Source organism: Mastigoproctus giganteus, chromosome 3, assembly GCF_048544385.1.
Source record: "Mastigoproctus giganteus isolate SK-2022 chromosome 3, ASM4854438v1, whole genome shotgun sequence".
In the NCBI taxonomy this organism is placed as follows: domain Eukaryota; kingdom Metazoa; phylum Arthropoda; class Arachnida; order Uropygi; family Thelyphonidae; genus Mastigoproctus; species Mastigoproctus giganteus.
In genome coordinates, this window is record NC_143577.1 from 181,654,917 (window position 1) to 181,799,095 (window position 144,179).

The 144,179-nt window shown below is 37.8% G+C and overlaps 1 protein-coding gene across 1 annotated transcript; it reads left to right on the forward strand.

Annotated features, from left to right (window-relative positions):
• The first annotated feature begins 16,847 nt into the window (after nt 1–16,847).
• LOC150088448 (amino acid transporter heavy chain SLC3A1-like) lies at nt 16,848–114,832 on the forward strand. The gene is made up of 4 exons (XM_090370780.1): nt 16,848–17,254; nt 69,637–70,722; nt 87,280–87,909; nt 113,316–114,832. Exons 2-4 carry the CDS (start codon nt 69,637–69,639, stop codon nt 113,796–113,798), a joined length of 2,199 nt encoding a protein of 732 aa, XP_090226906.1. The 5' UTR covers nt 16,848–17,254; the 3' UTR covers nt 113,799–114,832.
• The last annotated feature ends 29,347 nt before the right edge of the window (nt 114,833–144,179 follow it).

Consider the following 144,179-nt stretch of genomic DNA (forward strand, 5'->3'; position numbering starts at 1 on the left):
AGTTAGCAGCTCTACTCGTCGGATGCAAAATAAAGGATAATCTCGCTTGATGAAGATTCAGTTTTACTGGTACTTTAAAGTGTCCCACTCCTTTGAACAGCTTTTTTTTTGTATTTTTTACCTAAATTCGCTGCGTTATTTGACATTCAATTTCGGACCACGCATTTGAATTAGAAAACAGATAGAAAAACTTCATCCTAATCTCATTACTGAACAAGGCTGGAAATGCGATCGTTTTTCTACCACCTATTTTAAAAGAAACATATTCCGAAAATCAATCTGTGTCTTTCCCAATAACTAGACACTTTATTAGATCAGTAATCACGTAAAGGAAATTCTAACACCATCCTGGCGTACCGTGGGTAGCTTTTCTTTCACTTTTGTTTTCAAATTACTGTTATTAAGTATGAAATATTAGTGTTAGTCGAAGGCATCACATACATCTCGGGCGTTGTACCATGAAACGTGTTTTGGAGTTATTGAAAATCAATGGTTTTCAATTAAACAGTACCCTTCTCGCAGATTACCTTATCTTCAACCACACTGTTTAAGCATTGCTTTTTCCCTTTGCTGCGGTCGATGGAAGTGTATCTCATTAAGGTCAATTAGTTTGTCGATGTTGCCGGTCCTGTTTTTTTGTACACCGTGTTAAACTAGTTAGGTCTTTGGTGGATGCTGGAAACTTAAAAAAAAAGAAGAAAAAGCTTATCTTCTTGCGCTGACCCGTAGTCGTGTAGCAACTTGAAGTCTCACTGACATTTTGGAAAAGTTTATTTGTGAAGAATAATAATAAAAAAAGGAGTATTAAGAAGCTACCATTATGTCGGCAGTTTTTATAACTTTCAGTCAACAACTGAAATGTGTTTTAACTTCCTCTAAGGAATAGCTAATGACAGCTATATTGAAACGGATAATGATCTGGTGTGTTGTTTGGATCGATAGAAGAAATTTTAGAAGGTACTGTTAGTTAAACTATCGCTCATTTCAATACGACAAAGAGATAAACGCTTTAAATAATTCTTTTTCTATAATGCATCCCCGTGTTAGCATCATAGGTGAGTCCATTGTGCCAGTTCACAAATATTAACATTGGTTGTTCGTTCTGAACGAAGTTTATCCATTACGTTTTCTTTTTTCAGTTTCTCCATCGGTCAAAGTTTGGTAAGATGCAAGATGGTTTCCAAGAGTCGTTTGATGAATTGGCAGTCTCTTTGAATGTTTCCGATGAAATTAACAACAGCTGATCGAGTTGAAGTGTGGTATGCGATACATTAAAATCAATCCACCCTACATTTCTCGATCGAGATCAACTGACAAATATTCTGAAGAAAAAAATGGTCATATCTGGAGCTAGACTCGCTCAGATATGCCTCGATGTGCAGTGTGGCTTTCGGGTAAATGGGGCTCTGCTAGATATTCAATAAAGGTTTTTAATATTTTGGCCAGTGAGTGTATTCAACAGATATGATTGTTACAATTGCTCCTTTCGTTATGATTTTGAGAGAGCTGAACGAATCTGTGTACTTTATGAAATTTATTTTGCGAGCTGTTGAATATTTGAATACTGGACTGCTATTCTCAACTTTGAACTCGTTTGTGATAGCAATTGTTGGAATTTACTTTGGCTAAAGATGTTTTTCTCCAGTGTTCAAAGTAGAAATCATATTGGTTGATTGGTGATTGTAGGGTTTAAGGCACATCTGCATACTGCATGTATTCTGTGGTCGATTTGCTATTTCTGATCGAAAAACCCAAGTTTCCATGGAGAAAACACGACACTCTCGACTGAGACCGACTAACTCTACCACGATGTGAAAAATTCCAGTAAAAATTCTTCCCGTCATTGGATTAGAATACAAGTAATTTACACCCGGTGTGGTGAGGACGGCGATTATACCACTGTGCTACCTACGAGGGCCAGAAATCACATAATGATTAATTAATTTCCCTTAGTGGATTCACTTGTATAGTCCAGTTTGTAGTATTTCCTAATACTAGACTTTACTTGTCGAAAACCTTTTAGGGTATTCATAAGACAAACGAATGCAAGACTGATTATTGTAAAACAGAAGCTTCAAACTCGCAACAACTACCTTGTCCGCTCCAATCAGTACAGAACTCGACAAAAGGCTCTGCCAAGGATCAACGTGAAAAATACTATAATGTTCCACAGACACACAACAAATACTCTTGGTGAAGTGGAAGCTTCGATGTACACAGGATGATAACGATCAGTATGATAAATTTCAGTGTTGCCATAAGTCGTTTTTCGCCATAGATCGACAAGCAATCTAATAATAGTTCATTATTGGGATGCGTAAGCAGCGATAAGCTGATAGTCTTTGGAGTTTGTTGTCGACCGTGGTCGGTCTGTGCGGAGCATATTTGCTCAGTTTATAAACTGAGCAAATATAAACAAGTTTATTAACAGGAGCACAAAATCTACACAATCGATGATTGGAAACGTTATATTTTCAATGATTATTCACGAATGCCAAAGAATGTGCATCATCCTAACTATCTTTTGCCAAACACGTCACACATGGCGGTTGGAAAAAGTTAACAACAACGGGTTTGATCAGCAATAACTTGGTATTCTTTTAGGTCCTACCATCAACCTTGAACGCGAATTATTGCCATTGATTAACTTGATGTTCTGAGTGACTACCAGGTTCATCCGATGGCAAACATTTGTTTCCCAAAAACCATGCCACAATTTAAGAGATAATGGTCCAATACGCGCGCGCACACACACACAGATGTGCCCAATATTGGCTTGAGCAGCACGAAACTGAAGCTAGGTATCTTCCATTGTTGGCACAATCACCAGACTTAAACGTTATTGAGTCACTATGTACATATTTGGAGAGGAGAGTGAGAAGCAGATTTCCTTCACTTTTGTCACTCAACGTTCCTCCATGAAAAATGGTCCAACGTTACTCTTAAGACAATTTGAATCTATTCTACATAGAATATAAGCTGTTTCAAAAGCACATGCTTGACCAACCATATTAGTGCATAGCCCTAACTCTAATCACAAACGCTTTCATTATTTTTTTCACCCCAGTTGTTTTAGGACTATAAAACTGCAATGCCAAGTAATTATAGTTGGTCTTACAAGCTGTCCCTGTACACACAATCCATATATTTAAATCATAACACAGAAATCCTTTTTGTCATTGTAATTTCAGTCTACATCTTTTCCATAATAAAAAAAATCATTGTTTTTCACTGCTTGCCATAAGAAACATTAACTACCTTTCCTCAAAGGAAATTATCCTGCTTCTAAAAGCATCGTGTTTATTTCCTTTTCGAGTACCAAATTCTTCCTAAAGCCACTTGTACGAGTCACAAAAGTGTATTGCTGATGAGACTTTTGAATTTTATAGTATTTTTATAATGTCATCCTCAATTGTTCCTTTTTTTTGGTGTAACAGCTCAACACACGACAGCGAGAAAGTTACAACTTAAAGTAGCATTCTGGAGAATCCACATTGCACCCCGAGGACTTACCATTAAAGCAAAGAATCGCTGTCATCACACGTCTGTATTCGATACTTCAGTAATCATACGCTGCTAGTACAGGAGTTGGGAGTAAAACACATTGTCAGTAGTTTACAACTGCTGTTAGTGCCATAGAATCTCCAAGTGGCATATTGGCACAATTAGGAAACTCTCTCTTTCTGTCTAGTAACAACGTGAACTGAGAGCCATAAGTTTTTTTTATATCCGACTTCATAAAGTTCGTCGATAGCGAGTGGCGCCTTATCGCAAATAATTTGGTGGAGTTGGTGAACTTACTTTATGGCCATCTTTAAAAACTGAAGTAAAAACACTTATTTTCGAAGGAACTCATTTATTTCCCCAAATGGTACGTGTTAGAACCTCTGGAGTTATTTATTTGGTGTGTGTGTAACAACTCGGGATGAAAAACTTCTCATATGTGAACTATAAGTTTTTGGTAGCACAGTGGTGTGGAAAAGGCTTGGCTTCGAAAGAACCAATCAAAGGGGAAAGAATTTTAATGGGCTTTTCATCCCGTAGCCAAACTTCTGTGAATTACACATTTCCTGGAAATTCGGGTTTTTCATCCACTTTTAATATCGCAGAATATACGTAATTTACAGAAGATAAAAGGGGCAATCCTCTCCCAAAGATAACGAAGATTACTTAGATCAATGGATCCAAGTAATCCTTTAAAATGGATTTGAATTTATTGGAAGTTAAAAAAAACGCATCATTTCAGTTAAAAAAAAGACTGCGTCTGGTGATCAGAGTTCCATTATCACATTTCCTTAAAGAATTTTACAATTTTTTTCCCCCTTAATCTTAAGAAAGTGCGAAAGATAAAGAAAAGACACTTTTTGACTGTATTCCCGGCCATTAAGGAAGAATAGTTGTTAATATAAAGAAAAGATGATGCGGGTTTCTTTATCATACTCCCTCCCTCTCTTAGCTCCTATAAAGGAAAAATCTATACGAGCATGATACCAAAGACCGAGGAAGACTGACGCGTAACTACAAAAGATACCCGGAAAATATTTAATTTAAGCAAATAAAGAAACTTAAGATTGGCTTGGTGGATAAAAGAGAAACTAGAAAAACGATTGTAATCATTTGAACTGCTTCTTTTTTTTTTAATTTGACACAAAAGACCAATTACAAAAGCCGGCACGTGCTAAATGAATTTTAACAACAATGATAGTGATGTTCCAACAATGAGTTGCTGGCCATTGTTGAAAACATTGGAGACCAAATGAATTCCGTACACATTAAATTGGTATAAATTGGATGCAGATTGGATGCTGTCACAAAGGAAGGTAATATTCTCGGGGCCGTGTTAGGAAGAAATATCGATCTGTCTTATCCAAGGAAAAGCAGCCGTCGTCGGAAAGAGGAGAAGTCGACATCACCCTGCAAAACAAGTGACATGAAGTCGTCCAGTGTGATAAATTGAAATTGAGTTTGATCCTGACTGATGAACGAGCAGCCGTACAGTGACTGAATGAAGGAAAAAAAAAAAACGTTAGTGGTGACTCAGCAGAGGTGTTTGTGGCCGCCGTGAAGATCTAGTCGCCAGTACTTCACGTGGGTTCGGCGGTTGGTATTACGTACTAGTCCGGAGCTCGTGCATGCCACGAGGCAATTCGAAAAGTCTCACTACTGAATAGTGTCAGCGTTAATCGATCTGAAACGACAAAGAGCGGTTAAAGTTATTAAAAATGGTGTGAAAATAACCCCCCCGGCAGGAAATCATATTGTTAAGCATTCTGAATTTACAGCGTTTTAATATAATTACCATCAATGAATACTGTATTGCGTAATGACCAGATATAACAAATATGTGCAAGTCAGATGATGCAAGGTCAGGGTGTATGGGAGAATGTGGAAGGATCTCAAACTAGCGAATGTATCCCAGCGCTGGTTTTGCAAAGTAGGTGCGCAAGCGCATCCCTCTCAAGCGCATCAAAGTAGCCATACGAGAACTCTGCAATTTGAACCACTATTTTGGATGAAAGAATCAGAGAATCTGTTGAGAGAAAACAAAATACTTTTGCGCCATAAAACTCCAAAGTTTATCTTAATCTGTTAATATTAGAGACGTTCAGAAATTATCTTCCATTAGTGTACATAGAGTGCACTCTCACGTTTGAAAATGTATTTCACGAGTACTAGTAACCTTTCTGAAAAAAGGGAAAGCGTCCGCAAAATTTCACTATAATTTCCTTGGCGTGATGGGGTAGATTCAGATTTTCTGCCACCGTCGAGGACATAATAGCTCTTCTTGCCGCATCTCAAACGTCCTTTGGAAATGTATGTCGCACGCAACCAGAGGTCGTCTCTTTACAAATTTCAGAATGGAGAGAATAAGCATGCGCACCATTCAGATGGGTGTAGGAGAACATCGGAGAAGCGAGAGATTGGTGGGTGGAGTGGAAGAGCATGACTGATACTTTCTCGAGATGTCTTCTCTTATAGAAGCTGTGATAACAGTAATACAACTGTTATACATCACAGTTAGCCAAGAGCGGAACCATTTTCCCCTACCGTCTTCACCTCTATCCAAATTGCTACTTTCAGATGTAACAAGCAGGGGCACATGATAGAACACCCCTTTCCGACAGTGTGATTTACGGGAATCGACGCCAAGGAAAATCCAAGCTGTCTTCTTTATTCCCAATGCCATGTACAATGACTAACGTATTTGGTATGGCACGTGGGACGATTGTACTTTACAAGAAGGAAGGCTTACAATAGGCGTACACAGGGTTTTTACCATTGTGATAGTTTCTATTATCACCTTCTTTGCTTACATCCACTCCTGGAACTTTGAATAGTTTTTATGATTTAGCCCTTATTTGGCTTTAAGTCGTAGTCATTTTACAGCAGTAAGTTTTTTTGTTTATGGTTTTTGGTTATGAGCTTTTTTCCCCAGAAAAATATCCAAAAGGAACCCCAGCATAGAATTCCTCATAGACATATACTGGTCATACTTCCTTAAATTTAATTGAAAAAAAAAAACAAATCTTTAACACACCCTACACATTTCTGTAGTCATCTGTAATATGAACAAAATGTGCAACAGGAATTGCTGGTATATCTTGTAAAGGATGGATGGACTAAAAAAGAATACATGTCACTGGATTCTAACCAATATCGGTTTCCTCGTGAAGACCAATCAAATCTGCAAGCATCTGCATCAATATAAAAGATTTCTTAAATGGCATGTCTTTTTCTGTATGTAGAAGTCTTGCAGCTGAGTCCAGTAGATGCCACTCTTCTAAAAGGTGACATCCAATGGTGGCACCACTCTTCAGAGATGTAAACCCAATTTTTCTGTTCATTAGATTCATGAACCAATTTTCTTAAATGGCATGTCTTCTTTTTCTCTATGTAGAAGGTCTTGCAGCTGAGTCCAGTAGATGCCACTCTTCTAAAAGGTGGCACCACTCTTCCAAGATACAAACTCAATTTTTCTGTTTAATAGAGTCATCAACCAATTTTCTGAAATGCCATGTCTTCTTTTTCTCTATGTAGAAGGTCTTGCAGCTGAGTCCAGTAAATGCCACTCTTCTAAAAGGTGGCACCACTCTTCCAAGATGCAAACCCAATTTTTCTGTTTATTAGATTCATCAACCAATTTTCTGAAGACTTTTCCAAAAGGTAGATTGGGAATATACGTTATTGTAAATATTTTCGTACTTTCTCGTACCAAAGGTGACAATTAATTTTCTACTAAGTACTTATATTCTTTAACAAATTGTGGTTTTATTAAAAATGATATGCAACCCAAATTGAAGATTAAATTTTAACTATTGTATCAATTACAGCAACTTCGAATTATATTCATTCGAAGAATAATATCCGAACATGAAAATTCCCTAAACAATTATTCAAATAAAGCACTCTATATTTACATCGTGCAAAACAAACATCACTAATACCACTCTCCTCTGATGAGAATGTCGTGTCAACTGGTGACATTAACTCGTGTAAGTCTTTAAATATTAATACGTATACTTTTAAAAGTAACAAAACGAAGCTGCGCGCATTTCTCAAATATTTACACACTCTCTCTACTCACTCTCTATCCTAATGCATGATACAAAGAGAATTTAAAGGCTAAAAAGTCTATTTCTATTTCGAAAATCTTACAAGAGATACTCAGTAACGCATGGATTCTCGCGAATTGTTGTTATTCACCAACTAGTGGAATTTTGAAGGTCCTTTAGAGGCGATTCCTCGTTTGGATTTGCTGTTCGAGGAAGACAATCTCTAATATTCTTTCTTTTCTTTTAAGCTCGCTGGACGAGTAAAATATTGACAACGGGAAGTAATCAAGAACTCCTAAGAAAAGAATGTAAAGAAATCGCCCGAGATTTGAACATCTTCGACTTTTATATGCCACCACTAGTGTTTTAGAAACTTTATTTCATAGAAGCTGTTTACCATAATAATTACAGAGCTTATGATATGAGTTACTGCTTCTCTTCTTTCCGAAGAGTTGTTGGCAGTTCCAAATGAGGTGTTCTTTAGAATTTTGGTCTTCGTAGCGTTTAGCATGTTTGTTCCAGGGAATTAAATCTCTACCAGCTGAACTGTTGTTCACCAGGGCGGAAATTGAATACGATGATGAATATTCAGCTTATCCACTGTTCCTCTACCACGCTCGCAGTTTTCACTGTGTCTCTTTAGTGAATATTTAAATTTGTATCGCTAATGGGAAGAGAACAAAAACTCTTAATGACTTTAATGGGCGAGAACATTACGTGTTAGTATAGTGTAATAGGCTAGAGATAAACCTTTTGGAACCATTGTGGTTGGCGTGGTCCGTTGTGTGCCTGCTGGAACATGCAGTGCACACGGCTACAAGAGTTCCTCCAATATAAATTATGTATTTCTCACTTTAATGATGTGCTTACAACATTGTTGGGCAATTTAAACAAAACGGTAGGTTGTAATAAAGGTGAAACGACTGTGGATTTTCAATCTATCAGATTTGTGAATAAGGGAGGGGACTGTTTATACTGTTAAAGAAATTACAGAATGTATTGCGCATTATAGTAATTCTTATAATTTGAAACAAACGACCTTGACTGTAATTAATTATATGGTAAATTCTACCTTATGAGTTTGTAGAACGTGCTTCTGGTGCTCAGGGTAAAATCAATTGCAAAAGTGTTAATTAGCTCAAAGATTATTGAAGTAATGGTTACACTTCTTCGGTCTATGTGACGATGACCAAGTAAAAGACTGGTACGAAGCAGATTCTGTTGAATCCTCCAAGTTAAGATGATATGAAATCAAGCTATCATCTCTTCCAGATACGATTTCTTCTTAAAAACAAAAATTTGCCAAAGAGATCTGAGGTCAATTAAATTGAGATTTCGCAACATGAAGTTGTTGTGGAAACATTGTGAACAGCAATCTTACGAGTAACTGTTTTTAGGATACAATAACCAGTCCCCAACACAAGAAGAGGGACTATTGAATTCCATAATTGCATTTTAGTATAACCTATTTGCTTATTCAACACATCTGAGCCTTCAGATGTGTTCACATAATTCCATGTTTAAGTTTATTATGAAATAGTCTGAGGTTTTCATACTTCAAACCGAATCTACAGATCATAAATGATTCTCGCCCTATGAGAGGAAAGTCTTTTGTGGGCTAGTCTTGAAGGAATATAACTCACTGGATTCGTTTAATGAAAAAATACTTTCTGTCAAAGAAAAAAAGACTTGTGGTAGGAAAAAGTCAGTTAAATGACAGACCTTTGGTCACTAAGTTTCCAAAGATTCGCATAATACACCTTTTAAAAAAAAATTCATTGATAGTTTTCCTTTATTCTTTAATATATAACTCTCCTCGAAAGTAGAAGTATCAGGTATCAGATTTGTTTACTTAGTTAGACCGCCAGAAATCATCATTCGTTCTCTCTATCCACATATATTAGAGAGCTATCTTGAGCTACACATTCTGAAACTTCTGGAAGATTCTCTGTTCGCGATCACACAAAAGGTTTTATCCATCAAATATCTATATTTGATGGATAAAACAGTGGATGCTACTTCTTGAATTCAGAAGGACACACGTAGTTATCAAACCTTGAAACCATAGTAGGCATGCGTAATCAGTAGAATGAATACGCACACACCCACAGTTACCCACCATCCACAAAATTGAAAGGATGAATAGCGACCTTTGCTGTGATCCTTTAAAAAACTGAAGTCCACTACCAGAAGAGAAAGATGGTGGACAAACGAGTTTTATTGTAGAACAACAATGATTGACCACATGTTTCTGTAAAAATTATGCAAGCTTAACGATTTTGTTGTAGTTCGGTTTAACGACACAAGGGCTACTAAGGCCAAATTGTCTCTCTTCGTCGTTAATTGACAAAAAGCATATTGTTAGAGAGATTAAATTATATGCTTCTGCAAACCAATATGTTTTAGATATAATAAAAGTTCTTCAATATTTGCTTCATTTCCTAAGATGCGAGATAAATCAGGTGATATATTCAATGTAGAGAGTGTCTGAAAAGTCTTTGACCGGATGGTTGAATGTAAGGGACAATAAACCAGGAAATGACGGACTGTAAGTTGCGTCTGACAGGATGGGCACTGTAGTGGGCTTTCACCCAATAATAGAAAGAGATGAGTATGGTGAGTGTGTCCAATTCTGAGTCTTGCCAGTACCACTTCCTCTCGTCTGTTTCTTCGGAAGCCAGATAGCCACAGCTTTGGATCTTCTTTTATCTGGTAAAGTTTATTGTTAGTGTCACTTTTCCAGGTCTGTGACCATTTATGGTAGTAGGTTTTGCGTATGACAGACTTAAAATCAGAGAAAGGAACCTGAGGACGTTGTGAGAGAGCGGGTTGAGGATGTTTAGCGGCAGAGTCGGCACTTTCATTTCCCGGAATGCCTGAATGGCCAGGGATCCAGCAAAAACTGATTGGACACGCTGCAAGCGAATAGCTGGGAATGAATTTGTTTCAATGTAGGGTGAGAAAAGGAGGAATGCTTCCTTACGGCAAAGACAGCACTAAGACAGTCTGTGTAAATTATGGCAGATGAGATGGAAAGCTCAATTATCTTACTAAGCGCTAACTTAATGGCATATAATTCAACTGTGAAGACGCTGCAAGCAAGCGGTAGTGTGGTTGAACTTGTACATAAAGGAAAAACTGCCGCAGAGCCTACCATACTCTCAGTTTTTGAACCAACCGTATAAATTTTACAGGCATGGTTGTTCATGGCATGAGCTGAATGTAATTGTCTGATATTGCAGGAAGATATATTTTTCCCCCACTGGAGGAAGTATGTATCTTGAGAGACAGACACATGTCCAAGGAGCAACAGGTGTAGTTGTGTCTTGGAAGATTTCATTTAAATTGACAATCCAAGTCTGAACAAGCTCTTTGATCCTGAGAGAGGCGGGTCTATTTTCATTTGGCTTGCTCTCATAGAAGGCTTCCCAACAAGTATTATAGAGATACTCCCAACTTGGGTGCGATGGGCAAGCTTAAGGAATAAATCCTTCCAAATAGAATGGACAATCTTGAAACATTCTATCTCTTTAATCGTCAAATTAAAGATTTCGTCAAAGTAACATAAGCCCAACATACTTGCAATGTTTTTATTTACGTTACTCATTTATTAACAAATTCCATGGAAAACATTTGTTGACATATCGAGAGAAACTGCTCAAGTTTCTCTCGGCATTTCTATGGCTTTCTTTCTGTTTGAAATGGAATTACAGATGCTATTTTAGAAGTAGCGTAATTTCACCTTATTCATTCATCAAAACAGTTAAAAGACCAGCCCAATTGTCAACACCAAAACTGACAAATTCTCTTTTGTTTAAACATACATAATTCCACCTCAATTCCACCAAATTCTCTTCTTTGTTTATCCATTTTGTTTCTGTTCTTCGCAGCAACATTCTTCACACGCATTTCCCTAAAATTATACGTAAAGGAACGTTCCAACGTTGTCAAATATATATCTTCTGCAGAACTCCTTTTCAGTATTGGTGTAATTGAAGTACTAGAAAAGTAACGAAGTCTGCATGGTTGATCTTTGTCAATTTTCTAAGTAAATCAGAATTAATCAGGTAAGAAGTATTTGATTAAAATGTTCCTTTGAGCGTAACCGGAATCCCCAAATATGCATTTTGTTTAATTAATTTCTGACGAAGAGTTAATATTGTTAAAGAAATCAATTATGCTTTCCGGAATTTAAATTAGTAATCTCACCAATGTACTCTAATTTAAATAATGGAAATGTAAAATACCCACATCGTTCTTTCTAAATATTTCAGATTCGGGTTATGTTCGAGCATCTCTATATACGAAAATCTAATTTGTATGGTTAGATCTGATTTATTTTCTCTTTCACTCCAGTTATTCGATATTGAGTAGAGTACTGTAATTAACGTTCACCTCAAACAGGGAAGGTAACAGAGTTAATTTGCATTAATTCGCAGTATGCGTTTATTAATGCAGATAAAAATTAAAGATCAAATTAGAATCCACTAATAATAGTTAAGCCAATGGATTCTACTTTTAAATAAAGGTTTAATGCGGCTTTTTCTAATCCCTTATTACAATGCGTAATCCAAGTATTCTTCAGACAGAAAAAAAACGATGAAATGTCACGCCAAAAGCCACATTTAATTCTTTAGAAAATGCATGTTCCTGATTTCTTTGATATCACTCACGAGCATTCGGGGTTGCATTACAGTCCGTCCCTGGAGCAGCCTCTCCTTATCTCTCTGTAACGAATAGCCATGTGGCACTGTTCAACCTTCCATCTCTCCATCGCATCAAGACAATTCCTCCCAAACCTGATAGCGTAGTTCCGTCCCAGACCCCCCTCCTCCTCCTCCTCCCTCCCACACTCTCATGCCAATACTATTAGCATGACAATGCCCTTTATAGTCAACCCCCCCCCCCTTAATATTGATCGGATGTAGGATCCGGCTGCTGCTCTCCGCTGATAAAGTTCGCCGTCGGAACAGGCGCGAGACTCCTCTCAGCGGGTTGTTTTGAAAGGAGGTGAGCACGGAAGTTCATTTTACACATAACAGCTGTATTGTGCGGGATCATATCGCCCAACGCACACCCTAAAGTGAAATTTAATGGAAGAATTTTGGGCTTTGCCCTCTAAACTTCTCTGGAAATCCCATGGCTTTCCAACTTTGTTTAAACAAGGACTGATCAAAAGGAAAAAAAACAACTCTGGACCTTCAAGAAAGGTATAAATTCATTTTCTTGGGTCCAGTAGGAATAAGATTGCGTTGTTGATTCTAAGATTAAACTTGTTTCTACTCCAGGGCCTTTTTCTCTTTATTGGTACTCGCGAATGAAGAGAGAGAGAGAATGAACAAAAGAACTGGAGGATGCGTGTACACTCACTTTCGACTCTCGCGGAGAGGGCATTCTATTTTCGCAGTTAAATCGTAAAGTTACGAAATACTTTGTCGACATCGTAGATAATAAGGTCAACCCCATTATGCTTAGTGCAAAGATGCCCTCTGCTAACGTCAGTGAATACTCATTAACATTGATTAGTATGTTGGAGAGCGAGTACATCATTTCCAGCTGACAAGCTAATAATGGAAGTTGAATATCTCCAGTTGCATCGAATTAAAGTTGAATAGTTTTATACGTTTTCCTAAGAATTCGGATACCTTACAGACCCTTTGATATTTTACATCTCTATTGTTTCAAACAGAATAATAGAATACAATAACTTTATTATTCCACATATTATTCCTTTCGTGAATTCGACTGTTTTGAACTCAGGCTTTTCTATCCGGTGTGGGGAGGATGGTGATTTTACCCACCTGCAACATTATCAAAACAGCATACAGAATTCCAGGTGTTGGTAAAAGACACGAATTCAAATTTACGTCACACAAGGCCTCTGTTCCACTCCACTCATCAGTGGCAATACCCATTCTAAATTATGCATCAATTGTCTTGGAATCTGCTTTTTCTCACGCTAGTGGAAGGTGCAAGTCTCAAAGGAGATTCATCAAATACCGCTGTCAAAGGAACAAGGTCATATACCAACCCGAAGATTATGCAGACATGTGTGATGTCAAAAACTCAATTCCTGCCACAGCAAAAGAAAATGATCAGTAAATTCCCTTCCCGGTGACTTTCTTTTTTATTTATTTATTTATATAAGAGGAGTGTTTGAAAAGTTCGTGCCCGAGTATGAAGGATTTATTTGAGGAGTCTGGCAACATGTTACTTTTCAGGATAGTCCCCTTTGGATTCAATACACTTTTTCCACCGATGCTGCAATGCGTTGATTCCAGCTATGAAGAAGGTTTTCTCTTAGGCCTTCAGGAATGCATCCACTGTAGCAATTACAGCGCATTTCGGTGGGAAAATGGATGCCAACAAGGTATTTTTTCATATTTCAACAGAATTTGGCAATTTATTTGCAGGCCTGTTTGACATTCATCTAGCACTTGAGCATCTTGACCTCAAAGCCAACACAGCATATCTATTCTGAGTCTTTAAGTGCTATTAACTCGATGCAGAATGAAACGTTCCCTAACAAAGCAGATCCAAACTTATCTGGCTAAAAGACAGGCAATAAACTAGTATTCTGTTGGATACCAGGACATTCTGGAATTAGAAAACAGATGTGCAGATCAAGCAGCAAAACAACCTATAAACTCAAATGTGACTGAAATATCCCTGGACAAGACTACAAACCATCAAACCAAAGGCCTTCTACTCTCAGTGGAAAATATGGCAAGTACACATTAACCTGTTGAAATTAAGACGTTACCATCTTTCTGGTTTTCTAGTACCAGGAAAGTAAGTTAAGAAATGGTGCTTGCCAGAGTGCGCGAATTGGACACACTCATCTAACTCATCTTCATCTTGGTGGTTGTAGGGTTTTAGGCACATCAGCGAGTTAGACCTTTATCAGTGAGCCTATCTTTGAGATTTGGACAATAAAAATTCCCTAAAACAAGAGGAAATTCGAAGCCGATCTCGTGAACATCGATTTATAATGGGAAAACATTAATCAAAAGTAGGATCAACTTACACAGGTCCATCTTTTTAAATCGGTGGTCAAATAAGCAATCAGCAATGAAATCAGAGTGTTTCAGTACTATTTCAATTTTTGAAAGATTAAAATCCCTCCAGTAGATGTTACTCCTTAAGACTCAGCATGTTAATCTTCCATAATTCGCTATATATATATATATCAGAAAATCGATATAAAGACCAGCAGGGATATAATTTGATTCATTGCAAAGAAATACGATCACCTCAAACAATCATAATATAATTATGGGCGGTATTTCAGCATTCATTCCTTCATTAAGTCTACCCACCAGCTTGAGATAACAGAAGTGTCTGATAATAGCGATTCATTCATGATAAGTAATGGGATTAAGCTAACAGAACATAAGACTGATAGCATCTTTAGAAATTACCGGCAATGCGAGTCTGTTCTCCTTCACCCACCGGGATGTTCACTGGGTGTATTTAGTTGTGGGAAAATGCAAATAAATTATACGAGAATCACAAAATGCCCGTGCTGATGCTACCATATTAAGGTATTAAATAATTTCATTTCCGTGTTTCCAGGTAATTTCTTAGAAGGAAATTAGCATCTGGGTACATTGGGTGATGCAAGGAGTGTCTTAGTATTGTAATGAAAGGTTGGTTTGTTCTATTGGAGGATAGATTGTGTATTAAGGGGTTTTTCCGTTTGTTTATAAAATGCAATTATAAATAGTTGAATAAATAACTTATAAATGCAATCTCTTCTTATCTTCCCCATTCTAACTATCAGAAATGAATCTAAGAATAAATCTCGCCGCAATTTGCTCTTTCCAAATCTTATATTACCGGAAAGATTAATATTACATTTTTCCTGTAATCTAATATACGAGGGATGATTGATAACTACGTGGCCTAAGGCTGAAAGTGTCCTGTCCATTATACGCTAATTATAATTAGGTGCCATCTATTATAAATATCTCTGCAAACATTTAAAGAGAATTTTTCCAGAACAATTATTATTTTAAAATGAATTCCTTTGGTCATCATCTCGCAGGTTACGTATTGCAATGAGTACAATCATCTGATTTTGCCTTTTGAGTTGTTCCATTCTCCAGTTTTAGCAACTTCAGATTTGGGGACCAAGCTAATTGGCCCCCAAATCTAACTCAGCCACGGTTAAAAGAGCTCATGAGTGTCTCCAATCTAGACAGGACTCGAACCCAGGAAAATATCAAAGTAAACGATTTTGAACGTGGTAATTATGTCATTAGGACTACTGACTTCTAGTTTGAGACCAAAAATGTGTCCCTCTAAAAACGAGGGACACCAATGCTTAAGGACTGCTATAAAAAGTGTGCTGAGAAGATTGTGTGGAAAAATAAATATTGATCTTTGATGCTGCTACTTTCTTTCATGGTCAAACCACAAATTTGAATCACCCCTCATATTATCACTATCCTCCTGCCTTTCTTATTTACTAAACAGAGAATAAAAACTTTAAATAAATATACAACGACCTTTGAGTAGTTGAAAATAACAGTTTAAAAACTTTACATCTATATTTGAAGCTAATAATATCGATAATCCATGTCTCTTCCATTATTTATGAACTCAGGATGTTCCCAAATTGTTGTCGATTTTCCTAACTGGATCCTTTAATCCAGCCTTCGGTCTATGGTATTAACTCCAACGTCCGAGTACCTCGTGACTTCATTTTTGTGTGTTTATCATAAACATTCTAATCATCAGTACCTTCGGGTTCATCAGGTGGGTTGTTATTAACTCAGTAAAGATTAAATTGCATTCTGAAGTAAGTCCCTCCCGAATCTGTAGTGCGAAATCGATTCCTTTGGAATATTTCCAACCCGGCCATATTTCATCCAATATTGATCCCTTCATATTTGAGAAAATGTTTTCGAAGTTCGTATTGATCTTAATAAGTGAGAAGAGAAAATTATGTCCTCCTTTATATTTTGTGGTGGTAATAATCCGGCAAGGAAACAGTGATGATAATCCCCGAAAAAGAAGCCAAATCAAAGATGCGCGTAGACTCGATCCATCAAAGTTCTGCAATAGCGAACACACTCCTCCGATCAGGCTGCGTCCACGGCGATATAGCTGCGAGGGGTCTTATCGAGTACCGTCCAAACTTTCCCGCCTGACGGAGCAAGATACAGCGTGGTTGGAGGAGTATTTGATCATCTCCCTCAACCGCGCATGCGTGATCGATATCTCCAATCTGTTGGTGTGAGTCACGAGCGAGAGCAAAAGCGTTGGAAGCAGGCGTGAGAGTACCACTCGCATCAGATTGAGCCGTCAGCAGCTGAAACGCGGCTCGTAGACCGGTAGCACAAGGGTCTGGATGCAGCTCGTGAATTTTAAATGAACCCAGGAGTGAGAAGGGGGGAAGGAGGCAAAAAGAAAAAAAAATAGGAGAGAGAGAGAGAGATCGCCCTGCAGAGATATTTGATGAGTTTTGTTCTTGTCACTGCAATGCCTCTGGTGGCTCGGTCTTGAGGTCTACTGCAGCGAGACACCCACTCGTCATACGACGTCGCCGATGACAAACGTACGAAGTAGGTGGACAGCGACGGGCGTCCGCACATAATCGTCGCCTGTTGGGAAAAGGGCATCGCACTCGGTCACCGCAAAGACGAGACCTCTGTTGCCAGACTGCCTCGTGCTGGTTACTCACCCCGGGAAGTAAGGTAACGTACGGTTCAAAATTTAAATTAAATTAATCTTTGCATGAAAATGTTCAGTTTGTATTTAGGTAAATTAGACTCGGATGGTTGATGTAATTTGTCTAGATTCAAACGTAGATTTTTATTAACGAGTATTCCCAATGCAAAAAAAGGTATCGTTTTTAGCATTTTGACGTGGTAAGTTGTGTGTGATGTCAGCTGTCGAAATCAGAGGCTGATGAACTTGTGATGGACAGTAACAGAGATAAGCCAACAATGGTGGAAATAAACAACGGGTTGAGAGGAATACAGTCCAACAAAGATCAAAACGCAGTTCACAATAAGCACACCAAGCAGAACAGAACAAAAAGGTTGAGATAAAGATAAAACAAAACACAAATGTAGATGAAACATTCCAATGAATGTTGTCTTTTTGGTCCGTGTTTAATACAACGATCCACAACGAACTCAATTTCCAAGTTAAGAAGAAACAAAGCTCTCTTCCACTCCTGGTAATAATGAAACAGCCAAAAGCGATGGAAAACAAAATTTTATTATTTTCATTTCGCATGACGTAACCTTGACGCATTCGTAGCTGTGTGTGTATATTCAAATCGCGTGCAGCATAACAAAGTAATCGGGTTATTTATGTACACACTTACATACACCCTTTTTTAGTTTTCCTAATCGGACTCGCCTTCGAAGTCACGAGTTTTCCGTTGAAGACCACTCTATCTGGGTTTCGCGTCTATTTGCTCTTGTCGCTGTGTATTTTGTGCTGGCGCCTTGTACCGCCTTCTGCTTCGGAGACAAAAGAAATGTCAGAGCGTCGGCATGGAGATTAAACGGAAATAGGCCTTATTTTTAATCTCGCGGAGAAAGAAAAACGCACGAAAGAATTAGATGTATTCTGTAGGCGAGTTTATATGCGCGTGGACACATTGGTACGATCTAATATTCATACGTGCACACTTTTAGTATACAATCCAATATTAATGAATGTTTTCTCCTCATTCTAAATTCCCTTTGTTGTGAATTGTGAGTCAATGAGAATAAAGCAGTTTATTTTCAGTCAATAAATACTAAACTTGAACTAGAGTGGTCAACTTGGTCCAAATACTAAAATTGACCCTTTAAGATTGATCCAGATAACAGGACAGATATAGAAGAATGTCCATGTCGATTCTGTGAAGTTGATATTAAGTATATACAATCTCTTAAAGGAAACTTCAACTTTTTTTTTATTCTTTGTGCGATTTAAATAAAGCATAATTAAGAAAGTTTGCAAATTGTGTTGTAATGCTAGATTTTCCTTGGTCTTGAGGTCTACTCCAGATTTTAAGATTACTACAAGTTATACTCCGAGTCAATTTTCAAATTTAACCTACATTATCCACTGGATCCCCATCAAATCTTTAATATTTTAAAGATTTGATGGGGATTGGCTGAGTACAATGCCAAATTTATGTTTAACAAATACAACCTAATATACTCCAACATATACAGAGACACTAAATGAAAAAGATTTGGTTACAAAATAATAATAATGATCTATGAGCTTAGATGACACCAATAGCCATCTGGGGACACTTTTTTCCTGACTGTAAACCTACTCCACTCCTCTCATCTGCAACTAGGACGTCTTTGTTTGGTGTCCAACTGTTTTCCCATTTATTTATTCAATTTTAACCCCTACTCTCATGTTCCAAGACTCAAACATTAAAATTCATGTCGTTCTGAAAAGAATCTAATCCAAATTCTCAAAATAACCCAACCAAATCTTTTCCACATTGTGTGGAAGAACAGCAAACCTTCCTTCAGCGAGAGGGCCAATGATACTATTCAGTTGTTTATGTTAGTTACGTAGTTTTAATGACCGTTGTGCATTCAATATCCAGCTTCTATTTGAATATAGCTATGAGGAAGGCACTTGCGAGATGGTGGATTGAATGAAAACTAACAGGTGAGCCAAACCTGTCGAATGCAGAAAGCATCAGCATTTTTGAAAAATTTACATCTAAAGATGTAATAAAGCGGATGACCCCATGATTGAAACATCGAGTTGCCAATATGATTCTTAAACACAATCGTTACAGCGCGCTTAGAAATAATTTGCATTTTCATTCACGAAATTTGGCTTTGTTGATTCAGTGCACTAAATCGTGGCGCTCGCTCTTTTCAGACCTGGCAGAAGTAATCTTGTTCATTACTTTCATCTGAATGGCACAAGTTTCTAATGTCCAGACAGTGCCGGGCTTCTAAATAACTAAAGACTAGTTGAGAAACTGCTCTGATAACCAAGGGCATGAGAATCGTGAATTTACCACATAGAATGATAACTCAGGAAACACCGGCAGCACCCAGAAATCTTAAATAGTTACTGAGACTCTGAAACATGCAGAATATTCGAAATACTCGGACACACACGTACTATTCGCCAGATCTGTTCCTTTGCGACTTAGACTGAGTGGTTCCTTCATTAATGTATCTACCTGATAGCGATTCACCATTAGCCCTCAGAACGGCGTGGATTAGTCGTGGCCATGTACTCAACGAGGTGTCAAAATCATGTTACAGTGATCCGGTCCATTTTGACTCAACTGCCTCCCAAAGTTGTACATTAGATGGTTGCGATTTCCACGCCAAAGTGCTCTTTCAACTTTGTCCCACAGGTATTCAATTGAATTTGGTGGCTGGGAGGGCTATCGCAGTAGCTGCAATTCACTCATATTCCTGGAACCAGTTCCGTAAAATTTTGCTACATGCATTGTTCTATAGAGGAACCCTTTCGCGGATGGATACACTGCAGCAACTAAGGGATGTGCCTGGTCGACTATTTCCCCATAACCCGAGGCTTCCAGATTTTTCTCCACTGGTATCAAAAGGCCCAACTTGCATCTTTACAAAAGTACTCCCCACTATTATACACTGCCGACAGCAGCTTGCGTTGTTTACACCTGGTATATAAGGTACAATACCCAGTTTTGGTATGAAAGGTCCAAGGTCCATTGACTCATGCTGTTTTCCTCATATTCTGGTCCTTTCACCAACATGAAACAACAGGAATCTGGATTCGTTAGCCAAGGTAGCGTATTGCCAATCGTCCACTGTCCAAGTGGTGTTCCTGAGCCCACTGTAACCGTACCTCCTTGCTTTAGTCACAGAAATGGAACCCAGTTCGGTCGTCAGCTGTAATATCCCATTCTTGACAAGGTAGAACAAGTTGTGCGTTCTGAAATGCTTATTATTATACTGAATTATTTAACTGACTGTCACCTTTGTTGCCTTGTCAGCTTCTGTTGACTTCTCTCATCAATGTGCTGTTTCCGACCACAGGATTGCCGTTGGCTGGATGTTATTGGACCAATCTCAATACACTCGAGACACAATCGTAGGTTTGCAATTTCCTCGCTACTCATACCAGAGCTTCTGATGCTAACTACCATATTCTGTTCAAAGTCACTTAAATGGTGCTGTCATCTTGCCAAATACTGACATATATTTTACAAATATGGGGCGTTTCAAAAGCATGCTACGCATATCGCCAAGCATGTGATGAGATCCTCTACATGCAGACGGAATTGGCGAAAAATGGTTAATGCTTTATTATCATGATTTCAATTTGACCCTTATTAAGCAAGTGGGTGGGAAACTCAACATGGTGGGACAATTTTAAATCAATTCTCACCCACAAAGCAAACGACATCATAGGGCTGACAGTACAAGAACCATTACCAAGATTGCGATCACCAGTTCTAAGTTAGATGATGACAATCGAATGGTTAAAAAATAATAATGAACATTTTGACAAAGGATTGGTTTTGTTTAATTTTATTATTACCACTCAAAACTCCACAGCCATGATTATAACTACTAATTATCTTCTATATGATAGGTGGTAGAAGAGTCCACTAATCAGTTTGTCCTATGAGCCAAAGATAAGTGGCGTATGCTTTCAGGGGCATCCTAACTGTTAGGGTTTAAGGTTGGTAATAATGATGGGTACAATCGAATGATTAATAATCGATTATGCTCATCAGGATAATCATATACATTTGGACCGTGCAATGGTTGGTGGGACTCCAACTTTGGTATTACATTACCGAATTCCAATATTCTGCTGTAGTTGTAGGGAGTGTTCATCAGAAACCAGACAGACAAACATAAGGCTAACGTGGATGAAAGGTTTTGATTGTAAGTTTGTTTTTTACATTAGAAATAACTTGTATAATTTCACGAGATGATCGACAAAGGTCAGTTTTCGGTTCAAATCATTTGTTTTCCTGTCATCCATTTTCTTAGCGGTAATGTGTAGCCTTTCTAAGATACCATCCCCTTGGCTCATTTGATTGTCTTACACGGCTTAACCAAAAAAAATTGCTTTTTTTTAAAGAAATGTTCTGTACCCACGTATTTCTCATTCATTCTGACCGCTTCTCTGTTAAAGGCAGCGAACTCATAATTATATTCTAATTAAGTGGCTTAACTTTTCCACCCATCCGCATCTCTTCAAACAGAATATTTGATTACAGGCACATGCTTCGTTCGTGGACCGCATTTTTTATTTCAAGTGTGAACGCTATCGCTGTGTCACTGAAGAGGAGGAATTTCATTTAAAAGAAATGTATTTGTACAACCAGTAGAATAACACACAGAATTAGAGGCTACATCATCGATCTCGCTTTTTTTTTTTGGTTTAATACTGTTCCAACATAAAAAGTAATACCCATTCAAAACCGATCCCTGGTAAAAATTCCATTGAAGAGCTCATCTGAAGTTTCTCGGTGTATTAATAGAAAGAGTGCATCGGTCTCGGTGAGGATAGCGTGAAATATGGCAAAAGTTTTTAATCACGGAATACTTAAAACCCCCATACTTCTCTATTTTTATAAAATGAACTAATAGAACTAAAATTACTAAGCTATCAGAATTGAACGAGGGTTAATGTACTTCCGATTGATTTAGGCTTCTAAATCTTAAAGGACCTTAGCGGGCAAAAATACAGACGATTTTATTGTAGAAGTGGACTTGTATTGCAATAATTCTCGATTTCATGGACCTCAATTTAACAAACTTCGGAAATAACGGACAGTGTCCACTGAACTAGGCTTTTCATCCATCAGATGAGGAATTGGATGATTACCAATTTCAACTGATGGTACTTTACCATCAGTTGAAATTAATCAACAATAAAGCAAATTCAGCATAAAGCCAATGAGCAGGAGAGAACAAATTATATTGATAAACGAACGCTGGCCTTGCATTCCTTTAACAGTGCTGTGTCTGATAATCAGATCGAAAAACAGAAATATTATTTGAAGCATTTTTCTCTTGAAGTAACTTTAAAAGAAATGGTTGAACATTGAAGTAGCTTGTAATGTTGTCCTTAGTCGTGTTTATAATCCTGTTATGAAGAAACCGTAAGCCCAATAAAATGTTTCTGTGTCCTGGCCTTTTAAAAGAGTTGACATTGGGGAGGTAGCCAGGATTTTTCTCATCATCACCTCCATCATACTGCAATGCGTATCGGACATCAGTAGGGTGTCATCTGAACCTACAGAGAGGATACTCGTGAGTATTCAAGCTGTTCTACGTGCATTATTCTCTCAAGATTAATGGACAATTAGATTTACTGGACAGCACTTACTCCCATGCAGCCCGCCAGCTCAAGTTATATTAATAAACTGAAATTCAAAGGCTGAAGCTCATTATAAGCCTATATTTCCTTCATTTTCAATGAGGTGCTTTAACAGTTTTATTACCTTTTGTTACTAATATTATGAGTCGTTCTAGTAAGTTCCTCTTCAGTAATAAAATTACGGCTCTTGTTAATTAAAAATTATTTCGATAGACATTGATTAATTGCTATCTGTGACATTTTAACCGTATTCAAAAGCTGGGCAATCAAAACCCAATATACTTGAAAATTTGTTTCCAAAATTATTCATTTCCACTGAAGATGATTCCATTGATGTACCATTAATTAAGGGTGAGGCCATCCCTTTTGACAAGATGCCACCTTCAGAAGTTTCTGGCTGTAATGAACTCCTGTAACACAAAACCCATAATTACGTGCTCTGGAAGCTCTAATTATGGCAACAAATTCATTCAAGGCCGGTAAGATACATATCTAAAAATATCCTGTTCCTTATCAATATTGCTTCCTTGATGCAGACTCTTCGTGAATGTCCGCACTGTCCCCCCCCCTCAAGTTATGGATGCATAATTAGCTGTGCTGCAAGTTAATTACACAGAAAACTATGCTAATTAAACTTTGGCTAATTGCTAATTATCTATAAACTTAGATATACGTATCTCTGCAATTAATGTTATTTGAGAACAAGACTGAGTTTTCTCCAACCACAGAAATAATTGTAAGATTCTACTAAATGAATTTCTACTTTAATCGCGGGGGTTTTTAACAACAGACTGAGGATAAACAAAGATTTTATAATGAAATTTCCAATTCTGAATACGAAAAACACTTCTTAAAGAACATTTGCAAGCCATCCATCAAACTTAATCATTCTTCTAACCTTTATATATCACAGCGAAGTAATAAACCCCAGAATCCAACTAAAGTTGCCACCATAGCTGGAGTTGCAGCATTATGAAACAAATGTTAAGTTGAGAGCAACGTTATGTCAAGAGCTATTTTAGAATCTTCCCCTTAACATTGTAAATGCCACTATTTTACACCAACTAATTGAACATACTATTCTCTCCTTCCTAAATTACGCTTTTATATTCGGTAAACTTAAGACATCCTTTCATTCCTTGCCCATCCAACACCACATTAAATTTCTTACATAATTTTCTAAACGTGACTGTAAATTGTCCTTGGAGTGTTTTCTGCAAGCGATAAAAAACTGTAAATGTGGCTGCAGGGCCACTCATTGGTTAAAATTTAACTTTATCAGACGTAAGCACGAGATAAACCATCTCTTCCTCCAGAACTTCTTTCCTAATAATGGCTTGCGTTCGCTACCGATCCCTCTCAACTGAGAAATTTATAAGGATTGAATAAACTCTGGAATAATACAATGTTTACATTTTAATGGCTTTTCTTGCCGGCAGCACGAGCTCCGACTTCCACTGCCCGAGCGGCGTCTAAGAATGATTGATTAAATCGGAGTCTGTTCTGCTCGCATATGGCGCTAGAGTAGACGTATAGCAGATTAACGTAACACATCGCCTTCTTCCCCCCTTTTGCATTTTTCAGTAATAAATTTAGATGCAGTGAAGAAGAAACACAAGTTGTATCGCTCGATTTGGAAAGGAGAATGGATTGTCCAACTTTATCCAGTCTTAAATACTCTCAAATGTTGGAATTCGTAATAATATTCATATGGCTACAGAATGTGGGTGTTAAATGAAGCGAAATACATCCATAGCCAAGTTACCTGCACTGCATAGATCTTCAGGAGTAAGTTTGGATTAGTCGTTTTGCTAGTTTCGGGATGAAAAGCAGAGAAACACTTGAGGCCACATAATGAAAAATCCCTTAAATGTTCTTCACTTTCAAGATGGAATCGAATCCAAGCTTTTCCCAAGTGGTCTGAAAGAACAGGGATTATAGTAGCATGGGTCTCCTAAGCTAACAAGAAGGAGAAGATTATGATCACCTTTAAGAAGGACAATATATGTATGGAAGATCACGAAAATGCACGGATGCACATTTTAACTTATAGTTAAATCTTAAGTATTGCCGAAACTGTTCTTGACCTTTCAATGTACCTACAATAAAAAATGGAATCAGCTGTGTCCAAGAATTCGAGTTTGTTTGATGCAGTGACCGAGACGATTGGGCTCAAGCGAATGAAACATGGAGCTCACGGATGGAATTATTTGTTTTGATGGATAAAAAACGCGGTTTTTTATCCACCTAATAACTCTTCCTCTGGAGTTATTTGAAGGAAACAGTTTTTCCTGGTTTTCCTTCGAGTATCGTTGATTTCAAAGAGAAGATTCCATGTGAAATCAGACTGATTACGTCCTGCCATGGAAAATTTTCAGCATACTGATCCAAAACCGTAGACGTCGTCGCTATTCAGTACACTGCGACACCAAAATGGCATTGTCTTCAGATATTTCTTCGTCTTTTTCAGCAATCGAGTATTTCTCCTCAGGTCACGCCTTCAATACAAAGACTAATGGCACGCACCATTAAACTCGCGTCCCCTTTCTCCCTCTCACCGATTGTTCACCAACAGCCCCTGTCCCCTCTTTGTCACTACCGTTTCATCCTGTCCAATTAACGCAACTAATTAGATTGCAAACTAATTATTTTCGATATTAATATCGTATGATTAATCATCTGAAAGAACCTTCTCCACTTCATCCTAATGAAATTATTTTTGATATTAATTAAGTACAGTCGCAATTAAGCAGAATTTTCTATAGCGAAGAAGGTGATGGCTTGCTCACGATACGTATTCAGATAGCAATCGAATTGTTTTCAGTGTTAATTGGATAGATGGAATGGTGAAAATTTGTTCTTCACTCTGACGAAGTTGGGTGTGATATTAATTAGTCTGCATTACAAGTACTTTGAATATACTTCAGGGTGATTAGAGCTTTTCTTCAGATACGATGAATCGGATTTCCTTAATTCGACAAAGGTACTGCATAACTTTATTGTGGGTTCCAAACTTTGATACCTTAAATCAGAAAAAATGTCCAATATTTAAGCTTAAGTAGCCAAAAGTTTTCCCTCAGAGAACTTCCAAAACATGTAATTTTCAAAATATAAAGATGACAGTCATTAGAAAAGACAAACAGTTCGTTATCTTGACCCAGTTAGATTATTTATAAAGGAAACCATGTTCTAGTAAATAAACAAGAAAGTTTGTGTTCCTTTCTGGTGTTTCAAACCCTAAAAGGGGGATAGTGGAAAGTTTTGATCGAAACTGTTTCCAAACAATAAAAACTATTCCATTTTCCCAAGAAGTTTTACTTCAAAATAAACTGGAAATTATTTAAAGCTTTAAAAATTAATAATTAACAAATTTAGATATCGAAAACCAGGTTGATTCTTTGGCGCATCGATTACTCTGTTCATAGCCTGTAAGTTCATATGGTCCTACATGAGTTAAAACGCTTTTCCTTTTATCATACATTTCATGTTTCTAAAAAATCTATTGGAATACTCGAATAGTTATAATATTTATATATTTAGTAAACTGATAACAAAAAACGAGGTCCTCAAACAGCAACGAATTTCATATACATCTTAAAAGCTTTTCTGCTTGTCAGCCATGTTTCTCCTTCATTGCACACAACCAGCGCACGATAAGAAACATAATATGCAGTTCTTCAGCTACAATACAATCTATGAATAACTTACTCTACCCTCCCCCCCCAAAACAAAAGTATAATATTTCATATTAAGGGTTACCAGAGAGAACAAATTCATACACCCATGTTTATTATAACCGTAAATTGTGTGTTCTCTGGTCGATATTCCTGTTTTGCTGGACAAAAAACGCCTTGCTGGTCTCTCCTAGGACCGACTAACTTAGCCACAGTGTGAAAAAAAAATTAAAACTTAAAGTTTCTCGCTTTATTGGCAGAATTCCACGGTATTGGGAAGACTGATTATAATCATTGTACTTATCAGTGAGCACCCCTTTTTCCTTAGTCCACTGATTGCTGAAAGCAAGCACTGGATGACGTTATCATGAAATAGAAGTGATTGTAGCAGTAATGAAAAATAATGCAAGAAAGGAAGCTTATCAGCCAAAAAAATAAAAAACCTACAGTTCACCCATCCGTAGCCCCCAGAAATTTGTCTAGTTCTCCCTCGAATTTATTCAACTCATCCACTTCCACAACAACAGATGGAAGCCTGTTCCAACAACCAACCACCCTCTGGCTGAAGGCAAACTTACACACATCTATCCTGCAACCATCCATCCTCAATTTGAATTTATGCCCACAGATGTGTGCGGTCTCAGCAAGCTGAAGAATACCATTGAAATTCTGCTTACTCAATCCATTCAAGGCTTTAAACTCCTCAATCAGATCTCCCCACAGGTGTCTAGTCTCGAGATTGCAATTTGCAGAACTGAAGCCTTTCGAGGTAAGAGCACCTTTAGTATGACCTCCAAGCAAAGACACTCAGGTGGATGATGGAAGCTCGCTCCACTTCACCCATCGGAGGTTTCCGGGAAAAGTAGTAGATCAATTGGTATTAGCCATATAGTACATGAAAGCCACAAGCTTTTGCTGCTCGAGCGAAATAAATAATAAAAATACAAGAAAAAAAAAATAAACTACTTATGCGTTCCCACCTCACTTAGGTAACTATCAAGCTGACCTTTGATCTTCCCTAAGCCGTTAGGTCTCAGCTATCCATGGAGGTAACTTATTCCATTAATTAGCAACTCTCCTGTCTAAAGAAAACTTCCTACAACCGAGTAAAAACCTGTATTCCCATAATTTGAATTTATGGCACGTAATTCTGGAACAACAGATCTTTATAACAATTCCGATCTTCGAGTGTCTATTGAAGCCATAGAGGATTAAAATTCGAGTTTGTGACACAAACCAAAATGGTGCTTCAAACAGAAATTCTTGCCATTTCGTTTTATTTATTTCATAACAAGTAAGCGTATGATTAGATTGTTGTAATTTTGCATCTTCAGAACATAACTAATCTATCATTCTGATTGTCGCTTCCATTCCACCATTTTCTTCGACCAATGGTGATTTAGGTGTCAGAAATTGGTTTCTGACCATCACTGAAAGCCTATTCAAGTTGTCTTGAAGGAGCGCTGCTTGGCTCTGATCATTTACCACTCTACAAATCTTCGCATCATCTACGAATTGCTTCACGCTCTGTGCTCCTCAGTTGATGTTTAAGAAACTAGAAACAATAGTGGTCCCAGAACCGATCTTAGAGGACCCCACTTCTGTGGTTTCCCAATGTAATAATAATTTGAACTAAGATTCATTAGAATCTTCCGCCTCTCTCAACTTACTCTAGCGTATAGAGTAATCTCTCGTGACAAGTAATCTAGTAATCTTGATACCAATATGCAAAACAAACTAGAAATTTTAGGCTTCAACAGGGCGGGGAAGACCATGAACGCTAAAGCTTATCTTAACATTTTGAACAATCCCATGCTCCTATGATGTGGCAATTCTTTGGTACAGACCCATGTTTGTTTCAACAGGATAATGCCATTATTGAATGCTCTATAAGAACAGATATGAACATACACAGACGTGAATATCCAAAAGTAATGGTCGGCGCAGAGTTCGGTTTGAGCCCTATGGATGGATGAAGAACGTCGAGCGAGGTCCACCCCGACACGTCCCTCATGGAAGCTCAACTGATGACCCTTCGGCACTTAAATTTCATGGAGGCTCTCCTAAATACTCTTCCTGGGAAAAGAATAATAATAATGGCGGATGCCAATGCATCATCGCCATTGTGGAACAGCCCCAACCGAGATACAAAAGGAGAACTACTGGAGGAATTAATTATCTCACAAAACTTGACAGTACATAATATTCCAGGACACCCGCCAACCTTCTCCTCGGCCTCAGGAGAATCATATATAGATGTGACCCTCACCAGTAGCTCCCTTGCAAATGCGATAAAAAATTGGGCAGTACACCTATCCTGGTCAACAAGTGACCATGCAGTGATCACTTTCACCTATACAACAATGCAGAACCCTCATGGTAACAGAATCCCCCAGGAGTCTCCCAGATACAAAACAAAAAATGTAAACTGGGACAAGTTTGACAAGCAGGTCTCAGATAAATTCACCAGTAGTCTCATAGATACATTGAAACAACTGCCCGCAGAACAACTAGAGGAAAAAGTAAGGTTACTCCTAACAGAAATATGTGACGTCACATTAAAGAAAACAAAGAGAAGAGGAAACCAGGTGCCTTGGTGGACTAATGATTTGACATCCTTAAGGAGATCAGTTAAAATATCTAGGAAAGATTTAAAGAAAGCCAGGAGAACACACAGACCACAAGACCAAATTGACAGACTTCAAGATATATACAAAGAGACAAGACGCAGGTACTGCAACGAAATACACAGGGAAAAACAACTAGCCTGGAAAAGACTGGTCGAAGACACAATGGGAAAAGACCCATGGGGCCTGGTCTATAGGCTGGTATTTGAGAAAATACGCCCGGGAGAAGTATTCTCCTCAATCATAAGCTCCCCAAACAATGAAACACTGACATGGGAACAGACAATAAATGAAATCCTGGATGGGTTAATAAAGCAGGACATAACAAACCCTGAGAGCCCCACACAGACAACCATCCGAATTCAGCACCTGACTTACAAAGCAACAGATAGAGAGGATGACTTCACACATGAGGAAATAAATGCAGCAATACTCTCCTTCACAGATGGAAAATGCCCAGGATTAGATCTGATAGAGGTAGCAATAATGAAGAGACTGTGGAAAACAAATAGCACAGTACTGGAAATCCTCTTCAACACATGTCTACATGAGGGCACCTTTCCTGCCCCCTGGAAAACAGCAAACCTTAAAGTCCTCATTAAACACCCTGATAAGCCCCCCAACTTAGCTTCCTCCTACCGTCCCATTGCCCTACTTCCTGTCATAGGCAAAGTCCTAGAAAAACTAATAGTAGGCAGATTCCTACAATACTATACCAAAAAAAATCTCTCCTCACACTGCCAATTCGGCTTCACCCCTGGCAAGTCAGCTGTGGGAGCTATCAAACAAGTTCTTAATACTATCACTTCATCGGAATTTAAATATGTCCTAGGTCTCTTTGTAGACTTTAAAGGTGCCTTTGACACCTTATGGTGGCAAAGTGTGCTGGCAAGGTTTCGAGAGGCAGAGGTCTCAATTCCGATCTATCGTCTAATTACAGACTACTTCTCAAACAGGCACCTTGTGGTCTCAAGTGGAGCATGCTCTGTAACAAGACCGGTGACCCGCGGCTGCCCACAGGGATCTGTTCTTGGCCCAGTTTGCTGGAACATGGTCCTTGATGAGTGGCTCGCAAAAGATTTCCCCCAAATAACTAAAATAGGGTATGCAGACGACCTTGTTCTGCTCCTACAGGGTAACTCACGGCTTGAGCTGGAAACCAGAGCAAGAGAGGCCTTAAATGATCTAATCTCCTGGTGTGCAACAAACAAACTAGAATTGTCTGCAGAAAAAACAAAACAAGTCCTTTTTAAGGGAAAACTCAACAGAAACAGGCCCCCATTAATAAAAATCAATGAACAGAGTATAGGTAGGGAATCCACTTACAAGTATTTAGGAGTCATACTAGATGAGAAACTAAACTTTGTAGAGCACGCAAAATATCTAAGAAATAAAACCCAACAATTAACAGGAAAATTATTGAGAATTGCCCGGAAAAAGTGGAACATAAAATCATCTACACTGGCAATGTATTACAAATGTCTATTCCTACCCATTATATGCTACGGAGCAGGTGCTTGGGCACCCAGCATTAAACACAGCCTAGTAAAAAAATACTTAATGCAGGCACAGAGAATTTTCCTGCTGGCCTCCTCCAGAGCATGTAGAACCATCTCTACATCAGCACTCCAGATAATATGTGGTAAAATACCAATAACATATGAAATTATACAGGTATATCTAAAATACTATAGAAGACAAGGAACCCCACATTCCCTAGGAGAATATACAACAGATCCAAATGAGACAGATAAGGAAGAAAAAAGAAGATTAAGAGAAATGTTCATTACAGACTGGCAAAGAGAATGGAGAGAAGACACCAAAGGGAGAACAACATACCAGTTCATCCCCCTGGCACAGGAAATAAATAAAAACAATAAACCCTGGTTGAGCCCAGATTTATATACTACCTTCCTCCTGTCAGGTCATGGAAGCATAAATGCAAGACTGCATGCTCTGGGGCTGGCTGATTCCCCCAACTGCAGATGCGGGTCACTGGAAACCGTACAACATATAATGCTCGAATGCATAAACTACACAGACCTGAGACAACCATTCCAGCTTGTAACAGAAGTGTATCACACTGAGGATTTCCCCAAAGTGCTGGAATCACCAGATAACTTTCAAGCATTAGTAAACTTTGCAACAAGTGCATTCAAAAGAAGAAGAACCCTCCTCGGTATGCCGGAGTAAAGCAAGAGGCAACACACAAGCCCATACCTAAAATTAGGAGAGAGGACACAGCATGGATGGAGACTAACCTACGGAAAGGGACTGATATATATTCTCAGTACCCATGCTAAAAATACCACAATAAAAAGGAATACATGCTGACTGCAGCACTGTCATTTCAGATAGTCATAACAATGGACATAAACTGTACATGTACCATAATAAACAGTACCAGGAACAAAAGACCAGTCAACCCCAACATGGCAAAAGTCTAAGGCACAACAAGTGAGTAAAGGAAATGGAGAGTATACCCTATGCCACAGAAATATGACAATAACAAGAAGTAATGATTGCAACATGGAAAACAACAAAAATAAATTCAAGGGCATGGTACTGAACTACATCCTCAGTGCCCATGTTTCAGACAACACGGTGCACTTACCACACAAGTAGTTTAGCGCCATTAAGAAAATACATGTTGACTACAATAGTACCTTCTTAGGGAACCTCAACAACGGTCATAAACCTTATATGTACCACAAATTATCAGTACCAGGCTCACTCAGACCAGTTAACCCTGTCAGTGCCTGGGCCTAGGGCACATCTGGTAGGTATAGGTAGCAGTGAATAATTGTCCTAGATCATGGTAGTAGTGAATAAGTGTCCTAGATCACAGTATGAACCACAAACTATTAGTGCCAAGCTCACTAAGACCAGTTAACCCTGCCAGTGCCTGGGCCCAAGGCTTAACTGGTAGGTATAGGAAGTAGTGAATATTTGTCCCAGATCACAGTAGCACTGCAAGAACAAGAAGGAATGATTGAGGCATAGAAGACAACAAGAAGGGAGGAAAGGGAAGGAAAGAGAGTAAAAGGAAAAGGGGAAGAAGAGAGACAGAATAAAATCAAGGGGCAGGTCACTGAATCACATTCCCAGTGCCCATGCCTCAGACATCTCACCCTGCAAGCAGTTAAGTGCCAATGAGAACAAAGCAGGTTGACTGCAACACTGACATCACAAATTACACCAAGGGCCAAAAACTTTGTACCTCACATCAACAGTACCAGGCACAATAAGGCCAGTTAACCCTAACATTGCCAAAGCCAAAGGCACATCAAGTGAGCAGAGGTAATGGGGTGAAATTCCCAGGTCACAATAGTATGACATGGACAACAAGCAAAGATTGAGACATGAACAACAACAAAGAAGAAGGGAAGGGGAAGAGAAGGAGAAAAGAGGAAGAAGGGAAGAGAAGGAAGAAGGGGAAAGGAGGGAAAGGGAAAGAAGAAGAACAAGAGGAAAAGGGAAAGAAAAGACTAATACCAAGGGGCATAACACTGAACAACATACCCAGTGCCCATGCTTAAGACTGCATAGGAAAAGGTACACACAAGGACATATCCAGGAGGAAAGAAAAGAGAGGGATGAAGGAGGGAAGAAGGGAAGAAAGAAGAAGAAGGAAAATGGAAGAGAGGGGAAAAAGAAAGACAAGAAGAAATGGACACTACCATGCCAGATTGCGTACCAATATGAACTGATCACATCATTCCCACTCTTGGTCAGGATTGAGCCCTGCAAGAGATGGAATAGTACATCCCTCCCACTCTTGGCCAGGACTGAGCCCTGTGAGAGATGGGGTATAGGGATATCGAAAAGTAAATGATAGTCCTTATATTATTATAGTTTAATTTATTTTATTTTATTTATTTTATTTTAATATATTTTACTTTATTTTATTTATTTTAATTATCTTATTTTATTTTACTTTACTTTATTGTAATTGTTTTATTTATTTTATTTTACTTTACTTTATTTTAATTGTTTTATTTATTTTATTTTATTTTATTTTATTTCATATCTAAGGGGAAATAAAACCAAAAAAGTGTGCCCTGGTAATTCTGAGGGGACCTTCCCTGATGCATTACCCGGCCACACAGGATTAACTTGATGGGACATCAGACATCCAAAAACTTAACCACAGGACCGGATCAGTCCGTGTCCTCTTAAGATAAAGTAGATCCTGGCTGCCTCCATGTGGCTAGGGATGGGAGTGAGGGGCTGTGACACAAACCTGCCACAGCCCCCTGCTGCTAAATGCCAGGTGCCGGCTAACACACAACGCAAACACAACACTAATGCACACCTAATTACATATTTCATCTATCAGATGCATTTTTTTTTTTTTTTTTTTTTTTTTCTTCTCAAAATTCAAAAACTTAAAAAATTTAAAGAAAATTTTTTTTTTTTTTTTTGTGTTAAATATATACGTGAAATTTTGATGCTCTTTTAAGTTCTTTTCTAAGCCGGCAACTTGGCAAAAAGCCTAACAAACGGCGGATATAGGGGGAACCCTGGAAGCCGCTAATAACTTACAAATACACTTTCTGTATACACTTTCTGACCCTTCGGCAGGGGGGAAATGGAGGATTCTGCTCGCTGCAAGCAATTGTCCTTCGATGGAAGCCAATCTAGGAAGGTGGTGTGTATCATAGGGGCCAACTGGGAACTTACACGCTATTCAAACGAGTAGTAGTAACATTAGCGTTCTACTGTCGTGTATCCAGATATGTGATATGTATAAAAAAAGAAATAAAATTAAATAATATTTGCCAGATTTTTATTTTTCTGATTTTAACAAAATTTGGATTGGTTTGTAATTTAATTTAAAAACTTCAAATTTAAAACGTCTTGGAAATCCATCTACTAGGAGTCGAGTTGTTACAAGACTCTAAGTAGATGGATGGACAATATAAAAATAATGGACACATTAAGCATACTCAAACGTGCAAAAAGTTCTCGATCGATAAATAATGATCGTTCCAATCCTGTGGGACTATTCTTAACCAGATTTCTCAAACCATTAATCCCTCTAAAAAGTTTCCAGTTTATTCACTAAAGCTTGGACGAATGTTTGTTCATTTTGTGGGATGAAAAATCCGAGCTATTTCTTCAACACATAGTTCAGTTAGATTAAATTGTGGACTTAGAGCGGAAACACGATTTTCACTCTACCCTTCCTCAACCTACTGCTATATTGACAGAGATATGTGACATGAGAGATGTGTCATGATACAGGAAAGGCCCTTGTTCATTGAAATACCACAATGAAACTCTGCCCAAGCAATCGTTGCAGTAAACGTCAACATTCATGGTCCCATACACAAAAAAGTAATGGATTAAGTTTGTTCAGGATTTACGCCAAGGAAATTAAGGCATGAGGCATCACTATATCATTTGCATTCTGTGGTTGGTTTGACTGTTTCGGTGGATGAAAAAGGAAGAAGAATCCTGCATCTATACTTATTATTTATGAGCAATGATTTTTAAAAAGAACTCCAATGTTATGGGGCAATTTTGTGACAAAATTAGAGGCAAATATTATAGAAATAATTATGGAATTATTTTGTATTTTCTTCAACGCAATTTCAGAATGAACAGCATTTTTCCCCATATCAGAACTGTCTATAAAAATTGTTCAATGGGAGATGAAGTTCTTGGTTTTCCATTTGCTTAACTCCATACAAGCTCTATTTGATTCTCTCAAAGGAGAATATTAAAACGTTTAGAATAAACTTATTTCCCTGCGGAAATATCCATAATGGTTTCTTAATGAAATGATTTCCCTTTGGAAGGTAATTATGTAAAAGGTAAGATTTCGCTGAGGTTTACTCATTAAGAAGATATTTTTTTGTAAACCCTGAATTTGATTAAATTAAATCTAGCAAACATGCTTGCTAAGACAGTTAATTATCGTAACCACACTGAAATCATTGCATTTACAATGCTGAACAGGACCTTTAAACAAACAAATGGAGTGTTGTAAATCTATCGCGAAAAAAATGGAGGGGGGGGATCTGTTTGCGCAAGCGCAGAAGGCAAATAGTCAAAAATAGGCTTAGGATGAATTTTTAATAAGAAAATAAAACTGAACAAAACTTCAAACCCCGTTTATATGCGAATTATCTAAAAATTTACTGAAATACTCACATTAATCGATAATTTATTAACTAATAATATATAAGAGTGTTTCACTTCACGTTTTTAAATACTTTTTAATCAACGAGTGAAATGCAAAGCGTATTTGAAGCCGTGATTTAAATAATTTTACCATGCTGTCAACGCTTTCGTAATACTCTTTATTTTTATTCATCCAGGATTTTAACAACAGTTCAAATATAACGCGTATTTAATTGTTTGTGCTGAGAATAAATATAATAATACGTCAATGGTAATGATTCATGTATTTAGTAAACTGATAACAAATAAATGTGTTAATGAACGCAGTGCGTTACATTTCAGGCGCGTTCGATTTTTTCTGAATTAAATTATTTTTTCTTTTTCTGCGATTAACAGAAGAGAGAAGTAAACATGGCCATCTCCTTATCAATTAAGTACGCAATTATAATTTTATAGATCTCTAAACTTAGCCGTTAAGATTGAATTAAACTATATGATATTTATTTATTTATTTATTTATTCTTCTCTCAAATCAATAATTATTACTGGGTTTCTATTTCTCCAATTTTAATAAGATTTGGGAAGGCTCGACAAATCTTTATAAAAGAACTAAATACAAAATTTCATTAGCAGACACTGTTGCGGGTCAGCATGGTCATGTGCCCATGCTGACCGACCGTTATCAACACCTCCACTTGCTGTGGACCCTGTATGGCTGGAAAAGAGTCGCATTGTCTGCTGAATCATATCCATGAATCAGCCCCATCGTGGCGATGGACGAGTGCGTATTCGACGGCCAGCAGATGAACAGCTGCAACCTGACTACACGGTTGGACGAAAACAGGCCAGCAAAGGTGGTATCGTGGACATCATTTGGTTCTCTCATTCCCAATGAGCACATCCTTACCGCCAGATTCTACCTTACCTCGGCATCGTTTCGGACCAAGTTTTTCTCTAAATGGTGTATCCAGATGGCACCGAAATTTTTCAATAAGACAACGTCCCGTGTACTATCGTGCAGGAATAATTCGCAGATCACATCCAAGCATTTCGTGTGCACCCTGGCCACCAAATTTCTCCCGACATCAATCCCATCGAACATTTGTGGGATGCAGTGGAAGCCAACATTCGCCAGTCTCCCACGACAGTGTCTGGCTCCGTTTCCCGAACTCCAGGACATCCTTCTTTCCAGCTGATCCAGGATACCCGAGAACACCTTCCGCGGTCTCGTGTAAAAGATACCACGATGGGTGCAAGCGGTTATCATGGAGGAAGGCGACCCAACAGGCTATCAGATAGGTGGTCACAATATTTTGGCTCATGAGTATATGAGCACGCGCCTAAGAAAGAGGAATAGTGGCTTATTATGATCTTCAGATTCGCTGCCTGGAAACTTCCTTAAACGATACTTGAGAATCGGACACTAACAAAGATTTGATTAACAGAAATATGATGTTCTAATGATTGTTGCCTGATATATCATCCAATTTGAATTCTTACAGATTGAATTAATCTGTAAGAATTAATTGCCAATGTTGTCAATGCCAATCGAAACAAATCATTATTTCTGTATAAGAGAGATAAAAGCATTTATGTCTCTTCAAAACTGGAATTCTTTTCTTTCCAAGTCGAGACTTAATGTGACGTGATTGGTTAGTATCGCTAGAGTCGATCGATCGCTAAGACCATTTGAATAGAGTGTTGCGCTTGTGTTTTATTTATTTATTCTTTCCTTACCTTTGTCTAGGTGTCTTCCAGAAGGAAAATGATAAAGCGTGCATTTTGAAACTAAGGCAGCATCACAGCCATTTCTTTTAACTTTCTTGACAGTCGCCTTTCTCAGACACTAAATGTGCCGTGTGCAATAGTCGGGGAGTTCTTATACGCGAAACTAGGATGGACGGTCATTCGAACGTTCTGGAAGCTCACGGGTTGGCTGATTTTGGTAATGGAATTTTAGTCTGCAGATAGAAAAACAGTCCATCGTTTTAGTTTTCATATATTGAGGCGTTCGAAAACAAAAATTCTCTCTCTCTCTCTCTCTCTCTCTCTCTCTCTCTCTCTCTCTCTCTCTCTCTCTCTCTCTCTCTCTCTCTCTCTCTTCATTTCCAAATGCTCAGATGTAGTTCAGTTCCAACAGCAATCTTAGCAAGCTAATTCAGAAATGAATTAATGATTATTCTGCATAGATAGGGACATGTAATCTATTTCGCACTAAGTTAGTTTGGACACGTTGGGAAAGGCAAATTAATTATTTGTTAAGTCTTATATGTGTTCTAATACTAATGAAACTATCCAAATAGCCTAATCCCACTAAATACGTGTATCAGCTTGCAACCAATTGGAATAGCGGGTCCGAATCCCGTCGATAAGGCCAACAATACTTACCAGGAAGAAATTTAGGTTTTTTATATGTTGGTTTTCATCCCACAAACAAAAAAATCAGCAGTAATAATACGCACACAATGTCAGACATGAAACAGTGAAGCCTCTTGGCCTAAGTTACTTTGGTGCTAATTCGAAGCGACCCAATTGATGCTCTAATAACTCGTGTACGCAATTAATGTCGAAAGATAAGTTTCACGCGCTAAAACTCTTCTTATAAATCTTGGGGAGGAGTGAAGGGAGACTTACCGATTGTCCTATAAGTTTGAGACAGGGAGAGCCCGCGTCAGTTACCACCAATGGCTATTTCATGTTTTTATTCCTTCAAACAGCGGGTTAGTCTTTATGTCTGACCTGGTTGATCTAAAGAGGTCATCTGGCATCTGACCGAAGTTCTGTGGGGGAGGAAGTCCTCTTTCCCGATGAACAATAACAAAGATGAGATTGTTTTTTGTTTCTGGATGACCTACATTACTCTGGATGATGGTCATTAGACGTTGATCTACGGGACTGTCTTTCCAGCTTCGTCATTAACTGGGAAGAGTAAATTAAAAGCCCTTTAACGTGAAAAAGTTCATGACAACGAAGACGCTACGGAGAACCGAGTCTCTCTTATAGCGTCACCCCCTGGAGACGCAGGGAAATTAAAGCGCAATTACTTCCATCCCTATGTAGTACACGGTTTTGTTAATAATCTACCGGCATTTTATATCGCCGTTGGCATCGGGTTATTTACGCAGAATTTCCTAAGTTCTTCTTCACTGATTAGAAAAGTCTTGAAGATGATGAGCAAAGTCTGTTCCCACTAATTCGTCTTGCACAATGGATTCTTTTAAGGATTTATCACCTCACGCAATCTGTTGGAGTAATAGTTGTCTTAAATTACTTGGTGATATCCAGAAATACGATTGTTGTATTAATAAAATTTGTGATATTACTGTCCACACTGCTCGGGCATATTCTAAACTGATTAATGACATCATCAAGTAAGATGATACTTGATGCTTTCTGGGGATTCATTGAGGGATTTCGGGGAACATTATTGTTCAATTCAATCGCGGGATTCCATGCCGCGCTGTGCTTTATAGGGTAGTTTAGACTCTTGCTTTTCAACTTTGGTAATTTTAATTTTTTCCATTATATATTTCTGATTTTTTAGGGAGGGAGTTGCATGTTGGTCTGTTGAGGTTTGCAGTAATCACGTTTGGTAAAATTCGAATTTTAATGAACAAATTAATAAATGTAGTCCAACCTTTAGTCCCAGTGGTAAAAATGATCCCTCATGGAAGGCCTTCAACCAGTCCTGTCCATTAGGCAGCAGGAATCTGTGCCCAATCCTCTTTCAGTGAAGCTGCCGGTTCAACTGTAGAAGAGATATTCATTGATCAAGCCTTAATCGGGTTGCAATCTATCTCAAGGGATTCAAGCTGATTCACATTGTAATCCTCTGGGCTAACCGGGTTTCTACATTGGTCACCGTTGGGGAGGGGAAGCATTATCGGACGTGAAATGCAGGGTCCCTTTCCACAAACTACCATCGTGGCCAATTTGGAAACCCCTAAATTATCTATAATCGATATTCTGCTTTGATATTTTTTTTAGCACCACAACAAACGGTGCGAGTCCGAAATACGAGAAGCACCCACGCTATAGGTTCGAATCAAGTCTTTTGCACACGGTGTGTAAGGTTTGGATGTGGGAAATATATAAACAAGCAATACCTTTGATGATAGTAAATATACTGGCGGTTTAGGTAGAAAGACAGGAGTTCGACAATATCGCTGAGAAAGCGATCAAAGAATAAGAATAGAGTTGGAGTTAGTGATGGATATAAGTAAAAAGCACACAGCGAAGAATGGAACGAATTATATTTGGAATTAGACTGTTGGATAAGAAGAGAAACACATGGATTAGGCAGCAAAAAGAAGTAAAGGATTTTTATCAAAACTAAAGAACTGAAATGGTCTTGGGCAGGACACATAGCTCGAAGACATGATGACAGATGGACCAAGAAAATAACAGATTGGTACCCAAGAGGAGCTAAAAGAAAAACTGGAGACAACAACGGAGATGGATATATGAAATTCAAGAGTTCGTGGGTAGTAAATGGATGGCCATTGCACAAAACAGAAGGAACTGGAAAGTTGTTGGAGAGGCCTTCATCATGCATTGGACTGAAAATGGCTGATGTGATAAGAAAGGCGTAGAGGAAATAGTTTAACCAAATACTTCTGAGGACTGGAATAATTACCAACAACTGACGACTTATTACACGATTTTTAATTGCCAAGAATGAACTCCCTCCCGCTGTAAATACTTTTCATTTTGGGGGTTTAATTGTGTAGGAAAACTTCTTTCGTGAAACTAGGCTACAAGTTTTCGAAAATTTTTATTCTTCTTATAATTAAATATCCTTAAGATAAAAATAAACTCGCATAACAAAAGGAAGTTAATTTTATAGCTAGCGTCGTAATCTCGCACGGTATGTGGCGAAACCCCCCTCTTCCTGCCACGTCATCTTTAAAGATACTAAGGAAAGAACAATTTACTAACGAAAAAATAAGCGTATTAGAAAAAATAAAAGAAAGGGAAGGGTTCCATTTTATATATTCAAGATATTGGCGCTAGATTTTCTTTTAGTGGAGAGACTGTGGCGTACTGCAACCGAATATCACGGAAGTTCATTATTTCTTTGGACTCCTTGGACATATTGTCGTGATCTCCTTGGACATATTGTCGGGGCTTCTAGTGTCCAAGTCAGCTGGTCTTGGGCAAGGACACTAGGCATTGCCCCTTACCCTTAAAGATTCGCGAAGTTTTACAGTCGTTCTTAGCAGGAAGCTTGATCTTTCTGCTGAATACTCCTGCATTTGTACTACTGCATAGTGGCAGGTTGGGGTCTAGGCGTCTGCACTGAGGATTATAGGATTATTCCTTTATACCCTTTAAGTGGCGAAAATGAGACACAAAACTGCTACTACCTTCAAAACAGTGCGAGGCTGAGAATTAATAAGCTAATGGAATGCACTGTAGAATAGATTGATAAGTTATGAATTATGATGCGAGATAAAACGGAGGACTGCCTACCTCTATGGACTTGCAAAACGACTCGAGCACGTTGTAGCGTGTGTGTGTGTGTGTAAGAGTCACAAGGTGCTTGAATATGTCTGGAGTCTCACACTGGGGGAGAGAGATAAACACGTCTAAGAGTCCGCTAGAATCCCAAAGATATTTGATTCAACCAGGAGGGAGAATTGAGACGGGGGCACCGAAAGAGGGCAAAACCTTTAAAGTTCAGCAGACCATTCCTGCACAAGACTGACATTGTATGGTGCATTATCGTACTGGAAGATACCATCGTTCTCAATGAACAACAGAAACATCGACGCGTGTATAATCGGCAATAAAGGTATGAGAGGTCTCCGCCATCAAAAACTCTTTGCCCTACCAGAAGACCTAATGTATCCCATAGAAACATTTTCCAGCCAAGTCTACAACACTGTTTGCACCATGCATGTGGGACATATTGTCCCTTGCGGTGGCCACACATGTACCCCTCCGTTCACATAATATAAAAGTAATCTTACTACTTTCCATTCAGGAGATGAAGTCCTGCTGCAAAGTGACCTAGACTGTCCTACATTGTACCCTTTAGTCATTTGCGCCACCCTGATCCATTTCTTAGTCCGCGCGATCCGCTAAAGTCCTCTCTGATATCGGTTTGGCACCACAGGTTTTATGCAGGTTTGTTATTTTCTCTTATCTACCCCTGGAACACTGCCACAGTAGTAGGTCGCAAAGATCCCACTAGACATGCTGTCTCAGACTATCATGCCTCTTTGAAAGTCCGTCACATCCCACTCTTTCCTATACACATCACATGTAACGCTAAGCGCCAGCTGTACACATACCTGGCATTGACTGCGGTCACCTGGACAAGCTTTTAATACAGTCCACTTGCTCCCATTAGGGGGGGGGGTCCTATTTCTAGCTAGCTAATATGTATTAGATGATCTAATGCTTTGTTGATAAAGAAGAGATCAAGAGTATTGAAAACATCGTTATGATTATGTGGTATCTGTCTACTGGAATCTGAAAATCTGTCGCATGTCATCAGCCTCTTATTCTTTAGTTGAAGAATATAATGGTTCTGAGGATGGGGGAGGTGAGGTGTGTCATTGATATATGTCCCAGAAGTCAGGAGAGTTGACTGCTCCCATATAAGCATCTTAAATAGTGATTGAAGTTCTCATTTGAGGCAGCCATTTGAAGTTGCCTAGCCATGCCGGTGGTCTTTTCTTGTGGAAGAAGGCAATATCTGTGGGTTGCTCACTTCAGAATCATGACTGCTGAATCTAAGTTTTGGTCTAAAGCGACACCATGATCGTTGTGGTTTGTTACACTTTAAACACCCTCTAATGAGGATGCTATGGGTGTGGTGGACTGGTACAGAGAAAAAACCGTAATTGCCGATTTCTTGTTCCAAATTGTTGAAGACAATCAGGGAAAGAGTATTAGTTTGTTGCTGGTGACAGTTGTGATCAATTCTATGGCGGCTGATACAAGATTTCAGCAGGACATTTATATCGTCAGCATGGTGCTGACGATAATTACATCAACTCTGACACACGAACACATAAGAAGAGCGATAAAAAGCAGAGCAGATGAAACGCCACTTAAGCATGCCCGAGAAGACGTTCGGATGAGTGAGGCGAACTCGTATGTCACGTAGGAATGATTGCAGAAAAGCCACAATGTCACCTTTTATCCGGAAGAAACTGGTCAGCAGATTTTAAGCTATCAAGTGTAATGTTAATATTGGTGTAAACAATTGTCTTTCTACTTATATACTTTATTAATAAAAACAACAAGCGGACCCTAGCCAGAAACTGGAAAATCCGCTATGTATACATAGTTATATATACAATGATATATATATGATACATACAGTGATAATTGTGTTAATTACAATGTTATAAGCATAATGAACATATAACATGTTCACACAGCAAATTACATCACGCAACTAATCAGAGTATTAATTGTGGTACAGGAACCACAAGACAGCAGTCTTTTTCTGTCCTAGGATGAACGAAAACCGCAACCACTGGAGGTAATGCTATACCAGTGGGTGTTATAGACATTCCAGGTGTTGGGTTCCTTCTTGTTGGGATGATGATAGACTCGAGAAGAGTTGCTTTCTTTTAGTGAAAACAGCAGAGCAGAACTGTTGTAGAGCTGAGAACGATTGAGAATTTTCAGTCAGCGCCACTTCATTTCCTTCAGAGAAGTTGCTGACAGCAGCTTGTAATGTATTTCTGTCATCGTGGTACAGGTTGCAGCGATACAGAATGTGCGTCCAGGTTTCCTCAGCACCACACAAGCAGAGATTGGTGTCAGACAAGCCAAATTGAAACAGTTTGGAGTTGATGGAGCCGTGTCCAGTAAGTATGTACGATGTTGCTAGGCTGGGAGAACTACTGGTGACTCTAATCAATTTAGTATTGAGATTTGGTTGCTTGTTTGATATAGGGTTTCAGGTCATCAGAAACTTGGGCTATATTACGCCGCATATAATACCTGTAAATTGAGTGTATTTTGTGGTCGATTTTGCTGTTTGTTGAACGAAAAACCATGCTACCCTCGCCCGATAAACTCAGCCACGTTGTGAAAAAGGACCATAAAAATTCCTAGCGTAATTGATGGGATTCTAACTCAGGTCGTTCCCACGCGGTGCGAAGAGAATGGTGATTATACCAACTGTACCACCCACGAAGGCTTCAGATTTGGAACACTAGGAAGTCGGTTATTCTTTATCTATTGGAGAATGCATAATGGAGTTGCTTTGATAGTTGCGAAAGGAAATGCGTGATAAGTGCGGTAAGAGGAGGACTTTTTTGAGCACCATTAGTAGAATGGATCATTGGATATCCTATACTTCTTCAGATGGCTTGGTGTTCGGGTTTCGTTTTGTATTGAGGTTCAAAGAGTGCTATAGTTATATTAGCTCTGTTCATATGCTGCTGAAGAAAGAAGTATAAGTATTAATTAAAAGCGATCACAATTCATTCCAAATAACCCAAATCATTCAATGAAGTCAATGTTAATTCCCACGATGTGATAGTGCTAATGACTCAGATAAACGAATACAGAGATTGTACTTGTGCATAATACTAGCTGATAGTTCTGGCGGCTTGATCTTCATTTTTATTTCCAGGAATTCCAGTTTACCCTTTAATCCAGCAGAATTCGTTGACTGGCAAATTGTATCACGTTGAATCAATCAAGATCGGATATTTTTCATAACAGAATGGGAGAGGAGACCTGACTTTTAAAGCAATTACTACACTCAGAGAGTCTTAAGAATAATTTAATTACATACAATTCAGCATTGTACACACACACACACACACACTGCTTTCAACTAGGAATTATTTCGATATGGAAAACGTAGTAAAAGACTGATATCTGGTATCAGTTTTTCAGATCCATCATTATATATTTAGATACAATGGGAATTAGCAGATGCATATGCCTCACCTAGTTGTTTGATATTCTTATTTGCTGAAGAATACTTTTCCAATTTACAAAAGTGATTATCATAGGATGGTGAACATAGAGCTCACTGATTCCGAAGTTTTGGAGTATAATATTTAGGTGTATATGTCAATATTGTACTAGATCTTACAGCCTTGTTCACTCAGATATGGTAAATACCCCGTAGGCCGAATATGTGTAATCTCGACGAATACCAAAATGCTACTTGATGTCAAAGGCCTTTTTAGTTAGCGAGAACATATCATGACAAGATGCTCTTTTTTGATGAAAGGATTCCGGATGCTTGCCTCAATTTTTACCATAAGAACCTAGGAAGAACTGTTTTTCCGAAATCCATACCGATTTTAGCTCTTTAAAGAATGCGATTCCACTTAAGGCTATTCTAGATCAATTTGATCAATTTTGTCAAGGCTTTGCCGAGACGGCTAGTAAGATAATTCAGTCGATAATTATGTGGATGTATTTTGTCCATTCCTGGTTTGGGAAAGCCAACAACTGATTGCCACTACGAAATAGGATGGAAACAGCAAGGGGATGAAGGAGATTGTCGTTTAACTGTCACAATCTCATATTCTGCATCATTTAAACTAGCAGAACCGTTAGTTAAGGTATTAAAGATTCTTGAAACTCTGATAGAATAAATGGTTGGTTATAAGGCATCGAGTTTATGGCAAGATTCTTTTTGTATCCCTGCTATTTCTCTAGTTTTTTTAAGAGGCTTTATCATACGCACCCAATTCAAATTATTTCTTTGAGAAATGATATTCCCTATCCATTGCAACTGAGCCCAGGAGTTGGCGATTTGCTATTGAGTTTTTTTCATGTTTCTCCAAATCAATCGGATATCAGTATCCTCGATACTAATGGGCGATAGCCTAATCCAGAGTCCTTTCTTAACGTTCTTACGTGCTTTCCTCAACTCTTATCGTTGAGAAGGTTATTGTCTGTAGGATGTTTGCAGATAGATTCTATGCTTTAATTTGTCTTTTCAGCTTTTATGAATCCTGTATTCCACCAGTGAGTAGCATTTTTTTCAGTGTCCTGTATGTTTCTGTCCTAGTATTGCAACGCTAGTTCCAATGGTTATCTGTTCCCTTATGTGTTCATTGACATCAATGTGTTGTCGCTGAATAGAGTATTGTATCAAATGAAATGTCAGATATATATTTGTTCCAGTCAGCATTTTGGTGAATTTCCATTTTGTTCGACTTTCAGTTTCACTTTTTCGGATTTTGTAAACCAATGGTCACCCAACACGAAGCAACCGTGCTTGGAAATAATACTGGAGAACAGATGGACGCTTGTGCCTTTTTTTTCAAGTATTGCTTCGAGTGCTTTTCCTCTCCTGTCCATTCATGTTATCTCCAAAGTTGGTGGTGTCAATCAAAATCGCCTAGTAGAAACAATAGAGTCGGTATATGCGCTACAAGTTCGTCTAAAAAAAGTCTGCTTAGATACATGTATGATTTTGTGATAGATATGTAGAGACAAGGGTAAACGTAATGGTGAAAGACATGCGTGTCCAACAGTTGATATGGAAGTATATAGCGGTATGTGTTTGGGGGGAATTATAGGTTCTACTAAAATGGCAACACTCCATCGGTTGCTTGTCTGTCTCATCTGTAAAAGGTCTTTCTTTTTATTGAAGGAGCCACTTCAACATTTAAATTGGTTTATTGTAAACATTCCTTTGGGTTTTCATTGGGCAATTTTGTAGAAGTTACCAACGTTGCTACGTAGTCGTCAGCATTTAAATTTCATGATATGGTTTATTTAGATGGGGAGGATTAGTCAATTTGTTTTTAGAGGTTGTTTTTGTGTTGATCACTTTTAAATCTCTGGGAAACGAGGTCCTGCTGTATCCATATCATGACCAAGCGAAGATTAGTAAGTTAGTGATTAAACTATGAAAATATAAAATATGACAACTTTTTTCTTGGTCTTTTCAAACACAAGAGATGCTATCATATAAGGAGATTTGCTAAATTCTTCTTTTCAATTTTAGAGGATGGAACTGAACAGAGCAAAGGATCAAGAATACATGGAGTGACATATTTTACGATAAAATGCAGGGTTTTGTCCATGACTTAGTGCACGATGGACGTTGGAAATTAATGGTATGAAACTGTTTCTGTCAATCAATGCATGTGGAAAATATCTCAGATTAATGGAATTAGGAAATCCACAGCATACGAATTTGACTTAATCGAATAAAGATCATTATATTCTAGAAAAAGTACATTCTAGATTAAGCAGTCTCGCAAGAACTATCAGAGATTTTCCTATTGAGAAGTACTACCTTTAAAACGAGAACATCATGAAGTACTCCTCTTTGATAAACTGAGCAAGCGCACAAAATTCTATACAAGTGCTCTTACCAATTCAAAAATTAACAAAGTAAATCAAGATTGAGGGGAAAAAGCATGCCTATCCGATGTCGAGACTGTCATTTATTTTTAAAGCACGGTTTAACGTAGGTAGGTTCACATACAGAAGTTTCCTTTTAAAAAATGGAGAAAGAAAGCTGCTTTCTATGGATGACAGATCACCAGCATAAAGTAGGTAGCTGCATGCTGAACACAAAACAGGACATGTTTTATAAGAGGAGCACCCAGAGGTCTGTTGAACCCACGAAATCATGTGTCAACCACAAACGATACGATGATGAATTATCCCTTAGAAGAAACCCATACGTGTATCTGTAGTACTTACAAACTGTACTAAAGACATTTACTATGAATTCTATGGTAGCCAACTTCTATAGAAACCAATCGTATATAATGTTATCGAATAAACTGAACAGAAAGGGATTCGTCAGAAGTGGAAGGAGCTGTATTTTCGGCACATAACATTCTTAGATAAGCAATTTGCCATTTTGTACTAAGTTATTGCCTGACATATCCAGCGCTTTCCTTTTTATATCTTTTAAAAAATGCTTTTTACAACACTAGATGTCACACAAATGTTAAACACATGTCAACCCCATCAGAAAAATGTGTTTCCATTAAAAAGAAAATAAATAACTTGGTTTTTACAACCGGAACATTACAAAATAAAGAATACAAGACTGGACTCGAATCACAGTGCAGTCTAATGCGTGTACTACTATCGATTGACTCTATACTATAAATATTAAAGCATAGAGAATATCCCCGTGCTTAAATGAACTTGTGGGTGTACATCCAACAACAGTATTTCCAACTTACAACCTTCGCTCCAAAAGTTTCAGCCCTGATCTTATAAATATCATGGAAGGTAGTTGTGAAGTAATGGCGCTTTCCCTAGACGCAAAAGGCGTTTTTTTTTTTCATTCTCAGATAAGGATGCTTATCTAAGATGAAAGTGTGGAATGTCTTTCATAGAATGCTATTTCTTGGCTCTTTTGTGCTGTAATATGGTAAGAATAGAAACCCGGTGACCAAAAACTCGAAGAATACGTAAGGGTGACTTATCTTTTGACCAACAACTGTTTGTCAAAAGAAAATTCACTCTTACTATATATATTACTCCTAATACCGCATGGGGAAGAAGGTGATGATTCCTGTTAGTGATGCGAAGAACTTCTCCGGGTTTTCTTGCACTGAGTTAGTCGATCACAGCTGAAGATAGCAAGGGTTTTTCATCCAGAAGATAAAGATTGAGGATAATCAGGAGAAATCAGATAAAGATTGAGGAGTAACAATTTGTATTATTGATGCTTGGTGCTAATTAACATTTATAAAAATTTTCATTCATATTTATACTACCTTGCTAGAATATTGCCCATAAACAAATTAGCTTCCATCTGTCTTGGGCTTTATGTGCAACATTTGACTGCAACGAAAGAATGGGCTGAGAAAGCATTAAGAAGCAGTGGCGTAATTAAGCACATTACCTTTAACTTGCGCTCTTAATTAGTTAGACATCTTCACTCTTTCGTGAAGATGTCTAACTTAAAAGATTCAAATCTTATGAATTATTTAAAGATGCTCTAGTCTTGTCACAAATTAACCTACAAAGGTTCTTCTACAGAAGCAATCATTCCCCTCTAATTTAATTCAAATCCTCACAACTCAATTCCTATGTGGGAGGGTAGAGCAGTGCATGCTGCCGACACCCCTCGCATCTTTCCTTTCCCTTATTCGAATTATGTAAATGATCTTCGTAAAATGAACTTTTACTCCAATATCTGTGAACCACAGAGCACAGTTTGGTCTCCTCCTGCAAACAACTACCTGAATTTCACGTGGAAAGGGAGGGGGGACTTCAAGCTGAATGAAATATTCATGCAATTTCTCAAGATTTCTTAAGTAAGTTCACTTGAAGCGCGGTATAATGTAAACAACTGGAGTAAGAAAAACAGCAAGGAATTCTTAGGAGAATTAGAATAATAATTAAATTATGAAGCAGGCAAAATATATTTTTCTAAGATATAAAAACAGAGTGCAGTCTGTCAAAAAACAAGCGAAGGAAGGGTAATTAGGTTGTTTAATAAATGAAAATGAATTCATAAGAAAATGGACTCTAACGGTTCTTTTATTTCTTTATTATATAATATTTATTTTATTATTTTTCTTCAATCAATTTTATTATTGGTTGAAAGTGAGTCGCTTATTGTACTCCATAATTTCAGTATTATTTATTTTATTTTTCTTTGATGGGTCCAGCGTAACTTCATAGCAATGAGTAGGAATTTATACACGTGTTATTGTGGTAAATAAACTTTCTATTCTACCTCCAAAGCGTAACCGATCTGATGTGAAGCAGATGCCAGTAGTCGACTACCTTTCCTCTTACCCCCGGCTCAAAGTTATGGATTACAAAACTATAAATTCCAGATATTGATCAAACAAAACAATCAACAGAAGATAATCGGTTAATAATCGTATACATGGCTATTCCTGTAATGCTGAAGTTGTTCCTGAACAAGTTGTTTAAATTCCCTGCAATTCCAGATAGTTATGAAGAAAAAAAAAGAGTTGGGATAGAAACAAAGCTAACTTGGTCATCCTAAAAACACAAACAAAAGAGCGTATCGCCTAGTAGAATAGCTCTGAGTTTTGATATCTGTCCCTTAGATTATTCCGCTTTTTTCACACATTACCATGATGGTTCTTTCTTTACGGACTTCTATCTTAACACTGCCTATTTTAAGATTCTTTAGCCACCACCAAACAGCATATTTCTTTTCTGCTGTTCTTATCATCTTACCTGATTTTTGCACTTACAATTACTGGATTTAGTAATGGTCCACAGTCAAGTTGTGCCTGGATTTCTCATGTTGTGAAGTTGGCTTGAACTCATCTACTAAGAGAATATGTCAGAGATCAGTTTAATTTCAATATCCAATTATTCAGGGGAAAAAACACGATAAACTCGTTAAAATTTTATGTTCTAGTTAAATTCTATGAGAGTAATAGCTATAGAAAGTATTCTGTACTCTCAATAGATATCGATCAAATGAAGACAGTAAGGAGAAAACTGCCATCCCTCTACGTGAATTTGGTACCACCATTCATTTATGAGGATGTTCGCTTATGGCCCTCATTTTGGCAAGAGCATCAGATGGTTTGAAAGTAACACAAAATAAGATTGATGACTCAATTGAGTTACCGAGACTGTGGCAATATGGACGAATGATCATACAGAATTGAGGTGCGAACATAACGCTTCCAGCAGCCTTGACACGCAGGCAAGCGAGCTACGGTCAAATGCCTCAACCTGATCCAAGGAGACGAGCTTTAAGCCGCCGGTGTAAATGTGGGTACGTGAGGCACTTTCGGTATTCAGGCGGCTGGAAAATGTTCCTCTTCGATAGCAGGCACGTTTATTCAGAGTGGATGACCAAGCTACGGCGTGTCGGAATCATTGGGAATAATTTATCTTCGTGGGAAGTGAGTTGATGGATCACCAATTCTCTAAATGAGTTCATTCATCACTCCTGCAGGAGAGTAATCTGCCCTAGTGTAAACACGGCCGGGAACACCTGCCGCTTCATCTCTTTCGATAGATTCAAGGGGGGGGGGGCAAATGAGAAGCGAATTGATCTCGCGGAATATGGAGAAGCGGCTGAATTCACATCACAGATCCAGAACTCTTTCGTTCACACCCAGAGAAGAAGATTGTGATACCCAGAGACTATAGGTATTGATTACCCCCAAAGAACCCTTTGTCACAGATATAGCCGACTCTTCCTTTTGCGTGAATTTCTATAACTACCTCTTCTAAAACCTATGAGGTATAAAAAGGGACGATTTGGTAAATAAAGAAGTCTATAGACTGCATCTAAACTTTTTACTACTAAACAAGATTATTCGTTCGCAGTTTAAAAAAAAAAGCTACAAAGAAGTTAAGGCTTACAGTATTCTTGAGTTGGTCTTTTACGAATATCCATAATATCCGTTTGTTATTTCAAGAATGAAAATTTTTTGGAGAGCGAATCCTATGAGCGAACATATTATTTACAGTTTTCTGTCGGTCTTCAGTTTTCCCAAATGATCGACTCGTAGCCTAACACTTTTTTCCCTCATTGAGAATCCACATGTGCTATAGCGCCCATCTTTCGCAAAGTCATTAATCTCAGACATTGGGATTCAAAGAAGAAAAGGATTCTCTTCGCTTTTGAAAGTGGGTGAAAAACGACCAAAACAGAGAGAGTGGAAAAAATTTTGTATCAGCGAATGTGCATCTCGCTTTTTGTGTAACTTAACATTGGCGAAAGCTAAAGAAAATGATTTAAATGATTGATGAAGTTCCAGCTTACTATTATCTGCAGCTTTTTTCAAAATGAATTCGAATAGCTTCGCGCACATTGTGCTATGTATACTTGGCAGAAAGTTTCCTGCTAAGAATCAGGAACTATAACACAGAGGTCGCCATACGTGCTTGTAAAACAATTCTTTAAATTAATAGTTATAGAATTAGGTGTATATTAAGCATCAAAGCATGTATTCGTAGTAACTGCACGTATTCTTAGATTTTCTGTTTTCTGGAAGAAACATCTGAGAGTTAACGGGAGGAAAAAGAGACCGATTAACTCAACCACGTTGGGAAAAAGCCATTGATGGGATTCGAACTCAGGTCTTTTGCACCCGGTATCAAAAGGACTGTGATTATAACCACTGCACTACTCGCGAAGCTTAATAGCTGTTATGGGCGTTTTCCAAGTAGATGGCAGGCGAATCTAGCCATCTCCTATCATAAGCAAATTGCATCTAGACATATTTACATAATGAGATATGAAAATTATCTTCTATAATGATAAAACCAAGTAATTGGTAAACTGGAAAGCAGCTAATACCAGTCACATCGTTTGAGACAGAATCTCAACTGGGCACTACAGCATCTACTGCAGTAGAAGTGATTTCTATAGGCTGATAATGGTCATTCATTACCTTTCATCATCCTACAATTCCATCCCCTTCTCATTAACAAACTATTGATCTAATAAACGCATGCTCACGAAAGCAGTCGATACCACGAATTACCTGGATGAAAGGTATAAGGAATGAGAGAGAAAAATGACTTCAACCGCCGGCATGGATTCTGTAAGGAGCCTCAGAGAGTTTTGCTCTAATTACAATTATTCTTACAGCAAAATATCGCCTAGCTGCGACAAAGTTAAAGAAAGAGGACTTCATTGTCGAATATCTCTTTTTCTCCAGCATATCCCACACATTCTCAACAGGATTGAGACCAGGTGAATGTGGAGACCAGTGAAGATGGTGGAAATGTTCTCCAAACTGTTCTTGCACGATTCCTGTTACATTGTCATCCATAAAGTGGCCATTTGGGATAAAAGTGTAACGTTGCAAGGTACAGTAGATCTGGTGCAAAATTCAGGTGCTCCTTTGATGACATTAGACATCCCGCCGATATTAACGGACCAAGTCCGTGCAAACAAAACATTCCCCATACTGTGATATCACCTCCAGTTGCTTGGGTTGTCTTAACAAGGCAAGTAGGAGCCGTCGCTGCGTGAGGTTTTTGCCACACACACTCTGCCTACCACCATTGAGAAAAACGAAGTGTACGTGATTCATGTGACCAATAACCCTCCAATCAAGACTTTCTCGGCATCACTGCAATCTTTCTATTTTTCTCTGAAACAAGTGGCTTCCGAATAGGCAGGCGACTGCCAAATACCTAATTTCTTCAATTCCCTGCTTATGCTAGGGATTGAAATAAAACAGTTCTGGCTGAATTCAAATGTCATTCGCTGCACATTGGATGTCCTATTTTAGTACGATGGCTTTGCCCTTGAAGTACTGTATTTCTGTCCCATTTACGCCTTTGAGATGGGGAAGAACTGCTTATTTTCCAATCATTAAAAACCTTTGAGATGGACGCTTTTGAGAAACCAGTTATATCTTTCTTTTCTTGAATCATGGCTACTGCTAAACCTACGCCCACGATAAGACCATTTTCAATGTCTGAGAGATCATGATTGCATGATCTCTCAGACTGTCTAATGCAAATGTTGGTATTTTTTTGTCCATTTTGTGTACTAGTATTACTATTATCAGATATTGAAAAATAAGCCTTCCTTCGGCAGATCATAACCTCTATTTCATTTTTGTAGTGGAAATATGAGATAATTAATTTTCTGCATGCTTCTATTTTCGATATTAAAAATGAGATTTTCTCCAAAGATGCGCCTCTATCGCATAATGAATTGCCGAAGGATAATTTAAAATTCAGAAATAGTAAAAGAGCTTTTGCTATTTGGTCGTACAATATTTAATTAAATTATATTAAATTACAGCCCAAAAATCGTAGGAGTAATCGAAAGTCCATTCCAACCAAGCAATGATGGGAATGGACTTTAGAGAACAGAACTGTTGGAACACATTTTGTACCTATACTAATAAAAACATTTGATTTCAACAGGCACGTGAGTAGTTTGTATATTTGTTGCTTACTACTCAAATTGACATGGTGCTTTTAATAGCTTTTTGGATTTCTCCTTCAGAAACAGATCCTTCTTGATATCTTCTGAAACTATATATTCATATCTAAATTAAAAGTTGAGCAATCACTTGTCATCAAATGACCATCAACCTGAATTTTACCAGTTAACCTCAAAGTATTTCTTAATGATACTAGCTGCTACTTTTTTTTTTCAACCACGTATCCTCGCGATTCATTTAAAATATCCACAATACAGACGAGGTTCCAATTCCAATAACCTTTTCCGCGTCCTTCTCGTCAAAAAAAAATCCACCCCGTTGCCGCAATATCTGTGGCTGTGTTACTGTGGTTCTCGAGCCCGCAAGCGAAGCTGAGGCTGTTACATCTCATCACGTATGTATGGCGAAGTTTTATTGAATGGGTGGAAACACAAAAAAGCTGCTGACACGATCAAGAAGTTCTAAGTCTTTCAACAGCTCTGCAACCAAAATGGCTGCGTTTATTGTTTATCTTGGGATTCCCGTTGGTCAAGTTAATTTTTGATTGATGATATTCACTGAAAAAGTGAATTATGCTCCATTGATATCGCTTGCAATGCTAATGGCGAACATTGCTAGTCTCACACCTTAATGGGGACGTATGATTCAGAGGAGGAGGGGAAATGGATAACTATAAATGCATTATTTACACGCTTCTAGTATCATTCTACCTTTGCTTTTTTTCATTTGAAGCCGAAAAAAAATTTTTTTTTTCGTCTTCCTATACCAAAACACGATTCCATCCTCCACGCAAATCAGATGCATAATTCAAGGTCTTATCAAAGCACCAGAAATTGTTGTGCGAGTCCTATACTACTGAATACCTAATAATCCTGTTCGCGTTGTTTGAATGTCATTGATTTCAAAATATCTACTCCGCCTTCTCCGTGTAATGTGTGTGTACAATGCACTCGGTGAAAGAACACAATTTTGGTGGTAATGATTAAAACAATGAGCTAAATCGGTAGCGAATTAAGATGTCATGGTTATTAGTGGACATCGGTGCATGCAGTATTTGCATTTTGCTCTGTACTAAGAGCAAAGTGAGTTTAAGTTTCTTATTAATGAAAGTAATTGGTTAACGAGTCAATGACTTCAAACAGATCTCTTTCGTTGTAGTTCTGGTAGTTGGACATGCCAGTTAGACAATTTTTAGTGGTGTAGCGGAAAGCCCAGTCGCTCTCATTGATGGAGCCTTTCCTATATCTCATGGGACCCATGATCACCCTTAAAAAACAAAGCCTCCAACAGAGGGAGACTTTTCTCTAAAGGAAGAGCCCTTGTTCAATTTCATGGAAGTTGTTTTACTGCGCAGAATCATTAGCAGGGTACAGATCGAGTATAACAGTTCACCAATACTGAAATTAAAAAAGGTTTTATTTACTAAACAGTTGTCTTTATGTATCATGACATTCTTTCTCTCTCTCTGGATTCGAATTCGATCATTTTATTTGTGAAAATTTGAAATTAATGGGCAAATCTAGGTTGAATATCAAAATGAATACAGAAACAATCCTTGATGCCCCTGCTGAACCAAAATCTGAAAGACGAATTGATGGATGGCTACACACTGCATTTTATAAACTGATGGAGAAAAAATTTGAAAATGCGAACGAAATTATCAGTTGTTTGATTGATTTATTATTATAAGTTTTACCATTACAACCAGAAATAATATTCGGTAACTTCCTTCTTGAGTTTTGAGCCAACTTTCTAAACAAGACTTAAATCGTGAAATATTTCTAACCAGCTTAATATTTGCTGAAAATGCTAACTTCTGATTTAAGATGTAAATATTCCAGTGGTTAATTAATAACAATTATTACAGCGCGAATGATACCAGAATTCATTTTAGAATGTGAATAAAAATTACGTTAAATCTGACTATGTTTACTTTAAGAGACCGCATGAAAGCGGTAAAGAATTAAATCTAGAAAATCTAGGCATTAGAATGGTATGAAATGGAAGCATTCTTCTTAAGGATCTTAGGACTGATAATTGATTTTTCTTCTTGGTACTAACAACTGTGTATGAAGCTTTTGCTAAGAATTTTTATCCAGGACCGCAGCTGGTACAGCTGTTAACATGCTTTCAATAGGATCCGGGAAGATGCTTTAATAATAGCTATTGATGTCTTAATTAAGATATACCCCTAATTAGTCGAAACTGAAGTCTAAGAATTAAAATTAAATCTTTTTTGTCTTAATATTTTACTAACAACGATCTAAAAATGGCTATCCATAATGAATTCTGGCTTTAGAATACTTCAGGTTAATTCTGCCAATTGCTCACTCCAATGGAGTTGCAAATCTTGCTGTTTACTCAGCACTGGAGACCTGGTAAAATGCACCAAATGGATCACAGTAACCCGTTGAGAATTTTCATCGTCCTCTGCCTGTTTTGTATGTGTCACGAGTGAGAAAACGAGGGAAAGAAAGATATTTCCCCCCTTGTAATTTCGTAAGGCTACGAAGAAAACAAACCAAACTCCTAAGGAAGACAAACTGATGGCCTTTATTTCCCAGGGGACAAGACTAAGAGAGAAAGGCTTAGCTTCAGCTGGAAGGAACCAACCACGACAATTTTATGTTTCGAATACAACTCGGTTTTGTTAAAAGGAAGTTAACACTTTCTAATCTTAATGCTATAAGTTTAATTTTATTATTCATGAGATAGGATATCGGTTTTAGAATGAGCTGATATATTTAAATAAAATAAGTTAATAAACTTTCTTCTCAAATAAAGACAGATAAATATTATTTGGTGTTAATTTTTAACAAAACTTGATCGTTCATGGTAGGTGTGTTCTTCTGGCCTAAGAGAAGAACATTGGCCTTAAAATTGGATTCTAATCTACTATCCAAGGAAGAGTAGAAAGAACATAACAGTAAAGTTTGGTGTGTCTGCAATATTCCAAATGTACCATTCCAATTTTTCTAGAGAGGAAAGATGGAGACAACGTTAAAGATGGAAGATATAAGAAATAAACTGATTTGTTTGGAAACTGGAATATTTTCCAGTCTAATATTAAAAAAGGTATCCAAACAAGCGAAGAAACGAAGATTTATCTGCGATTTCTGTAAAAAAAATAATGCGCTTTACCGCTGTCTACATTTTTTTAAGAATTCTCAATTTGAATTAATTTATGTTATCTAGAAAAGTGATTTCTTAGCTCGGCAGAATGCGAATGTTTGTTATTTTTTGACATAAAACTGCGAAGAGGTAATAAGCGGGACTCCAAAGAAATGGTATTTTTCTTGTTACAATCAATGAAAGAAAGAAACCGATTTCAGATATGTCAGAACATAACCAACTGGAGATTATCGGTGTGCAAGAAGTTTCCAATAATGTAATTTTATCAAAGCAGCGCAGAAGGAAAGCTGGAAGTGTTTCTTCTTTGAAAGATGCCATATTCTCTCCTCCAACTAGCTATGGAAGCCATAAAGAACCACGAATTATTGGCCACTATTATAAAAACCGTGGTGTTTTAAATAATTATATTTTAAAGGAACGTAAAATCAAATAAAAGAAATTTATTCATTTGTGCTGAGATTTTAGAGTTTTTTTACACAAAATGTAATCCATTTAACTCAACACGAGGCCTCATGGTCTTGGAGCAAAATAAAAATATCCAACACCAAATCTCTGTACGTTTCTAAAGACATCTGATATTGCTGATAGTTCTCTATAAATGTATTTGTTATGATTATCGTTTGTGGTAAGAAGATGATAAAAAATATTCCATCTATTATCCTTGAAAATACATCTACCGATGAAGAAAAATCTATACAGTGTTGACTATTTTTAGTGGGTTGCAATTGCACTAGATTCAGAAATAGAATCCATCTCCTGATAACATTAAGAGTGGATATTTTTCAAGCTTGTGATGTTGAACCGCCAGCTATTTGAGATAAAGGAAGGACCTATTCACTGAAAAATGCATTTCATCTAATATATTCGGTCACCACTGCTTTCTCTAATGGATGCACTTATATAGAAGTTTGAGTTATGCTACCAATTTCTCCTTGCTGGTAGCTATTTCCGTCTAGGGATATTTATCAGTGGAAATTACAAAGTAGAATACAGTTTAGATGATAAGCGTTATTGCAAAAGAATTCGATCGATAACAAACGATCTTATTTCATTGTATAAATAGCTTATAGCCAGCACATACAAAAGAGAGCTACCACGAGCTTGTACATATGGCTGCTTGAAAACTGAAACTGACAGTAGTGACCTCTGAGGCCAAAAAAATTTGATTAATGGTTCATCGTTGTTCCATGCATTCAAGATTTTCCCAGACTTCCTTTAACGATAATGATTCCTTATCATTTTCATATATTTCGGCGAAGAACTATAATTTAAATTCAAGGGCTTTGATAATATTGCGCTGTTTTTTTTCTTTCTCCTGCAGGAGGCTAGATTTGGAGTTGATGTTCCAGATTTTTTTTCAGTATTTATTCACAAAGGTTCGTTTAGGTTTTAAATTTCTTTATGAAAAAGAGGTACTAATTTTGAATAAAAGAGCAAAGATAATTGGCATCGATTATAAACACAAGCCATAAACAGTGAAAGATCTGCGATGATCCATTGCATTAATATCTTAAGTTTTTCTTGGTTTTAAATTCAAAATCGAATTTCTCCCTTTATTTTGCCCTAATTAATAGGTTTTTTTCCCTCTCGATGGGAAAGCTGCTCCCTGTCCTCGGTTTGATCTTAAAAATGTCTTCGGTGTACTTTTGAAAAAACAAACCGATGAGGGATGAGTTCCATGAAGGATAAATTATTTAAAAAATCAAGTCTCATTCCATCGAATTTTCTCCCATTACTCCAATGGTCGGGGCTGGATGCAGAGTGCCAGACAGCATGACTGCTAAGTATTTTTCATCTGGGTAAAAATATTAAACATGCACTCCCCTCTCTCCAATTATTGAAGGTTTTCGGCTATATTTTTATATGGCTTTTTATGTCTTTACTTCCAAGCGGAGGTTAAAGTTAGTGGGACCAGTAGCAACAAGAAATTCAAATCAGCTTCAAATCAATATGTTTTTGAGCTGATTTACATGCTATGCCGACTGAAAATCGCGCAATAATTCACATGGACAACCGTACTCCTTTCATCAAAAATGCTTTATGAAAACTCCAGTCCCGGCTAAAAATTTAATGTAAAGGTTTGGGTTCGAATGCTGTTGGAGACCGGATTCGAACCAATGCCTCTACAAACAAACAAGTCATGTATAATGGCTGCGCACGAACTCATTCAAGAAGCTGTTACACTATTGTGCCTCTTTGCTGCCACCATTTCTCTTTTTTTTTAATTTAGGGCTTTCGCCAAAGCAAGCCACCTCTAAGTGCCTTCCTTTGGGGAACACTTCTGCTCATTCAACTTTCACCAACTTTTCTACAAAAGTAACTCAAAAAGAACCTTCTTTAAAAATTTGGTTTTTCGGTATTAAAATTCGAAATCATCGCAAGTTGTGAACTCCTCTATTTTATAGAAGTCATCTTTCTTCATTTCTTTACTTGCAGCTGCAGTTTCTTTGTAGCTCCAGTTTTATCTTGCAAGTCCTGCCATCCATTTTTCCTCCCCAGTCCTTGTCCAGCAACTGCTTCTCCCTTTTTGAAGGGACTACTAGACTAACTCCATCACTCACTATAAATCAAAATTCTACCCTCGAACTTCTTATGTGGGCAGCAAAGCAATTCAATTTCTATTCACCCATCGATTGATTCTACACCTTTGTGACCTCACTAAGTAAAAATCGGTTTATTCTATTTAAGAAAAGGATTTTGTTTCTTCTGTTTGTAATAGTGAATATGATTTTTCCATTTTGACTGTTTTTTATCTGTAACTTTTTGCTTAGTCTCAAACTGATTTCTAATTTATAGTTCGAATTTTGGCTTTAATCTCGTCCGTTGGAAGTACACCATTATTAGTATTAGTAACGGCCGCATGGTGCAAGAAAGCCTATGGCTTATGCTGCACCAGCCAAAAAAAAAAATCCGAACAAAACAATGATAAAAACAAAAATAAATAAATAAATAAATAACTAAATAATAATAATTAATAAATAAAAAAAAAATAAAATAAAAAATAAATAAAAAGGAAATTAAACCTATCATCCTATGCGCTTCCCTTACCCGAAAGTACTATCCAGATGACCTTTCAATTTCCCCAAACTGTCGGCCTCTACCACCCATGAAGGCAACTTAATCCAGTAATTTATAACTCGCTGGCTAAAATAGAACTTCCTGCAGTCCAATCTAAACATTTCCCCCCGTAACTTGAATTTATGTCCCCTGGTTCTAGCATCATTTATAATCTTGAAAATTTTGTCCTCATTCATTTTACTGATGCCTCTCAGAGCCTTAAACACCTCAATCAAATCTCCTCTAAGGTGTCTAGTTTCCAAACTCTGCAACCCACATATTCGAAGTCTTTCTTCATAAGGACGCCCTTTTGCCGATCTCACCAGGCGAGTTACCCTTCTTTGCACCCTCTCAAGAAGCTCGATGTCTTTCTTCAGGTGCGGTCTCCATACTTGAACACAGTATTCCAAGTGTGATCTAACATAAGCCTTATATAATGGGATTATCACGTCCCTATCTCTACTTGCAAAAGTTCGATAGATCATCGATAGGACACCATGGGCCTTCCTTGCAACCTGTTTACAATGCTCAGAGAATTTCATGTCTGACCGTATCGTAACACCCAAGGCCCTTTCCTCCAATACTGGGTTTAGTTGAACTCCACCAAGTGAATAAGTTTTTTTGGGATTACTGTTTCCCAGGTGTAATACCTTACACTTTGTTGGATTAAAAGCACAGCTGCCATTTTTCTGACCATTCCTGAAGTCTATCTAGGTCTGTCTGAAGAAGCTCAGCTTGACAGTGATCATTAACTACTCTCCCAATTTTAACATCATCTGCAAATTTAGACATCACGCCCTCTATCCCTTCATCAATGTCGTTTATGAAAATTAAAAACAACAGTGGTCCTAATACTGATCCTTGGGGAACCCCACTTCTTACATCAACCCAATCTGAGGAATAGCCATTTATCACAACCCTCTGCCTCCTGCCCTGAAGCCATCCTTCTATCCATCTAAGGATTTTCCCAGTGATTCCAACCTGTTCCAGCTTATAAAGCAACCGCTCATGTGGGACTGAGTCAAAAGCTTTGCTGAAATCTAAATAAACAATGTCGAAATTATTCCCTAAATCCAGCTCGCGAGTGACCCTTTCGAAATAGCGAACCAGATTTGTTAAACATGATTTTCCCTTTACGAAACCATGCTGAGTATCCTTGAGAATTTCAATTCGATCCAAATGATCCTGAATTCCACCCTTGATCAATGCCTCCATGATTTTCCCTACTACTGAAGTCAGACTGACAGGTCGATAATTTTCAACTTCACTTTTAGAGCCACCCTTATGTATGGGAGATACATTTGCACTTTTCCAATCCAAGGGAACCTCCCCAGAGTCTAACGATGCTCGCATAATTAGCCTCAATGGTTCAATGCACTCGCTTGCCGCCTCTCTTAAGATTATAGGGTATATTCCATCAACTCCAGGAGCTTTACTGGTCTGTAGGCTCGAAAGTTTTTTCATTAAATAATCTTGCAAAATTTCAATATCATTAATTACATATTTTTTAACTTCGCTCCCACAATTTCCCTTTGCCACAAAAGGCTTTTCATTTGTAAATATCAATGCAAAATAACTGTTGAGTTCATCTGCAACGGCAGCTGGTGTATTTATTACTATCCCCTTTCCCTTACGTAAAGGTCCGATCTGGTTTGTCCTGCTCTTCTTGGCATTTATATATGTGAAGAATTCTTTATCCCCCCCTCTTTGCTCTGTTTGCTAGTGATTTCTCATAAACTGCCTTTGCCTGTCGAACCTTTTCTGTGGCTCTATTACACATCACCTTGTAGCTGTTATAGGCTTCAGTACTTTTTATTGCTCTGTAACCTTTCCATGCCACCTTTTTCTGCTCAAGTAATGTGGCAACTTCGCTAGTCATCCAACTTGGAACCCTCCTCGTGGAGTATTTTTTTAATGGTATATGCGCATTCAAGGCATCTGTGATTATTTCATAACACTACAGCTATAGAAAAGTACTTCTAAATTGCAAGAGTCCAAATTATGTTTTCTGAGAGCTCATCGCCGATTTAGTTCAGCGATTCTCATTGCTAATCGCCTATATCATTTGGTATTTAATATTTGTATAGACGTTTTTATTATCCCTAAAATAAGTGGGGAGTTTTAACACAAATATCTATATCATATGCTAAATTTATTGGTAAAACCAATATTATTTTTATATTGTGCATAAACAGTTGAATGAGTCATTTATTTCATTTCGATTATATCACTGTATTTCGATTATATATTTTACGTTGTCTGTTCTGCATAAACTAACAAATTGACAAAAGGTAGTAGAAGAATAAAATCTAAATTAATTATGATGCATATTTGTTTTCCTCTTCTCCTACGCCTTTTAAGGGGATTTTTTCCCACTGGTTATTAATGAGACGCTTCTCCTAATTGGAAAACACAGAACGAGAAGCCTTTCCTTTTATTACCGAGTTCCTTATTTATCAATCAAAGAAAAATAGGATATGCTTTCTCCTATTGCTATAAAGCCGTTTAACAGCTAGGAATCTTGCCCAACTAGATAATTGAGCATAGAAGCATCCATTACAGCACTCGTATGAGCAGTTGCATGACAAATCGTCATAAAACCTTCATAAACCGAAGCGTAGGAGCATCCATTACAGCATACATACGAGTGCTGTCGTGTATGCTCCTACGTTCTATTATCTAGTAAGGCAACGACTTCATTAGATTGATTACTCCTTCCCTAACTGAGTACTAAGCGTAGCAGGTCTGATCTCATAAATACCAGCTAATATGTACAATGTGCCCCATCATCTATAGCTAAATTTGAAAGACACCTTGAAATTAAACGAAAAAGGGGAAATATTTAAAATTTGCGCCAGGTTTGCTATCTCATAATCATGTCTCCTAACAAGTGCTACGAGAATTTGGATCCTCGTGAGTAGCACAGTTGGCATAATCGCTGTCCTCCCCACATCGGATGGAAAAGATCAGGGTTCAAATTCCGTTGATGACGAGAAGAGTTTTTATGAACCTTTTTCACAACATGGCCGAGTTAACCGGTTTCGGGAACCATAATTTTTCTCTTTCTTAGAAAGAGAAATATTTTGTTAGAGTAAACCAATTACAGTTTACAGACATACACTGAACAATATGGCCAGTTGCTAATGCGCCTTAAACTTACTACAAAGAACCAACCTATCAGCCATCAAACTTTTGCCAAGATAGTACAACTGTGAATGTATTTAATCGTTATTTATCTACGTATAAGGATTATTAATACACGGTTTATATATGACCTTGACAATGAGCATAACCTCTTCGTTTACTCAGGTTATAGACTACGATGTAACCTAATATAAACTTGTGTGTGCAAACTTAGATGAATAATTATCACCAAGTTATTTTATAAATAATAAAATTGAGAAAACTATTTTGGAAATCCCCTCACTGATGGTATCTAGACAGAAGACACAAATTATAAATCTAAGTATTCCAGGAGAGTACAATCTGAATATCACTTAAATACAGTCTCTAAATGGGAGGGTAAATTTATTTCAGGGTCCTTTTATCATTTCTACCAAATGACAATGTCCAGTGTGATTTTGTAAAAAGATGAATTTTCAGCTTGTCCCACTAGATGAATTTTCATAAAACTTTATACTTAGCTCTGAAGACTCGTAGAGAAATCCCACGGTTCATTAAAATTAGGCCAATTTTCATTAAAATTCGGCAAATACTATTTTACTGTCCATCCACGTGTATAACTCTAAATTTCATTAAAATCGGACAAATAAAAATCCCAAAAATTTTTAAATAATAGTCGAATCTTCTACATCAGCTTCCTTTTCGTGGTAATAAAACTGTTTTAAAAATAAACCATAGATTTCTTCAATTCTGTTTCTTTAAAATTTCCTAGGAAAGCAATAAAAGAACAAAATTTCCAAAAACCTGAACTAAAAAGTTGGAGTTTTCTGGCCAGAAGTCAAATATCTTCTTCGCCAAGCTTTTGCCATCTCAGTGAACTAAACAGTTCTGAGAGTAGAAGCTTAACATGATGTGTCCACAGACCACAAGATCTTCTTTTGAGAAGCATCAATCTTCATAACGGAATTCCAAGACACTTACTTTAGAACTTAAGCCCAGGTAGTGTAACAAAATCGTCCAAGGATTAACTCTTATTTCAGAAACGCAAGCTGCTTTTGCCCTTTAGCTTAGAAAACGGCAAAGGATACAATGGTGTGTTGGTAAGTTAATTGCGGTAGTACTGGTAGTGGAAACAGAGAATGCAGTTAACAGGTTTAATTAATGCATATCTAGAAGCTTAGGACACTTAATATCTGTGGCTTGCACAAATGTACAGGTATTCAACATATCATGATATATTCGCCAATATCATTCTAAAATGAAAACATTTTATCGTCTGATAAATTCAGGGCTGTTCTTCGGGATGAAAAGCCATGAATCTGGTAATTTCGTACAATACAGAAAGCAGTGGATGTAGTCCAGGACTAGATGAAGTAGGACAACTTCAGAATTGTAATTCAATAGTGTAATAACCAAGATAAACAGCGAGTTATTAATCTATTTATTATTTTTATTTAGAAATTAGTTAATAGTTGATTTTCAATTTCATGGAGATGACATTACAAGATTCGAACTCATTTATACCTCGCTGTATAAATGAGCTCAATCTTTTTTATATAATAATGCGAAATAGGAGGATAAACAGGAAGTTCTAATTGGAACTAGTGGACTCTGCTTCCCAATTCTTGATGGTGAATAAAGGATATTTCAATCTCATTTCGAAATTGCAGATCGAAATAAAAAAAATGTTCCCGTCTTGGTACCCTTAGCTCCCTCTCAAGTATTGTAAGATTACTTTTATATTGGACTGTAAACACCAATTCAAAACGAACTTTTAATTTCAGTGTCGCCATTTTGTTTTAAGATGGCGGAAAAAAAATAAAATGACCCTTGCCGGGATATTCTTTCTTCAATATACTTTGTAAATTTGAATTGGATAGAAATTTTTACCTACTCTTTCTCTCTCTTGATTCCCTCCCTCCTGGAATGGTGCATATATACAGCGTTCAAGAGTTTAAGAATTCCTCCCGTCTTTAAGAACTCCGGGGTTCAGAGTTTTTGAAATCGAATTGTCCAAATAGAGACACTATCACTGAGGCCTTAATTCAGAAGGGAAATTTAACCATAAATGAGAAAAACTCATTTTCTTAACCATCATAAACTCTGATTAAGGAAAACTTGTTTTTTTTTTTCTAAGAAGTATGTTAGACAAAAAAAACTCCTGCCTTCTTTGGATACACGGTCAAATAAAGTACGAAACAAATGGCACTAGCAGCCAGGATGTTCAAATTAACTCGCATTTCCTTAGTTAATTTGAAGAAAATACCTTCTGCCCCCCAATCTCACTCCAAGAAAAAAAAAACAAACAACCAAGGATGACCAAGCTTGTTTATACGCGTTATAATTTCCAAAAAAAACAAAAGAATGCGATGATAAAACATGTTAAAGGCGGAGGAATTTTTCCGTGATTGAAAGGCTCAGCCACAATACAGTTGTCGGTGGCTGGATTCGATCTGTTGGAAGTAATTTGTTTCCTCCTCTCAACGCACCCTTTTAAGTTTCATGCAGTGGAGAAGTAATTTAAACGAGAACTCAACTCATTGTACGCTTATAAAAGCCCAAGTATCTGCGTGGTAGAAATCCAGGTGTTCATCCAATAATCATGCATCAATAAAATACTCCAGCAATGAAAACTGAGCGTGTTTTTGAGCAAATCGTGTTTGAAATTTCCTCCCCAAACATCTTATCCTTCGTTCTCTCTCTCTCTCTCTCTCTCTCTCTCTCGACTGACTAGTACGTTTCGCATTGCCACCTTTGTTTGATCTTGCAGCCAGATGACAGTGCAAACACCACTCGCGTTTAACAAAGAAATGAAAAGGGGCGAGTGGAGAAGGGGGTAAAGAAAAAAAAGGGTCTCCCCGTACCTTATTCCCTCTCAATAACGAACGTTAGATACAGCGAAGCGCGTACACAGCGGAGGAACAAAGTGCTCGAGATTATTATTTTTATAAAGCGCGTGCCATTACTGCGGCGCACGTTTCGCCTGTCGGGGCGGACGAGCAAACACTGCCGACGTGGCCTCCTCACTAACTCGGCCGCGACGGCACAATCAGCAGCGCGAGGGGAACGAAATCTGATAACTACCGACAGTGTGACATGTTTAGCAAACCCATTTGTCATCCGAAGCGATTTTCTTATTTTATTTGTTCGCTACAATTTCACTTGCCATTCTCCCCCCCACAACCACCCCCCTCACTCCATGCTGCGGCCGAGGTAATGACTTTTAAATATTGATTTTTGTAGCGACCCTCGTGACGGCTGTTTTGCCGGAGTCCTGACGGCTGTGATGTTTCCCGATGTTGTGTGGTCCGGAGTACGATTAGTCTTCTTGCTTAAGATTTAGAATTTCCACATCTCGTTAAGTGGGTGCGCGTGCCAAGAGTCGGTACACCGTACCAGGGTTATTTGATCCGCTTCTATCTTTTAACGCTGTTAACATTTCGTCAGGTGGCAACAGCCAAGGTTTTTCCCCGTTCCAAAGAGGTTCCAGCATGTCAATACTGGAGCGTTATTGGATTATTAGATTTCAGAAAGAATTTTCCTACTTCGAAGGTTGGATAAAATAATATTGTCGCCACGAATTGTCGAGCTGGAAGTAAACTACTGGAAGTGTACGATGAAATACAGAACGAATAACTTTATTGTAACCAAAAGCTACTCCACCTATTCATTTAAAGTTGTTGACAATCGCGAAGAGTACGATTTGTGATTCAATATTCGAAAATTTTCCACAGCTGTCAGACAGGTGATCGTAGTTTTGAAAGATGGACATAAAATGGTACGAAATAAGAAAACAAGTTTTTATTCTGTATTATTTAAGATTTTTTTGAGTAATTACTCTGTATAATATTATGCAGAAAAAACCGGAAGTTCCTCTTGTTACGAAATTTATCCCCCAAAATGCAAAGCTAACTTATTGTAGCGCTTTATGGGACTCATCATTCTATATAAGTATTTAATACGAAGGATGATTTAAAAGGGAGAGGAAACCGGGACTTTCCTAACAATGGACCTTTGCCTAAGTAATGGTACATAAAATTGAGAACGGAGTTTGAGGAGACAATATTTCCGAAGTTGTTTACTGCTGCCCTTGAAGAGCTTTCAGAAGGTTCGGCTGGTCTGGCCACAGAAAGGAGTCAATGTGAATGGACAATACCTAAATCATTTGCGATTTGCAGATGACATTGTGGTCATAACCCACGATCCCAAAGAATTAGAAGAAAATATTAATCAGTTATGCACAGTTAGTAAGAATTTCGGACTAAAGATGAATATGGCTAAAACAAAAGTAATGATGAACAAGTATGCCATAGAAAGGGATATAATCGTTGAAGGAGCAGTAATTAGAAAGGTGGATTCCTATACTTACCTTGGACAAGTCATTAGGTGTAGTAATGTGATAAATGGCTGGAAATCAAGAGAAGAATAAATTTTGGATGGATAGCATTCAGGAAATATAGTCACATACTGAGGAGCAATATCCCAGTTTGTCTGAAACGTAAAATAATGAACCAATGTATACTCCCCACCATGACTTATGGAAGTGAAACTTGGGCACTCACCAAAAGAATGGAAGATAACATAACGAAAGAATGGAAGAGAAGCTGAGAACTACACAGCGAAGAATGGAACGAATTATATTGGGAATCTGACTGTTAGATAAGAAGAGAAACACATGGATTAGGCAGCAAACTCAAGTAAAGGACATTCTTATCAAAACTAAAGAACTAAAATGGTCTTGGGCAGCACACATAGCTGGAAGACATGATGACAGATGGACTAAGAAAATAACGGAATGGTACCCAAGAGGAGCTAAAAGAAAACCTGGAAGATAACAACGGAGATGGACAGATGAAATTCAAGAGTTCGTGGGCAGTAAATGAATGGCCATTGCACAAAACAGAAGGAACTGGAAAGTTGCTGGAGAGGCCTTCATCCTGCAGTGGATTTATAATGGCTGATGATGAAGCTGTGTTTTGTTTATCCTTGTTACAACACTATGTACAACTTTGTTGACATGAAGCGACAAAACCAAAATGACTCCTCTACGTGAAATGTGGAGAAATGAAGAAATGCGGACAATTAAATAAAATAAATTTTGTTTATACTCCTGGACGACCACACTGTCAGAGAGAATACAATCAGCACGGTATTCAGCAGTCATGGACTTTAATCCCGGTCACTGAAAGTACGTATACTTATGCACCCTCGGCTACGGCGGCCAATTAGTCTGTCTGGAGTGCAGAAATCGCACAGAAGTCCACATAAGTCCGTCATCTACTGTATTAGCATGACAGTCAGTCCAAAACCATTTCTTTACGTGGTAAGGTATACCACCAGTCATCGAATGTGACTGGTTACTATATGGCTAAAGGTAATTCACCAGTTTGCCTTAATATACGTTCTTTCACTGGTCGGGCACTTCGCCTGATGTGTCCAGGTGGTCAAGTTTCAGTTGACCATATTCATTAGTCATATTTTTCAGTCACGTGACTACTACATACGACAAATGAATATATTCTTATCAAAAATGATTGATTGTAAACCTTTCTGGCCTATATCATCCTGCCGGTATATAAACAGAAGATTTTAAATAACCTTTTGAAAAAGGTTACCTTACTTTGCAAACATCCCTCGGATATTGTATTAATATTACTATATTCATACTGAATGCAAAAAAAAAACGAACAACAGCCAATTTGAGAACTATCTGGATTCCATCTACAGTAGAACAGTCTAACGGATCCCTCCCACCCCTCGTCCGTCCCCCTAGCGAAACCAGCCAGCACTCAGTCATTCCACGTAGCTTTGTTAAAACCGTTCATTTTGCCCGTAACGTGCGGAGTGTCTCGTGAAAGGAGATCTGTTGTCCACAGCCACCAACCCCACCGCTAACCGTGCGATGTAGAAATGGAAAAGTTTTCCCTTCAATGACAGGTGAGAAATGATTCCGTTTGATGAATCACGTGCAGCTAGTAGTCACGTCTTCAAAGTTTCTTTCTGTTAGCTGAAAAGAAAGTGCAGTCGCAAAAGGCACTTCGAAATTTAAAACCCCCTGATGGCGAAATGATGACGCCTTATTTACGCGCCCCCACACTAAAAGAAAAAAAAAAAATACACTTCGTGGAAAAAGAGAAATAAATGGCTCTCTAGAAAAGAGTAGAAATTATTTTTATTTTTTCTATCCTACATATTTCCATCCTGTATAAATTCGCAGCAGTCTGTCTGATTCCACTGTACGTAACCATGGTTGCTAGAGCAGCAGCAACCATGGTTATATCAAATACAACAGTGATGCATTTATTAAACATCCACAGAGAAGAAGCTAAATAATTGGCCTTTTTTTTGGGAGTTGTTGGTGGTCTAATAAGGTGGTACTGTCGATCTTATTTGATTCTATAAGAATCAAATTCCATGTCTTGGGTAATAAAGTATTAACCAGAGAAATATTGAGAAACAAAGGTGTCTCGAAGCCTTCTAAAGCTGAATACATTCATTAATGTACTTGAGTATCATCTTTCTTTTATAGACAAAAATAATTCGATATTTTACGAATTTGATTTTTTAACTCCAACAAATGTTTTCTCTATTTGATTTTGCGAATGAATCTTTCAACAACAGAGGCTGTTAATGCATCTTTAGAAAGCCCCCAAAAAAAAGTAAAAGATTAAAACTTTCACCAGACCTTGAAGGATAACACGTAATGGATAAAAGAAACAGTAAAACACCCCGTGCATAACAGCAACAGCATTACATTTGGTTAAATGCGAGAAACGTGTGGTGCATAAGAATTCATACATTAGCAATCAACTGGCATTTCCAACTCTTGTTATTAGAAACATTACATGCATTTTAAACTTCAGAACAATTCTCTTTTGTAACCAACCAAAAAAATAATAATTATTGTACACTACACGTGGGAATAATTAATTAATAAATATGCTACTATAACGCCATCGACATCATTAACATACTCAATATTTTCCATTTCATGTTTATCATATGGTGTTCCAATATTTTTGATAATAGTATACATCGAGGTTGCGAATTGGTAGGTATAGAATATTCCTCCTAATATTTCATCCACACAAACGCAAGTAATTTTCCATTTCGCTAAAGCTAGTCTTTGATCTTTTACTTTGTTGTACCTTTACGTTCTTGGTGAACTCAAAACCTCTATCTTTGTCTCCTACAGATGGAGCCGTGCCCCGGAGACCTTGGCCAAGTCACACCTGTCTTTCCTGCAGAAGACAGAGTACCATCGCCGGAGGTAGAAGTCAACCTGAACAATTTGGAATGGCCGTCCGTCGTGACAGCCGAAGAAGGTCAACCGGAAGTCTTGATCGAACTCCCCGAAGCCGAGGACCGATTGTCACCCATGCCGAATGGATCGCTGTTGCTGAACGAACACTCCGATAGTCCAGACGACAGAAGAGTTCGTAACAGTTACTTCGGGGATATGACCGGAGTCGGCAGGTTTCTGAAAGCAACTGCAGGCATTCACAAGTCGAAATCTTCATCCGTGCGTTTGCTGGACATTCCTGAATCTTCAGTGAACAGCGTGGTTAGTTCATTCACCGACAGCGACGTCGAAGTGGAGCCGGAGTGCTCCACGCACCTGCTCGAAAAAGAACAACAAAGCCCGAAGAAGCCAGCTAAGCCTGCTCAGTGCTTCCAATCGTCCCCGACAAAACCCCTCATTCACCACCCAGTAGAGAATCAGCGCGCTCCTGATCATTACCCCACCCACGTTTCTTTCTTACGCTGGAACTGGCCAGCGATTCGTCTCGGATGTTTAGTGACTGTGTTCTCTTCTCTCATTGGCATGACATGCGTAGTAGTAGGTATGTTGCTCGCCGGACCTTTGACCTGTGACCCACCGAGAGAATGGTGGCAAGGTACAGTTATGTACGAAATATTTCCAGCTTCTTTTCAGGACACTGACGGAGATGGTTTCGGAGATTTGACTGGCATCGTTCAGCGACTTGATTACATCTGTGACCTTAATATCAACGTGATACGACTCAACTCCATATTCAGTGCGCTGGACTATCCCCTAGAGTACGAACACGTCATCGATTTCACCAACGTCGACCCTCATCTGGGGAGAATGGATCACTTCGAATACTTACTCAAAGAAGTTCACTCTCGGAATATGTTTGTGGTGATTGATATGAATCCTACAGTAACCAGCGATCAACACTCGTGGGCAGCACATTGGCTCCTGCACAGACCAGGCCAGTACGAAAATTTTTACGTCAATGTCACTGACAACTTCTGGGTAAGTATATCAAGTTAACTATTTCTCTAAGAAAGGTAGATTATCTCTTTGATAAAATGCGACAATAAATATTACCACATTTCAGTTTCCACCTTAATACGGATGAAACACGTTGTGAAGATGTTATTGTATCGATGGGAGAGCCTCAAAAGATCATTGAGAAAAATTAACCAAACTTCAGTTTAAAAAAATTTAAAGAAGATAAATTCCCACCATATAAGATACCTTTGTTCAATTTCTTTCTTGGAATAATGCCGAGTGGCGTTCACTTGACTTTAACCACCCTTAATATCTAGAAATCTTCAATGAAGCATCATTTCGTCTAAGAGAGTCAACTACCCTAATTGTCGATAGCATCCATGAAGAAAATGTTTGTGATGAGAACTATCTCACACTGTAACGAGTTACGTTGGTTTATTATTAGGATGGCACCCCGATTCACACCACAGCAGTATCATAAATGCCCAACGAACCATGGATATTTGAATCCATACATGTATGGCTATACATGTATGGCTATACATGTATGGATTATTGAATCCATACATATAAATTTAAATCTTGAGTCTCTACTACATCCTCTATACGTTCTTCATATCTTCTAACCAATTAAAGATGCATTTTGGTAGGTCAAGATTAGCTACGATCTTTACAATTTCTCTCCTTTCTGAATGAACCGAAAAGATGGTAAATCAGCAGCTAGAATCAATACGTAAAAAGGTAGGAAGCGTGTATTCCTGATTTTTCATTGGAATTCGCCCTGTTTATTGCTTTACCCCTTATAGAAAGAGAACTTCTTGAAATTATACGATTTTATTATTCTGGCATGGAAAAACGTGTTCTTTGGACAATCCAGTAGAAATGCAATGATTTTATATAAGGAAAAAGTCTTTCAGTAATTCATGCAAAGACATCAAATTACCGCGAGTCGCTGGTTTTGCAATTTTCTACTCCTGCAGTTCAACAGTGCTTAGTTCTGTGTCGAGAAGGGTGGGGAGGGGAAGATATAAATATAGATTGCTATCTCAGCATTTTCATCAAGAAAAATATGACTTCTATTTCGGATTACTTGTAATCAATATTCCACCAAGCGATATACTTAATCACATCTTTCATTGCGTGGCCTCAACCCTCGGATGAAAGATTGATACGGAGCACAGCACGAGACGATAATGGAAGCGTATTTAAGTTTACCACAATTCTTGTTAAACCTATAAACGATTACTTGAAAGATATTTTGATGACAGCACCATATTAAAGTGGGTCAGCCAAAGTATTTTAACCGAAAAGAGAATTATTGGTGTATTCTCTCTCTCTCTCTCTCTCTCTCTCTCTCAAAAATTGTTCAACATGACTTTAATAAGTTAGAGCGTGCTGAGAGACATTGGGATCGAACCTGGATCATTTGCTGCCCTCGAAATCAAGTTTATTCTTGAGGGAAGATACCATTAAGCTTTTCCCCTACTCCCTACTAAATTTATATGATTTCGTTCCCGAGCGAATCTCCATCGAAGGAGAAGAACTTTTAGATTCACTTTACTGTGGATAACTTGCGTCTGTTTGTTATCCTAGCGATATACTTTGACAGTCGGAATCGCTCATCAACTGGTTTAACAGTCCATTACGTTAGGACGCAACACTTCAGGCACGAGCGATACCAACCATATGCGTAAACGTGCAGCATCATTAGCGTCCCTTCGCCTCGAGTCAAATTCCCGTGGCACCCATTATGGATGTCACCGTGAGGACTTGAACTTGACTCGATTAGGGTTCGTTGCAGCGTAATGTTAGCGGAAAGAGTTAAAGGAATCCACTCCCCTACTTCTCCTCCAAGTTCGAAAGATGCCCTCCGATTAAGTCGATGGTTTTTCTGAAGTTTGGTTCTCTGTTGCGCAAGAAAGTTTTCACGATTTATTTACACCAAACTTAGCAATTATCATTTATAGAATATTCTGATCTGAAGATTTATACAAATCTGCGCATGAGCCAGTAGCAATAGGATACTTCCTGCATTAAATGTTTTACATTTTGTCACCATAGAGTTAAAAGATAAATCATCCATCTACTAATGAGCGTCACGTGTGTTTGACCTTTTAATTGTCCAACCTTCTGGCCATGGTCAGAAACCTACGTCATTTTAAATCGCATTAAATGCTCAAGACCGACTTTTTTTAAATTACTTTAAGCTAATCTTTTTGGAGATTGGCTTAAAGTAAATAAATGCGTTACGACTTCTATTAATGGCCACTTTTCTATTCCTGATGTATTCCATGACGCTTTGATGAGCAAATATTCTTCTACTTCTTCAATTACCAAACTTTTGGAACCTATAAAACTCCAAACGATTCCTGGAAATTGAAACGCAAGCTTAAGTCATTAATTACATCGAATCTCTAATCCAGGTGCGCTTATTAGAATTAAAACCAAAGGATTTACACGGAGAATATTTAATAGCACCTAAGAGATATAAAGATAAGCAATGGCATATTTTCGTTCACGGTTATAGTTTCCTTCTGTTACTCTCAGAGGGGGAGCTCTGACTTAAAATTCGCGGATTTCAATCGATTTTCTTGGACCAGTGGCGATTCCGCCTACGTGTGCTTAAGATACAGACAAGAAGAAGCGAAAGCAGCGAGAAATAAAACTTAATGACATCGTTAACATAGGAAGTAAAGTACACCCTACACTGGATTTAGCGGTAATATAATCCTTGGCTACATTTTACGATCGGATATTTATGTCAGGAATTATGAACAGACCGCCATAATACAGGATCTGATATATCGTAGCTTTACCTCGGTCCATTGATTCCATCTAGCAAATTTATATTAAATATAGTTTGTTTAGGACTCTCTTAATTTAAGTTATAAAATGTGGTTCAGCCATGCAATACGCCAGAGTTTTATAGACCTAATTTATTGATCAGAAGGCAATGAAAGTTGGCAGGAATTTCCATCTGCATCAATAATTTGGTGGATTCGTCTTATTAGAAATGCAGCCGAACTAATAGAGAACTCGTTTAACAGAATTATTTGACAGAATTTTGTTATTGGATCCATAAAGTGTCATCATTTAATCCTTATGGACACGATGTCTTCATCACAGTAGGCAAATTAAGTTGTATTTTTAAAATATTTTAATGATCGTATATCGTCCATTTTCAGTTAAGTCCATGCATGGAATTGCTCCATCTCTTCTTTAAAATGCTGACAAAGGATATTACGATATAAAATACGATCAGGATGCCAACATAATGCATTTTAATTAATTAGATGAAATTTATTATATTTATTTTTAAATTAATACCATTTGTAATCTAATACCAATCATTAAACTAATAATTTCCGTCTGCGATTGCTTTTGGATCCAAGACGGTTGCACAATCACCAAAATTTAATGGGGCTTTGCTTTCTTCAGCAAAGGTTGATGGCCCAGAATGATGGCATCGTATTTTAAAAGAATTTTGGTTTTTTTTGATGTAATAGAATCGTATTTTTTAGTCGAATGTTTAATTTCTAATTGTCTTATTTTTTAGTCTAATAGAATTTCCTTTTCCCTTGAAGGTACTTTTTTGTGGATTCTACGGTTACTTTGTGTCAAGCCCTGGTGGGTAGCAGAGTTGGTTGGTATAATCACTATCCTCCAACACTGGGTGGAAAAGACTCCAGTTCGAATTCCCTTCAATAGTGCGAGGAATTTTTATGGACCTTTTTCACAATGTCGCTGAGTTGGTCCGTCTCAGGCGAGGGTACCATGGTTTTTTTCTTCCAGAAACTCAAATTTTCCATCCAACAAATCGATCACAGAACACAAGTAATTCACAGACATTATATACGGCACAATAATGTAGGATGGAACAGTACACATTCCTCTGTATTTCACCAGCCATTCAATGGTCGTCCAATCTATGGATTGAGGTAGTTCGATTTTCACACATTCTTCGTAAATATGCATAGCAGAGAAAAGCTGCAATGCCCGTGCGCAGCCATGTCTGAACATGTTTAATCAATCCGGGAATAAGCAGTTTGAGGAGGAAGGGTAGATGTGTTTAAACTCTTTGTCGGAGAAATTTAGCAGCTGATGCTTTTAATTTTGATGGGGAACTTCAACCTTTCACTTGTCGCGTCTTAACTCTTCAATCTCTGAAGAAACCAGAAGAGAAAGAAAATGTATCCACAATTTAGGGCAGTGTCCATTCTTTGGATAGGCTCATTATCATATGAATTCTGTCTGGAAAGTTTATAATTTAAAGTACTTTGGTATTCCATTGATTATAATACGTATTTCAGCCATCGTTTTAATTAAAGATTCAATTTTATGTCTTTGTATTAGTATTTTTTCCATTTTTTTAGTTAACTTCCATTGCCTAATTGTCGTATAACACTGCGCAAAAAGGAATGGTCCAATGTTCTTTCTCACTAATAACGTATAGAACGAGCAATTGTCCACAGCACAAAGCGGAAGTAATATGGGAGTACAATAGCATCAGGTTTCCATACGTTAAGTGCTTAATGTTGTAAGCGAAGTCTCTTCATAATGAAGAAGTACTCTTGCCCGATTCTGTGAGAAAGAAAAAAACTTTTCCAGACAAAGATTTCCTATCTGTTTGCTGAGATTATTAATGATATGCAATCACTGGTGCAACCAAGCGCAGGAGAATTAGAATTAATGACAGATTTTTTCGCAATTATAGTTTATAACTTAAATCTTGAAAACAGTTGGAAACGAAGGGAAAAATTACTGGTTAGTATAATCAACTATGGAATTAGTAACTGACTAAAAATATTTTAGTGATCCAAATCATATGGATCACTAAAATAAGGAAAATAATCCGATTCGTTTATCTCCTTGCTTTGAATTTTATTTTCTAGCAATTACAAGGATTTTACATGCTTTGGAGTTCAAATTAGCAATTCTGTTTTTATTCTCCACCACCAGAGGTACTTATTTTTGTTTTTCACACATTTTGACAGCTTTAACAGTTTGGTTTTGTCTTGTGTGCGTGTGTCCACTGACTATAGTGCTGAGGAGAAGAAGGGCTACAAGTAGTGCCAATGAGAGCAACGAGGAGGTCCTCACCTGTCAGCAAGCGAAGATAGGTGAAATGGTGTACCCAATACGTACCTTCTCAAGGACAACTTCATTTTGGTTATTCAACCGAAAGCTGGAGTTCCAGAGTTGTGTTATTTGAAGCAAACTGTTATGAATTTGGTCTTGCTATATTGATGTCCACCATTTAGTGGGTTTGTAGTCAATATATGGGACCAAGGCGGATAACGATACAGGCTAAATGAATGTTTGGCTGTTCCATCTGCTTTCCCTGAATTTCAGCATGCACTGGAATCCAACAGAACCTTACCACTGTTTTGAATTCTGTGTGATTTATCAACTGTGTCCTGATATACTTAAATTGTGTGATATTAGTGGAATTTACGTTGTAAAGCAGTTAATGCACTCAGTGAATCAGGATATATTACAATCTCTTGATTAGGCACATTGCCAACAGATTCAATAGCCATTTTAATTGCGAACAGTTCGGTGATATAAACACTGTAAAGAGAGAAAACGGAAAATCCATGTGGGAACAACCATTGCGACACTTAAAGATGTATCAGATTTGGATCCAACAGTACATATTTGAGACGTAGTAAAGACATCACGGAGTTTCAAAACTCACCATGACTAAACGGTCGTATTTGAGGAATGCGTTTCGCACGTTTATCTCAGCCTTGCATAAAGTCTGGGTTGGATCCATATTCCGTAAACCAAATTGATTTTTGTTCATCATAGTTTGTTTCCAGATACCATATATCATTTTCTCCCTAGTCTTAGCCAATCACCGAGAAGGTGAGATTGGTCTATAATTAATGGGGAGTTGGTTGGTCTTTTTCTGGATTAGGAATGGATAAAATTAAATGACGCCAAATGACAGAAAAATGATGTGCAACAAAAAAAAAAAAAAATAGTTTAAAAGTAATAGGAGAGAGTATGGTGCTCTCTCATTCATATGTTTTAACATTTGGTAATATATTCCACCAGGACCAGCTACACTTTGGCTGGTTTATTTAAGGATCCTTCTAATTCTGACATCCTTAAGGGTCCGAATTAGAAGGATTATGAAGGACGAACTTCGTCCAGAAATTTATTTTGTATTTTTCAGCTACTGCTTTATCTTTTAGGAAACATTGATCATAAGCAGTTGATATAGAAAGTTAAGAGAAAAACTCTGCAAAGATATCGATGGAAATTTTCAAGTAAGGCATCTAATTTCACGCCAGATTAGTTCTGCATCTGTGTTTTTGGTGACAGAGGAAGCGAACCGGATTCAAGATTCTTTCTTAGCCTTCAGCTGATATAATGGGCATATCCTTTAAGTTTTTTGTAATTTATGGTATTGGCTGTGGATAGAGATTTCGAAAAGATTCGAGGTCTGTTATTTTCTCTGTAGCATTATATATGCAGAATTCCACCAGTAATTGGTGTTGTGGTATGGTATGGTAGCAACAGCTGCTAATATCTGTTCTGAAACGTGATTAGTGGCTTCATCTAGTGCAATGCTAGATACATATTTATTCCAACCCACTTTAGCGAGGTTTTATTTTACTCGACTACTTATTGATAAGGCATTCCTATCAGAGTTTAACAAATAATAGATAATTTATCGCTATTTGACAGATTCTCTACAACTCTCTAATAAAAAAGTTCGAAATTATGTGAGGGAGCATATCAAAAGGAGTTGGTGAGATGTATAATTAAGTTATTCCAAGCACAGAGCGTGCTGAAACGCGTTCTAAACAAATTTGTACGGGAACAACTTTGGAGGGGACTTTGAGTCAACTAACTAATATAACTACTACACCATTTGAATTATGGGGTAAACTGCAGCTATTATCAATCCATTGCAGGATGAAACCTCCTCAACGATTCATATTGAGGAAAAATGGACCATAATCTGCCATGCTGGTCCAGTGCTGGTTGGCAGATCGACCGTATTTAGTAGTCATTGGATTGAACTGCGGTCTACTTATAGAGTGTGTGCTACTGGACACCCGCTGCTGACTAGTCGGTTTTTAGGCATATTGCTTTGATATCTGTAGTGAGAAAAGTTATGGAACGATTGGTAATGGAAAGATTGAATGGACATTATCAGAGGTCTGGAATCATCAAAGCAGTTTGGTTTCCGAAAAAGGAAATCTACAGAGGACACAATCAATGAGGTGATGGAAAAGATAAAGTATGCCATGGCGAAGTATGCTGTAGGGATATTTATTGACTTCAGGGGCACTTTCGACCTGATATGGTGGAAAAGTGTCATGGAAAGATTGCAACAGTCGGAGTGTCATGTAAATTTATATAAACTGATGCGGAGTGACTTTGTCAGTAGTCGTTAGTAGCAAACTTACAATCGCTAAAAAAAGTTTTTAGACGAGTTGCACAGGAGTCCATAATAGGATCCCTTATGTGGAATTATGTTATGGACGAACTACTGGAACAATATTGAGCAGCACTGACATAATGGCTTTTGCAAATGATGTATTGATTGTGGCGTATGGAAACTCCAGACTTGAAATTGATCAATCTCTAAAAAGAGTACAGCAATGGATAGGTAAACATAAATTGGAGATATCACCTTCCAAGTCCAAGTGTTTAATATTAAAAGGAGCGTCAAGCCAGACAAGGTATCCCACAGTTAGGTCGGAGGGATTCGTTTTGAGTTTTGCCTCTGAATTTAAGTATTTGGGTGTGTTATTAGATAGTAAACCGAGCTTCTTGCCCCACGTGAAATATATAAGATAAAAAGTTAGAGCAATTTATGCAAAGGTAAAAAGAATTGCAAGAATAGAGTGGGAAGTAAAGGATTTTCGAAGGCATTGGATGCGCTTTTTAAGTGCATCTTTGTCCCCATTGCTACGTATGCATGTGGGACTTGGGGTTCAGTAATTGAGCATACTGTGATACAAAGGCATATGATTGCGGCTCAACGGATGGTCCTATTAGAAGTAACACGTGCTTGTAGGACTGTCTCCAACCAATAATGCTCTTAGTGTGATAGCTGGATATGTATCAATAAATTTATAATAGAGACATATCTCTGTTAAAAAAATACAAAGAGAAATAAGCCTGCAACCCTATTTGGAGTTAGATCCTGCCCAATCCTTGATAAAATATATGATAGGAGGGATATTAAAAAGGAGAGGAAAAAGTTTAGGGAAGCAGCTTATGAGATTTGGCAATGGTGATGGAGGCAGTTTGATAAAGACCGTGCTATATATGAGATGATTCCAGACGTTAAATGAGTTAAACAGATAAAGCAGTGGCCGAGTTTAGGTTTACATTCGACAGTGAAGGGTCATGGACTGAGAGCTAGACTGTTGGAATTTGGTGTAGTCAAGACTGGAAATTGTAGGTGTGGTGCTTTAAAGGACTCTGTACATATAAGAAATTGTCAATTGTATCAGGGTCCAAGAGGAAAATTGAGTAGAGTGGTTGGGGATCTCTCTCTTTCATTGAGCTCTCGAGGCTCTTTGGTAGTTTAGAGAATTGTAAGGAACTTTTGGAATTTATAGAAGCTGTTTTTAGAATGCATTGAGATTTTATATATTTATTAGGGAATTGTATTTATTGTGTACATAATGTAAATAAAGGCGATTTTATGCTATACAGGATGCTATATGCTATAAAGGATGGTTGCTTAAGACAAAGGAAAGAAAATGAAAGATTGAAAATTTTCGAAATTGTTAGAGTTGAGCTAGATAGTGGAGACCCGTCGCCTCGTGGCAGGGGCGGGCAAATTCACTATCCTGATCTAAATATTTTTAGATCAATGAAGGCTAAGAGGTCTATGATATGACCAATCGACTACGGAGCCCATTAAAATGATTTTGGAATTTTGGGTGGAGTAGTGATCGGGTGTCTATTGATAATATTGATTAATCATTCATGGATATCATTAATATTGCTACGCACACCGCTGCAGTTCCACTGTACGAACTGGTTTATTATTTGACTTTGGAAAATGATTATGTTTCTGACTGCTTTTGAGTGGCGATCTGTTTATGGCATTCCAATTTTAATTTATCATTTTTGGTATAAGTATAAAAGGTATGAAGTAACCCTTTATATGGTCTCCACAGCAGAGTCTTGTCGCCGTTTTAAATTGTCCAGCAGCACTCTAGAAGCATTTATGAAGAAAAAAATGGTAGAAAGTTTTCATAACAGCCACGTTATGAAAGATTCCCATAAAAATTCCTTAAGTCATCGACGAAATTCGAACTCAGGTCCTTTCCAACCAGTGTGGAGAAGACAGATTCTGCCAACTGAACTACCACCAGGGCGATTCATTTTGGAATACTGCTGTTCTTTTTCTCTTAGGATGAAATTATCAGAGGCGGGTTGGTGTGTCTTTCAAGAAATTGAACCAGGAGATTCAAGTAATGGATAACTTTTTTCGCGATCATGGTTAGCTCCTTTCAGTCCGGGGGGGATTGTTTTTACCACACAGCTTTCCGGCCCGCCACAGGGGGGCAGGAGCAGTTCTAGGCCAAAATTAGTATTAGTAATCAAAATAAATATAGATAACTTTCTTTTCTTGCGCTCTTCAAATACTTTTGAAAGAGGAGCTGCTATGAAATAACTAGAGATTTATTAACGATATGAACGCAAAAGAACTAAAAAACTACTTTAGAAAATCACAGTGAGTCCAGTCGCTTGGCACCCGACCCTCATTTTCACTTAATTTCTGTCAGCATTTTAATACGAGGACTTTTACCGAATTTTGCAATGCAGTTGCGATAAATCTAAGTGGCAAAAGAGAGCGATCCTTTCAACAAGTAATTTGAGCTTTTCCATTGCTGCAAATTCTTCCATTCATTCTTCATTATCTTGGCATGTTCATAAGGGACACTGCTTTATATTTGTTACTTCAAAGTCAATTCTTATGAACTCTAAACTGTGAGAGCGAGAAAAGAGACAAACCGTCTTAGCAGAGTTTTTCGCACTTGCAATGCTTTCTGTCCTCTTATTAAACCCTTATTTCTGTTTCCGGTGGATTACGATCTTAAATCCATAAATATTTTCACCCCTGACTACATGACCTGTAAGTTTTGAAATATTCGTTCGTGTTTATTTTATTATTTAAATTTAACTAAAACAAAATAAGGAAATTTTTATTATTCGCTTTTCAGATGAAGTTATCCTTATTGCGCTCTTCTAGGATTCTTTCGCAACCTTGGCTGTCTTTTAAACGTAAAAACCGCCACTAAGAAATTGGTCTTTCCTTGCAAAGAGTCTTCGTATGACTTCGACCATCTTCCTTAATACTGATTAGCGAGCCTTCTCGAAGTCTTAAGAAATCGCCAAGTGAAAGACAATAAGAGCTTCTACTAATCCCATCAATTTATCCTTCCGTTTACCCAGCGATCGAACACGGAAAGTAGACAACAGTCCCCTGGATATTGTGTACACCCAACGAGACATCAGATAAGCTCACTTACAAAGGGATTAATCCACAACGGAAACTTTATGAGTGAAGAATGTCTTCTGTTGTGATGCGCCGAAAACAGAATGAAACTCTGGCAAGGTGGGTGTCTCACTTGAGATGCCACTCATGGAACAACAATCCAATGGGATTAACAACTCAACAGTCCGCCACCTTTATCACGTTTCTGAACTGAAAGGACGAGAGAGAGCGCACTAATTTTTCTTAACAGCACTTCAGAAATCCTTATTAAATTGTTTGCCAAATTTAATAGGTGACCTGATTTCTACGCTACTATTCGGATTAAACTTTTAGTCAGAATAAGATTTTGAAAATTACTTGACTCTCGATTATCATTTGCAAAAAACAGAAATATTGTCTGTTAATACGCAACCGACATCACATAATAGTTACTGCATGCTTTAGAATATCAATGCTGTTCGTCATAAGCTTCTGAATGGAAGATTAGGAGGTGTAAGATTCATTACAGTAAACTTAGTAAAGCCAAATGATGCCAGGAAGGACTTTTCTCTATCACTCCTTCTGTACCACGAGATAACCATCAATTCTACTCTGAATTTAACTAGCCAGATTCTCTGCCACGTTGAGAGACAACTTATTCCAATGTCCGACAAACCGCTGCCCACATGGACATCTCATGAGATCCAATCTTCTGTTACTAACTGAGAGTTAACATCTGTGTTCTCCAGTTCGTTTCCCGCCAAGAAAGGAACTTTCATTTTACCCAATCCATTCAGCCTTATAAACACCAATTAGATCTTTCTTAAATGTACAGTTATCCACACCTTCTAAACATGTGCACCGCCTTGCACTCGTCACCATCTTGGTTGTCCTTTTCTGAATCTTAAGAAGTGCTACGCCTTTTTTGTGGAGAGGGTGCAATCTCCGGATGTGAATAAAATATTCCAAATACAGTCGAACTAACATCCTTCTGCCTGCTAGCAAAGGTCCTATGAATCATGGAGAGGACATCATGTGCCTTCCTAGCCGATTGTTTACACTGCATAGAAAATTCCATGTGAGACTGAATCATAACACCTAATTCTTTTTCTTGAATCAATTTAAGCACCCCTCCCCACCTCCCGCCCACCTTAAACGTGGCTCTAGGATTTCTGCTCCCAAAAGGTTCTTAATTTTATACTGTATTTAGAAGCATTAAACCATAGTTGTATTCTTCGGACCATGTTTGCAAGCTATTCAATTCTATTTCAGATATCAGAGGCTGGCTCGGATTGTTAACCACTTTTCCCCCCATTGAGATAATCAGCAGACTTTTACAATTATTGTCGTCAATACCTTTTATGGATATTTTAAATAGGACGGGATCCAACAGAGAAGCCCTGAGGTATTCCATTTCTTATGCTTGTTCATTGACGGACCATTTTGAAAACTTGGTCTCCTATCTTTCAACCAGCCTGCGATCCAGCGAAGGATCTCAACAGTAACTCCAACTTCTTACGCTTTACATAGCAACCTTCCACGAGTGACAATATCTAGAACTTTAATGAAATCTTAGATACTTACGTATCTAATGTTAAAAGTAATCAGAACATCGTAGAAATTCACCAGATTGATCAGATTACCTCCCATAAAAAGTGGTGGGATCTATTAAGGATACCATTCTAGTTGCGATAATGCTGAATCGCAATTCCTCCTTAACCACACACTCTGGGACCTTTCCTGCCACTGAAGGATTGGGGAGACATTAACAATTCTCCAGTCGAAGGGAATCTTCCAGAGTCCAGCGATGGTGTCATTAACATTCGCAATGGTTTCACACTCATATCACTTTTTAATTATAACTGAACGTATAACATATACGTTCAAGGCTCCTTTCCCTGGAGCCTTGCCGTCCTATAATCTCAGTAGCTTTTCTAACAAACGTTTGCCTCCGATTGTAATATCACTTATATAGCAGCAATCTGGCTTCTTAAAATTCTCCAGAGTTTAGAGCTTGCTTTCGACAGTGGATATAGATGAAGGTATCTGTTCAACTCATCTGCCATTGCTGCTAGGCTTTTTATGGACCTTCTACTGCAACCGGTCAAGGGACATTTAATTTACTCTCTTCTCTTTTATATTCACATATGAGAACTCCCTATCCTCGTTCTTAACTCTCTTTGCTAGTCCTTTCTTATAGTTGTTGTTCTAAGATTTTAGGCGCATCAGTGACTCACACCATATTGCACCACATATGCTATGTCTGTAAATTGTTCTGTGGTCAATTTACCTGAGCATCACGTTACAAACTATTCCAGGTTTGTAACGTAATGCTTATTAAAATATTTATCTTGGTGTTTAAATCACTGGAATAATTCATTTCTTTACGATACCAACCATGTTTCATTTTATACAATGATTATAGCCAAATTAGTAGATACATCAATCCTCTGTATGATGCTTTCTCAACCTCCATCTCGCATCTGAACTGAAATCGGAGTATTACTGGGAACTTTTGCAGCATGCAATATTATTATCAGTTTTCATTATTTGTGATGTATGGGTTCAAGGCAATCACTTGCTGTCTTGTCTACTAGTCCACTGTGTTTCCATTATTTTGGCAATGTTCCGTATGGATTACTCTTACAATAGTCTTTAAAAGAATCATCAGAAGCTTGGGTAAGAGAAAAGAAAGGAAATTTCCAAGCGTGATTTAGAAATACATTAAAATTTCCAAACGTTATATATTTGAAAATTCTCATTCATAAATGTGACGTATATTGACCTAATTGATTGGCCTGTCAAGTTGATGGGCAAGCAAAACGGTGAGCAAATATATGTCTAGTGTGCAATCCTTGAACACGTATAAGATGAGGTTATGGACATCTGACGGACTTTGAAAAGGGACGAATCATTGGGTTTTCGGCACAAAATGCTACGTTTGTATAGGGTGTGATTCGATTAGACGTTGTTGTTAATAATAGGTACAAGAAGATACTCAGATCTGTCGATCCTACCGTTTTAACTTTCTTGTGATGCCACCATCATTCCATGCGGAGGAGAACTATCCGCGGTGGAACGCAGATAGTTCTCCTCCTCTTGGTCTAAAAACGGTCTGCATCGAGACAAATTGGTGGGACACTCAAAATTTACACTGGAAGACTACTCCATTATTTTATCAAACCCCCCATCCCATTTGCTGGCAGTAATGGATGGCTGCATTGGAAACATCCAGTAATTGGTGCTTATCAGAATCTCTAATAATTATGAATCCATCTGTTGGAAGACAGGAAAATATTACACATAAATACGCTGATGGTAAAATAGAGAACTTATTATTAGAACAAGACAATCTGCCTGCCTCACCATTGCGGAATCTGAGTAAATGATGCGAAAATTTTTTAGCCCTCGCCTACAAATATATTGACAATTTATCTGTTTACTTAATTAATACGATGTTTTGCAAATTATAATATGCAGCTTAAAATTTAACTAATCCCATTTGTCAACAGTGAATCTCTCTAAGGGATTATAGCTCTAAGCTTGTCATTTTGTAGTGTTTAATTTATAAACAAAGGTTGGACAGGAGGTGATGGGAGTCTCGAGATCGTGGAAACAATCCACTCAACATCTAATCTTGTTTTCTTAAAGAACGACACGATCTTTGTTTATTCTTCGTAATCCAGCATTTCTCGATGAGCTGTGCGGAAGGGCAGCCTTTTTAGCTCTGAACTCAATAAATTAGTTTTTACCTCATGCATCATATAGCGCGTGTCATCGATTATTTCTTAGTACCTCTATGCATGAGTTTCAGAGGCTGGATAGAGGAAGTGATCTTCCTACACGAAGAGAAATCAACGAGTGGCGCGATGAAATTATTCCCCCTTCGGTTAACAAGAAACCTACTTCGGTTTACAGACCCACTTTGGCATATTTTAAAGTTTCAAGAGGAACGGTGAAAGATTTCAAACACTGAGCTTGTAGGTTTTATTTCATGATGAAATAGCTTGCTGTAATTATCATTATCAATTATCAGGTAACTCAAAATGGGCGACAAGAAACCTGAAAGACTTAATTGAGCAAGAGAAAAATGAGTGGACAGTTAGAGAATATCACGTGACAATGCTCCCCACGATGACTATAAGTAAACTGCAATAAAACTACTGATGGGATAAGGCTTTTAAAAGCCGAGCGTGAAAGATCGATGTTAATACTAACTCCAGCATCTCTTCGTTGTGTGCGTCCTAAAGTCATTCTTCTACAAAAGAGAAATAGTTCAACGCCCTCTAACAACCACTTCGCATTTAACACCACGGATTTCTTCAGGTAAAACTTTTTCAACAAGCTGATTTTTCAATGGCAGACCCAATCATTGTGACCCGATCTAAATTATCTGAGAGACAACGTAACTCCTTGATGCATTACCAAAATTCCATGGATCTGATCTTCAACTGAACAATGTTATTTTGATGTCTTACGACTTCAGAGTACAAACCGAAATGGTCACAATGTCCCGATGAATCTACTAAATAAGTTGATTATGTACTCATCAATAACCTGGAAAGCTAAAACTTGCGCATTTATAGCTTATTTTCACGAGAAGCCAACAGAAATAGAATAAATGGAATAATGGAATTCAAAAATGTGCTACCATTGACTCAGTTGATCTGGTGCGAACCTTTTATTAGATATTGGATAACGGGTTTTTGGAGTAATCTGTATATTATTATGATAATGGGCTTCTGTTATTTCCTTTATTAGTTGCAGTAAAGAAAATTAATTTTTCTGTTCGTGATTTAGTCAAAAACAAAAGCAAGGAACCATGTGACGTGCATTAGATGGCTGATAATACAGAAGCATGTGAATTACCCAAACTGCCAGCTGTCGTTTTATACTGCAAAGACTTTGCGTACTTGAGGGGAGGAATAAGAAGAATGTAGGGAGCAGAAGACTGCAGCAAAGTGTGGTTAGGAACCAGCAACACATCTAATAAGCTTCTTCCGCGACCAAAAAATTCCGAAGTTGTGAAAAACTCCTTAAAGGGGCTACCTCGAGCTCCACTACTAAATGACCAACGCAAGTTGTGTCGCGCTAATGGACGGAGATGCTCGAAAAGAAAGAGTGCAGCTAAAGGGACAGTTAAGTGTCGTTTCTACTAACAGGAACTGATCAGCAGAGCATATGGGAAGAAATTACATCACACGAGCTAAAGGAGAACTTTTTTCTTTTGTTTTTTTTTTGTTGACTTGTGCGTTACTTTTTTTTTTTTGACGCGTTAAAAGCCGTTAAAAAAAAGCTGGCAAGAAAAGTTTTTCTTGCCTGTTTCATCTTAATTTCATTTAAAAAATAATTACGAGTGGCGTTTAAAGAACGTGTTTAAGCATAAAGAACTATATTTGTTTAATGACTTTTTTTAGCCGATGTTACTTGGAAAGAAACACAAGTTAGTAGTGCTTCGCGCAAAGGTCACATAGAATTGAGTCTCAAATGTGAAAGGTGTCGCTTTCGCCCAAAGAAGTTCTCTTTTATCTTCCCGAATTTCCGAAACTGAAAGCAAACTCCAGACAGGTGGTTGGAGTGCAATCCAGCACTGCACAACTCTCCCACTGGGGATTTACAGCAAGTGAACTACTTATGTCAAGCAGACATAACATAACGGCTTAAAACAAAGAAATAGCTCAAACTTCCCGATAGTAGACAGAAAGTGGTTTGAGTTTACTCAGCAAAGATGCGTTTTAGATTCTTTTTCGGCAGTAGATGAAGGAACTAACGAGTGTTGACCTATTCAGGCAGCGTATTGGTTTATTTACAAAGATTTTTTTTGGTTAAAAGCACTTTAGAGATACTCAGTACTTTCTTGAGCCTCTTGTCTTTCACGTCCTCCAAAGAGATGCACTGAAACATGGAAATAAGTTACAGTATGAGTGGTAATATAGTCTTTGCAACCGTATAGCAAGTTACACGTCATGTGGTTAGCAAAGATGGGCAGATTGTTCATTACTCTGATAATTCAATTACAGTAAGAGGAAAAAACTGATGGAAATTTATTTCCTGTTTATTAGAAAATTAATTTGAATTTCTAGGTTTGCTTTTTAATTAACTCATGATTTTATTTACAGGATGAACCTCCACTAGAGTCTCCAGACACTTACGACAACAAAGATTGGACCGTTCCTCACCGAACCTTCGGCAGCCAGCTGTTCCTCAACTGGTCCAATCCGTTAGTCCAACAAGAAATGAAGCAGGTGCTCGAGTTCTGGTTGGAAAAGGGCGTCGATGGATTTTACATGAAGCACGTGGAACAGTTGCATGTATCGGACGATGATGAGATGGCCATCATAATCGGCCAGTGGCGAAGTGTACTGAACAACTTCAGCATCGGGTCGCATCGGCGAGTGATGATGACGTCGCATTCCTTTATGGGATACCTGAAGTCACGCGACTCTCATTTGATGGAGTCGGTGTTTGCGAACTTTGACCTTTTGGATGTGAGACTAAACGTGCGGGTTAACAAAACGGAAGATATCGAGAGTCAACTGCTGGAAGTGGACTCTTGGAATCGTCTGCCTCACATGCCGTGGATATCGTGGCATGTGGGGAGTGTGGAGACTGCGCGAATTGCCTCCAGACTGGATGACAAATACAGCGTCGGTGCCATTTTTCTTTTAATGATGTTGCCTGGCACTGTGTCGTTGTTTTACGGGGATGAAATCGGACTTCGGGATTCTTACGATGTCTTCTCTGGAAAGGTATTTAGTATTTTATTTTAATATTACACTAAAAAGAAAAAAAAACGAAAGGCAGTAGTTCCCAAATCTCACTGTCGCTTATAATGGAAATTATAAAAGACAGGATGAATTCTTTAGTCCCCAATAACTTGTTACTATCTAAACTTGTTTCATATTAAAGAAAAATTGGGAGCTGCTGCTGTGGCAATGAGCGAATGATTGGTTTTATCCTAGATGTATATTTTCTTTTCTTAGCTTTAAAAATATAAAACTACTGTATATTATTCAGATCGAACAAAATCATGATTAGAGTTATAGACATATTAAGAATATATTTTGTGTATTGTAATTAATGATCTATTACTCGAGCCCTTTAAATCCAGGCATTTTTGACTTGTTCTCTAAAACTGACCTCATAGTTAAGCCTTTGTGATCTTAAGTTCTCTAAAGAAAACCAAAAACAAAACCTGTACTTCTTACAGCACCATAATGAGTTCTGTTACACCAAGCTGAAAACTGCCGTTGCAGATTGTTCCTAACTAAAAGCATAAGTAATTTAGAATCTTTTACGATCCACGCGACTCAGTTACGTTATCCTAAGAGTCATTTGCTCCAGACAACTGAAATATCTCGACCTAGATCAGTGATAAACAACCCACAGTTCGCTGGCTGCCGCGTGCCCACCAAAGCAGTTCTTCTTGACCCGTAGCTAACTTTGGTAATGCTATTTGTTTACTACATTTGACAAGCTAGCGAAACTCCTAACAGATCAACCCGAGTGTATGAATATTAGTTGAACTATACATGAGCAATCTTGGCCCGATATCAAACAAGATTATCTACCATCGACAGATTGGTGGACAATCTTATTGGATGGACATTTAGAATTTAACAGAGATAGTAACTCGATATTGAGATAAAACAAGGAGTCCAAAATGGAATATTCAGTATTGCATTAACGAAAAGAAATACATGGAAATGATTGGAAACTGCCACTTTCGTTGTCGGCGTAACCTCTCAGTCCCTTTCCCCCCAGCACTCCGTTATAAAGTTTCTTCGTATTACTGCGGCACGAGGCTAACTAGCGATGTTGCCTTCGTTATGTCCCACCGACCAGTCTCCATCATCGGTGACGACCGCTGCTCAAGAATCGATTAATCCCGTCTGCTTCGCCCGTACATGCGAATCGCAATGGCACCGGAAAAACTTACGGCATTTGGGTGATCACCAGGGAGTTGGTCAATACGGCGTAAGCTTTTGTGACGAAGTGGCTTGCGGCAGTACAAGAAGCAGTCATTCGGCAATTGGTGCGCTCTAACTGGCTCTAGCACGTGGAGTGACATTAAACTACAAGACGCAGCTGACACCTGACTGTCGGTAAACTCAGTTTCCAAATTAATCTTCAGCAAATGCAACCAACACGCTATTTGCTGACTGGTTTACAAGACAGCGCTGTCAGGCTGCCATAATACTCATTAAAAGAGACTTTGAATAACACGCTATGGTAAAATATCTTGATTTTTCACGATTTCCGAGAAATAATGTAATATCTTCACCTAAGACTTTCTGTTCTTTAATAGAGTACAGCGTCCATATTAAATAATGTGGAAGTAATGTTAATAACCTCAGATTGAAATATGGTGTTGTGGAAAAAAGAAAGAGGTGTTAAAAATATAATAATTATGTTTATTTCGTACATTAATTTGTTTTTTTATATGTCTTGACCTAAACAGTTTCTATCTTCAAGTCATTGAAGATGGCTATAACGTCGGCCGTAGAAAATCTATTGAAGTTTTCTGAGATATCTGGACCACTCTTTAAAGATTGGTAACTTTCAATGCTACTACTTCCTCTGTTGTTTTTGTATCATTTATCAAAGGAAGTATTGAACAGCTATTGAACAAGAACGATAAGGTTGTTTTCTGTAATTGTAAGGATTCAACAGGCAATTTCCAAGTTTGATAGCATTATGGATCTGGTGATGGCAAAAACGGGTGACCAGCGATCCGGTTTAATCATTTAAAACATATCATAAAACCTCTAATCAAGTACAGAAATTGATGATGCCACGGTACATCAAGGGTCCTGGTGTGGCGTATTCGGCCAGACTTTGTCAATCCCAAAGTCTGGCCGGAACTGCCCAGCACAATGAATAAAAATGTCAAATCTTTAGAACACATTAAGATAAAGTAGATTTTTCTTAACAATTAGTAGCTCTTGGGGGGAGCTAGCAAGTAATCCATTCAAGAAAGCTCCGATACCTATGATGTTATACAAGGATGGAGTAAAAACGTTCCCAAACTTACGCAACTTCCGTCGTGAACAGCGCACGCTCAGGCATCTCCAAACTCTTATCAATATACGAGTACTTCTCTTTAAGGTGCAGTGCTCTTTATCTGTAATGTGTGAATGAGGAAATCTGAGATCGGAGAACATGTCATTGGTTTTAATTGGATCCTTCCTAGTATAAACGTCGAATTGTAAGCAAAGAACAACACTCAGTTTTGTATGTAGATAGGGTAGAGGCCATGGCAATTAGGTAGTGTAACATGACAACTCTCCAGCGTATCGGTCACCTCTTTTCAATGGTTAATCTGACAAAGCATACATTTGGCTTCAAACAGTCATCCTATTTGATATCCCCCTCGCTGTTTTCGATTTTTCGTTTCTCTAGGATGAAAGCAACCCCGAAAAGAGAGAAATTGAACTTAGTGGAGGAAGGGGGCACTCAATATGATCACTGACAAGCGCCTACCTGACTAATTTGGACAGTGGAATTATATAGGAATTAGAATGGTACGCGATTTGTGCTAAATCATGTGCCATGCCCATTTCCAAAGTTTTTTTGAATCTCCCTTGTAGTTCTAAGTTACGTGTACACTGTTTTCGAGCTGCATTTCTCTCATTTTTATTTTAAAATGTTCAGTAAGGTAACCAAAGTCACTGCATTCATTCATTAAAACCACTTTTCACAGTTATCGAACAACAAAGCCATGAAATACCGCAGAAGCTTAAATCAGCTTATTATCAGATGTTTTTGCTTCTGAAAAGTTCTTAATGAATACAGCGACCAATCAACTTCAAAATAATCAAAGATGCGGAAGAACTTTCAACACATCATCAGATCGGCTTTATTATTTTTCCAAGCAAGCAGTTCGGATATAATTGCTTCCTTAGCTGGCGACTCATACTGCTGGTCTCTGAAAAATAAATGTAATTTGCTCATTACATAAGCTCTTTTAAGTAAATTGCTATGAGCGGCCTTTTCAATCCCCAGACAAAAGCTGGAAACAGTGGTCGGCATGCTAATTAAGTGCTATTGTCTGGCAACTCGAGGATTAAACCAATGTTTTACACTTACCAAGCCAACGAACAGAACAAAGGCAGGCCTATAATTAATTATACAGTTCGGTAAACAGCCGGAAAAGAAAGTTGATGCTACGAAAAATTGACCTTGCAGCGATCAGACGAGCGTAATTAGTCGACAGATGCAAAAAAGTAATTGCAGACAATGCACAGAAGACAACCAGAAATTGTCACCTGCCCACAGTATCCCCGCAGACAACTCGGTTTTATTCTGAGCCTTTTCCAAAAAGCACGTCCCCATTCCTGTTGCAAGAAAGCACGTTGGACCATCTTCCATCAATCAGCCGAGCTACATGTCATTTGTAACAAGGATGAACGTGAAGAATTTGTTTCTCGGTCTAGCATAACGGCAAGTTCGTGGGCTATATCCCGCGTGCTTATCGCCATACCCATTTCCGTTCCAAATGCGAGAACATCCATTTATCAAAGGAGCACGTGGAGGAAGTTGAAGAGGAAAAAAAAAAAAAAACATTTGAAAATATCGGAACCATTTTCCCATTCGATTGGTGTGTGTGGGTGTTTTAAAAATCGGTATTTCAAAATTCGTTTATCCGTGTTATCGAATATAAATGTAGTTCGCACTTCGGCGAATTCACATATGTAAACGAATTTTCCTCCCCTTAATCCTTTCGGAGTTTCTCCTCCTCTTGCGCAACAGTTGAGTAAAGTGGTTCAAAAAATTAGTTGAACATTCAATAGAGAGTTGCACGAGTAACTACGGTAGAATATCATATTTATTCGGTTATTACTGAATTACAGTGACTATGACTTATCTAATCAATGATTTATCTAATATGATAAACGAAAATTCATTTATCAAATTAAAGGGTGGCAGTATCCCAAAATATGAAGACCTCTGCCTCAGATGATTTTTCAGTCAAGATCAGCCAACGAAAATTCAGTTGAGCATAAATTATTAGTTAATTCCATTCTTGAAACGCTTTCAAGTTCTTGTCAAAAAGCAAGGACTCTTGCATCTCGTGAAGCCAGTTGCATGCTGTTCGAGGCACACTATGGCCTGATATCGAAATATAATATCAGGTGTTGTGTATCTTATCTGTTGAATTTATTATGAGGCTTGATGCTCTACCCATTATTGGTCATGTTTGTTTTTAGTAACAACTAGAAATCTCTCTAGAAAGCTTTGGAAATATGCTTAAGGATGTAATATCTCGTGCACTGCCACCACTATGAAGCTATCTTTCCTATATTCACTTACCTGGAAGTTGAACTAGCGTGCTGAACACAAAAGGTAGCTGTCAGTGATTTGTGATATGTTTTACCTCCATTTTTCCCGTGAGTACTTCAAAAATTATTAAATTCTCGGCCTACTAATTCAATAATTCTCCAAAACCCTGCATAAAAAAAAATCAACAGAAAGTGCTCCTGTTCACATGCTTGCGCAACGATCCACTAGCCTTTGTTGGAAATGTTATTTCCCCAAACTACATCATCTTCCCCACTTTACCGGCGCTGTCATATTAGAATAATCTCCACTGCCAACATTTACTTTTGCACACCCTCTTTCTACTTTTTTCCCAGTTATCGCTGAACAAAAAACCATAACTCCCAGAAGAAAACCACGTAGTTGCAACAGAATCGTTTATTGGATCCCAAATTGGTTTGTTAATTTACAAAAAAAGTAGATGCCCATTAATCAATCGGTCAATATCGAAGTAAAAATTCAATATTTTGTTTTTGAAGCTGTCTTTGAAGAGATGCGCTCGTAGTTTTATCGATATCGGCTTAGAACCAACACCAATCATTTAATTATTCTGGAAGAAAAAGGGCTTCTGTTTCTTCAAAACATTGAAGAAAGTTATCCATCAGTTCGTCTTGAAAATAAACGCAGCTGAGCATCACGTATAAGCTCTATTTCTGCTTCTACTTTAAGAATTCCTTCCTAAAAGATATATGCACAAATAACTGTTTTTGTGATGGTAATATTGCAGAGACAGCTGTCACTGAAGAAGTGGGAAAAAAATACCACGAAACATTTGATTCCATTATGTACATATTTACAAATCGAAAATAAAACAAACCCACGTGGATTTGAGTACTTTATAATCTTCAAATAACAGTTTTATCTACCCACCATGCCGCTCAAGGAATATCTAAGAACTTCATCTACTATCCTCCATGAACCTAATACCTCATCTAGTATCCCCCATGATCCTAATACCTCATCTAGTATCCCCATGATCCTAATACCTCATCTAGTATCCCCCATGATCCTAATACCTCATCTAGTATCCCCCATGATCCTAATACCTCATCTAGTATCCCCCATGATCCTAATACCTCATCTAGTATCCCCCATGATCCTAATACCTCATCTAGTATCCTCCAAGCAGATACTACGTGGGTGTAGTAACTCCTCTTCGATTTTGTGGCCCACGAAACTATTCTTTCTTTATTCATAATCGATACACTCCTGTGTACTTCGTGTTTTGCAACTTCTAAATAACGATACAGGATAGCAATGAAAAATGTATAAGAGTATACAGCATACTCGTTCTATTCATAAAAAATATGCTCATTATTTTCTTTTAAATAAATTCATTAAGATTTGGAATGAGTAACAGCATCTCAATTAGCCTGGTTGATTAAAATTAAGAACAAAAAGATTTCGTTGTCAGATTAGCTATTTTAAATTATAATTGACTGCGTTAATGACATGCTAAACAATGAACAGTTTTGTGAAAAAAATTGGCAGCAAAACTGTGACCGCCAGTGTACTTAGGAAGAACTGAAAAACATGTCTATAAAAATATGTTCGTGCGTTTTCTTAAGTAATTAACTTCGTTTAAAAACTTTATAAAAATATCTTTTTGGCAAACCATAAACTGAAGTAAAATCTCGTCCACATAATTGAAATCTTGGAGATTAAAGATTTCCTCTCAATTGATGACAGAATGAACTCTAACGAGGAGTGCAGTTAGAACTGAATTTACGTTTCCCCCACCCGTATTCAATCAATCTTGAGAAAAGAACAAAAAAAACTTGTTTATTTTTCTTATTCGGAGCATGAGTAGAAGTAATAGTTATGTGAATCTCCCACTTGTCACTCGTATGCATAATCTCTTGATCTCTGTAGCAGGAGTTTAAATTAGACGTCACCAGGCGTTTTGCCAAATATCAAAGCAATTCCATTTTCACCATGGACAAATAAAAGTATTCGCTCTACTGCTTGAACGATGGGTAAATGGAATTAAACCTCTTCCTGATATCCAGTGTTCGTCTGTTTAATATTTGCTGAAGTGCCTCTCTTTAACGTGACATTACGTTGATAAATTGAAGTTCTGTTTCAGAAGTACCTACCGATAAACTCCTTTGGGGAAAGGAGTTTATTTTTGTCCACGAACAAAAACATCCTCATCTTAACCTTTAAAAAGGTCTTTTGTCCCGAGGAGAAAATTTCCATATGTGCCACAACTTCGTAATTCGATTTATAATGCGCTTTGATCATCTCTACTCTGTTAAACCCAATAATTTTAATGAAACATTTACATCTATAAGCATTTCAATAGCCTACCACATCCAGCGAGAACCGTAAGATGCACGAGCAAGGCATACAGACGGTGTGTACTGAAGAAAACTTGGCGACATTCCAAAAGTGCAAAATACTGTATTTTACAGTCAAAACAACCTAATTTGGCCAGTTCTATTGGGACATTTCGATTGGAATATCATATCAATATACAAGAAATAAATGGAATTTTAAATTCCATTTAAGGCCATCCAATATGAAAATTTATTGAATTTCTGTTGGCAGTTGACTAATTTGAATATAACGAACAAAATCTCTAAATAACCATCTACAGCGCAGAGAACCATTTTGGATTTTCTCCACAGAAACTCAGGCTGAAATGTGTCAGTTTAATTTCTTATGGTCTGTAAAGGGAATCAAACTCTGAACACTTTTAAAGCGTGTGACCAGTGGTAAATCCACTGGGTGGGGGTTAGTGGATAACGATTACTTCATAGACGTTAACATTAGATTTCTGTAGATTGTAAAATTTGGGAAATACGTGAGAAGCATAGTTATGTCAGTAAAACAGAAGTCGAAGGCATAAATGAGGAAGAGTTGGTTGATTTTAGAGTTGGACAGTGACTAGATGTTGCCAATTGAGAAGAACAGTACCATGGAAGTATCTATAGAAAAGGCATGTAGTAGAAATAAAGTCTATAACTTTGTTTCAATGTCAAGGTCTTCAACAAAAGGGTCGTTAATTAACCTCGATGTACCCTTATGAATGGAGTCAAGTATTCAGAATGACAAAGTCCAAATTAAGAGTAATTTCTTTATGAAAAAAGCCTACCCTTGCAGATATTAAGCTGGATGAAATATAATATGAATTTAAAAATGGAAAGCACGTACAAACATGAAACTTATGCAAGTTCAAAACAGCGTATTGTGGAAGGTACATTGGAACTTGATTAGCAGTATAATATAAAGTTCGTTTAATTATTTTGGGTATAAAACTTGGATTTTGTCCAAGTCTTGAATATAAATAAAGTTCTACTTAATTGTCTAATAGTTTTATATCTCCAAAATAAAGTTAATTAAATTTTTAAAATTAAACTTTAAATTTGAAATAGTTATTTCATTTTTCAAGAAAAGTTATTTATATAAATTCTGTTAAAGAATATCTTAATAAAAGCGTAAGTAGGCCTATTTTGTTACTACCAAACATGCCACAAATTACGAATATCAAGTTCATGACATTTCGTGATCTAATTGATCACCAGTTGATATTTTAATGCAATCATTCAGTAAGACTTGCAGATTCCAGTTCTAATGATGTAAAAATTGGATGATACGATATAATACATATATAGATGAAGCAGATTACTTAATACTTCAAACATTAAGCTGAATTTCAGATCTATAAGTATCCCTTTATGCAGCTACACGTTTATGGTTGACAGTCGGTTGTCCGAAATGAGTACAGAAATATGCAATGATGTCGTGGAACTAGAACGGAACAGTTAAAAGGAAAAAAAGGTCTAGTTTTTCAGGGCAATGTCTCAGCTGAATCGATCGATGCTAGAGACAAAACTACTTTCCGCGTCTTCCCGCACTTCGTTCTTGTTCCCTTATCGTAATCCGTTTATCCAGCTGAAATGTGTTCGTCTCCAGAGCCTGTCGCCGTATCCTCTGTTCTCCACTCCTATGATAGGTTGTCTCAACTCTCAATACGTGTCGGAACTAATGGTATGAGATTTTCACCGCGCGGACAAAAATGGTTATTGAGTGCTTCCAATAGTGAAAGGGTTTCTCCTTCGGATGTCCCACAATCCTTTTTTTCTCCTTCTAGTGGATAGCACTATTAAAGTTGAATTGCAATTTTGGTGAGCCGCAAAGGAAGGATTATTTTCTTTTTGAAGAAATGCTTTTCGTCTTAAATTAAAAGTGGTTGTGCAGAGCAGTGAGACAAAAGAAAATTCCCTTTTAGTGAAACAACCCGAGTCTTAAGTAAGAGTTTTGCGTTACCATCTCTTGAAAGGAAAGTTTTAAAGAAGATGCACGTCCACGTCAAGCACCGTTCCTCAATACTTTGAACTTCGTAACTGCCCACTTACGTTATAGATGAGCTGAACGATTTGTGTGTATTTATAAATCCCATACATATCGCGATGTCTGTTTCAAGCATGCCCTGGAGGTAGGATTACTCCATCCAGATGTATTAGATATTGAATACGAGTTTCATATCGCTTGTTTTTTCACATCCATGAAGCTAGTCGATTTGGGAAAACTGCTGAGATTTTTTAAGGTCTTCACCAAATCCCCTATCAGAAAGACTAAATCCCTAACCACGAAACAAATTCTCCTACAGTTTTGTCTTTTTATTTCAACTTTATTTTGAACAACGAAAGTTCTTGATGAAAGTTGAATCAATATAAAACAACTTATCCTCAAAATATGCGGCACATATCTTGCTCAAAAAATACCTCTTCGACTTCTTTTTGTAAATAAAGAAGTAGATCACAGAAGTCCAGGCATTCTGCCGAAATGATTGGTTATCGGACTGAAAGCAGTATTTCAAACATAAAAACATTGATTTCCTTACCACTTTTACAGATTGTTTGCAAATACTTTAAAAAGGTAACATTTTAACATATAATAGTTAACATATTAAATCTTTTACCACTGTTTCATCAGGTCCAGGATTGCAAATCTCTTCACACAACGTTCAAGAATACATAGGTACTAACACAAGAAGGTACAGTTGAATGTGGTGTTTCTCGATATAGCAGATACTCTGAGCACTTCAATTTTTAGGAGTATTAGGTACTAAGGCCATATTACTCCGTATATACTGCCTGTAAAAAAATTGCGTGTGTTCTGTGATCGGTTTTCTGTTTGCTGTACGAAAAACCAGAGTTTCCAGGAAGAAAAACCACTCTATCCACGCCTGAGACTGGCTAACTCACTTACGTTTTGAAAAACAATAAACAAAGTCTTCGCGTCATTGGCAGAATTCCAACTCGAGTCTTGTAAAACCTAAATGATTTCAGTTATCTAAGCATTTTGTTATGCGAATCTTTAAAAGACCGATTAAAATGCTCATTGAATTCAATTTTAAAGACATACTCAAGTGAGTTGAGTAATTGTCATGAATCTGCCAAAGTTATAATAAAATGGAAACCTACAAAGAGGAAGAGGAGGGCGAAAGGAAGACCACGGAAAAGATGGATGGATGACACAGAAAGTAACTTATAGGCCAAGAATAAGAAGTTTGACTTTTGGGAGTGCTTATTGGTGGAACATCGACGAAAAGGCCAAGACCCACCCCCTAGGTTATAATGCCAGAAGAAGTGGTTAATATCATAAATTTCCAATACAAAATATATTGTTCATTTAACTCAGAAAGAATTGAATTTCTAATGCGATATATTTAAAATATAAGAAGATACTTCTAGTTTAATGCACTGAATGTGCACAAAATAACTTTCAATTGTGAATTTAAAAATTCTAAAAATGAATATTGAGAGTTTATTATATTACCTCAGGAATAACAAACTATTGCAAAATCTGTTTAGGGAAAAATATCCACAGCCTCATTAAGTGTCTGATAGAGGTTTCCTTCATTTTCAATTAAGACTAGTTGGGAAAAAAATTTCTGGCTGAGTTGTTAAAGCGGTCGAGATCAATATTGAAAACCTCTTTTCTAATTACATGTTTAAATTTTCGTAACAAATTCTAAGAGCTGGTTTCGTAAACTCCATATCTTAAAGAACTCAGAAATTAAAGGTCTCCGCAGAGATCACTTAATATCAAAACGTTGGATAATAATATTATTTCCGAATACATCCTTGAGAGAGTAGTTAACTTTGGTGTAAATGAGATAATGTTCCACCTTTCTAAAATATGGTTCTTTAAGGATGCCTCGTCCTTGACAGAACCAAAAATGCTTGACAACATCCTAGCATATCTTTCTTCAGTTTCTGCAACAAAAATGAGATCAAACAAAAGTCGCGGATACACCATAAAGCAGAAATAAATGATTGTTTCACATCACACATACATCGCATTCATTTTTGTATTTACTTAATTCCTGCTGTATTTTAATGAAAATTACTTCATATTCGCAAACGGAGAACACTTAATTTCTGCGCATATGAAGGTGTACCAGCGAGGGTGATACACTGAGCATTAGCCACCTTTCTCTACCGTGTTCTATCATGCTTTGCTCTTAAGATTGCACAGTTCCCTTCTCGTCCAGTTAGTGTAATCCATCTCTCCCTCTGTTTAATTCCTTCGGTCTCATCTTTCATCAGGCCATTCCTTCTTGAAATAAATCCTCTCCAGTTTCTCTTTCAACAGATGACTTCCCTTAATTTCTCTAGCTCCTTAATGTTTCTTTATTTTGTCTTTCCTGCTGATCCTTTCCATTTTCTTCCAAAGTACATTTCCAAGACTTCTAATCTTTTAGATTTTCTTGTCTTTTTCTACAAGTTTCCGTACCACACCATATATAAAGACGCTCCATACTTAGTCCTTTTAACCTTTGACTTAGCTCCATCTTTCTAAATCCAGCCAATTCCCTCTTCTTTCTGTTATAAGCATTTCTTGTTATAGCTTTTACTGTCCACATTGACAAGGATCCCAAGAATACATCTAAATCACAGCTCCGACTAATTTATGTTCAATTTTAATCTCTGTTTCTTCTATGATTTTCCCGTCCTTGGAACTTTGGTTTTTCCCAAATTAATCTTCATGTTATACTGCATACGTCCTCTTTCCAGCTTTTTAATCAATGCTCTTAGGCCTATTTCATTCGTACATCATCAAATATGACGCTCCCTTTTTTTCTATTTTAACCCATCCTTTTCTCATCGAGGGTCTCTTTTATAAATTCCTCTAGAAAAAAAAGTGTCTGGCTAATTTATATGGACCATGAACTAATATCGCGTGGGCCGGTATTGGCCCGAATAACCAATACGAAACGACACGATATTGAATAAAAAAAAGTGTAAAAAAGTAGCATGAATAACACTGGACCATTGATGCCACTTTTCAACACTTTTTTGGCTCCATACGAAGTCACCAAGGTGCTCAGCGGGACTAAGATGCTAGGTAGATGCTTGACGTGTTCCGTATTCCTGAAACCAAACTTTCACACAGTTGCCGCCGAAGATCGCTGCACTGCCATTTTGAAGTGCCTCTGGTCATAGGAGAAGTCATGCAGTATTGTAGAGGCGCCTCTGTAGCCAGGTGGGAAGGAGCAGCAGTGCGTAGCACACACTTCTTGATTAGACCGGGGTTCGAGCCCGTCACCACCAAATACGGAGGATGTGGAAAGGTCAGGGAATGACCACCGCATATCCCGGAGCAATATGGCCTTAGTTGCTAATGCTCCTAAAAACCAAACAACAACAACAACAGCAGTATTGTAGGGTGCATCTTATCTGCAACGTTGCTCAGATATCCTCTGACGTTCACACTGCTCTCTACTGGGATCTGCACCAGACGAATATACAAAAACATGCCCTAACACCATCACACATCTTCGTCCAACCTGTGCTCTCAGTACAGTCTGCGCGGCTAGCACAATGATTGTAAATCACCATCATCCTCCCCACGCTGGATGGTAAGGGCCCGAACTCGAATCCCATCAATGAAGCGAGCAACTTTCATAGACTTTTTTCACTCATTGACTGGGCTAGTAGGTCTCAGACTTGAATAAAGGAGGTTCCATCCCCTTCGAAAACTGGTTTTTCGTATAACAAAACAGGCAAATCGACCAGACAGCACACGCAATCTATGGACATAGTACGTACGTATGGATTTATATGTTAGTTCTTGGGTGAACCTAAGGATAGATCCTGATTTATTCTTTTCAGGGCACAACAAGATAGTCCAGAGTCTCTTGTGATTTCTTCCATATGCGCACTGGTCCATCAATCCTGAAAAGAATAAATCAGGATCTATCCTTTGGGCTCCTAGCATCAAAGCAGCCACATTTTTCCGGTGGAGGTCCGAGAACTAGAGTTCTAGTAAAGGTGTTCTGTGCTGAGGTGCTTTCTTTATAGTATTCTTCTCACGATCGATTCTTATGCTGATGTCATGTGATTTAAGACATTAACCGTTTCTTAGTCTGGTGGCGATTATGTGTGGTAATCAGCACTAGACGTCGAGAACTGCGTCTAGTTCTCGAAGTTGTTTTAGGCATTAGTCGGGTCATAGAGCTTTATGTGCTCTCCTGCACTCTTCACACAATGCACGACCTTTTATATTTAGATATTTTTACGCAGATTGATGCATATAGCCCAAAATCTCCATGGTCCTAATAAAGTGACCAGCCAGTGTATTATAAAATGACATCCTTATCTCTCTCACGTTCTCTGACCATTGCGTAGATTCCAGTTAATTCATTTATCTTTTAATACGCCTATAAGTTTAATTTTCATAGTTAAAAATACAAGCAGTGCAGTAATTGATCAGAATTTGCTAAAGAACAGTTGCCACTTTTATAAAATGTGAAAGGGAGGAAAAATCTACGTTAATATTCTGAAAGGCATTTTCCTCCATGGTACAGCATCTGCATGCGCCAGTCCTGCAATCATTTTTACATACGGTAATGATATTGTTCAGTACATCGCTTTAAAAGGAAGCAGAAATTTCTACTCGTGCACACAAATATTCAACAAACGCAATTGCAAACCAAAGAATGGTTTGGAAATCAATACTGGTGATTGGGTGAACGGTATGGTCGCATTTTACCATCCGGTGCTAAGCTGAAAGTCAATTACCGCGCTGTTATCTGCATACAGAAGCAATGCACCACGTAGATAAACGAACGTAGAAAACTTGAAACCACTTAGGAGACATTACTGTGTAGGATTTAAAGTTAGTAAGTGAAGAAATGCCTTTATGGGTTTACAACTAAGAAATAAATATCAGCACCATTACGAATAAAAAGAAGAGAACCATTAGTTTTACACGAGCAATTTAAATGCATGACAATTTATTTTTGCTTTGGGAATACAGAGATTGTTTTACTTTCGCTGTATTCTTCATACAGGATTGGACAAAAACAATTACCTATTTTTAAATTGACTTCATTTCACAGCAGGTGAAGTGGAGGCGCTGCTGTTTGCGTCCTGGAGCAGATCGCACTAATGGATTCAGTAAGAATGGCCGAATATAGTTTACTGTCAATTTTTTTAAACTCAGATGACTATTGTGAATACTCAACGTGAATCTAGGCCCATTTCAACATCGGAAGAAATGGTAATATTCCAAGTACCAAAGACCAAAACAAATTGGACCTAAGAATTTAGGACACTAGCGTCTGTAATAGATATAAAACCTCCAGGTCGGAGATTTATATTAACATGCTGCATGAATTTGTAAGAGGATCTACGCCAAAAAGGAGTTCAACTTATGAAATGTCTAGTTTCAACCGGACGGTGTTACCACAGAGACTAACAGTTTCCATGGACATTTCAAAATGAAATGTTCCCAAATAAGTCTTGTTCAGATAACATAAAATTTCCACCACAATAACCAGACTTTTCCGGTTACGATTTCATTTTATGGAGCTTCTTGAACTCCAAAATCTATGCAAACTATCCTCTTGAGCAATTTAAACAAATCTTTCATTAAATTGAGAGACTGACATCAGAGAAGATACACAAAATAATGGATAATGCGAGAATATGAATAGAGGATGATGCTCGCAATGGCTCCATGACATTCACGCGCAGATAAAGCTACATTATCTTCGAACACTGAGGTATGTGACATAAATGCCTGGATGTATATTATTAAACTGTTATAAGAACAATCTTTCTAATTTGCAAAATGGTCATTTCATTTTTAAAATGTGTAGTTGTTTTTGCCCGACCCTGCACCTAAAATTTCAAACTTCAAGTGTCGGAGAAGTTTTCACATGCGACTATGGTATATAGTGTTGTAATTCACTTAATTTTCTGTAAATAATCATGAAAAAAGAAAATTTCTTTGCTAAAATAGTAACAACCGAAATTACCTTTAGAAATTACATGTACTTCATCCTATCTGCTCTGGTTCGATTACCATGGTAACGTTTTCTCTTTCTAAGGATAAAATGCAATTCAAGTGTGACAAACTACTTTCGGATATAAAGATTATAATGGAAGTAACAATTCTTCCTAGAAAGTTCAGAAGGATTTAGTAAGTTCCTCATATTACACTGAGAAGTGTGGAGTTACTGAAATCCAGAGAGGACCATCGATTTCTGCAAAACGATAGTTAGGCTTCCGTGAAACGCAGATAGCAACGAAGGCAATGAGTCATCCATCAAGAGAAACCAACGTAATAATCTCCTCGAAGCCCACTGTTGACTTAAACTCTGTCCAAACACTTGACCCGTGCATTCTGGCATCAATGAAGTCCCTCATGGGTGAAGAGAACACATTACATCATCGACATATTCACGCACCTGATGGCAATAAATAGTCCATAGCGAGATCCCATTGGCGTGCGTCAATATGGCCATCCCTCCACCCACTTTGTTCATTAGAACGCGGTGACATCTCACCCACTTCGTGCGATCATTTATTTAAAGGCTTCTTCAAAGTGACAACATTAGAGAGGAAAAAAAATATTGTCGCAATTTGCGATTCCTATAGGAGATTGAACCGCGTATATCATCGGCTCCGTGACGTCCACGCGCAGATAAAGGACCCTCTGAATCATTTCCTGCCATCCGTATAATGATAAATGCTACTTACCCACAGCATGGTGACAATAAAAACGACTTCAGACACCCAACTCTTCCATTAGCAATCATCCATAAATCTTTCGTCGCGCGTGCTGCATAATCGCGTGTGTGCACATTAAATTGTTATGTTTTTACGGCACCATTTAGAAGGCGCCCGAGCTGAGCTCAGCTCCTCATAATCCAATGGCTCACCACCTTTTTTTTTTATTGGTGAAGCGCATTTTGTATAAAATTTCATTTTTCTAAAACCGGATTTCAGGGTATCAACTCTTTTTTTTTTTTTTAATTAGTTGAAAAGTAATCACGTGACCGGTTTCGCACCCCCTTACGTCTTTCTAATGGAAGAAATGAGCTATCTAAAAGCACTGCTCGCTTGTTTTTTTTTCTTGTTTCTTTCTAGTACACCTACGTGTACAGCTCCCTCTGATAGTAGTTTTTTTTGTTATCTTCCAACATCGGACAAATTACTGCCTTTTTGGCACACATCTGAACTCTAAACAAGAACACAAACAGTTGGCAGTAGTTTTTTTGCCATTCTCCAGTACACATTTAAAGTAGGCCCGTCTCATTCGACTGTAATTTAGGTGATATATTATGGAGGGAACTCGTCCAACCTTAGGCGATTGGCTGTTAAATTGCGAACCTAAGTAAGCAGCAAGATAATGGTGAATTTGTTTGCTTACCCCATCACATGCCAACAGTTTTCGATTGGTTGAGATAAGGACCTTCGGTATGCTATTTTAAACATGAACATTATCGTTGCAAAAAACATTTATATCCCGATAAACATTGCGCCTAGTGATCCTAAATATGCAATGATGCATCGTAGAAGAAATAAATTTGAATGAGACCTCAGACCAGATACAGCGACGAGCGAAAAAGAACTGGAAACATTTCTATTTTCATTATGCCAATTTTTTTTTAAAAAGGATGGAATGAGGACTGTGAAATTGTAACTGGACCCGAAATTTTTCCAAGGATTTTCCATACAAGTTGTATGGAAAGAAGAAATAATTGCCGGATTTTTATTTTTCCGAATTTAATGAAATTTGGATGGCTTTGACAAATCTTTCTTTATGAACCAAATATAAAATTTAATGAAATTCCATCCACTGGGAATCCTTCTGTTACATGCGGACGGACATAGTGAAGACGACAGGCTGAAGAACCTAAAAATTCCTCTTGATAAATTTGAGTTCCTCGAAAATTAGGAAAAATTAAAATTAAGAAAAAATTCAAAATTTCTTTATTTACAAGAAACCTAAATAATTCAGAGTTATTTAATAAAAATTAACAACTAACTGAAGCAGCAGTAATGCTCTTATTAAAAAGAGCATTTATACACAAGCATGCCAATACATCCACTGGGGGAAAAAAATCAGTAAAAAAAAAAAATATATATATATATATATATATATATGCGAGTAGGCACCATTTTTTTAAATATTCCACGCATAATTTCTGAGTCTACTTCAACTTTCTTTATGCATAGAAAGGGAAATCCGAAATTTTAAAGTTTCAAAGGACATTGCTGATAACTGCAGCACTTGAAATGCAAGTGATGTTAAATTTTTATGTTAAGCCGGTGTATCGGCTTCACTGCACTACTCTGACGTATACGGGGAAGCTTCATTTCAGGTTTGGTAAAGGAGTGTGATTTGTAATCAAGTGAGTTTCACTATGTACATCAGCTAGCAGCAGGTTCAAGCAAAAGATATCATTAACAGAACATTAATAATGTTATAATATCAATGATATATGTCTTTGTGAATAGGGCGTTTTTGATTCATTAACTTTGTGATGTGTTCATTTTTTTTAAAACTCCTGTCACCTTACTTATTATCCTTTTCTTTCCTCCTAACTTTCTCCTTCCTGCGATAATTATGTGATTTAACAAACAAAGTTAAGAAGGGTAATCCTTCCTTCAGATGATGTTAGCTTTCGGAGGAAGATATCATCATCATCATCTGAATGAAGGGCTTAAAAAATGAAGTTCATTTGTAAGAAAAGATGACATTACACGCACGGTGTCCTGTTATAATTTATTCAATATAACGCCAATGATGACTATGATGTTTATTAAAAGATAGCTCAACCAATAGTACTGTATATCGTCCATAAAATATTAATTATAAATAAAATATTAATATTCGAGAATTTTCTACAGCCAAGCAGCATACATACATACATACATCTAACTCTAAGAAGCTTTATATTAGATATAAAATAGTCTGTAGTCAAAGTTTAGAGTACACAATGTTAGACTGTTATTAGGATCAACCGAGAATTACCTCATCTATCCGTGTATATTTGTCCAAAGCGTGCATGTGTCCTATAGTCGGTTTTCATGTTCTGCTGACGAGAAACCCAACTTTCCGAGGTGGGAGATTTCTTCTTTTTCTTGTAGTAGAGTTTTAGGAGCGTCAGCAAATAAGTTCATGTTGCTCCGTATATATACTCTCTGTAAATTGTCTTCTGTAGCCGATTTTATATTTGCTGGACGAAAAATCTGAGTTTCCTAGAGAAAAAACCATGTTACCTCCGCTTGAAACCGGCCAACTCAGCCACGTTGTGAAAAAGGTCCATAAAAATTCCTCACATCATCTACGGGACTCGAAATCAGGTCTTTTCCACCAGGTGTAGGGAAGAAGGCGATTCTACCAAATGTGTTATCCATGAGGGTACGGGGCTTTCTATCCTTGCTTGAAAGTTTGATTTCTTAACTGACAAGGGATTTATTAAAACAGATTTTTATTTTTAGATTTTTCTATTAATAAAGCAACTGTAATGTTAACAACCGCTCTGCTGATACAATGTAGAAGTAGATTTAAAATCTATTTCAACGATTGGTCCAGTTAAGATCGCGTTAAAAAAGTTTGAGGTTGCCGACAGAGTTTCACAAACGTACTTACAATTTCGTGCAATATTTCTTCGGTTTTTTCATATTGTACTTATGTTGATAGATCTTAAATCAGGCAAAATATTATTAGCTGAAAGTCAATCGCCTATAAAATGATGACAAAATAAACCATTCAAGTAAGGTAGCAAAGAATTATTCCTTGGTCACGACTGTTGTAAATTTTAATAAAGGAAAACAGTGTTTTTTAAATCGAATTGTTTTTTCAAGTAGGTATCTTTATCTTAATGCGCCAAGTCCAAAGATAAAATAGGCTATCGTGTTAAAATGTACCAAAACATTGCGAGAGTTACTAAAAAGTATTCCAATATATTTGTACAAGTTCATAATTTCTAAAAAAGTTAAAATTTCATACATGTCATAGTCAGAAAAAAAAAGCTGACTGAGTATACAAGGCTCAGCCAGATGATTAAAGGCGCTAAAAGATAAAACGCATTCATCGATAAAATGTAACCATTCCTAAAGGATGTGTAAGATGACTGTGTCCTGTGCGAAGTCGGGCTAGAATAACTTTCTCTTTACCATTACTGCGCAGACTACACACTGCTAGTTTTCAGTTAAGAGTCTTAATGTGGAGTAATTTTTTAAGCCTTGCCACCCCACGAATCTTGCCATTGGGAAATCAATTTCTTTCAAATTACTTCCCCTTTAGGGGACTAGCGAGAAAGAGTTATTCAGGGTCACTGCTGATTTGGATACGGATCATATTCCCCGATCCCAACGTAGCTGGGAATCCGGCAGAAATAAATATCATGATCAGATTCCGGAAGTTAATGCAGCCTCTATTGTATCCGGAACAGGGCTGGATGACGATTATACCTCATTGATGACAAGGCCTACAATGAACTTAGAGAATCGAGATATATAAATACATTATTGATCGTGGTATGTTTGTGTGGGAAACATACATGGATAGTCCTATAGCATGCAACTCTGCACTCTATATGCTGCATTCAGGGAATCGTCCCTAATACTGTAGTGTCTGGAAGGACAGTAGCGGTTTCAACGGACAGTTCTGGCCTTGGACCGTGTGTGTAAACTAGCCTGGCAAGAAATCATATTTGGCTCGATGTGCCGAATAGAATTGCAAGACCGACAGATGGAACGTCGGCGTTTCCACCGTTGTTAAGGGAGATTTCGCAGGCTGGAGGGAGTTGCCTTGGTGACAGAGAAAGCTTGTTTACAGTGATATGTAAATCTCTGAATAACTTTTGAATACGAATGCTGAAAGGCCGATTGATAGCTTGGCGAATATTATAAAGATTTTCCCAGCGTGGCTCAAAAAAACGGATGTACATATTAGGGGGGAGGGGGTCTGGCAGGGATCGAAGCAATAACGATGGTTCATTTGCTTCAGCATAGGGCTGTGCACAGGATATGTTCAATGTTTTACTAGCAATGCAAATCGCCCGATGATGAGCCATCGGAATACGTTGAGTCTAGCAGATGCATATACCTGGGACAAATAATCTAGTTTAGACCACAAGACGCACAAATGCATGATAGAGGTGTAATAAAGTACATCGTTCGACCATCAAGAATTAATTGCACGGAATAAATTCGCGCCATTCGTGCACTTTGTGCGTAGTTGACGGATATTTTGTATAAAACCCAACTTTCTATGAAATACGAGTCCCAAAAATCTGGTCTTAGGTGCTACTAAGACAGAATTTTTTCGAAGCCTCGATTAAGTTTCAGGATAAAAATTACGCTTCAGACAAGAACCTGGAGTATTTGTCATTGCCATGGAGTTGAGGCGATCAGTAGCATGTTGTAGGACGGGGAAAATATGCTAAAAGCGTCAACACAAAAGGCACTGTTTACGGTAAAACCATGTTTTTCTCTAATGGAATTCACTTTAATAGCGAAAAGGGAACACTTAAGACTGATCCTTCAGGTACTTCCTCCTATTAGCAAACTGGTCGATAGGGGGAAAATGAATCCTACACAAACTTCAAGGGACCGACAAGATAAAAAGATCTTAATAAAAACAGGGAGGTGACCTCTAAGACAGAGGCTATAAGTCTTTTAAAATACCAAGTCGTTGCAGACGCTTTTTCCATATCGAAACCCACGGACTAGAATCTTTGGTTGTAGGAAAGCATCTCAGATAGATGTTTCCAAAGTAAGTGGTCCTACTTTTTCGGAAGCACACTGGATGCTACAGAGGAGATAATTTACTTCTAAATAACAAATAAGATGAACATTGATCATTTGCTCCAAGATAATTTCCTCCATGATTTTGCACAAGCAGTTAGTCAGATTGATAAGAGGATAGTTAGAAACTGCGATCGTTTCTTTCTTAGCGAAGGCAGAAACGATTGTCTTTCACCAGGCGTCCAGAAACTGCTGTCTTCAAGAAAGATTCTTTTATCTAGAAAAAGCAGGTGATTCCATAGATTTTGGTGAAAAGTTTGGTAAATCATTTCAAGGAAATATGGACGTAATCTGGTCCAACAACACTAGCCGTAATAAGGGTTACAGCTGTTTTTAATTCTCATATAGCGGACCCGTTATATCGACGAATACCTTTGATGTTAGGCAGCAGTTTTTCTGTTTCAAGACCAGGAACTCTGGAGAATATGATGTTGCAAAGATGCTGGAAAATATTTCCCCATAAGTGACTTTTCATCTGAATCTGCAGTATCGAATCCATTACATTCCAGGATAGATGAAGGGTGTGATTTGTATTTTCCCTTCGTTTTCCGGATTTTGTCCAAGACCACTTTAGTGCTGGTGAATTCCGTGATAAATGATGCAAAGCAGATCCACAATTTCTTTTGACTCTGACGGACAGCCTGCGTTTCCCAAGGTGAAATTAACACGTGCATGGTGGAAATTGAGTTGAAGTTCTTATAATTGCAATTACGACTACACACAATATTTTCTGCAATGAACGTTACTGAGTCATTAATAGGCTCCTGACTGACTATTGTGATGCCAAACTCTGCCAGACGTTGCAACTTTAGTCCCAATCAACCTAACGGTTTCCCACTAAATGGGCTACTTATCACAAGGAAGTCAGATAACTTCTCTTATATTGCTTCTCTTTCACCTCGCAAAAAGTGAAGGGAAGAGAGTAGAGGAGAGCAGGCAAAGATCAATGGCAGAAAATGCAAGGACTGGCATGTGGAAAAAGGTGTTAGTTATCACATTTATAAGGGAGGGTGAGGTCGTTGTCCCTGAGTATATGTTCTATGATGTGTCCCCCCCTTGCACTAACATCAGCCCTACCCCACATGGTTTTGTATCCATTAATATCCCTAAGAAGTAACAGGAGTGAAAGCACCTGCATAACAACATAATCAAAGTCTGTCTGGGAGATGTCAGACCGAAGTGGGAAATATATGGAGTATACTGTTAATAAAACGCTACTGCAAGGCGAATCGCTACTGCCTCTAAGTTGATACTAAATTACTATGTTTAAATTGGACCTGGTTGCCCACAAGGATACAACTCCCCCATAAATAGGTCCTGTATATCAGTTCAGATGATTCTAAGGTTATGTAAGTTGGGGTCATAATTTCCCTTCAGATATATCTTCTGCAAGAAAAAGAAAGTGGTTCATGCTTTTGAAAGAGGCAAAAGCATGAACCAGTTTTCTTTTCTTGGGAGATCCGTTGTTCAGGCTTCCGAAATATTCAGGGCTTGCTTTTCTCAGTCTTGAATATTTTCTCTTTTGGGAAACTACGGCCACTATCTTGTTTCCATTTCTTCCTCCGCAAAGAGTTCCGAAATGAGTTTTCAGATACCACCTTCAATTCGACTTCCATTGTATCTTGTATTATCTTTAGCACTTGAGCTTTCTGAGGTTTTTCTGTATCACTGAAAATTGGCAGTGGTGACACATTATGAAGTGCTGATATTAGACAGCAGCTAACTCAGTCTTATTTGCGTGATTTTAACAACTGAGCACATAGTGGGCAATGGGAGTAAAATAGTTCCTTTGGTGAAATAGTCATTTTCATTTCTATCTCAATGAAACACTTCCCTGTAACTTTGGAGCATATACAGCCTTGCTGTTACTTATTGGCTTTATTCCTTTTCTCAATTCCTGGTATGATATATTTAATTATGGCTTGAAGTGTCAGTGTTTCTTTTATCTCCTTCCACCACTAGTATGTTCGAGAGAATTCGGGGCGTTTATCCTCGGCAGTTAATGCATATAGGCTTCTGGACTGAACAGACTGATTTCCTGGTGTTTTGCACAACACCTAGCGCATGAAGAAGCACCACGATAGGTCATTTTCTAGTGATCATATTTCTGGCACATAAAACATCTTAATTTGGTCCGTATGGACGTACTGGGCAGTCAAAAATAACCAGATCTGATCGAAGACTTCAGTGAATTTAAGGGTGAAGAGGAGATTTATAGAAGGTAAAAAAAACTGCAGCCATTATCAACCCACTGAAGGATGGAAGCCTCCTCAACAATTCATGCTGAGGGAAATGGACCATAATCTGCCACGCTGGTCCAGTGCGGGTTGGCAGAGCGACCGTATTTAGCAGTCAGGGGCTTGAATCTCGGTCTACTCAAAGAGCGTGTATTACTGCACTCCCGCTCCTGACCAGTCGGCTACGGAGGCACTATTCCCCATCTCTCTCTCTCTCTCCATACAAATATTTGTTTTTCAGTGTCACTCGAGTTTTTAGTTCCTCCTTAGACAATTCGAGAAGGTCCCATTCCCAGATTATGCCGTGGCATGAGCTTAGCGTCTTGTGGGGTGGTACTACAATCAGTATTCCCCCATTTCATTTAAGATGCTTATTCAACCATTCCCTAGACCATGGTTAGATATTTATATAATTGGCAACTGAGAAAATTTAAAATTCAATATTTAGAAAATAAAGAAATCAACAAACTAACTCGAAAAAGAATACCCCTTAGCCACACCTAAGAGAAATCAAACAGACTAAAATTTATCCTTCGATCTCAATTAAGCAAGTTTCCGTCCCTGCATCAGGAGGCGATCTTCTAACATTAGTCTAGTCTACTTCTTCTCTTAAATACATCACTTACATAATTATTAAAGTACGTCACTGTTCAGTGTCCAGAATCCAGAGTCTCTCTTTACCAAGAACCCAAGATCTTAAGTCAACATAATTGTTGCAGTCCAGCACAATATGCTCAGATGTCTCCTGTGCCCCAAATATATATGTATCATGATCTTTCAGACTAAATTGATATAACCTATAGACAAGGCTATGGTCAGGTATCAGAAAATAGCCATTTAAGCCGAATTGTATCTATGGTTTTTATCTTAGTGATTATGTTCTCACACATTCTCGAGTTGTACCCAGAAGAGAAACCTCTGAGCCTGCCTTAAATACTTTTTAATTACATAATTATTTATTCTATATACCCAAGTAATTAGTGGGACAAACAGGCATTGATATAGTAAATTCAATGATCGTCCTTTCTTGCTCCAACTGACTCTAATCACCCTTCGGAGATTGGCATATAGCAATCTCACTTTATTCTTTAAAAAAAATTGGCGTCTTCTGTAAAAAGAGGCTCTTCCAGGTACAACCCCAAATACCTAATAGACCTCACGTAACGAACTGGAATACCAGACATTTTTATCGTTGGAGCAAGATTCGTGCTTAGCATTCCTTTCAGAAGCATCTGAACTGTTTTTATGCATAGATATCTGCAACTTATTTAATTTGCTCCGGATATTCAAACTTTTTAAAGTCATGGTAGCTCGTTCTTCAATTTGAGATCGTGAGTTTCCAAGAGCAAAAATTACCAGATCAACAGTATATGCAATTAAATGCACACCTTCAAATTGCCTAATCAAACATTCAAAGACAATGTTCCAAGCGAAAGGGGAAATCACCGACCCTTGAGGACATCCCCTCAAGTCACTGTCCTAGTCACACCTGCATATCAAGAATCTTAACAACTACTGTTCTATCATCAAAGTAGCTCTTAAATACTTAAAGCTCTTAAATACAGAATATAAGTTATTAGAACATTCTGTTATTCTTATTCTCGACATGACGGATCCCCACCATATCCGTGGCATCTTTAAAATCAACAAAAACTAGTACGTATAGCTCATCACACCTTCCAACACTTTGATGAATTAGTTTATAAATTGCATCCTCAGTTGATGTTCCTTTCTTGAAACCAAACTGATACTTGGAGGACAATTCCTTGGAATTATACATAATCATTAATCGGTTAATGCATGACAGTTCATATACTTCTCCAATTACTGGAGAATGGATAATAGGAGAATACGCACCAGTTTCATTCAACATTTTGTCAAGACATAACTATTAACTTCAACTGTGCTACCTTCCAGAAAGACACCATCCTCGATAAACTTAAACATTGACAAATACTTCAGGTTGTATTGAAAATGACCTCTTAACCACTTTTATTTCTACTTTATCAAGGCCCAGCGATTTACAATCCTTCGCGAGGCAAATTGCTTCAAACACTTCAGTTAAAGTAAGTGTTTTCTCCCTTATATTAGGATGTCTCATTTTCCAGATTTATTCTTTGCTGAATGCAATTCGGCTCAGACTCATCACTTGGAAAGAGATCATCCAATATCCTGTCCACTCATTCATTCCAAGTCAATGTTTCATTCTCTGCACTCCCAACTGTGCAAGAGACATCTGAAAAATTTCTTTTAATTGAAATTATTTTAAAAATGGTATTCGAAGGATCTCGAGATCCCTGCTCTTCCACATCCCGCTTCGACATAGTTTTCTTAGCATTGCTTACAGCCCTCATATAATTTCGACTTTGAATTTTAAAATTTTTAACATAACTATCTAAAATATTAACAATTAAAGAAACTAGAAGTGGAAAGGTACAGACGTTTCCACCTCTAGTAACAGCTAATTTCTTGGAATATATACTAATTTCATTGAATATAACGAATGTTTAATAAAAGGATGTTTATATTTTTCAGGTGTTTCGAGGTGGCCATCTCTGTCCCATGCAATGGACGGCAGCTTCCCAAGGAAACTTCACCACAGACAGCTCCTTTCCCTGGCTACCCCCGCATCCAAATTACCCTGCTGTCAACGTCGATAACAGGACTGACCTTGTTTCTTTAATAAGTCGATTGGTGACACTGAGAAATCGATCTTTGCCAATTGCCATGAACGCAGAAATCGATGACGACCTCGGGAGATCAATGAGGAAGAGACCCAACTACCACGTGCACCAGGAGTTCCCCAGTATTATCGTTTTGGAAAGGTTTTATCACCGCCGTCAGCGCTTCCTCTTATGTCTAAATCTTGGCGAAGAGACAAGTCAGCTGCAAAACCTAAATGGCGTGTACCAGGTAAATGTTATAGTCTCGACATCTGGCGACAGCACACGGATTGTGACCGTCACTGACCTGACTATAGACGCAGGAGAAGCGTTTATAGGCGTTGTAAATAGCTGAAGATTCTCTGCATGTCGAGCTGATGAAACGACAGGTGCTTCCAAGAGAGAAAATAATGATGCCAAAGTCTAAGGGGGGGAAAAACTGAAGAAATATTGCATATAGAGGCTGATCAGCATTCCGCAGTGCTGTCGATGATGATCGTTCCGGCCCGTCCCTTAAACTGAGGAACGCAAATCCCGTATGTGTGAATAGAATTATCGTCCACTATGAGGGGGGTTTGACCTGTGTTTATCTTCTCATTTTATTACATTTTTGTCATTAACCACAGCCCGTCCCTACATGCCAAAGAACCACGCTTTTTGAATACTCACTGTCATGCAGTCATTAGAAGGTATTGCGAACTAAATTAACAGCGGATGAGAATAATTCTGCTTTCCCCAGTGGAGAACATCGTAGAAGAACAAAGCAGGATCAAAGTGCACCGAGGAAGATTTTAAAATATGCAAAACAAAGATGGACCCACCGAGAATGAAAAAGCTCAGGAAATCGAAGAATGAAAAACTTGTGGATACTCTAAGGTGCATTAAGAGTAAATTTATTACCATCTTTTCGAACATAAAAGAAAAAAAAAAGACAGAAAAAGTGCACTTCGCTACAAGACACATTTTACTTTGTAATAATCACATGGTTGCCATGGAGAGATACGTTGAGAGTACTATGGTACCCCTCAGATATGGTAAGAAGCTAGCATGGACTTCCTGCATAAAAATTATCATTGTCTCGTGTGTTGTGATTACCCACCTACCCACTACTAACACAAACAGTGAAATATACGAGACGTTATTTTGTTCTCATTCCCTTTTCGAGGACTCGACACCCTCTCGACGAAAATTTTCCGTCCTCTACGCTATCTCCTACGTCATCTTTGATTTCGTGTGTTAGACATCCAAAACCTCAAAAGCCAGTGAAATTCCGAAGCCCTGCAGAAAGTCCAATTACCAATAGTCATGGATCAACCACTTTATTAAACATTTGTTTAACCACTTTGGATGATTAAACAAAGCTACCCCCAGACCTAGAGACAGTTATTCCCTTCCCTTACTGATTTGATAAGTACTATTTCAGCGTTCATGGAAGACTACAAATTCCTAATCTCAATTTTGTAAGTGTATTGTCATCTACATAAATAAATAACATTTCATTGATTATATGAATTTACTTTTCTTAAAACAGTGAATAGCATTTTATAATTTAAAGCTGAAAGTTGTTTTAGAATTTTATTTATTTATTTAATGCGACAGGTCCATTAATAATACCACTGATAATTACAAGTACAGTACAAACCAAGAGTTAGGACATCGAAACACTGAATGCTCCCAGCCTCTCCTTTTTTCAATGCAGAGATGGAATTGAAAAAGAAATGGTTGGGAACATCCTTCATTGTATAAACATGTTACCAAAAGTATTGGGACAATTAAAGAAACAACAGGATAAATATATCAGGTCTGTAAATTTTTCATATTCTTAGATCGGCCTGGTGTCTTGTTTTAAGAGATGAAAAGTCCTCAGTTTCCGGTAGAAAAAACTATGCCAACCTCGGCTGAAATCAATCAACTCAGCCATGGTATGAAAATATCATCCATAAAAGTTCCTCTGCTCTCGAGGGATTCGACTTCCTCCCTCCTTCTACACAGCGTTATAAAACACTGTAATCACTGTTAACCCCCAGAGATCAGGGTATTCCATGGACCTAAATTGCCCTAGCGTCACAAAATCTCAAAATTAATAAAATAACCAACCATAGACCACAAAATGTTGATGCATTCTTCGTGGAATGCTTCCCGCTATTACAGGAAGCGTTTCTACAGAAGTATTTCTTTCTTCGTGGCAGGGGACATTGTCCTTAAAAAAGAAACAAGACCCCATACATTTGCATCCGTGTTCTAAAAAATGACTTTACTGAGGGCATCGCAAAAGATAGGCCCAACCCATCAGATTACCACTACTTTTCAAAAACGCATTGGTTATTACTAGATCGAAATCCTTTCAATGGTTTGCTAAATTGAGAACCGTGGAGTGACTAAAGATGATCCTTAGTCCACTCAATTTGGGATGGTGTCGGCTAAAGAAAAATGTTTTACGATTTCGAAAGATCGTCTAATTAGGTTACATCACTAGTTGCAAAGACACTTTCCTGTGAACGAACATGAAATAATTTCAGCAAAATGGGTGCCCCAAGGTTTTAATGCAGACCAAGCAAAAGAAATTTCGCAAAATACAGTTCTGAAATTCATCCAGGATTCAAACAAGCCAATTGGTGACACAGATGAAATTTCGGTACACAGTAGGAATCCAGAAACCAAACATCCATGGAATGATATCAAAGGATTGCTTCTCCAGAAGAAAATTTTGTAGGATATTATTTCCAACTGTAATATCCAATAAGTATTTGCATAACCAACAATCTGAATAAAGTCTGCTTATTTATTAGAGTCCCAATACTCTTTGGGAATATAATTTATATTATTCCATTCAAATAATGAAATTAATAGATGTTCTGCTTTTTTACACAGGTCACGTCTCACAGAATCTTCTGATAAAACCAATTAAATCAATGAAGATAAATTTTCATCTTAATATATTAAATGGATTGGTATGAAAATTAGTGTCGAAAAATATTTGAATTCTCCAGCGATTAGGCAAATAGATGACCATCTGGAGAAATATCTGTAATATGCTTTAAGCGTGGCAAGAGTCCGATATAACTACTCTGTGAAGGATGTTGTAAAAATGAAATTGTTTCTGCACGATCCTCACTCCGATATACACTCAAATGTTTGTCATTTAATTAAGGACAATTCCTTCTGAGCTGACCTAAATAAAACCAATAAAAAGTCGCCCACTCTAACTATTACTTTGGTTTTGTTGTTTAATCTTTAGCAATGAAAAAAGCTATTAAGGAGTGTTGACAAATTAGAACCTTTTTCTTTTTACAAAAAACAAAATTAAGGTTTCAAAATAACATAGAACACCACTGAAAAGTAAAATAGCTTGACTGTATCAAGACAAAGTTAAAAAGGACCAATGGGACCAATTGAAAAAAGCGACATAAAAGAAGAAACAATTTGGCTATGTTCTATATAAACGCAACGCAATATTTAACTATTTTTCAAACACGTTCATAAACATGACCAAGAATATAATCTGAAATTCTCAAGCATACAGTAGTGTGTAAAAATATGAAGCGCTTAGCACCTTTCAGCTTTACAGAAATGTATTAAAAAGTAATTTCTAAAATGATTATTACGTATTTAAATATCCAACTGTTGGTGGTTTAAATATGTATATCAATGCTCTCACTCACGCAGTTACTAAGAAACTGAGCGCAAGTTCTGACTATAGTATAATGACTGCGAATGAAGATATTGGATGATTTTCGAACTTTCGAGTTGGTGTGATCATCTTGTGGCCTGTCCGCATAAATGAAGTTTTGTGGCTCAACTCTGCCATTGTTCATCAGGTAGAGAAGAGCCCCAAACCATCTAAGGCTATCAGACATCAAAAATTGGGTGTATCGGGACCCACAAAAACAGCTAAGCGGATGGTCTTTCTGTATTTTTCCCTGTGATCCTCTTCTAAGATGGACGAGTTCAACTATGTGAGGAAAACAGAAAGTTCCTTCCATTGAGACCATAGTCGAATCCAGACCAAGTCCTTGCGTACTTTGCGAGGACTAATAATAGGAAAACTTGGTGTGGTGGACATTTTGCATGGGTTAGCTCATTTGTTATGCCCTGTAAAGATAAATTAGATTTCTTTTTCAACTTTAATAAAGAGATTATTTATGCAAGGACATTCAACGCAGATGAAACCAAAGTTCTATGACGTCATCATCTTCTCCGATCGTGTAACCATCGCAGGTTTCTCTCCGAATTTTTTTAATTACATGGTTTTTGCTTTAGTTTAATAATGCTGGTTTTCAGGATGCCCTTCCTAAAGAGAATTAATTCCTTATTCTGGCAGCTTTTACAATAGAAGCCAAGTGAAAGCGAAGAAGTATCTTAATTAGGTTTTTAGAAATATTTAACTCTACATTTTTTGCTGCTATGGCAACTGCATTTTTTATTCCGAATGGAGAGAAAATCTAGTAAAAGTTGTTTAATCTTATTTTGGACAGAGTTAAAAAGAAAACAAAATTACGTGTTCCCAAAAAAACTTGTTTACCCTCCCAAGAGTCGATTTTTTTTCTTCTGTTCTGCACTTATAATTGCATCTGTTGCAAAACACTTAATGGATCTGCTGGCTTCTCATGCTGACGATCATCTTTCTAGCGAATCCTGTGCAGTTATCATGAATGGGTTTGTTTTCAAAAAAATTTGGGAAAAAAGCAATTTTTCCAAATAATTACTTTTATCTTTCGTTCAAGAAATTTCTCCCTTAAATTCATTGAATTGTGGCGAATGATTCCAACATCTTATTAGCGAATATTCATCCAAATATCAAAATTAATAACTAAAGGAATGCTGCAGATTTTTATTCTAACTCGCTTTAAGATTTCAATAATTTCTTTGGGACAATTAATGCTTCTAGAATTGTCAGACTCTTGACAGTTCATTATCTAAACGGTGCGATAGAGATTAGCTACTTGTGCGTTCTAATGAGTCAACTTGGTGATTTTCTGCACGCTACACGTTAAAACCATCATCAAGCAAAGAACCAATTCTTTCTATTTACCTTCATTACAATATTTCGCGTGGGGATAATTACCACACATGTGCTATCGGGATATTTCTTAAAAAAAAACGACAGTAATTACCAAAATTCGATATTAACCATGTGTTTGGTCAGGAATATTTTGTGACGAAATCTTTTAAAATGTTTGAGCGATAATTTTTTATTAAAACAATATCGCTATCTTACCAAGCTAGATCCGAATTTTAACACAGACAAACTTCGTACGGAATCAAAGTTCTTCTAGATGCAACGCCATTTTATCAGTGCTGCCTAAGAACCATCTCCAGACTTGTCTATTACTGCTCATTAGCCCATCTTCAACTTCACTAGTCTAGTTTTTAAACGCCCTGACACGAATCCAGTTCAGCACACCGGTACAACCAAGCAAGTCGATTAATGGTCACTGGAACCAAATAGTAATAGATATTTTAAAATAGTTTGCTGCAGTTAAAAGCAACTCAATGAGAGTTTTTCCTCATGCGGTAGGCAGCCTTGATCCCAGCAAGCATTGCAACAATACAGCTTTGAAATGGCAACAGTCCAGGAGAAAGCGATGTGCGTGTTGTGGCTGTGGGATACCAAATCTTCAGCTACTGTAAAGAGACGTTGTCAACAGCAGTTCCAGTAAGATCCAGAAGACAAAGTTTCGGAAATTCAGAAATTGTTTACCCGAAGTCCTACAAAATCTATCCACCGGACAAGCCTGCAGCTACAAACACCACGAGACATTACACAGGGTGGTTCTTAAGAGGTTGAAGCTCAATGCTTACAAAGAGAAAAATCATCCAGGAAACTAAGCCTCACAACAAACCACAACCACAGGAATTCGCTGTTCATATTCTCAACAGTATACACAAAGATGAGCTTTCTGGAAAGCTCATCTTTGTGCATCTTTCAGTGATGGAACGACATTCCAACTGTCATGTAAAGTTAAAGGACACAATTGTCGCTTATGGGAACCTGAAAATCTCCACTCAGTTCGGAGCGTGATAGCCCCAAGGTAAACGTGTAGTGCGCACTGTCCTTCAGCCAGACGATTGGGATATTTTTCTTCGGCGAAAATACCATGAAGTCCGCAAATTACCAAGATATGCTCGGTTTGTCTGCACTTCAGCTGCAAGATATGTAGCCTCATGGGTTCTCTCAGCAAGATGGGGCACCACCAGACTGAAGCTTGCTTGTGTGCGATTTCTTGAATAAAAAATTTCCTAACCGATGAATCGGCAGGGATAGTTCCATTCCATGGCCTTCTCGTTTCCCGGATATCAACACTTATGAATTTCTTTATATAGGACTACGTAAAAGATAAGGTGTATGCAAAAATTTAACGGATTATTCCTTATTGACTTAAAGACAAAAAGGAAAGCTTAATCCTATGGGTAATCACCACAAATTCATTCCCAAATTGCGTAAGGGTGTCTGGACATTGTTTTCTTCTGACAGGGCATTGTACAATGTAATTCAAACCTCAGTTGACAACTAGAGAGAACTTGCAGGAAGTTATAATATCACACTATGCATATTTTAAAAACCACTTGGATATTATCAACATTGCAGAATTACCAAGATGCTTCATCCTTTAAATATAGACCTTATATTTGCACTCACAAATCTGTTGCATATCCGTAACTGAAGAACAGAATTATTTAGTGCCAATTAGTACCGGACGCTTGTGTCAATCTTAAAACATTCCTGAAGAGAAGACAACCTCTACAGCTTAAAACTGCACGCTATATCTGATTGACAGCGCCGTTAGCTAATTATACGTACAGTAGATCCAACCAAGATTCGCGTGGAGTGAAAGACCAGGGACGCTGTACGATAGAGAAATGCTCTTACTCAGTAAGTCAATTCCCTGAAACTATACTCGGATAATACTCCCTTGAGCATTCACCCTCACTGCACACTTATTTTGTCAGGCCGTCTGCAAAACGCCGATTTGTCTGTGACAGTTAGGTCAGAGATAAATGCCCTGGTGACGTGCGTAAAATGGTCCTTCATGGATGAAAAATGACTGTAGCCGCGATACAAATTCACACGAAAAATTCGGAGGAGGATTTGCCGCTTCAGGCTTTGGAATACCGCAGGCGTTCCGAGAAAGTGTCCTCAGAACAAAGACTCAAGAATTTGTTGAAATGCGAGAAGATAAATCTCTTTAGAAAACGCATTACCAAAAGAATATGTGGCTATTGTGAATCGACAAAAGGTTCTTTACCGAGACGTTCCCCCTTATGGTTTGCCCTAAAATCTGCACAGCGCGAAGCTATGAAAAGGTGGTGATTAAGTGTTTTAATTAACTGATAAAGAGCAGGTGGGGTTGACTGCAGTGACTTCACCTTCCGCGAGCCAGAGATTAAAACATATTGCTCTAAAATCGTTAATGAGAACATAGATAAGATAATAAATGCGAATTTTCTTCATTTTGTGGGGGTTTATAACGGGGGGTCTACTATTTGTAATTATCTAGTGAGTTAATAATAAACTCTTCCCAAAAAAACTTAAGATCATTTCTCTTTTGGTCCTAAAAACAGAAGAATAGATAATTTCATAGACATCTCCAAAAAGAAAGGTTGTTGGAAAACTGTTCTTCCATATTCTGTCGATGTGTTATGAGTTTAATTATTAATGCGTTTTAATTATTAATACAGACAACTAAGGCGGTGAGGTAGCAGAATATCGAGACGTGTGATTTGTGTGTATGGTATAGTCGAGTTTTGTTTTATTTTATTTCGAATTCGGTAATCATCAGGACACCAACTAAGCTTCTCTTGTATGTTTCACTAATTATATCATAAGTGAGCCAACTGATTATGTTAATGACTGCTATTTTTCCATAACTCATTGAAGGAAAAAGAGAAAGATAGAAAAAAAATTGCAAAAAACAAAAAATAAATAGTATAATAAGAGTTCATTAAAATGGGAAAAGTCCAATTCAAGACATCAAGTCCAGTGCCATGAAGAAAATCGCTTGCTGCAGGAGACATCACACACACACACACACACACACACACACTAATGAGGACATCTTTAACTTAGAACTCATCCGTCAGCCAGTCAACCTACTGCAAATAGTTCTGTGAAAAAAAACTCTTTCCTGTTCACAGCCATATCCAGATCAAACCTGTTGATGAGTGTTAATGTTCTTTTGAAGAAGAGTTGCTGGATATCTCTAATCTAGAGTTACCGATGTGGAATGTGGTCTTCTGTCTAGTAGCCACCGCTGGAGCGGGAAGATCAATATGGCATAAAAGATCCGGCAGGTAGGTTGAACCATTGAAGATACTGTACAAGGGTTTTAGATCGAGAACAGTTCGCAGAGTTTCCAAAGATTGAAGCAGGAACAGAGATTCCGGTAGAAGATTCTCTGGTAAAACATGGGATTACGTCTGGAAAGATAGTGGTTGAATTTCATCTGCAGCAATTCTATTTGCTGTATCAAGTATGCATAATGTGGGTTCCATATAGGAGAAGCAAACTCCAGCGTAGGGAGTTCAGTTCTTTTGAATAGGAGCACAGAGAATCTTTAAATCTGTACGTCTGCCGTTTAATGAAGCCAATTTGTTTTTTCGCTTCTTTAATATATTTCTAACACATTTATCAAACCCACATCCAGCGGTAAAATAACTCCCAGATCTTTAACTTCGGCCACTCTGGAAATCGGCATCTCCTTGATGTAATATTGGTTAACTAAAATCTTAGTTTTCCTCGAAACTGCAAAGGAAATAGAGCTGCCTTTCCTAGGATTAACCACCAGACCATTCAAAGCAACTCAATTAGCGAAAGTGTTGAGAGCAGCCTGAAGATTAACTGCATCTTCCTAACTATTGATACGTGAATACAGTTTCACATCATCGGCAAACAATAAGATCTTAATACCACCTGTTGTAGATTTTAAATGACCTGATTATTAATCGCGGAGGACAATATATGGAATACAACAGTTTACTTTAATCCAGTGTATTGCAGGTTACCAGGAAAGAAGCGCAGGAGGGATATTTAGTTCTTAGTGCACGAACCCCAACTACCACTCCGATTTCGTTTCTAATGAATTCAGGTCAAACTTCTACCTTCGTATGTAGACTGAGCCCGGAAACAAATAACTTGGATTGGCATGGTACTACAGTGAGATTGTATTTGCATTTCGAGATTGTATTTGCATTTCGATAGGTGATCCTTACACTCAGAAGGTGCGTTTGCAGAAGAAAGATCAACTGTACGATAATTGGCTGATGAGGTGTTGCTCTCAATTAGACTCTTGCCATTCTCATGAACTCTTCTACGGGTTTTGATATTTCTGTCCTCTGAAGGGACGACGTCGAAATTCACATGCGGTGCCTTATCCTTTGGAACTTTACCCACTTCCAGCTTTGATCTCATGTTACCAATAGGTATGAGATTACTTGTTGACTTCGTCGACAGAGCAAGTTTGTCGTGGTTTCCTCTGTTAATATCCCATCAGACATTAGACCAATTAGTCAGTGGCGAACTAGCTGCTTATATTCTTCTTCCAGAAACCGGGCCATGAGAAGAGGAAGCACAGATAACACAATGGAAACAGTTAATCCAAGCTCTGAATCAGAATGGGAATGCCAGGAACCAAATACCCCCCCATTTTATAACTTAAAGTGAATTGTTGTTATTGTTGGGTTTTAGGAGCTTCAGTGACTAAGGCCATATTACTCCGTGCATATTTTCTGTAAACTGCATGTGTTCTGAGGTCGATTTTCTGTTTGCTGAACGAAAAATCTGCATTTTCGGGAGAAAAAGCCATGCTACCCTCGCCTGAGACCGATTAACTAAGCCACGTTGTGAAAACGGCCACTGCAATATCAGCGATGTATTCATCGGTCCGTAGGTCAGAAATATCCGAAAAATGAACGTATTGAAGAAGGGTTAAATCCTTCAAGAAAGTGTTTTCAGCAGTAACAGAACAGCCAACTAATCTTGATTGAGATTTCATAGTTGGCTACAAATTGTTCTTAATTGTAGTACAGCAGTTATAATCACCGTGCACCAACACGCCGGATGTTCCAATCCCAATGACAAGAGGGATTTTTATGGACTTTTTTGCACAACGTGGATGAGTTAGTTGGATTTTCAACCAGCACACGTGCAAAAATCGACCACAGAATACTGATGCATCATAGCATAAGTTGTTTTGGCGCTCACCACACACACGCAATCACCAATCGGATTCGATGGACATATAAAATAGACAAAAGCCACTGCAACATCAATAACGTTTGTTTTAAATGTTGGAGAGATCGTTGTAGTGCAAGTGCATTCAAAATCTGCGCTTTTTTAATTGCATTTATAAAATTTTATGATCCGTTCGAGACAATGCCAGGTAATTTTATTTTGGTAGCAAAATTACATCGTCTAGTCGTGTTGGTAGCGTTACACATCAAAACTTGAAGTTTCTACGAGCTTGTTTCGTGGTATCAACATCATTAGATTGCTTTGTTTTCTAAGAAGGAACACGCGAACCATGACTGAGCTAATGTATTTGTGCTCGAGAGCGTAGCATATGCAAACGATAAACAAAACAGCACGAGTTCGTCACGATATTTGCCCATTCGGTGGGCTGTGACTAGTGAACACTATTACGATCGTAGCTGAAAAATGGGAAGTGTCGCTGCACCATCGATCGGTTGATTCGGACAACGAAAGTTGTGTCCATGATTGACGTGAGGGAAAATCATTATCCGTTGTACACTTCAATTTAAAATTTATTTCAAGTTCAAAGTAGTGGGGAATTAGTTATGGGTAGGCTTCGGTAGCAGGAAGATGCGTTGCTGTAATGCTTGACGTCTTTATATTTTCTTTCTTAATTAAATATTAAATTGATTGCAGGATTTATATTAATCAGGGCTTAATGTTACGAACTCCATAATTATTTAATTTCCTTTTGTTACTCGGCTGCTAATGAATGCCTCCCGTTCATTGGAGTGTTTGTTTAATGTGAGAAAGATTTTCCTAGGTGTATTTTAGAATCATTAACCAGAGTGAACCAACGTTGCTTCAACCAACCATCGAGAAAAGCAAACTTTAACGGTAGAATCCTCCTCTGTTGAGCAAATTTCGCCTTCTAGGATGTTACTTTTTTAACATCCTGGAAGGTGAGATTTGCCCATCAATCGTAATCTCACGCATGTGAAGAAAAAGCTTGTTGCTGACATTCCTCTAATCTTAATAAAAATCTACAGCCCCTGTATAAGTGAAACCATTCATATAATCTTCAAGAGTCTTGAAACAGCCACCATCTTTGCTGTTTGGAAACAGAATATTATCAAATCTATTCCAAAATATAACACGGTGGAATCAGCAATGGATTTCAGATCTGTGGGATGAAATTTAATAACATTTTTGAGAAACAATTTTGAAGCACGCTACAGATCACTGTTTTAGTCATAGGCCTCCTAATCAGCTCTACAGGATAAGAATCAATTCAGTATCGTCTTTTTAGGCACCAAGGCGAAAAGGCACTTTCAAGGAAGCGCTTCCTTGAAAGGATCTTTACGGTGAAATTCAAGATTCCCTTGTAACTTTGCCAAAACAGAGAGGACTCATATATAGTAGTCATATTCGCAATCTTCTGGGCGGCAATAGATCCCTTCATGTCACAGCACAGCAAAATTTATTTCTTAACTCTGAAATAAATAAAATTTCAGAGTTAAGAAACACTAAAGTTCGCAACAATTGTAAATCAGTTATTAATCAATCCAAAATAGGTTTTTAACAGACTAAGAGTAGAAACGGTAGTCGAGCATTCTGGTCTCTCGCCACAAGCTTTGGCTGCAACTTTTGTCCATCCGTACTCCACCTCTTCTAAAAATCTGATGGTCCAATTGTATCCTCAGCTTAAGATAAAGCTGACTTTACTAGTATCCTTCTTTTCTTCTAACTCTTTATTGATGATCTTGGTAAGCTGGTAAGAATATTGAACAATCTTAATGCCAAAAAAGCTCCAGGACCTGACAGTATTTCTCCACTTGTTTTCAAAACCTGTGTGTTTCTGAGTTTACTTCTTTTTTTTTTCTTAGTTGTTGGCACATCGGCTTCTGTGGCCATAATGCGCCTCCCAAAATTTTTGCATTTTCTACTCTGATCCAAGTCCGAAGGATTCGAACCCGTGACCTGTGGGTTGCCAGGCAGGCACTTTACCCACCCGGCTAGAGTTTATTTCTATTTGTCATTTTACGCTTTCCTATTTCAATGATGTTTTTTTTTTTCTGCTTGGAAATTTCCTTGTATTCAACCAGTTCTTAAATGACTGACAAATCCTTCCAATCCAGTTATCGTCCCACTGCACTTCTACTCTTTCTGAAGTAATTCAAATCCATTAACGTCCAACTAAACTATCTATAGACCTTCCATCTGATCTGTGACCACCAATATGGATTCCGTCACTGTCAACACACTGGTGAAAAGTTCACTGAAACTCAAGTATTTGTTCTTCACATTCAAAAGCTTTTAATCGTGTTTGGCATAAAGGACTTCTAAATAAGCGTCCATCTTGTGGATTGCCGACTGTTTTTTTTGTAATTGAGTATCCAATTTTTTCTCTAACCACTCACTGCGGGAGACGGCCCTCTATCTTCTAGCTTCTCCACTAATGCTGCTGTTCCCAAAGGTTGGATGACATTACCATTTCTAGACAAGGTCACACATATCGCTATTAGAGATTACCCTGCCTTCTAAGCAGGATAATCTTTAACAAATTATCATGCTTAGAAGATAGGTAGCATCAAAAGCCTGGGTTTTTTTCTTTTGTCCTATGCGTTCCTTTTCTTTTAAAGAACTTCTCGTATAAATCCGCCCTAACGTGGAACATTGTTCCCACATTTGGAGTGTTTCTTCCCTCCCCCAAACCTCTTGCTTCTCTACTACATTCAAAAAAGGGCAGTCCAATTAATTAATGTCCTGGTCTTACAAAGTCTCTCCACTCTGCCTCATAGACCTGTTTCTATATTCTCTTTTCAAATTGAACTGATAAACTTACCTATATGGTCTCTTTAGACATTCTATAACTCCTTGATCCGCAAGCTGGATCAAAAGGTAATCTGCTGATTCTTGTAAGTGGTAGTGAACTTATAAAGATGAACAATTTATGTTAAAAAAAAAAAAAAAAGTTTTAGGATTAGTTGATTTCCTAATTTGTGAGTTTTGTGAGTTTTGGATCTTGATGCTACAGGCTCCACTTTTTTTACCATCGTTTTTGTAGGTAACGTCTTGTAATATTGACCTGTGTCGTAAATGTTGTAGAGTCGTTCTTTAATCATGATTTCTTCTATTGATTAATGACCTCATCCCTGTAAATATTTGAGCAGCAGGCTAATCCAGGGATAATCTCTCCCCACTAACTCAATTCATGAATACCATGATTTTTTTTTCCAACTTCCATTCCATCTGTCATTTGATAAAACTTTCTGCACCATCCGTCTTTTGATGGACGACCAAGGTTTTTTCTTTGATGCTGCCTTCATGAGTCCACTGATGGGACGTATACAACACAACCGGCGAGAGTAGTGTACTACACTGTCCCACTAGCTGAAAGCATAATGGACCTGTGCCCACAGCAATATGTGTGATTATATGACAAGATAATACCTCATCCACCCATATGTATTATGTCCATGAATCGTTACCTCGCCATCCTCGCCTGAGATTGACTAACTCAGCCACGGAGTGAGATGCACATAGCAAAAACTCGTCATTAATGGAATTCAAACCCCAGCCTGTTCCAACTGATGTGGTGAGGCTGGTGATTATATCCACTCTGCTACCGAAAGGAACGTGGACATCAGACAGCGTTTTAAAGAGGGAAAGAGATTGGTTGGTTATTTCAGTTTAATGGCTCATCGGCAAGTCAAGGGAAGGAGATAGAAGCGGTTAGGCGGGCTTATACTTTATTCCGAAATACACACTGACCAAAAAAAAAAATACGAAAAAAAAAACTTTTTTCAGTATCCAATCAGGCCCTCTTTGTTTCGAATAACAATAAGTGTGGCACGGTATGGATTCTCTAAGGTGTTTTAATGCGTTTTGGTCTAATTGCAACTATTCTTCCAGAAAAATATCGCGCAGCTGCGACAACGTTAAAGGAAGAGGACTTCGTTGCCAAATAGCCCTCTCCAGCCTATCCCACACATTCTCAATAAGATTGAGAGATCAAGTGAATGTGGAGGCCACAGAAGATGGTAAAAATCCGTGTCGCGTTCTCCAAACCATTCTGGCACGATGTGCTGTTGCATTGTCATCCATACTTTCGGAATAAAAGTGTCACATTGCAGGGTGCAGTAAATCTTATGCAAAATTCATGTATTCCCTGGATGACATTGGACCTTCCACCGCTATCAAAGGACACAGTCCGTGCCAGCAAAACATATCCCATTCCATGATACCACCTCCAGATGCGTGGGATCTCATAAGAAGGCAGTCAAGGCCCATAGCTTCGTAAGGTTCTCTCCACACTCTCTGCCTACCATCAATGCAAAATAGGGTATATCGTGATTCGTTTGATCACGTGACTTTCTTCCTTTTTTCCATTGTTTTTCTCTGAAAAAAAATATTGCTATCGAATAAGCAGGCGACTACCAATACCCAAATTTCTTCAACTACCTGCACGTGGTACGGTTGAAATAGAGCAGTTCTGAGCTTGGTTGAATTCAGATGTTATATGCTGCACACTAGAAGTCCTATTATTCCTTATAGTCCTCAGAGCACGACTGCTTCGACTTTTCCCTTAAAGTATTGTTTTTCTGCCACATTCATATGCCTTTGAGATATGGAAGAACTTCTTGATTTCCAATCATTAAAAACAGTTGAGATGGATGCTGTTGAGAAACCAGTTGTCTTTTTTCTTGAATCGTGGCTCCTGATAAACGTGCACCCACGATAAACCCTCTTGAAATCTTATTGATCACGCGTTTTCCTCATTCTTACTTCAGATTACTGAAGTCGAACAGCCTCTGTAATCAACGATGCAGCACTTCATCACCCCAATCACAGTTTTCTTTGCATTCCTTCTGTCTGCGACTGTCTTAATACAAAGTTTCGTATTTTTTTGGCCAGTGTGTGTACACACGATACTCTTTCTATGACCCGTCATCACACTAAAGTCCCACAGATACCTTCATCCAAAAACAAGTTGGAAGTTCCTCGAGCAACTATACTTAATGGAACTTAAATACTGTTAACTTCAAAGGCCATTCTGGAGAGTACTCCATCACTAATAAAGAAATCGGCAGTGACGAATGTTGTTGCGTGTTGAAAACTGGCTGAACACGGAAGTGTTTGAGATTTGAAAACCGCAGAGAATTGGAAAGGTGGTGCGACAACTGAGCGCTGTTTAGAATTCTCTTTCGATTAAAGTTGTTCGTGTTGCCGCGCGTGTTCCGTGCTTGCGGATATCCTAAGAGAATTACGACAAAGTGCCTCTTCTTGGACAGTCTAATTATCGCTTTCTACACATTCGCCTTAACTTGGACACTTAAAAAGAATTGTAATTTAAACCTGTTCGTCCTGACAGCTGCTTTTCATTAAGCCATTCTCTAAATTAGACGGTTTGATTCGCTAAGTGTTTAGAACTTCAGGAACGTGACGGAAACTCCACCTGTTTCAGATCCCCCCCACCCTTTCTAATCTCCACCTTCATGTATATACAGGAAGTTCAATGGTTGAAAAGAACAAATCGATCAAAGTTAAAGCCGTTTAAGTATTAAGTTACAATAAACAGAACTTGTATACAATGGTAATTCGGTTAAAAGAGATTATAACAAATAATTACACTATTTTACAAAATATTAGTAATAATATTTTCGACTTCATAGTTATATTAAAATATGAGACGAAAAATAAACTGCTTATTCAGTTGTTTGCAGAAACTCAAAGTTGAGGTGGAAGAAATCTTTTTTTTTTTCTTAATTTAGCACATTTGGAAGATTTCAACGCCCCCGAAGAAGTATACAATGCCAGGTTACTAGAGCACATTAAGGGACACACATTTCATCAGTAATGGGCCTCAGCACTATACTGTCAGAATTCTCGGAACACTTTCCAAAGAATTAAACATTAGACCATCGGTTCGACGTTTTAGAATTCATGTTTTTAGAGTTAGAATTCGACTAACTCAGCCACAACGTGGCTGAGTTAGTCCATCATCGACAGGATTCGAAGTCAGGTCTTTTCCACCCGGTGTGGGAAGAACGGCGATCCTACCAACTGTGCTACTCACGAGAGCCTATCATGTGTACAGTTGGCCTATCTTTTTGTGACCTTCACAAAAAGATAGGTTGATCGTCATGATCTTTGGTTCATTGAGGGATGATCATTACTTTCGTTGCCCTTAGATATCAGATTTTGTATGGATAAACTTCTCAAGAATAATCGTACTACCTCCACCAAAAAAAAAATCGACCAAATACAACCAACTGGATAGACCTTTAAAAATCATCCAGTCTTCGATCCGATTCGAACCTTTTCTTCACCGAACGAGTGCCAAGTGGAGACCCCACTGCACTGTCACGGAGGGCTCTTGAAAAGGACTTGGCAAGTGAAGGGTATGATAGAGATATCTCAAACATTTGAAATTTCTACCGATTTCTCTAGAACTGTAGCATCAGCAAACAACTCCTTTTATCGACTTTAAGATTTCCATTGAAGGAAAGTAAAATCGTTCTACAGCGTAACGTGAATAAGTTAACTGCGCCCGCAAGGGCAGCACGCGCTTCCACGGGCCGTACATACATACAAAGCAACTCCAATATCATCGAGGGCTAAGTTCGCTCTGAAACGTGAAGCTGTTTCGCAGACAGTCGGAAAGCAGACAGGTTTAATCGACTCGTTTTCTGTCCCATTTCACAATGTGTCTCGTGGGAGGTCTCCCTAATGCGTGACTGTCGACATTAGACACGTCACACATTTGTTTATGACCTCTCTAAACGCAGACTATCGTCAATCACGAGACCAGCTCCAAGATGTGGGTGTCTACACCTGACTTGCAATTTATTGCTCAGATAAAAATGGTTGGCTTTAAAAAATAAAAAGACAGACGATATTTATCGTAAGTAATCGGACGGATGCGAATCTATATAATGGAATCGTTTGGTTTTTTAAACTTCAGATGATAATTCGATTTTAAGATCAAATGGCCCCACAACCAGTATCTTGGCTTCTGTCTTTTGCCAATAGTTTTATTATGCACACAGCGCTAAAAATACATATAATAATTAGTTTGCTGGTTTCTTTCTACGATGGACTTTCTGCCAAAACGTTAAAAAAGTAACTTGATCCTTCTTTAGCTGTGTTGGCAGCAGAAACAATCCTGCCTGGCAATAGTTCGAGTTATTTTTGATGTGAACACATCTTTGGTGGCATCTACTAAATTTTTCGGACTGAAGTAAATCCGAATTGGTAACGAAAATGCGAGACGGAAGTGACGTTACCTTCTAAATGACGCTAACTCAGTCACTAACATTGATTGTGTAGGGCAAGTAGCAGGAGTGCGCATAAAACGTTACATCGTTCATACTAAATATTTCAGACTGAAGCAAAACCAATTGGTAACGAAAATTCGAGACGGAAATGACGCTAACTCAGTCACTAACATTGATTAGGTAGAGTTAGTAGTGGGCGTGAGCATAAAACGTTACATCGTTCATAACTTCGGTTCTAATTGTTCGATTTAAAAAAAAAAAAAAAAAGCGTTAAACGGTTTTGATATTCAAAGTTGTTTTCACATAAAATATCTTTCGTGCGTACAGGGTACACGCAGCATTTTTTTAAGGAGGGGTACCATATCTAATATATTATTTATTTTATCTGTCTATTCTTCGATTTCATTTCTATTAGTCTAAATCGCCTCAAGCTTTTTATGGTTATAGAGTAAACAAGTCATAAACAGCAAGATATGGACAGAAAATAGTTCCTGTATTCAATTCCACACGTCTGCCTTATCACAATCCTCGGTATCTATCCGCACTGGCACTTTGTCCGCAAAACTTCCTGTTCTGATATTCTCCTTCTTTTCTTTAGCGTCTGCATCATCTGAAATTCTTATCAGTTTAGAAAAATATTTCAGAAGTTCGCCTTCAAAACAGGGATTAATTAAAATCCGTTTTCGCAGTCGAAATTCCAACAAGGACAGCCGACTGAAGAAAGAGATGACACCCCGATTTGCATGACCAATAATTCTCCCTTTAACGACGTGCGTATGTCGACATTAACGGCAGAATAATTGCTCAGTCAGCGACATGATCGAAAGTGATTTTTAGAAAATTCCATTTCTTTTGCGCATAAATAAGAAAAATGAAGGGGGAAAAAAAGAACAGGATCAAGTACGTACGCACGCACAGAAGTTGCAGCGTGATAAAACTGAGCAGGTACATAAAATCCAATCAATCCAGAAATGCACTTGAATCCCAGAGAACGAAGAAAGAAAACTGTAGTGAAGACATTGGAAAAGAATTAACGAACTACAAGATCCCGACATTTTCTTCTGTTCGAGGATATAGAAATGGGATAACTTAACATTTCAAACCTTCACTTTGAGTACAAATACCGACAATGCCAAAGAATTAAAGTTTAGGATCGAGAAATATATTCCATTAAGGATGGTAACATAAGGGCTTTATTTAAGTGTAGTAATCTTTATGGCAAACGAATATACGAGTATATCCTCCTTCTCATCTGATATTTATTGTATACTACACTCGTTGAGCAACCCAGTGTTTGATACGATCTCAAAAACAACTCTGTTCCAGTCATATGCAAAATGGTCAAAAGATTATTGTAAAAGAATGGATCCCTACCGATGAATCCCAACCCCACTATTGGGTTAACATCCGATGAGTGTCATCTATACAAATTATAAGAATTTCAGGGCATCCTCGATAGCATGCTATGTTATACTTCAGATAATAGCCATTATCAGGCAGTATGGATTACAATGATGGAAATCTATTAAGGTAGATTTTGTCATTGTAGATCTCGATGTCTCTCAACGGAACAAATACCAAATAATCGTCTAGCTGGTCTGCAATGCCTCCATCAAACAGGAGAGTTTCATGGCCCTCTATTTCCTTCTTACTCCCTTGTCCTGACGTGGGTATGATACAACTGGAACAGGGATTGGTTGGCCTTAACGATCCTTTTTCCAGTACTCCAGTTTCGGTAATCCTTGGCCTGAGGACAGTAGTGGCATGATAAACCTCTGCTCCTTCAAACTGCACTGGAGAAGGATTATAATATAGTGTACGTATTACAATAACTAAATTATGCGCACTTTTTCTGTAGATACAAGTTGACTAATGAGTATATTCCTTCTTATTTTTCTTATTTCTAATCCCATTCAGGCTTTCTACAGATACAAATTATCTCAATTGGTCAAACCCGTTATTTATCAGATTTTTATCGCAATTAGATCAAACCCTGATAAATAACGTTTTCCGAGAATCTACCAGACACTGCCATCAAGGTCTGAAAACCATGAAAGCCACACCTGTCACTCCATCATACAAAACTTTTCAACAATGCCATTTGTGAGTACATCGACCAGGTGCTGAATGCATCTAGGATGTTGCAGTTTTGTTGGACTGTCACGAAGAGTTCAATTAGCTAACATGGCATCCTGTGATGAATCTCGTTGGATGTTTTTAAGCCCAACACGTCAACCTTTCTATTGTATTTCATTGATCTGCTTATTTCTAACGTGGACGCAATTTCTTTTACGTCTATTACTGGTATAATTCATTCTTTCCAAATCCTAAAGCTGTCCGGATACTTTTGACAATACAGTGTGCATTCATCCTATTTTACGGATAAATATTCAAACCTTTTCATTTATAGAATCTGATAATAATATTATGAAAGGTTTTCTTATATTTAGTATTAAGACTGATGGTTAGAATTTAAGCTGATGAAGTGGTAGAGAATTATAACACAAAACGTTGAGAGAGGTAATTTAATTTATTCCTTAAAGAAATAACGCAAAAAAAAAGATGAAATACAGAAATCAATGGAACAGAGGTAGAGAAGAATGTGATTAGGAAAAAATTAGAAAGTATAATAGAAATGGAGAAAAATAGCAATAGGGAGAACATATTCTAAAACCAGGACGGGCATGATAAAAAAAGAAAGGTACTGCGAGCTGAGCAAACGAGATAAACCAGTGATAAATTGGAACAGAGATGCGACGACACAGATGAAATATAAAAAGCTCCCATTCAGAGAGCCAAAGGAAAGAAACCGAACGTACAAGAACTGCACGACAAAAAGAACTTGCAAGAACAAAGCAAAGAAAGTTGTAGAGGGAGAATGAATCGGGGAGACGCACTGCAAAGAACCTTGAGACTTCTTCGAGGGCAGGCGGTCTTGTTTTTCAGCATGACAGACAACTTCGATGGTGCCACCGCTGGCTGTAATTTGTTCTGGTAAGGAGTTCTATGACAGATAATGAAGGAGATTCCCTGGAAATTTCCCCTACCGGCGTGGATCGATCGCTGGGAAATCCTTATCATGTACGTTATTACCTCCTCTGCTAGGAACGACAAAGGATCGTAATCCTTCTCATCCTTTCCCAGCAGCAGTTTTTCTTGGGAGATACAGTAATGGAGAGGCAGATTAATTTGATAAACGGACAGTTTTCAACGTCTTAAAGCAAACTTACTCTTTCCAGAGAGTGAATTAAGATGTAGTCGCATTTCTAGAAAAAAACGAGCATAATTAGTTGTTTCCAGTATTATTTTTACCTCGTGAGTTGTCGCCTTGGATACTAAGACGAGTGACAGTGGCGCCACCTGTCAAATTAAGGCATATCAGTCATAAAATACTCCTTCCGTCTCCTCAAAATAACTGAAATGGTTTGCGCTTGCGCTGCTTAAGCAGCAGACAAAAAGATCGGTGATTTCTGAATTAATAACAGTTAAGGTATCTTTAAGTTTTATTATTTGTCATCCAGGTGTTTATGAAAATAAAACTTAAAAGCCGGGAATCTATTGCGCATTTACAAAATTTGTGTAAATGAGAAGGTGCAAGATCAGGGATTTTCAAATGTGTAAGGTCTCAAAAGCTACAACTTGTGAATGCACAGTGGTGTTGGTTTGGAAATGTCGATGGGAGGCAAACATTGTCTAGCGACAAATTGTAAAGGAAGTACGCCCCTTTTTTTGTTGGTCTATAATCACATCTACCACAGATTTAATTCAAACCGATGGATTTGAAGGTCGCTAGCATGTTGAATTTCAGATATCACTGGCCCGATCGTTGTGTTAGTGATAGATCGTCAGAACGAGCGCCATTTTTAAAAAGGGATACTCAGCACTGTTGCCAACATTATATCTCGAAAACTGCATATTAAAATGTTCAGTAGTGAGAGCACATAGCAACTATCGTATAGTGGATACGTACATTCGTGAAGAAAGAACATTTCCTTTATTTATTAATTTATCCACGCGGATAAAGATCGAAGGTGCACTATTCACGCTTATCAGACACGTGACTTCATTTCCGTTACGTCATCCGTAACAAAGCAAGGATATCGACGGACAAAAAAAAAACATCCCCAAGTGCTATATGCTAATAAACTACTTATGAGACGAGGGGAGTATAAAGAAGAGGGGGAAAAACTCCCCGGCACAAACCTTCAATTTCCCACTGTATCATTACGTATTCGCCAAATGTCGTCTGGTCACAATTCTTAATACGGGAGTGGAGTCAAACCCATACTTAGTTTAAGTCTGCGCATTCGGAAGATAATATGCAAAGGAATCCACACATTAGATAGATGGAATCAGAAAATCTCAATCATTAAGAGTTAAAACGCAATCGAATTTAAAAGAAGTTTCACCTCCGAGTTCTTAAAGCCTTTGAAAGGAATAAGCGAAAGGTGTTTGTCTTATGGAATTATCCTCACACTCGAAATAAATTATAGCCACCATAGATTTATATCTTCTTGTAGTTCCGATGCGTTCAGTTCTTTGTTGTGAAACTTAGTACGATTGGAGTTTTTCTGTTGTTCCCGTGATTTGTATGGTTCCTAGCTGGGTAAGTGGCAATGACTAAGAAATATTGACAGCCATTGCTACAAGCAATCAAACCTTTACCGAGTTAAGTTTCAAAGTATGGTCCGCTTTATGTTATTCGAACCACATTTCTACAGATAGATGCTAGAATATTTCTGGAACTACAGTAATCGAAATATTTCTTTGAAGAATTTTATGTGCGGAATAAATCATAATAAAAACCCATGAAGTATTAGAGGTAAGGACGTAAGTAGCATTTATATTTATTAAAACTTCGCTGCAGTAGCCATCCATCGAGTAGAACATTTATTGCCAATATTCTATTTTAGAGTTTGAAAAACGTAAAATTTCTCTGTCAAAGAAATGGTCTACATTTAATTTATTACTGCATGTACAAAAATAAAAAATCGCACACACATTGTTGTTTGTATTTTTTACAGCAATTTTTAACAATTGTAGTACAGATAAAAAATATATATATTCTGAATTATTGAAATGTACATGACCTAATTGTCAACAATGTACTAACACTACTGAAAGAGCAGAAATTAACACGTGCACGTATTAATTGTGCTCGTGCACGTGCTTTCAAGCAAACAATGCTTGATAAGCGCGTGCACGAACTCTCGAGCAAACAATGCTTGATAAGCGCGTGCACAAACTCTCGAGCAAACAATGCTTCATAAACACGTGCACGAACTTTCAAGCAAACAATTATTTTATTTTATTTTTTTGTCGTGTGCATTAAAAGTCAACCTGGAAGCCATTTTTATTACCGTTTCAGGAATTTACCGAAGCTAAACTGACTTTATTCCAACAATGATCAGCATTCAGTTTACATTTTAAAAAGGTTACAGATGTGCCATAGGGATAATGGTTATTCAGTTGTGCATGAAATGTGAAAATGAAAAAATATATAGTATGAAAAAAAAACGTCGATATTGTAGTGAAAATGCTTTTAATTTAATGAATATCTTTTGCTGACTACGTGAAGCGAATTGGAATAGTTGGGATAGCACACGCCCGGAATTTAAAAGAGTTCCACAATATATATATATATATATATATATATATATATATATATACACACACACACACACACACACACACAGGTATAATGGTTTGTTTTGGTGGATAAATAAATTGAAAAGAAATGCACTCATACAGAATGGGAACTACTACGGTGGGGTTTTTGATTAATGAAAAAGGAAACTGGGGCAGAGAAGTTTCAGCTTATTATGTCTTCTAATTGCACGTGTTATCAGTATCTGTTAGTTTTCTTCAAACCAATTACGTCATCTTAGGAGAAGTTTGCACCTTTAATTCAGTAGCAGGTGAATTAAATTTCTGAACGTTCTAAAGTTCGGTTTGTTTGTATTTCAAGACAAGTTTCCCGTGCCTAAAAGATACCAACTTCTGATGCTTACTAACTCAGAGCTTAGCAACTTTCGCAGCTAGCATTTTATTAATAAATTAAAATTAACCCCGAAGCATTCAACAGACTCCAGAAGCACGTGATTCCCCGTATAGAGATATTCGGGCTGCCCAATCAGTTTACTATTTGGGACTCGTTCCATGTGTTTCGCTGGTAATGGTTAAAAGATAGAATGTGTTTTGCTTGGCAGCTGCTCAAAATCAGGTCGAGATATTCAGGTTCGTCTGGCAACCCTCCGAATGTTCCTTGCAGTTCACTGTACGCAGCCAAACACCACATACTGTACTTACACAAGGCTGGTAGGGCAACTTTTACTGCGAAAAGTTGAACATTGAATACTTTGTTCGGACTCGTTCACAATAACACGAGACGTGCTGTAGGAAGATCGAGACCAACAACAATGGACACAAATTTATTTATTTCCAAATTTTGCTTACTTTCCGGAACTGCCTCATCTGTCATGTAGATTCGCAATCCAGTTCTTCATTCGCTGTTGGCACTGTGCCAACTTTGAAACAAAACTTTTTTCCCCTCACTGTTGTTTCCGTCTACAGTAATTTTAAACTCACAATAGGGACAGAAGACAGATGAATGGCCTTAAATATCACAGATGGTTGCATGCCGCCCACTGATCTAAAACAATGCTGTTTCCTGTCTGTACTATCCGATCAAAACATCTACCCATTGGGAAAAAAAATTCTACGGAAGCCGCACTGTAAAACGTACTTAATTGTTAACCGTGCCTGATCTGGGCATTCTAACCGCCTAATATTAACTTAAAGAGCAGTATATATGATTCTATAGAGGTTAATAAAGAGGGAAAGGCGCTTTTCAATTTTGTTTGTCTTGGAATGTCTGGTTGGCATTCCAAAAGATACTCGGAACTCTTGGAATGCAGTCAATACGGGCGAAAACTGTTGCCGGCAACATCCAATAAACAGCTAAGAATAAAATAAGTTGGTATCTCTAACTTAGTGTTCTCGGACGGCCGAAATAAATGTACAGCTTTGCCAGAGATGTGAAAGCCAGTTCTTGAAGTTACACAATGAATAAGAATGATCCGGCGCGGTACATTATAAAGGTTAGTGGAGTCAGAGAAGGTTGTTATTTGCCTCATAAGTTTTATTATAGTCATAACATAAATCCTTTGTAAGGCAGGCCCAAGTACTCATTCAATAAATCAGACTCGCATCGAACTGAAGATTGCGAAAGTACTTGGGTAATAAACACCGCTTTCTTGGGAGATCACAAAGGCGTGTTGGGTCTTAGCGGGTGAAGTAAGGCGTATCCCCCTTTTATAGCACATGTGTAACAAAGTGCTTATTTCGTTGGGACTGTTATAGATACACGCTGACAGCTTTTATTTCTCTGTGGGAGGGAAGGGAAACGTATGAATCAACAGAAGCCCATCCGAACTTCGCCTTAAAAACAAAAAAATGAAGAATGCTTCCATTAGAAACGGTGATATCTTCCCTACGGTGGGTCATAAGCGTGGTTGTTAGAAAATGACGAACTTGCGATTGCTGGTCACGTTTCCAACCCCTAATATCCCAGCCATTACATGGTCTCTTCATGTTTTGTTGCATTATCCTGGGTTTATCCCTTTATATTTGAAGCTACAATCCCAGGAAGAATTCACTGACCGCTAACAGAATTAAGTTGCATTATCTCTCGACCATAAATCCGGCAACAATTCACAATGCCACCACCCAAGTCCATAAACACCTGGTAGAAAGAAACTATCGATGAAACAGTTCCGACTTTGGAACAAATGACTCTGGACAATGTGGCTTGTCCTCACTTTAATCACTCGGTACATTCCAATACAAACTGACTGATTTTCTAAGACTTTCAGTGAGATTCTAGAAGAAAAACTTCTAGGAATTTAAAAGCCTGGAATGTGGATTTATAAGCGAATTTTTAAAGTGGATTTCTTAGCTTTGAAAGTTCTTTTCGTGCCATTATCGAAGGGAAAAATCACGACGGAAGGCTACAATCGATGTCTGCATTTTTCTTTTTAAGCAGCATCATTTGTCTCTTACAGGCGGTTCTAACGTACTATCAGAGACAAACTGTTGGTTGAAAACAGTGAAAATATTTCAGCTAGGTTCCCTAAATTTCGTACACAAAAATATAAGTTACCATCAGAAGAAATGTAAGCTTCTTTATGTATTGAAGTTGATCTTCCCGAAGAAATATCGTTCCTTTGCTTTTTAGAATTATAAGTTTTATTTTATGTGACAACATCCTTAGCTTGGAAGAGGTTAGCGAAATCCAAGCCAACAGCCTAATTAGCCATTTGTTGAATAGTATGATTGCAACAATATAAGTATTTGTCATATGACTGCAACAATACAAATATTTGTTCAACAATTTCTTTTTCGTCTCGCATTTTCGTTACATTCCATTGTTAGGTGCCGCTATAGGTGTTTTCACATCCAAAAAAAAGTCCATAAAAATTTTTCCCGTCTTGAAGGAATTTCTTCCATCTGCTTCTATAATAGTTTTTAAACCACGACCTTTAACTAGAGTCTCGCGCTGTTGAACTCTTTAAAAGAATGCACGCCACAGTCCAAGCAAGCAATAGCTTGGAATTTGCGCCAGTTAGATGAATCTGTAACATAATTTAAAAAAAAAAAAAAAAACACAAGTGCAATGTTTTCCCTTGAGTATGTTCTGTTATAACCTAAAGTAGTCTTTGTGTTTGGACCATCCTGGCACCAATAATAACGTTAGATTCTGCAAAGCTCTAATCATTCGCCCAATTACCCAAATCATTTAAACTTCCTCTGACGTCTCCATTTCAGTCAGCAATTCATTCAGAGTAAAGTTGCTCCCTGTCTGCCATCCATCGGCACGCTCCAGTCCATAATTTCCTCCCGAGCTTCCTGTCTTTCCATCTCCGAACGCCCCCACCAAAAGCCCATTACTGACGTCCTTAGGACGTACAGACGGCTAATTAAATTACGGAGATTAAAGCTTCTAACGTTTCCTTTTCACCTCCTTAATGTCGTTTTGTTTCCTGACTGGCCGGGAATTAGTTAATTGCTCGTGAATGCGCCTGAAATGTTGCCACAACCTCGTCCATTGCACTGCTTTAGCAGATGTGCATTCCATACGCGAATTTACGACTTAAATTAGCCCTAAATTTAATGTCTTCGCTATGTGTCATGGCGTTCAAATTTTTCTTACAAATATATTAGTTTCTGTCGTAGTTTAGCGTCATCCTTACATGGCTCGATTTTGTTACTGGGAAAAGAAATCACGGGGTTACCTTCGTGGTGGTCCACAAGCGCTTTTCCGATTAACTCCACTTTTGTGAAAGTACGCCCTCAATTAAACAAGAAAACGCTTAATGAAAGTTAGTTTCGCGTGGCTTGATAATGTGGTTTCAATGGAATAGAGCAAGTTGTTGTCCATAGCCAGAGTGATTGGTTCAATGATTGGTTGGTGGAACACCTTCCTGGTACACAGACTGCATTGATTATAAGGTTTCGGTGAAGTTTTAGAAAGAGAATTCGAGGCTTAGAATATCTCCACCTGTGTGTTCATGGGTCAGTTCGACGTTGTGCAGACAGGAACCCAGAATATCTGTAGGTCAAACCTTCTCCTCAAATCGGCTAACTAAAACTCCAAACAAACAGACATTGAAGAGTTTTTTCAATCGTATTTGACCTAGACCTCTCCAAACGAGTGAGAAGTGGTCAAACCATCCTTCAATCTTCTCTGTACGAAGGGTGGTGTTCTGAATAAGGTGCCAAGATAATCAGGTTATGAGGTATCAATATTTTTGTGTCCATACATGAATTTCTTTTAGAAAATTAAAAGTCTGACATCCATACTTTCCCCCACGTACTGTTAAACCTTAGGACAATATTTCCTCCCCCAGTTCTCATTAAAAAAAAAAACCTGGGTCCTCTTGCCCATCTGGATTTCAACGCTGCACACACTTTAACTGAACTTATCTCGATTCTGTCATAAACCAACACATGTTATTTGGAAGTTTCATCAAAACGCGGGATGCATTTGCCATTTTCTTCCTGTACGATGCGCGCGCGGCAGTAATCACAGACTTTTTTACACTCTGATCTTTCTTCCCACTCCCCCGTGGTTTTCAAATAACGATTTATCTTCCGTGAAGCTGTCAACCAAGGCTTATTCCACAGCCAGCACCACGCACTATGGCCAATTAGCAGTAGAATTTTCACACTTGGTTTGAGACAACTCCATCGAAGCGCTGCACAAGAACACTGATTATCTGACGCTGAGGGTTGCCCGCTCCTGCAACCACTTGCCAATCCACCAGTCGACAGGTAGCAGCCAATAGGGAATGAGAAATTGTATGTGCCAGCAGGAACACGGTTCAGATCATTACCTGTCTAACACCTGTAATTAGAACTTTTTTCCAGCGTGCAATTGCACACCAGAAGAATTCGAATGAATATTTAAAAAGCTCATTTACTTATCTTACATACGATAATAAAAACCTAAAATTTTAATCTTGGTTTGCATAGTGTTGTTTAAATGTTATTTACCTTCTCTGCTCTCGCTAACCTGCAAAAACTTCTGATGTCTCAGGGGATAGTTTTTGATTGAAGCCTCCTTTCTACGGTGTTTGTTACAAAAATAATTCTTCGTGTCTGTTTTGCAAGCATGAAATCTCTGTGAACTGTATTTGCTAAGGATCTTCATCAACAGAAGTTTTGATCACTCTGGAATCACACTAGAATACACGCATAAATAATTTAGGAAGTAAATATTTACTCTCTCATTAACTACCGTAAAACTGTTCGTATAGTTAACTTGTATGGGTATGAGAAGTTAAAAATGAAGACATACTAAACTGCAGGCCCTAGAACATTCTAAAAGAATTATTTGTAATCAAAAAGTCCTGCCAGTCCTTTGTTGTCGCAAGAGATGGATGACTTTGACGATTTTGTAAGATTGGAGTAGATGGACCAGTAGTCCAGACTATCGACGATCTTAAAATTTTTCTTCAATTTATTCAACCTTTCCAAAATAGAAAATTCTAACCACTCCAAGCAAGCCTCGTGTGGATGGTTGGCTGTTTATAATTTTCTCAAAGGAAATTAAGGACATGATGCATCGTTATATCGTCACTAGACTGGATGTATTCATTGGTTGATTTTCTAGAATGAAAGAGCTTGTAACTGTATCCTGATGAAGCCATAAAAATGTTCCTTCCATTGAAAAGGGATTCAAACAAATTTTTGTCGCATGGCATGAAATGAAAGTATAACTGTTGTCCTGCCCTGTGGGTGATTCCAACTATTCTTGAAGGTGGCCATCTGCCTATTTTCGATTACTCCAGCATTCACCATCACTGCTCTATTCTATTATTCACTGTCCAATCGATGGAGAGATGACTCACTGCCATAAACCCACTTTAAACTATCTTGACCTTTAATAAGGGATAAATTGTACAATGACATCTTATAGTTCCACCCATTTATGAGTTACCATGAATCCCAAAGTTTGATTGAGACTCATTTCTCGCAATGACATTCTTCAGTAATCAAACCCACTAAGAATTTTTGATAACACTCTTCAATGAATATCTTCAAATTGCATATAAAAAAATCTAAAACCTCAAGAAAGCTACTTCTAAAGAAGATGTACAAAATGAATAGGTCGATTAGTAACTTTTGTGAAAAGCCCATAATTCTTCGCGTACACAACACAACACAACAGATACTAAAGTTCTCCAAAAAACACAACAGACACTAAAGTTCTCCAAGAGTTCCTTGCTCCACAATGCTACAACTTTTAAAAGAAATACAGTTATTAGTGAGGAAAAAAAGAATTCACGTTTTCTGACTCTCCCCCGCCTAATGGCATCTTTGTTCTGCTTTCTTTTTTCTCCCGCTTATACTACCAAATGGTCTCATAAGGTCAACAGAGTTAGACAGAACCAAGGTGTCGTATTGGCTAGTAATAATTTTCAATATGAGTTTGAACTCTTCGTTGGGATGAACAGTATTGGAAGGTGAAAAGTCGAAGTGATAGGTAATGGAACATTTGGAGATGATGTATCTTATGAAATCAGTTGGACAGCTTTAATAAGTGTAAATCCTGCTGCAGGGATTTCATATTTCAGATTGGTGGAAGTGTCAATCGATGTCCTTTTATAGAAGAACTTAGAAGATGCGGACTGCTTTGCAAATAAAAACATTTAAATAAATAAATAAAATAAATATTTCATTTATTGCAAATACAGCAAGTCCATCACAGTACATGGTTAGGGGCAGGTAAAAATACAAAGGAAACTACATAAAATAATCGAGTATATGTACATAGCAGATTTTGTAGATATTAACAATGATTAGGAATTTTAGTTATGAATTTTAAAAAAATTGCAGAACAGGACATTTGGCTTTCAGTTGCAATTACTGGGTTGGATTATTTTTCTTCATTTTATCGGAGATCTGACTCCTGTAGGCTTCAGAGTTGATTAACCTGTTGCAGTCAGTGTTGTGATGATTTATGAGGTGAAGGGATGCACTGGGGAACATTCTGTCCATTTGTTTGAGCCTGGAGAGGTTGGATTTGAATCGCTGGTTATTATTAAATCCGTTTATTATTATAGCAAGTGATTGCTTTCACCCCTTTTACACAGCCGACCGGCTAGAAGGGTGTACAAAAATGCAAGAATGGCAATTTTTACAATGCAATATTTACAGAAGTGCGAATCATTTACAGTATTATTTACCAAATGTAATTATCGACAACTTTAGAAGAAGCAATTATTCACAGTACCATTTAAAAGTAGATGTCCAACAGTTGTTTTATATTTTGGTCATTCCTTCCTATTTATAAAATTCAAATTCCCAGCTTTTTCTAGTTCAAGCGTCTTCTTCATACTTCTATAGTTCAAGCAAGCTGTAAACTTCAGAGAGGCTCTTCACTCTGTACTGCTTGCTTTCACACTATTTCATAGGATCTATTGCCAATGAATTGAAAAGAGGGACTGCGTTGTTCGGAAAGAAGTTCTTCAGACAGCACAGGTTGGATAGTGTAGAATGGAACGGTAAGTAGGGATTATCATTACTGCGTCCAGCACGTGGAGTAGCGATAACTCCGCGAAGGCTGGGGGCGTCAATCACAGTAAGCATGTGAGATAGAAGAATATTCCTGGATGCAATGTGAACTCTCCAGGGAGTGATATTTAAGTTGGCATATAAAACAGCCCTGGAGATGGTGAATGCGCTGTCCGTGACTCTGTTCATC

What these genes read in the sequence shown, in the direction of transcription:
- LOC150088448 (XM_090370780.1), top strand. Translation starts at nt 69,637, where the DNA reads ATGGAGCCGTGCCCCGGAGACCTTGGCCAAGTCACACCTGTCTTTCCT. An exon ending in ATGTCACTGACAACTTCTGG is followed by an intron (nt 70,723 to 87,279) that starts GTAAGTATATCA and finishes TTTTATTTACAG; the next exon opens with GATGAACCTCCACTAGAGTC. An exon ending in ACGATGTCTTCTCTGGAAAG is followed by an intron (nt 87,910 to 113,315) that starts GTATTTAGTATT and finishes TATATTTTTCAG; the next exon opens with GTGTTTCGAGGTGGCCATCT.